The 144179-nt window shown below is 44.7% G+C and overlaps 2 protein-coding genes across 5 annotated transcripts in view; both read left to right on the top strand.

Moving 5' to 3' along the window:
- LOC109868681 (protein bassoon) overlaps positions 1-21505 on the top strand; it is a 116906-nt gene extending 95401 nt beyond the window's left edge. For both annotated transcript variants that reach the window (XM_031825691.1, XM_031825689.1), the window contains exons 6-13: positions 1-2074; positions 2489-3468; positions 3608-3722; positions 5410-5574; positions 9592-9647; positions 9770-9907; positions 10711-10934; positions 17649-21505. The exon at positions 1-2074 is cut by the window's left edge and continues 33 nt beyond it. In XM_031825691.1, coding sequence (XP_031681551.1) covers positions 1-2074; positions 2489-3468; positions 3608-3722; positions 5410-5574; positions 9592-9632 — 3375 coding nt within the window. In that variant the 3' untranslated portion in view covers positions 9633-9647; positions 9770-9907; positions 10711-10934; positions 17649-21505. The remainder of the gene's footprint in view (positions 2075-2488; positions 3469-3607; positions 3723-5409; positions 5575-9591; positions 9648-9769; positions 9908-10710; positions 10935-17648) is intronic.
- Positions 21506-57598: 36093 nt separating this feature from the next.
- On the top strand, positions 57599-125059 carry erc2 (ELKS/RAB6-interacting/CAST family member 2). Of its 3 annotated transcripts, XM_031834913.1 has the most exons (21): positions 57599-57848; positions 67154-67993; positions 90327-90491; positions 90766-91032; positions 92889-92963; positions 96759-96914; positions 98466-98633; positions 99194-99361; positions 101372-101509; positions 101606-101746; positions 101965-102105; positions 105817-105852; positions 112432-112673; positions 113424-113582; positions 117174-117185; positions 117766-117898; positions 118135-118295; positions 118594-118741; positions 119172-119843; positions 124680-124744; positions 124858-125059. In XM_031834913.1, the coding sequence occupies exons 2-20, from the start codon at positions 67313-67315 to the stop codon at positions 124704-124706; spliced, it is 3690 nt and encodes a 1229-aa protein (XP_031690773.1). In that variant the 5' UTR covers positions 57599-57848; positions 67154-67312; the 3' UTR covers positions 124707-124744; positions 124858-125059. The 3 variants fall into 3 exon arrangements, with proteins under 3 accessions (XP_031690773.1, XP_031690784.1, XP_031690795.1); XM_031834924.1 differs by lacking the exon at positions 105817-105852 and having other exon boundaries at positions 57600-57848; XM_031834935.1 differs by lacking the exon at positions 113424-113582 and having other exon boundaries at positions 57601-57848.
- The last annotated feature ends 19120 nt before the right edge of the window (positions 125060-144179 follow it).

Below are 144179 nucleotides of genomic sequence, written 5' to 3'. Positions count from 1 at the left end.
TCTCTGATGAGAAAGGTGAAGAGGACACTGCCTAGCCCTCCTCCAGAAGAAAGCCCTCTCCCCATCGTCACCCCAGCCATGTCCCACATGTACAGCAGCCCCCCGGGGATGCAGCCCCAGAGGGTGCTGCCAAGGCCTGCCCAGGGAGTCACTAAGGCTGGCCTGCTGAGCGAGCTGAAGGCCGTGGAGCAGGAGTCTACCAAGCTCCGCAAGCAGCAGCAGGAGTTGGAGGAGGAGGAGAAGGAGATTGACGCCAAGCTGCGGTACCTGGAACTGGGCATCCATCAGCGCAAGGAGACCCTGGTGAAGGAGAGGGAGAGGAGGGAGCTGGCCTACATGCGCTGCATGGGCGACGCCCGTGACTACATGTCGGACACCGAGCTTAACAACCTGAGGATGGTTGCGGCCACGGGGACATTCGATGGTAACGGTCTGCTGACGAGGCCTAGTACGGCACCTCTGAGCCAGTTCACCAACGACCTCGGCCCGGCCTCCCAGTACCCGCCCACCTCCTCCTACATGGCCTATCAGTACGCACAGAGCCAGCCCACACCCACACAGCAGCCAACCGCTGCTTACCAACAGATCGGTTTCCAGCCCCCTCAGTACCCAACAGCTGGCCAGCCCCAGCCAGGCACCTTCCAGCCACACCCACCCCAAGGCCCAGGTTACCAGACCCAGCCAGGCTACCCAGCCCATGGGGGCTATGGCCAGCCATCATACCATACAGACCTGAGCATGCAGCAGCATAGCCACCAGGGTTTCCAGCCTCCCAACCCCTCTATCCCAGGCCAACACCTCCCCTACCCAGGCCAGAGCCCCTATCCCGGCCAGGGGATGTCCTATCAGCCCCAGGCTGAGATCCTTACTGTCCACCAGAGGCCTCGTCAGACCTCCCTGGCCGACCTGGAACAGAAGCTGCCCACCAACTACGAGGTGATCAGTAACCCTGCCGTCTCGGTGGCCACATCAGCTCCAGACACCTGCTTTGGCTCAGTCTATGCCTCTAACACCATGCCCAACGCCTACGGGCAGTACCGCCCCCCGGAACCTGTGCTGACCCACGGCGTGGACAGCCCCACATCAGCCTATGCTGCAGACGGCCTCTACACCTCCAACCTGGAGCAGAATATCCCCAGGAACTACGTCATGATTGACGACATCAGCGAGCTGACCAAAGAGAACACGGGCCCTGCTGTTGATGCTCTTGGCCATCCAATAGGAGGACGTTATGGTGAGAACGGCCCCGTGCGCCAGACTGGCTACGGCAATGAGCCTGTGGACCCATACATGCCTGCAGGCACCACGGGCTACCACCAGCAGGGCGCTGTGGACCCCCGGACCAGCACTACTGGGGGATCTTCTTATTACTATGACGACTATAATAAACACCCCAGCACAACACGTCCAGGGGGCCCAGGGCCCCAAAAACACCCATCCAAGAACCTGGCCCCTGCTGTGGTCTCCTCCGGTAAGCGCAGCAAGCACAGGAAGCAAGGCATGGAGCAGAAGATCTCAAAGTTCTCCCCCATCGAGGAGGCACGGGACGTGGAGTCTGACCTGGCCTCTTACACCATGACCACCTCTACCGGCGGCAGCTGCACCGTGGTGTCCCGGTCCGGGGTGAAGAAGAGCGGCTACGACCAGCAGAAGTACTATGGCGGCCAGCCGGGAAGCCGGGAAGCCCTGGAAGAGGAGGACCGGATGTACGGCTCGGGGAGATCCCGGTCTACAGGCTACGGCATGGACAAGATCTCCTCCAGGGACTCCTCAGGCTACAGGAGCAAGTCCTACGAGAGGGACGCCTTGGAGCGGTCTCAGAGAGGCAACCGCGGTGGACGGAACTCAGAGGAGGAGAGCCCCCTCAGCCCCGTGGGGAAGCCTGTGGGGATCGGACGAGGCGGCACTGGGGTACCAGGGGATCCCCATGACGTGAGGAACCAGTATGGCTCCAGCCACTCCCTGCCGGACGTCCAGGATCACCACATGAAGGACCTGCCCAGGAGCCACGTATACAAACCAGATGACTCATACCTTGTAGACGACATGCACGCAGCTGTGTCGGACAGCGAAGGTAACTGGTGCTGAATGCCACTAACTGCCTGACCTCCTCTGTCTCTCTGTCTGCTGGAAAGAGTATGTATGCCAAGTGTGGTCTTCAGAGCAGCACGACGGCTCCTTCTATTATGTGACTGTTTGAAAAGACGTGCATGTTGTGCCCAATGCATGAACCGCATATGCCTATGTTTCGTATATCTTTTTCTGTTTTTGCATGCTGAAAACATTTTTTGAGTTTTGTGATTTTACATGTTTTTGCTGTTTTTTGTTTGACTCTGAAAGACGTTGCATGTTTTTGAGACTTTCGGCCCGTCTTTTTGTCTGTCTTCCGCATGGCTTCAGTTCAGTCTGCATGTCTCTCTTCTTCTCCTCTCTTCACATCACAAAACAAAAGGAAACTGACTGATGATAATCTTTGTTGTCCAAAAAGCCTATCATCTGGGTCAGGAGGAGACAGACTGGTTTGAGAAGCCGAGGGAGGCTCGCGCCAACCGCTCCAGACACCACGGGAGTGCAGGCCACATCTCCACAGGTAGACAACAGACCAGCGCCAACGTGAAGCACACCTACCATGACTACGACGAGCCCCCCGAGGAGCAGGACCTGTGGCCCCAGGATGAGTACAACAACCAACCTCGCCACCCCTCGTCCACCTCATCATCCCGGGACCACCGTGGTTACCATGGCAGTAGCGGCGGCAGTTCGGGGAGGCACTCATCTTCCCGCCACTCTGGCGAGGAGCCCCGGTCGTCCAGCCGCTCCTCCAGAGCACACCCCAAAGACCCATCCGCCCGCTCTGAGGGCCGTGGATCCTCCTCCACCCAGAAGAGGGGAGGCTCGGAACCCCGTTCCTCCCGGGAGGGCTACCGGGATCGGGACTCTGGGGACTACTCCTCCCGTGATCCGGCCTCTGGACACCACCGCGAGGGCACCGGGGGCAGGGGTCAGAGGCCGCCGGGCTCGTCTTCCAGGAGACAGGAGGGGGTGCCCTCTGCAGGGGCCAAGCAGGGCCAGGGGCAGCAACCCCAGGGTGGTCCAGGGGGGCCCCAGCAGCAGGGGCAGCGTTCCAGTGGGCAGTCCCAGTCAGGCAGACAGCCTGGGTCCCAGGGGCCAGACGGGGGACAGCCAGCCCAGCAGCCTGGCCAGCAGCAGCAACGCACCCAGCAGCAGCAGCAGCAGCCCCTGCAGCAGAGCCAGCTTCCTCAGACCACTGCTGGTGGGCCTCAGGCCAATCCAGGGACCGCAGGGCCAGGTCCCATGGCAGGACCAGGGACAGGACCAGGGACAGGACCAGGTACAGGACCAGGGGCAGGACCAGGAGCGGCACAGCACCAGGATAAACCTGTCCAGACTCCGGCACAAGGCCGGCAGCCAGTTGGACCCGCCACAGGCCAGTCACCAACCACAGTCGTAAGTACATCTTAGACGGGGTTGGTATTTCAAGATCCATTGAATGTCATGTGAAAATGTATGCCATCTTACTTTCTACCTCTTGGTGAACAGCTAGACAGTGATGATTTTGTTCCCCTCTCTTTCTGTTCTGTGACAGGTGACCTCTGCTACACCTGCAGCAGCCATTGGGGGGGTGAAACCTGCAGCAGCGATTGGAGGGGCAGCAGCAGCACAGCCTCCCAAGACAGTCACACCCCCCCTCACAGGCATTGGTGAGACTGACATCTCCCCTATAGTCACATTATATAATTCCCAAACACAGAATGACATACTACCCAAACACAGAAGGACATACTACCCAAACACAGAAGGACATACTACCCAAACACAGAAGGACATACTACCCAAGCACAGAAGGACATACTACCCAAGCACAGAATGACATACTACCCAAACACAGAATGACATACTACCCAAACACAGAATGACATACTACCCAAACACAGGACATACTACCCAATCACAGAATGACATTCTACCCAAACACATAATGACATAGTACCCAAACACAGAATGACATACTACCCAAACACAGAATGACATACTATCCAAACACAGAATTAGATACTACCCAAACACAGAATGACATACTACCCAAACACAGAAGGACATACTACCCAGAAACAGAAGGACATACTACCCAAACACAGAATGACATACTACCCAAACACAGAATGACATACTACCCAAACACAGAATGACATACTACCCAACCACAGGACATACTACCCAATCACAGAATGACATTCTACCCAAACACATAATGACATAGTACCCAAACACAGAATGACATACTACCCAAACACAGAATGACATACTACCCAAACACAGAATGACATACTATCCAAACACAGAATTAGATACTACCCAAACACAGAATGACATACTACCCAAACACAGAAGGACATACTACCCAGAAACAGAAGGACATACTACCCAAACACAGAATGACATACTACCCAAACACAGAATGACATACTACCCAAACACAGGACATACTACCCAATCACAGAATGACATTCTACCCAAACACATAATGACATAGTACCCAAACACAGAATGACATACTACCCAAACACAGAATGACATACTATCCAAACACAGAATTAGATACTACCCAAACACAGAATGACATACTACCCAAACACAGAAGGACATACTACCCAGAAACAGAAGGACATACTACCCAGAAACAGAAGGACATACTACCCAAACACAGAATGACATACTACCCAAACACAGAAGGACATACTACCCAGAAACAGAAGGACATACTACCCAAACACATAATGACATAGTACCCAAACACATAATGACATAGTACCCAAACACAGAATGACATACTACCCAAACACAGAATGACATACTACCCAAACACAGAATGACAAACTATCCAAACACAGAATTAGATACTACCCAAACAAAGAATGACATACTACCCAAACACAGAATGACATACTACCCAAACACAGAAGGACATACTACCCAGAAACAGAAGGACCCACTACCCAAACACAGAAGGACATACTACCCAGAAACAGAAGAACATACTACCCAAACACAGAAGGACATACTACCCAAACACAGAATGACAAGCCCCCGACATACTTGGGCTCCCGAGTGGCGCAGCGGTCTAAGGCACTGCATCTATGTGCTAGAGGCGTCACTACAGTCCCTGGTTCGATCCCAGGCTGTACCACAACCGGCCGTGATCAGGAGTCCCATAGGGTGGCGCACAATTGGCACAGCGTCGTCCGGGTTAGGGGTGGGTTTGACCAGGGAAGGCCGTTGTAAAAGTCATTGTAAAATCTGAATTTGTTCTTAACTGACTTGTCTAGTTAAATAAAAATGTAATAAATAAAAATACCATCTGACAGTGCTATTCTTGTTCCTCTGCAGGCTCTAAAGCAGCCCCTCCTGGAGGGATAGGTAGCAGGCCTGGAGGGATAGGTGGGATCGGCAGTGCAGCGGCAGGCCAGCCTCCAGCGGACGGGGGAAACGTTCTCACCAATATCCTGGGAGGGGCGGGAGGGGCTGCCGAGCAGGCAGGGAAACTGGGTGATGGTAAGGCCCTGAGTGCCTGAATACTGGAAAACTGACACAAAAACACTGGGTGCATCTCAAATGGCACCGTATTCCCATACAGTGCACTCCTTTTAGCCAGAGGCCTATGGGCCCTGGTCAAAAGTAGTGCATTATAGAGGGAATAGGGTACAATTTGGGACACAACAAGAGTCTGATGTGGAAGGAATTACAGTTGTACAAATTCTGTATGGTGTGTGTGTGTTCAGTGGTGGAAAAAGTATACAAAATTGTCATACTTGAGTAAAAGTAAAGAAAATTATTCAAGTATAAGTGAAGGTCACCCAGTATAATACTACTTGAGTAAAAGTATTTGGTTTTAAATATACACTACCGGTCAAAAGTTTTAGAACACCTTTTTCTTTATTTTTACTATTTTCTTGAATAATAGTGAAGACATCAAAACTATTAAATAACACATATGGAATCATTTAGTAACCAAAAACGTGTTGAACAAATCAAAAATATATGTAATATTTCAGATTCCACCCTTTTCCTTGATGACAGCTTTGTACACTCTTGGCATTCTCTCAACCAGCTTCACCTGGAATACTTTTCTGACAGTCTTGAAGGAGTTCCCACATATGCGTAGCGCTTGTTGGCTGCTTTTCCATCAATCTTCGGTCCGACTCATCCCAAACCATTTCAATTTGGTTGAGGTCGGGGGGTTTTGGAGGGCAGGTCATTTGATGCAGAACCATCACAGCCTGGAGCTGTGTTGGGTCATTGTCCTGTTGAAAAATAAATGATAGTCCCTCTAAGCCCAAACCAGATGGCATGGCGTATCACTGCAGAATGCTGTGGTAGCCATGCTGGTTAAGTGTGCCTTGAATTCTAAATAAATCACAGACAGTGTCACCAGCAAAGAACCCCCACACCATAACACCTCCTCCATGCTTTACGGTGGAAAATACACATGCGGAGATCATCCGTTCACCTACACCACGTCTCACAAAGACACAGTGGTTGGAACCAAAATTATCTAATTTGTACTCCAGACCAGAGGACACATTGGCACCGGTCTAATGTCCATTGCTCGTGTTTCTTGGCCCAAGCAAGTCTCTTCTTATTATTGGTGTCCTTTAGTAGTGGTTTCTTTGCAGCAATTTAACCATGAAGGCCTGATTCACAAAGTCTCTTCTGAACAGTTGATGTTGAGATATGTCTGTTACTTGAACTCTGTGAAGCATTTATTTGGGCTGCAATTTATGAGGCTAGTAACTCTAATGAACTTATCCTCATGAGAGCCAGTTCATCATAGCGCTTGATAGTTTTTCAAAGTTCATGATATTTTCCGCATTGACTAACTTTCATGTCTTAAAGTAATGATGGATTGTTGTTTCTCTTTGCTTATTTAAGCTGTTCTTACCATAATATGGACTTGGTATTTTACCCCCCCCCCCCCCCACACACCTTGTCACAACACAACTGATTGACTGAAACACATTAAGAAGGAAAGAAATTCCACAAATGAACTTTTTTAAGAAGGCTGTTAATTAAATCTGTTCATTGAAATGCATTCCAGGTGACTGCCTCGTGAAGCTGGTTGAGAGAATGCCAAGAATGTGCAAAGCTGTCATGGCAATGGGTAGCTATTTGAAGAATCTCAAATAGAAAATATACAGTGGCAAGAAAAAGTATGTGTACCCTTCGGAAATACCTGGATTTCTTCATATATAAATTGGTCATTTCATTTGATCTGATATTCATCTAGGCCACAACAATAGACAAACACAGTCTGCTTAAACTAATAATACACAAACAATTATATGTTTTCATTTCTTTATTGAACACACCGTGTAAACATTCACAGTGCAGGGTGGGAAAAGTATGTGAACCCTTGGATTTAATAACTGGTTGACCCTCTTTTGGCAGCAATAACTTCAACCAAACGTTTTCTGTAGTTGCGGATCAGACCTGCACAACAGTCAGGAGGAATTTTGGACCATTCCTCTTTACAAAACTGTTTCAGTTCAGTAATATTCATGGGATGTCTGGACTCTGACTGGGCCACTCCAGAAGGCGGCATCTTCTGTTGATGCCATTCTGTTGTTGATTTACTTCTGTGTTTTGGGTCGTTGTCCTGTTGCATCACCCAACTTCATTTGAGCTTCAGTTGGCGGACAGATAGCCTAACATTCTCCTGCAGAATGTCTTGATAAACTTGGGAATTCATTTTTCTGTCGATGATAGCAAGCTGTCCAGGCCCTGAGGCAGCAAAGCAGCCCCAAACCATGATGCTCCTTCCACCATACTTTACAGTTGGGTTGAGGTTTTGATGTTGTTGTGCTGTGCTGTGCCTGTTTTTCTCCACACATGGTGCTGTGTCTTCCTTCCAAACAACTCAACTGTAGTTTCATCTGTCCACAGAATATTTTGCCATTCGCGCTGTGGAACATCCAGGTGCACTTTTGCAAACTTCAGACGTGCAGCAATGTTTTTATTGGACAGCAGTGGCTTCTTCCGTGGTGTCCTGCCATGAACACCATTCTTGTTTAGTGTTTTATATATCGTAGACTCATCAGCAGAGAAGTTAGCATGTTCCAGAGATTTCTGTCAGTCTTTAGCTGACACTCTAGGATTCCTCTTAACCTCATTGAGCATTCTGCGCTGTGCTCTTGCAGTCACCTTTGCAGGACGGCCACTCCTAGGGAGAGTAGCAACAGTGCTGAACTTTCTCCATTTATAGACAATTTGTGTTACTGTGGACTGATGAACATCAAGGCTTTTAGAATTAATTTTGTAACCCTTTCCAGCTTTTTGCAAGTCAACAGTTCTTAGATCTGAGATCTCTTTTGTTCGAGGCATGGTTCACATCAGGCAATGCTTCTTGTGAATAGCAAACAAACATTTTGTGAGTGTTTTTTATAGGGCGAGGCAGCTCTAACCAACATCTCCAATCGTGTCTCATTGATTGGACTCCAGGTTAGCTGACTCCGGACTCCAATTAGCTTTTGGAGAAGTCATTGACCTAGGGGGTTCACATCCTGTTTTCCATCCAACACTGTGAATCTTTCAATTCTGTATTCAATGTAGACAATACAAATACAATAATTTGTGTGTTATTAGTTTAAGCACACCATGTTTGTCTATTGTTGTGACTTAAATGACGATCAGATCAAATTTGATGACCAATTTATGCAGAAATGCAGGTAATTTCAAAGGGTTCACATACTCTTTCTTGCCACTGTATTTCGATTTGTTTAACACTTTTTTGGTTACTACATGATTCCATATGTGTTATTTCATAGTTTTGATGTCTTCACTCTTATTCTACAATGTAGAAAATAGTACAAATAAAGAAAAACCCTTGAATAAGTAGGTGTTTAAAATATGTTGACCGGTAGTGTACTCAAGTATCAAAAGTAAATGTTATTGCTAAAATATACTTTTTAAGTATCAAAAGTAAAAGTTTAAATTATTTAAAATTCCTTATTTCAAGCCAATCAGACGCCACCATTTTCTTGTTGATTTATTTACGTATAGCCGGGGGCACACTCCAACACTCAGACATAATTTACAAACGAAGCATGTGTGTTTAGTGAGTCCGACATATCAGAGGCAGTAGGGATGAACAGGGATGTTCTTTTGATAAGTGTGTGAATTAGAGCATTTTCCTGTCCTGATAAGCATTCAAAATGTAACAAGTACTTTTCGGTGTCAGGGAAAATGTATGGAGTAATAAGTACATTATGTCCTATAGGAAAGTATTGAAGTAAAAGTTGTCAAAATATAAACAGTGAACAAAAACTACTTAAGTAGTACTTTTGAAGTATTTTTGCTTAAGTACTTTACACCGCTGTGTGTGTGTCCTTAGTCGGTGCTGTTCTTTCTTAGTGATTGAATATAATACAAACATTGATCCTTTATAAGATGTACTGTACACACCTACTATAGAATATTCTGTGAAATGTACTAATGTGCTATCTTACTGTCTTAAACATTATTCTTTCATTATTTTCATTCCCCCCCCCTTCCCCATCTATCTCTTTTACACAGCTATTTCTGGCCTCGGCAAGAAGTTCACTTCGTTTTGGTGAACGGAATAGAGGAGGGTAAATGCGATGGATTTGTTTGTGATTTTCTTCGACGTAAAGCTTACTTAGTTGACACTTGCAGTTTGCTAGTGTGTTGTGGAAGTCCCAGGGGTGAGGGACAGCTTGTGTTTGTCTTGCAGGGTATGAGGACTTGAGATGGAGAGGGATTGGAGGCTTGGTACTGGAAAAACCTATGAAACTGTTTACGCCATTTTATACATTTCACTATCACAAGGAAACGGAGGAGGAGGGAAGAGGGAGGGTACCTGAGCGCATCAGTGAGTATCTCATTACCTCTCCCTTCCCTTGCGAGATGAATACATTTCTTAACACATTTGGGCTGTGGGCCTTGTCTTAGGAGAAAAACGGTGTAATGAGAGATTTTTTTATAGGATAGTGAATCATCATTCTGTGGGCCCCAGTTTGTGTGTGTGTATGTGTGTACATGTATGTCTGTGTGTCCCTGCGTTTGTGTGTGTGTGTGTGTGTGTGTGTGCATGGAAGGACAGCATGATCCCCCTTGTCCTCTGCTTATTTCCAATATGTATATGAGTGTTTATTAAATATTTAAATATATTGAAATAGCTTTCATCTTTTTCGAAGTTAAATACGCACCCCTCAAAGTAGTAATACTATCAACAATGTTTAAGGTTAGGTTTAATGCAGTACGGGATACAGATCTGCATCCCCAATGGCACCCTGTTCCCTATATAGTGCACCACGTCTGCTCAGGGCCCATAGATATCTGGTCAAAAGTGCTCTAGGTAGGGAATAAGGTGCCATTTTGGATGCAGACAGTATCTTCAAGCTGTGGCAGCAGTCCCACACTGTGATGGATAAAGTGTTGTATCAGCTGAATATTTGCATAGATTAACATAGATCCATGTCTGCATAATGCATAATGTAGTAGCATGAGTGAACTGATGACTCATTAAGTACTGTAATTGTATATTCTGTCTGACCAGCTGGGTGCATTTTTCTCTTTTTTTTCCTTCTAATTTTCCCCTCTCTCTTTCTCTCATTTTCTTTCTTTCTTTCTCCCACTTGCTATTTTCTCTCAACCCACGTTACCACCAATCAGGGCTGGAATCAAAGGATGCCTGGTCAGCACTGAACTCCCCAGACATGAGCATACAACATGATCAGAATTAGAATGGGTGGATGCTTTGTCAGCACTGGATGGGATCTTCAGACATGAGCAGAGGATGGAGGAGAGGACGAAGTGGATGGATATCAAGTCAGAGCAGGGGTCCCAAGCATGAGCAAACTATTCAAGAGAAACTTCTGCTGCTGCCTCTCCTGGCTGTAAGTGAAAATCAGATGTACATTAATCCAGCGTATGTGTGTCTCTGTGTGTGTGTCTCTGTGTGTGTGTGTCTCTGTTTGTGTGTCTCTGTGTGTGTGTCTCTGTGTGTGTGTCTCTGTGTATTTGTGTCTCTGTGTGTGTGTCTCTGTGTGTGTGTCTCTGTGTGTGTGTCTCTGTGTGTGTGTGTCTCTGTGTGTGTGTCTCTGTGTGTGTGTGTCTCTGTGTTTGTGTCTCTGTGTGTGTGTCTCTGTGTGTGTGTCTCTCGGTGTGTGTGTCTCTGTGTGTGTGTGTCTCTGTGTGTGTGTCTCTGTGTGTGTGTCTGTGTGTGTGTGTCTCTGTGTGTGTGTGTGTGTGTGTGTGTGTCTCTGTGTGTGTGTGTGTGTGTGTGTCTCTGTGTGTGTGTCTCTGTGTGTGTGTGTGTCTCTGTGTGTGTGTCTCTGTGTGTGTGTGTGTTGTGTGTCTCTGTGTGTGTGTGTCTCTGTGTGTGTGTCTCTGTGTGTGTGTGTCTCTGTGTGTGTGTGTCTCTGTGTGTGTCTCTGTGTGTGTGTGTCTCTGTGTGTGTGTCTCTGTGTGTGTGTCTCTGTGTGTGTGTCTCTGTGTGTGTGTGTCTCTGTGTGTGTGTCTGTGTGTGTGTGTGTCTCTGTGTGTGTGTGTCTCTGTGTGTGTGTCTCTGTGTGTGTGTCTCTGTGTGTGTGTCTCTGTGTATTTGTGTCTCTGTGTGTGTGTCTCTGTGTGTGTGTCTCTGTGTGTGTGTCTCTGTGTGTGTGTGTCTCTGTGTGTGTGTCTCTGTGTGTGTGTGTCTCTGTGTTTGTGTCTCTGTGTGTGTGTCTCTGTGTGTGTGTCTCTCGGTGTGTGTGTCTCTGTGTGTGTGTGTCTCTGTGTGTGTGTCTCTGTGTGTGTGTCTGTGTGTGTGTGTCTCTGTGTGTGTGTGTGTGTGTCTCTGTGTGTGTGTGTGTGTGTGTGTGTCTCTGTGTGTGTGTGTCTCTGTGTGTGTGTGTGTCTGTGTGTGTGTGTCTCTGTGTGTGTGTCTCTGTGTGTGTGTGTCTCTGTGTGTGTGTCTCTGTGTGTGTGTGTGTCTCTGTGTGTGTGTGTCTCTGTGTGTGTGTCTCTGTGTGTGTGTGTCTCTGTGTGTGTGTGTCTCTGTGTGTGTCTCTGTGTGTGTGTGTCTCTGTGTGTGTGTCTCTGTGTGTGTGTCTCTGTGTGTGTGTCTCTGTGTGTGTGTGTCTCTGTGTGTGTGTCTCTGTGTGTGTGTGTCTCTGTGTGTGTGTGTCTCTGTGTGTGTGTGTCTCTGTGTGCTCTTGTTTATTGTGCATTTTCAGTTAATTGGTTCTCTGCTGTGTCAAGTCAGGTAAACAGAATGACTGTGTCCATGTTCTCACTCTGCTGGAGAGGTCAGAGGTTAGAGCCCAGGATAGGTCCAGGAGGTTTACCCGTTCACTTGTCCACACAGAGCACTATAATTAGCCAATGGATGAGCAGACTAACCATGGCTTTACTGTCCTTCCATGCACACACATGCACGGACACACAGACATGCGCACACACACACGCACACATGGTCGCACGCACACAGAAACTGTGAAGCCCACAGAATGATGATTTACTATCCTATAAACAATCCCTCATTACATGGTAGAATGGACTAACACTATAGAATTGTTTTGCAAACAAAATACATTTCAATGCATTTCTATTGGGCCCCTGTTCAAAACACATGAAGACTAATTGGGTCCATGCTTTCTCTTTCTGGCCACTGCTATCTCTACTAGAACTAGTTATTATGGCATCTGGGTTGGGTTGACCGTGATATCATAGGGCGTGACACCAGGTGCCTCTCTGTGTGTGGGGCAGGGGGTGAGGGATCCTGTGATCCAGTGCAGGGATCTAGAGATAAACCCAGCTCAGTGCCTCTTTGAGCAGCAGGCAAGCCTTCTCAGCCCCGGGGATTACTGACAATCCCAGCAGGGCTCTGATTGGCTGCACCCGCCCGGGGAGGGAGGGGCTTGGGACATAGTGGGTGAGTTTGTTTTGCAAGGGCCTGGTGGCCCGGGTGGGCGGAGTTTGCACATTTTAGACCATGTCCACCCACCCGGGGCACCAGGCCAAGCAAAACAAACTGGCCCAGTGACACGTAGGGGGGAGTAGTGAAACTGGAAGCACTCAGCGTGACTGTCTTGGGCCAGTTGTGAGGTCTTAGATAGGGAGTGTGATCTGTTTTAATGAGGTGTCAACTCGTGGTGGGTGTGGCCTACTACTGTACAGCCGCGTTAGAAGTGTAGCGCAACTAGTCGATGAGGGGAAAGGTCACGAGCAAAACTCAGTACATTAGGATGAACCTTTCTAATCAGTCATATTGCAGAGCTTGTATTTATTGCCCTATTTTAGAGCTCGGAGCTTTAAAAAAATAAATAATAATGACTTTGTTCAACAACAAAACGTATTGTTATATAGAGTTTTACAATAATTCCCCTGGTATTAGGGTGTGGGATTGGTTCCCATGGTAAATAGAGTCTGGCACTGGAATGTTAGCCACTGGATGACCCTCCATGCTGCATGAGCTCTGGCTCAGGGATTTAAGGGAATACTGTGAATAAAGACAGTTTCTTTCTCTTGTTCTCTCTCTGTCCCTGTTTCTTTCTCTTGTTCTCTCTCTGTCCCTGTTTCTTTCTCTTGTTCTCTCTCTCTGTCCCTGTTTCTTTCTCTTGTTCTCTCTCTGTCCCTGTTTCTTTCTCTTGTTCTCTCTCTCTGTCCCTGTTTCTTTCTCTTGTTCTCGCTCTGTCCCTGTTTCTTTCTCTTGTTCTCTCTCTATCCCTGTTTCTTTCTCTTGTTCTCTCTCTCTGTCCCTGTTTCTTTCTCTCGTTCTCTCTCTGTCCCTGTTTCTTTCTCTTGTTCTCTCTCTCTGTCCCTGTTTCTTTCTCTTGTTCTCTCTGTCCCTGTTTCTTTCTCTCGTTCTCTCTCTCTGTCCCTGTTTCTTTCTCTCGTTCTCTCTCTCTCTGTCCCTGTTTCTTTCTCTCATTCTCTCTCTCTCTGTCCCTGTTTCTTTCTCTCATTCTCTCTCTCTGTCTGTCCCTGTTTCTTTCTCTCATTCTCTCTCTCTCTCTGTGTCCCTGTTTCTTTCTCTCATTCTATCTCTGTCCCTCGTTCTCTCTCTGTCCCTGTTTCTTTCTCTCGTTCTCTCTCTGTCCCTGTTTCTTTCTCTCGTTCTCTCTATGTCCCTGTTTTTTTCTCTCGTTCTCTCTATGTCCCTGTTTCTTTCTCTCGTTCTCTCTCTCTGTCCCTGTTTCTTTCTCTCGTTCTCTCTCTCTGTCCCTGTTTCTTTCTCTCATTCTGTCTCTGTCCCTGTTTCTTTCTCTTGTTCTCTCTCTCTGTCCCTGTTTCTTTCTCTTGTTCTCTGTCTGTCCCTGTTTCTTTCTCTTGTTCTCTCTGTCCCTGTTTCTTTCTCTCGTTCTGTCTCTCTGTCTGTCCCTGTTTCTTTCTCTCGTTCTCTCTCTCTGTCTCTGTTTCTTTCTCTCATTCTATCTCTGTCTCTCGTTCTCTCTCTGTCCCTGTTTCTTTCTCTTGTTCTCTCTCTGTCCCTGTTTCTTTTTCTTGTTCTCTCTCTGTCCCTGTTTCTTTCTCTCATTCTATCTCTGTCCCTCGTTCTCTCTCTGTCCCTGTTTCTTTCTCTTGTTCTCTCTCTGTCCCTGTTTCTTTTTCTTGTTCTCTCTCTGTCCCTGTTTCTTTCTCTCATTCTCTATCTCTGTCCCTGTTCCTTTCTCTCATTCTGTCTCTGTCCCTGTTTCTTTCTCTTGTTCTCTGTCTGTCCCTGTTTCTTTCTCTTGTTCTCTCTGTCGCTGTTTCTTTCTCTCATTCTCTCTCTCTATCTGTCCCTGTTTCTTTCTCTCGTTCTCTCTCTGTCCCTGTTTCTTTCTCTCGTTCTCTCTCTGTCCCTGTTTCTTTCTCTCATTCTTTCTCTGTCCCTGTTTCTTTCTCTCATTCTCTCTCTGTCCCTGTTTCTTTCTCTCGTTCTCTCTCTGTCCCTGTTTCTTTCTCTCGTTCTCTCTGTCCCTGTTTCTTTCTCTCGTTCTCTCTCTCTGTCTGTCCCTGTTTCTTTCTCTTGTTCTCTCTCTCTGTCTGTCCCTGTTTCTTTCTCTTGTTCTCTCTCTGTCCCTGTTTCTTTCTCTTGTTCTCTCTCTGTCCCTGTTTCTTTCTCTCGTTCTCTCTCTGTCCCTGTTTCTTTCTCTTGTTCTCTCTCTGTCCCTGTTTCTTTCTCTTGTTCTCTCTCTCTCCCTGTTTCTTTCTCTCTTTCTCTCTCTGTCCCTGTTTCTTTCTCTCGTTCTCTCTATGTCCCTGTTTCTTTCTCTCGTTCTCTCCCTTTCCCTGTTTCTTTCTCTCGTTCTCTCTCTGTCCCTGTTTCTTTCTCTCGTTCTCTCTGTCCCTGTTTCTTTCTCTCATTCTCTCTCTCTGTCTGTCCCTGTTTCTTTCTCTCATTCTCTCTCTCTCTCTATCCCTGTTTCTTTCTCTTGTTCTCTCTCTGTCCCTGTTTCTTTCTCTCGTTCTCTCTCTGTCCCTGTTTCTTTCTCTCTTTCTCTCTGTCGCTGTTTCTTTCTCTCGTTCTCTCTCTCTCTCCCTGTTTCTTTCTCTCTTTTTCTCTCTCTCCCTGTTTCTTTCTCTCTTTTTCTCTCTGTCCCTGTTTCTTTCTCTCGTTCTCTCTCTGTCCCTGTTTCTTTCTCTCGTTCTCTCTGTCCCTGTTTCTTTCTCTTGTTCTCTCTCTCTGTCTGTCCCTGTTTCTTTCTCTCATTCTCTCTCTCTGTCTGTCCCTGTTTCTTTCTCTCATTCTCTCTCTCTGTCTGTCCCTGTTTCTTTCTCTTGTTCTCTCTCTGTCCCTGTTTCTTTCTCTCGTTCTCTCTCTGTCCCTGTTTCTTTCTCTCTTTCTCTCTGTCGCTGTTTCTTTCTCTCGTTCTCTCTCTGTCCCTGTTTCTTTCTCTCGTTCTCTCTCTCTCTCCCTGTTTCTTTCTCTCTTTCTCTCTCTGTCCCTGTTTCTTTCTCTCGTTCTCTCTCTGTCCCTGTTTCTTTCTCTCGTTCTCTCTATGTCCCTGTTTCTTTCTCTCGTTCTCTCCCTTTCCCTGTTTCTTTCTCTCGTTCTCTCTCTCTGTCTGTCCCTGTTTCTTTCTCTCATTCTCTCTCTCTGTCTGTCCCTGTTTCTTTCTCTCATTCTCTCTCTCTGTCTGTCCCTGTTTCTTTCTCTCGTTCTCTCTATGTCCCTGTTTCTTTCTCTCGTTCTCTCTATGTCCCTGTTTCTTTCTCTCGTTCTCTCCCTTTCCCTGTTTCTTTCTCTCGTTCTCTCTCTCTCTCTCTGTCCCTGTTTCTTTCTCTCGTTCTCTCTCTCTCTCTGTCCCTGTTTCTTTCTCTCGTTCTCTCTATGTCCCTGTTTCTTTCTCTCGTTCTCTCTATGTCCCTGTTTCTTTCTCTCGTTCTCTCCCTTTCCCTGTTTCTTTCTCTCGTTCTCTCTCTCTCTGTCCCTGTTTCTTTCTCTCGTTCTCTCCCTTTCCCTGTTTCTTTCTCTCGTTCTCTCTCTCTGTCCCTGTTTCTTTCTCTCGTTCTCTCTCTATCTGTCCCTGTTTCTTTCTTTCTTTCTCTCTCTCTCTCTCTCTCTCTCTCTCTCTCTCTCTTTCCCTCTCATTGTGTCTGTTTTCTCTCTCTCAATTCAATTAACATGTTCAATTCAAAGGGCTTAATTGGCATGGGAAACATACTGTATGTTTACATCTCTCTCTCGCTCTCTCTCCTTCTCGCTCTAAAGGACACTGAGCTGAACCATGTGTGAGGAATGAGAATGGAATTGTGTGTATACGTGGGCCCTTTTGTCTGCCTGTAGGGAAGGCGTGTGCGCACACACATAGTTATCCCTCCAGCGGTACAGTATTACAGTCCTACAGCTCTCCTCTGCCCCCTTGAGGTGAAATCAAGTCCTGAAATCGTTCAAATCAAATCACAGTCTATTTGTCGCATGCACAGATCAGCAGATGTTAAAGCAGGTGTCGCAAAACCCTTACGTTTCTAGCTCCAGCAATGCAGTGTCTAACAGTGCAATGCTGATACACAAATACACAAAAAAAAACAGAAATTAAGAAATATCAGAATGAGCAATGTCAGAGTCCTGAATATAAATATGTGGTGGTGTATAGGCAGTCTGGACAATGTGTAAGTAGGAAAAGGTACTGGCTGTCCAGCAGTAGTTATATAGGATGAGCTACAGTATGTCTAGAATACAGTACGTACATATAAAGTGACTAATCAATTAGTTAGCTTCATTTCTCAGAGATCAAATAAAATGTCAGCGAAATAATGTCGCAGGAACTCTATGGGACAGTAATGAACACATGTAATGAACACTCTGTGTACTGTCAATTGTAATGCCCTGTGTTTTGCCTGTGTTTGTCATATGATTCAAATGCCTGTGACATATTGGATCCTAATGCAACACATACCGTATAAATTCGGTGCATATTGTTCTCGTAGCATTGCAACATTTTGGTACGTTTTCCAGAAATCCCATTTGGAAGATTCCTGGAATCAGGAGGACATAAACTGAAAATCTGTGAATCTTCCAACCGGGAAGACCGGGAACAATCTGGGACTTTTGGGAAAGTTACCGGAATTTTGGAACCTTTAGTTCTCAGTAGAAATGATCTCCAGGTGAGGGACACTGATCTCTGACCTTGTGTTTTCAGATACACCAACAGAATGCCAGGGAGAGCCTGCCTCACAGCTCCCGTAAGAGAGTGAATAAGACAGATCGAATCCTCACCTCCCTGTCGGTTGTCCGCTTACTGAGAGATATAACTCCGGATCCAGGTACAGGACAGGGAGCTGTCACACACCTTAGGCTTGGCTTCAGCATCTCTCAGCTCAGGGGGACAGCAACGGAGGATGCTGATTTTTCATCTGAATGTCTTGTATCACTCGCTGAGGTTCTCCTGTTGGAAAACCAGGCCAGATGGGAGCGATTGTAGTTGAGGGAAGCTTCATAGTGCCCTCTACAGGGCATTGAGGGGAAGTCACTCTGTCTGAGGAGTCCACATCTGACCACAATCTACTCGGGCCAAGTCCCAAATGACACCCTATTCCCTATTTAGTGCACTACTTTCGACCAGGGTCCTTTGGGCTCTGGTCAAAAGTAGTGTATTATATAGGAAATATATAGGAAATAGGGGACCATTTGGGATGCAGAGTCTGTCTGAGGAGTCCACATCTGACCAGAATCCTTCATGACCCCACGCTTTTGTGCCCAAAGGGCCTTTTTTTTTTACAGCATCACCATTATAACGCAATGGAGGAGGTCGACAGAGGTACACAGCTCATAGGTTTTACTAGTACCAAAGAGACTTCTTCGCTAACTATGACACTCAAACTACTACACCGGAGGAGGCAAGACGTTACTACGGCGACTGACAAAACAAACAAACAATTCCCTGTTATTAAACCCTTGAATGCTTGGTTTCTATGATCTCTACATTCCAGTATAGGGAACGATGACCCTTTCTTTGAATGTGTTTTCATTTCTCGTCCACCTGTTGTGATGATATGATGTCTCCAGAATGCAACATGTACGTTGTGGACATGGGAATGCACGCACAATAATAATAATCGAATAGAAACCCATATCTTCTCAATACTTTTCCCACCACCGTGTCCAGAAGAGGGGCCACTAGACATTACTCGACGAGTAGGATCACGAGAGGTGGAGGAGCTACCAGTGGTGCCCCACCAATGAGAGTGTGAGATCTAAACAGAAGAGAGAACCAAACGGAGCGCAAGTAAGCGTGGCCACGGCTGTTTTTTTGTTTGTTTGTTAGCCATCACAAAGCCATCAGTTGTCAATCCCAGAGCACTTTGGGACTTTGTTGTTGTTTCGTTTCTTTTTTTATGATCTATTTGTTGATTTATTTTCATCTTGTTTAGTTTCTTATCATTTCTGCCTGGTATTTTTGGGGGAAAAGAAGAGCCTTATTCGGTCCATATTTTTTACTTGTATACCTCATATGTTTTGAAATGTCCATATCATACCTTTCTTAATTTATTTTTTTGCACAAATGTATACTACTGTATGTATATACATCTAGCTAGAACACTGATAATGTAAATGATTAATTTGTGTATTTATTAATTTATATTTATGTGACTTCTGTATTTTTTTGTTTCATGTTTTTCTTTGGTAAATCTATTTATATTTGAATGGTCAATGGTTTTCTTATTAATTATCTCGTGTTTGAATCATTTGCTGGTTGATTTTTAAAGCAATAGCATGCAGAAAACGTTATACAGCACAATGGTGTTAATGTTGTTTAAATTCGTGCTTGGGGATATCTGAGACATGTTGAATAACATCAGTAAATGTGTCTGAGAGAGTTGCATAACCACACATACACACCTAAATCTTGGCATTTACGCTCACACGCACACACAGACAGACACACAGACACACACACACACACACACACACACACACACACACACACACACACACACACACACACACACACACACACACACACACACACACACACACACACACACACACACACAGGATTGGTTGGAAGCAATCATCATTTCAAATGTTCTATGCAATGATTCATTTTGAAACTGGAAAAGACTCCAAAAAAGTTTAATATCATGATGACCAATGTTACTCACACGACTCCCAACATCATTGTGAACTGAAAAACGTCAGAAAACGGTTATGAACATGTTTGTACTTGTATGTATGGATCTTAATATTGAACTATTGAATCTAGACTTGTTTTTATTTTTGTGGCATGTTTAATAGTACCCCATCACTCCCCATACGGGGGACTTGTTGCCAAAGGGTTAACTGTATAGACTGTCAGTCATGAATGTCCAACATCTTGTTGCTAGAAGCATGGGTTTGCTTGGCTTCGTCCGGCTGTTTGTATGACCTCATTAAGTCTTGGTGTGTGTGTGGCTTGACCAGGTTTCCACTGTGCCGTGGCGTGTTCGGCTTACAGTGACTGTCCAATCCGTGCTGCTATACAAACCTGTGATGCAGTTGGTCAAGAAATTCTCCATGTAAAATGTAATTGTGCGTATTACGGTCGGTGTATAATCTGAAGAGTGGGTGGGAGGGGGGAGGGGGGGTTAGTTTCTGGTATCTGATTGGTTGATCAGACCATCCAACAAATAGAACTGTTTCGTATGCCTCACTGCATATCGGGATGGCTTCATGTGGTAATATATGATGTGGGAAACAACATTAAAGTGCTTTGAAGCCACTAAAAGGTACATTTAAAGAACAACAAATCAAGGTATTATTTGTAGTTGGAGGAACAATGGGGGAAATCCTTTCCTCCACTTAGTCGTGCATTCATTTCACTGGGAGACTAAGTGAAAATGTGACTTAAATTGATGTTAAGATACGCCCTTAAATGAACAGAAGCACGTCTAGAACTCAATCAGTGAACCGCTGCACCTTCCATATTCAAGGCCAACCTAGAGGGAACCTCCACGGAACCTAGAGGGAACCTAAAGGGAACCTACAGTACTGTCAGTCAAGTCCGAGAGACTCGACATGCTGCTGACCCCAAGCCTGTCATTTACCAAATCAGGGCACGTTATAATGAAAGCACAAGCCTGACTGGTTACAGTTTGTCACTATACTGTCTGTAAAGACACAGAAATATGACACACCAATAGGAAATGTGTTTACAATTTCAAGGCAAGGTAAAAACAAATCAAGTATCTCATGTCATTAATATGAATGAGTGTGGGTAGAATGAATCACAGAGGGTCCTTAGTGGTGGTTCGGTATAGACAGATGCATGCTCACCATCTTCATGGAGACGTTGTGGTCGATAAGAGAAGAGGTGCATGTGACAGAACAGCCATCACTGACTGTAGCCGTCCAGCGAGACACAAGGACAGACAGACAGACAGACATTGTCACTGTAAATACAGATGGATTCTTCTGTACAGCGTTTGAGTTCATAGTAAGGCCGTCTTGTGCATCCCCCACGCTGTACTTGCTGCCAACTTTTTGTGCTTTTGTGCATAATATAATATTTATTATGATTAAATATTATGATTATAATGATGAAATGAGCGGTGTATGTGACTGTTGGCAAAAGGGGAACAACTTGTATTCAGAAAACATATCTGGTCTCTTTAGAGTTTCTATACATATTGTGTTTGTAAAACAAGGAGAAATACCTCCATGGCAAAAGTTTATCCAGGCGTTCTATTGTCATTCTATCGGGAGGTTTCAAAGGTGATGGGACATGATCCGCTAATTTAAAATAAAAAAAGAGAGATTGAAATAAGAGGAAAAAAGGAAAGAGAAAATGCAACAAAAAATCCAGAGAAAATCTTAACTCAAGTCATTCACTGTTGTAAGTGCAATGGGCGAAACATCAGTCGTGTATCCATTGTGAAATCTTGTGTTCTATTCAGTGTATTCCTGTAAACAGATAGAGTAACATTTTGGTGCATCATGTCATGTAATGTGATTAATGAAAATAATGACCCTGCAATTTGTTTCCAATCAGGAAAAAGAATAAAGAGAAAATGAAAATTGTCTCTCTTGTAGTTATTTGTTTGTCATCCACTTTACTATTTTTCCTTGTTCTTTCACTGACTGACTGGCGGAATGACTGACTGACTGAATGACTGACTGAAATGGTTGCCAACAGCAACCACTGTTCACCACATTGTATTCAAGGAAATAATTGTTGCCTGTCTGCCTAGAAATGACAGAAAAATACAAAGCTCCGCTGAGCCCCTTGGAGCATTGAATAATAATAGCCATCAGAACAATCAGAACAGCCTTAATTTGCCTGGCATGGACTTTACGAGGTGTCAAAATCGTTCCACAGATGCTGGCCCATGTTAACTCCAATGCTTCCAACAGTTGTGTCAAGTTGGCTGGATGTCATTTGGGTGGTAGACAATTCCTGATGCCAGTGGCGGTCAGTGTCGTTTCATGAACATGGCCTTATTTCTAGTTCACCCAGTTCAATGTAACATCGATAGGTTTAGGCTACTACATGTTACTCCAATTGTAAGGAATGACGCTGGAGAATAGACGCAGGTACTGGGAGTTGACATTTAATTAGGAACGGACATGCAACAGGACAGGAACAGCGTCTGAACTGGGAAACACAAAGGCAGACGACAAACAATGCAGCAACGGGGAACAGAGCTGGGGAACTGACAAATATAGGGGAGGTAATAAACAGGAGATTGAGAGAGTCCAGGTGAATTCATTATCACTGATGCGCGTGACGAGGAAAGGCGGGTGTGCGTAAATGATGGTGGCAGGAGAACGTGATGCAGGGCAGCCTGGCGCCCTCGAGTGCCATGGGGGAAGAGCCTCCCACTTAAAAAGATGAGAGAGGCCTGTAATTTTCATCATAGGTACACTTCAACTATGACAGACAAAATGAGAAAAAAAATCCAGAAAATCACATTGTAGGATTTTTATGAATTTATTTGCAAATTGTGGTGGAAAATAAGTATTTGGTGGCTGACTAAATAATTTTTTGCCCCACTGTATATACTGTAATCGATACCATCTACTGCATCTTGGCTATGCCGTTCTGTACCATCACTCATTCATATATCTTTATGTACATAGTCTTTATCCCTTTACACTTGTGTGTATAAGGTAGAAGTTGTGGAATTGTTAGGTTAGATTACTCGTTGTTTATTACTGCATTGTCGGAACTAGAAGCACAAGCATTTCGCTACACTCGCATTAACATCTGCTAACAATGTGTATGTGACAAAAAAAAATTACCGTTACAGTGTACAGTCAGTAAGCAGTTACACCGGCGAGCCCCGCTGGTAATAAATTAGTAAAACCAAAAGCTTACCTTGGAAGAGTTCCAGTATTGTGTTGGATAGTCATAGCCAGCTAGCTAACATGGTATCCCTGTGTTTGAGCAGGGTGTTTCAGTAGGCTAAACTAGCTAGCTGCATTTGCTAGCTAAGCATGTGAAACTGAAAGTGAAAAAAATCGAGCATTTTCATTGAAATCAATCCCAGAAAGGTACTTAATTGTTACCTATAACTGATTTGATATTGAATAAAACATGGCTGTATTGGGTCTTTAATTAGAAAAAGAAATCCCATCTCAGGAGGTTAAATCAAACAATTACAATAGAAGTGCATATTAAGTGCCAAATAAAGTAACAAGGTTTACGATTTCATCTTAAATCAGCCATAAATCCCCTTATGACAGGGTGCATGGAAACGTTTTATGTGCAACAGGGAGGGACATTGTTTTTTATTGATAATTGTCTAGCCTGTCTATATATGGGGAACAGGGTTGATGTGTTATGCTCAAACCACTTTGCCATCACAAAACTGCAGAAAATGTCAAGAGAGACTAGAACCAGCTCACCTGCTTTTCCGATATGTTTTGACAATTAGATGATAGTTCAGTTCACATAACGGGGTAGACCTTAAAATGAGGGACAGGTTTTTCTTTTCTCCACTAATTTTTATTTATTTATTTTATTTCACCTTTATTTAACCAGGTAGGCTAGTTGAGAACAAGTTCTCATTTGCAACTGCGACCTGGCCAAGATAAAGCATAGCAGTGTGAGCATACAACAAAGAGTTACACATGGAGTAAACAATTAACAAGTCAATAACACAGTAGAAAACGAAGGGGGGGTCTATATACAATGTGTGCAAAAGGCATGAGGAGGTAGGCAAATAATTACAATTTTGCAGATTAACACTGGAGTGATAAAAGATCAGATGGTCATGTACAGGTAGAGATATTGGTGTGCAGAAGAGCAGAAAAGTAAATAAATAGAAACAGTACGGGGATGAGGTAGGTGAAAAGGGTGGGCTATTTACCAATAGACTATGTACAGCTGCAGCGATCGGTTAGCTGCTCAGATAGCTGATGTTTGAAGTTGGTGAGGGAGATAAAAGTCTCCAACTTCAGCGATTTTTGCAATTCGTTCCAGTCACAGGCAGCAGAGTACTGGAACGAAAGGCGGCCAAATGAGGTGTTGGCTTTAGGGATGATCAGTGAGATACACCTGCTGGAGCGCGTGCTACGGATGGGTGTTGCCATCGTGACCAGTGAGCTGAGATAAGGCGGAGCTTTACCTAGCATAGACTTGTAGATGACCTAATCACATTAAATAAATAATCATCTTCAGAAATGACTTTGTCAATGCAACAAAATAACTAGGCCTAGATTCAGTCCGATCAATTATTAACCGGCGATAGCCGACACCCGCATTGGGTGATGTTTTGGTGGTGTCGTAAGTTTAACTGTGTTGGAGCTGTCAAATCGGTGAGCTGTCAAATCGGTGAGCAGCTGCTCTCGATCATTGTCATGAAGCCACACCCATCCCACTTGCGTTTCAAGTTTAGAATGAGATAGTGTAAGCTATAAGAAATAGTTACGCTCTAACTAAATAATTAGGATTTCTATCAGCCTAATTGAGGTGTAGATTACATCTCACATTTGAACTTGTAAACAAGGCTGCATGGGATTTCTTCTAATGCAACTCTGTGCAGCCAATGGCAATGCCCGGTTTAGGTATAATGCCAGGAGCCGCTTGTGAATTTGACAGCTCTAACGCAATTCCACCTCCGACACCCTCCCAACAACTGCCATGCGAATGTCGGCTAAAGCAGAATTTTTTTAATAGAGCGGAACAGCTAATGATGTCATTTCAACTTTAAGAACAGAAATGCAGGTTCATCATCACATCCAGTTGTATTTCTTCAGATTAGCTTTAGCTGATATCTGTTAGCTAACAATTGAACTAAACGCCCGCGAGTGTTGATTCTCAGGGTACTATTATTCCATGCATCCAGGGAAAGGCATCACATCAGAACCACCTATAATGTGGAGTCCAGCCCCTCTCTGAATCGTCTATTGGTGATGACCTACGTCCACAAGGTAAGTGCCACGGCAACCATCAGTCTCTGTTCTGGACATCAATGACATCAGCCCAGAGTGCCAGTCGTCTCTTATATTGTGAGAGGAGTCTACAGGCCTACTTCCACTCCTTTGTCTCAACTGTTGTCTCTTTGCTTCTCTTCTGTCTTTCCTACACTCATTTGTGCATGTCCTCTCCCCTCTGCTTTGATTCCTCTCCTCTCCTTTCCTCTCTTCTCCTCTACTGTATTTGTGAAAGGCTGTGCAGATATCTTCCGTAAGGTGAACAAACAGGATCCTTTCTTCACTTCCTGTGTATCTGTGGGTTTGAAGGAGAATGCTCCTCGGGTTACCGTGGTAACCATAGTCCGAGCCACAGACCGAGACTGCCCCCACCTGGTCAGATACAAGATAACAGGTGGAGCCGGAAAATTGATGTGCTGTAGAAATGTAATAAAATGAAAGAAAAAATGTGTACCAGATTAATAACACTCTGGATTATGACTGCTGACTGCAGAGACCATCTCTACACAGCAGACTTTGCTGTGTCGGATAACGAAGTACCTTCTCTGTCAAGTGAGCCTGAAAAAACATCTATACCTTACCTGTTACCCTGTCTGTGTGGTTATAATTACACATGTATTACAGCAAAACTAGTCTTGAATAAAATGTTGAGGGACCTCAAATTTGATATCCAAACACTATTCAAATAAAGACAACACTGTTGTCTTTATATAATACTGTATTACTAATGTAGTATTATCAAGCCAAAAGCAGTTAACTGTAAAATATTTAAATGTGCCTCTGCTCCATAGCGACCGTCCCAGTGTTTGTGATGGTGACTCAAGTGAATGAACATGATCCCTGCTTCACTTCCTGTGTATCTGTGGGTGTAAATGTGAATGCTCCTCTGGGTCCCATAGTCTGATCCACAGACAGAGACTGTCAGGTGGAAGATTACAGGCAATGCTGGAAACAACCCACTCAAGTTCTATATTGTTCCTGATTCAGGTCTAGTGCAGTATGGCAAATCATTTAAGAATATACACTACTGTTCAAAAGTTTGGGGTCACTTAGAAATGTCCTTGTTTTTGAAAGAAACACACATTTTTTTGTCCATTAAAATAACATCAAATTGATTAGAAGTTCTTTGTTTCTGGCCATTTTGAGCCTGTAATCGAACGCACAAATGCTGATGATCTAGATACTCAAATATTCTATAGAAGGCCAGTTTTATTGCTTCTTTAATCAGACAAAGTTTTCAGCTGTGCTAACATAATTGCAAGTGTTTTCAAATGATCAATTGGCCTTTTAAAATAATAAACGTGGACTAGCTAACACAACGTGTCATTGGAACACAGGAGTGTTGGTTGCTGATAATGGGCCTCTGTACGCCTATGTACAGTCGTGGTCAAAAGTTTTGAGAATGACACAAATATTCATTTTCATAAAGTCTGCTGCCTCAGTTTGTATGATGGCAATTTGCATATACTCCAGAATGTTACGTAGAGTGATCAGATTAATTGAAATGAATTGCAAAGTCCCTCTTTACCATGCAAATGAACTGAACCCCCAAAAAACATTTCCACTGCATTTCAGCCCTGCCACAAAAGGACCAGCTGACATCTTGTCAGTGATTCTCTCATTAACACAGGTGTGAGAGTTGATGAGGACAAACCTGAATATCACTCTGTCATGCTGATTGAGTTCTGATTGAGACGAATAACAGACGGAGAAGACAAGGTGAGCGCTACCATCAGTCCTGTGTCAACAGTAAAGCATCCTGAGACCATTCACCTTTGACTCTTATGAAATGCTTATAATTATACTTCATTATTCCATAGTAACAAAAATATCTAAAGACACTGAAGCAGCAAACTTTGTGGCAATTAATTAATTTGTGTCATTCTCAAAATCGTTTGGCCACAGCTATAGATATTCCATAAAAATCAGCCATTTCCAGTTACAATAGTCATTTACAACATTAACAATGTCTATACTGTATTTCTGATCAATTTGATGTTATTTTAATGGACAACAAATGTGCATTTCTTTCAAAAACAAGGACATTTCTAAGTGATCCCAAACTTTTGAACAGTAGTGGATATATTTTAAGTAGGGCTGTCAGAGTTAACCAGTTGATTCAAGTTAACTCTTTTTATTTTAGCGCTAAACATTTTTATTGTGATTAATCTCATTGTCTGAAAACTTTCGAAATACACTTAAAACAAGCTGACATTGAGGTTTCAGAAAGTGTGCTTTATTCATTTACCTGATTTTGCTAAACGTTACTTTGGACAAAATCAAGACGTCAATATTCGAGTAATGTTTTTTGTATATGTATTTTGAAATTAAAGCTTAACTTCAGAAAATATGTTAATATGCGAATAAATGTTTTAATCGTTTGGCAGCCCTAATTTTGATGTTAAAACTAGTAACCCTACTTTGTTAAATGAAAAAAGACTAGAACTCCAATAAACCCCATACTACTGTAGCCCCACCCAGTTACTGTAGCCCCACCATTTAGTATGACTCTCAAACCCTCCAACTCTGTTTAACTCTGTGAACAGGAGCCATCCACCTGCTATTCCAACTGGACTTTGGGAAGCAGTGTCACGCCTACTCCCGCTCCCACATTACGCACACCTGGCAACCATCATTACACACACCTGCTCCTCATCGTCATGCACACATGGTCTTCCTCATTACCTTGATTACTTCCCCTTTTCTGCTTACGGTTGAAGTTGTGGATCTCAATCAAGACCATAACCCACTGAACCAGAGGACAGCCTACTGAGGACAGCCTAAGTTGACAAACAGATGACTCCTGCTGGTCAACGTCCTGGTTTAAATAGACTCAACATCTGTCAGGGTTGAGGTTCATGGGGTCAGTAAAATGAATATTCATGCAGCCCTTATTCAAATGAAAGAGGAAGTAACATGACCCTTTAGATATTCTGTACAAACAGTGAGGCCTCCATTACGTTTTTATACTATACTGAAGAAAAATAGAAAGGCAACATGCAACAATTTCAACGGTTTTACTGAGTTACAGTCCATATTGTCACGCCCTGGTCTTAGTATTTTGTGTTTATATATTTATTTGGTCAGGCCAGGGTGTGACATGGGGTTATTTTGTGTTGTGTTGTGGTATTGTTTTTTTTTAGTAGGTATTGGGATTGTGGCTGAGTAGGGGTGTCTAGCATAGTCTATGGCTGCCTGAGGTTCTCAATCAGAGTCAGGTGATTCTCGTTGTCTCTGATTGGGAACCATATTTAGGTAGCCTGGGTTTCACTGTGTGTTTGTGGGTGATTGTTCCTGTCTCTGTGTTAGTTGTCACCAGACAGGCTGTATAGGTTTTCACGGTCCGTTTGTTGTTTTGTATTTCGTGTTTATTCGTTCATTAAACATGTATCTAACTTACCACGCTGCATTTTGGTCCGACTCTCTTTCGACGGAAGAAAACCGTAACACATATAAGGAAATCAGTCAATTTAAATATAAATTAGGCACTAATCTATGGATTTCACATGACTGGGAATACATATATGTATCTGTTGGTAACAGATACCATAAGAAAAGGTAGGAGGCTGGATTGGAAAATCTGTCAGTATCTGGTGTGACAAACAAATTGCCTCATGCAAAGCCACACATCTCCTTTGTATAGAGTTGATCAGGCTGTTGATTGTGGGATGTTGTCCCACTCCTCTTCAATGGCTGTGTGAAGTTGCTGGATATTGGCGGAAACTGGAACAAGCTGTCGTACACATCAATCCAGAGGATCCCAAACATGCTCAATGGGTGACATGTCTGGTGAATATGCAGGCCATGGAAGAACTGTGACATTTTCAGCTTCCAGAAATTGTGCACAGATCCTTGTGACATGGGGCCATGCATTATCATGCTGAAACATGAGGTGATGGCGGCGGATGAATGGCATGACAACGGGCCTCAGGACTTCGTCACAGTATCTCTGTGCATTCAAATTGCCATTGATAAAATGTCCGTAGCTTATGCCTGCCCATACCATAACCCCACTGCCACCATGGGGCACTCTATTCACAACGTTGACGTCAGCAAACCACTCGCCCACACAACGCCATACGGATGGTCTGTGGTTGTGAGGCTGGTTGGACGTACTGCCAAATTCTGTAAAACAACGTTGGAGGAGAAATGGTAGAGAAATTAATATTACATTCTCTTGCAACAGCTCTGGTGGACATTTCCTGCAGTCAGCATGCCAATTGCACGCTCCCTCAAAACGTGAGACATCTGTGGCATTGTGTTGTGTGACAAAATTGCACATTTTAGAGTGGCCTTTTATTGTCCCCAGCATCAGGTGCACCTGTGTAATGATCCTGCTGTTTAATCAGATTTCTGATATGCCACACCTGTCAGGTGGATGGATTATCTTGGCAAAGGGGAAATGCTCACTAACAGGGATGTTAACAAATTTGTTCACAACATTTGAGAGACATTTGTGGGATCTTTTCTTCCAGCTCATGAAATATGGGACCAACACTTTACATGTTGCATTAATATTTTTGTTCAGTGTAGATACAACCGTATACTAAATACTAACCCTGTAACTAAATACTAACCTTGTAGCTATCATTGTCTTACTTAAGATAGCCTGACGACTCGGTCTCTACTGAGTTCATGGCAACGCAGTCATGTTAGAATGACACTATCTGTCAGAAGACAATGTATATCCTTAAAATGAAATACTAACCTTATATGTACACCATATCTTATAGTAAAGTAATAGAATGTCTCGTTTTTGTAGAATTCTAATGATGACCTGCCTAGTGCCGGTATATATTCCACGCTGAGGGAGTGGGGATACTGACTGTCAACTGTGAGGATGTGGACACACCCGGACAGAGCCTCACCTACAGCATTGTGGGAGGTGAGAAAATATCCCATTTCACATGTAGTGCACTATTTTTGACCAAGGTTCCTGGAACCAAAAAGGGATCTACCTGGAACCAAAATGTTGCTCCTATGGGGACAGCCGTGGAACAATTTTTTTTCTAAGCAGACAGAACACATTGTTTAGACAGAACACACAAGATATAACCCCAGGTACAGATGGAACACAGAACATTCAGCCCAGACAGAACACATTGTCTAGAAAGGACATACACCATTTTTTATGTATCTGTTGTTTTACCAGGTAAGTTGACTGAGAACACATTCTCATTTGCAGCAACGACCTGGTGGCCAGATTGGGAATTTAGACAGGACACCAGGGTTAACACCCCTACTCTTACGATAAGTGCCATGAGATCTTTAATGACCTCATAGAGTCAGGACACCCGTTTAATGTCCCTTCGGAAAGATGGCATCCTACACAGGGCAGTGTCCCCAATCACTGCCCTGGGGCATTGGGATATTTTTAGACCAGAGGAAAGAGTGCCTCCTACTGGCCCTCCAACACCACTTCCAGCAGCATCTGGTCTCCAATCCAGGGACTGACCAGGACCAACCCTGCTTAGCTTCAGAAGCAAGCCAGCAGTGGTATGGAGGGTGGTATGCTGCTGGCATACCACGATAGAACCCCATGTACAGACGGAACACAGAACATTCAGCCCAGAGAGAAATCATACAAATGATGGAAAATGCAGCCCAGAGAGAACAAAGACCTCCAAGCCAAGGCAGAATGAATCAGAGGGAATGTAATTCACCATCTGCTTGAATTGCGGGTAAATTTGATTAGATACAAACTACCGCATTCCTGTTCTCCCAGGGAGCACTAACAACCGATTTACCACGGATGGAGCACAGCTGGTGTCCAGTGCCCAGTTCTCCTATCACACCCCATGGTTTATGAGCTGCTGGTCAGGGCTCAGGACCATGGCATGCCTGTATGCTCCACTACTGTTACGGTCATTGCCAATGTGGTTCCCTGGACCACAACTCGACCAACAACCACCACCACGATCAAGGTAACTCACCACTTTTACACTTTCTATCTTACCTGCAGCTAGTAGGTATAAACAAACAGTGTGAGTGCCTCTGCATGTTGTGTGTTATATGTGTGTCGTAACGTGAATGAAGACGGTTATATTATCAAATCAATTCTCTATGTGTAATTATTCCTTACGTGACTAAACTAATCATGTCAACTTGTGAGTGCCTCTGCATGTTGTGTGTTATATGTGTGTCGTAATGTGAATGAAGACGGTTATATTATCAAATCAATTCTCTATGTGTAATTATTCCTTACGTGACTAAACTAATCATGTCAACTTCAATTAACTAGGAAGTCTAGTCTAGGAAGTCTAGGAAGTTTTTTTTAAAGAGTCTCTATTTCCTGAATCTTATCCATTACAGTCACTTATTAATGTCTTATTACCTCATCAGTAACGTGAATGAAGACGGTTATATTATCAAATCAATTCTCTATATGTAATTATTCCTTACGTGACTAAACTAATCATGTCAACTTCAATTAACTAGGAAGTCTAGTCTAGGAAGTTTTTTTTAAAGAGTCTCTATTTCCTGAATCTTATCCATTACAGTCACTTATTAATGTCTTATTACCTCATCAGTCTCATTCCTGAACGTCGCAAACCCTTGGATATCTGATATCCGATGTGACGGCTTGGTAGACAAAGGAAAGGGGTGAGGACAGGTAATAAAGAGCCGGAGAACAGAATGGACCCACTGCATACATACAGTTGAATACGTTCATCGTAAATATGGACATTACTAGGAAAAACTATTCTCATTAGAATACTAAGATCACATTGTGATCTTTACAAAAGTATTCTTATGCTTAATCATTTATTTTATACAACATTCAGATGCAAACCCCATAACTCCTCCTGTCTCAGCCTCCAGTATTTATTCTGCAGTAGTTTATGTGTCGGGGGGCTGGGGTCAGTTTGTTATATCTGGAGTACTTCTCCTGTCCTATTCGGTGTCCTGTGTGAATCTAAGTGTGCGTTCTCTAATTCTCTCCTTCTCTCTTTCTTTCTCTCTCTCGGAGGACCTGAGCCCTAGGACCATGCCCCAGGACTACCTGACATGATGACTCCTTGCTGTCCCCAGTCCACCTGGCCATGCTGCTGTTCCAGTTTCAACTGACCTGAGCCCTAGGACCATGCCCCAGGACTACCTGACATGATGACTCCTTGCTGTCCCCAGTCTACCTGGCCATGCTGCTGCTCCAGTTTCAACTTCCACCTGACTGTGCTGCTGCTCTAGTTTCAACTGTTCTGCCTTATTATTATTTGACCATGCTGGTCATTTATGAACATTGAACATCTTGGCCATGTTCTGTTATAATCTCCACCCGGCACAGCCAGAAGAGGACTGGCCACCCCACATAGCCTGGTTCCTCTCTAGGTTTCTTCCTAGGTATTGGCCTTTCTAGGGAGTTTTTCCTAGCCACCGTGCTTCTACACCTGCATTGCTTGCTGTTTGGGGTTTTAGGCTGGGTTTCTGTACAGCACTTTGAGATATCAGCTGATGTACGAAGGGCTATATAAATACATTTGATTTGATTTGATAACTGAGAAGTGTATACAAACAAATATACAGTAATATGTGTCTCCTGTCCTTCATGAGGTCACCAAATGAAACAAACTCTACATGACTCTTCCTTGATTTCCCCCTGACCGATTCCACATTCTCAAAAATATAAATATTGTTTAGTTCTACAATTTTGGGGATGTAGGAGTTTTGGCAAGTCTCTCTCTGTGTCCAGAGCCCAGAGGCCGAATATTTACAACCTCCATAAAGCGACCTTCTCCCCCTCTGTGGGAGAGAGAGTCGCTGTAGAGTGGACCCACTGTAGCCTGATTCTTCAGATCTTTACAGGAAAGTAATGACAGTCCCCCTCTGGTGGGGTCAAGTTGAAAGGATCCTGCAAGTTGCAACCCACCATAAGAATGAATCTCGGATATCCTGGTTGGGGATCAGCGTAGCAGTCGCCCTCTGGTGGTTGACCCGGGTAGGATTTCTGCAAATGGAGCAGGCCGCCACAAGGATGGGCAGCGGATGTCCGGATTGGGATCGCCAATCTGGTGGAATGAAAGCATAAACAAAGATATGCAAAATATAGTTTTCACACCATAATCATCTAATTGGACTGTATTCTATATACATCCAACGTTTTGGCAAAATGACCCTATCATGGCATTGTCTAATGTCATATCTAGGGCGTTCCTAATTCGCAGTGTGTTGCTAGGGCACTATCCTAAATTGATAACTACATGATAAGTCTATTTCTGTAAGGCACCAGTTTGGGGCAGTCTACAGGGATGACCTATGGACCTCTGTGGAGAAACTGGTGAGTACTGTAGCTGTAGAGTCAAATGCCTCAGAGTACATTTTCAACTTTACTAAGGCTGGTGTTTTGTTCTGACCCTAAAGTGATCCGAGCATAAATCCTCATTAAATCTTCCGTTGTACGTGTGCGTTTGTGCTTACACAAGCGCACATACCAAGGGAAATAAGCCAAGTGTCCGGGTAGGCTGCAACCTGTTCCGATTGAGTCTGACATCATCAGATCATTTCCGGATCAATGCCTGGAGGTTTAGTAACAATTGATGCCAACCTCACAACCTACGTTAAGGGGACCTGTAGTAGTTTTATTACACGTCAATGTGTCTTACACCATTGTAGTGGCGATAGGTATGACGGAATCTATTTCATAGCTAAGTTATCCACGGAGGAGCTAACCTCACGACGGAAGTACTCTCTAAGCAGTGAACCAGTCATACGCGTTGTGATCATGGTTTATCATGGTTTCCTCCTGAATGGAGGGTTCTATTTATTAGTGGCATGTGTGTTAACCGTCAGAAGAGTGTTCTGGAGATTCCCTTACACGTGTTGCAATCTGAGTCACTACTAACTCTTCTATTGCTGTTCTCAATAGCAATTTGACTTGCGACCTTCATGATACACTAGCACATGATGCCGCACAGTGAAACACCGCTTCCAATTCATTTCAATGGAAGGAAAGCGGCGAGAAGCGGAGAGGGCGGGGACCTTTGGGCGGTGTGAAGGAGGTGTGGGAGGCTGTGAAAAATATCAACTTTTCCCAACTTTATGCAAATCACCAGCGGCGACCGCTGACCAACCAGGCTGTCGTCTTGTGAAACAGTGGATGTAAAGAATCTAGCTAGCTAAAGCATTTACTACAAATTGAATGTACAATTTTGTAAGCTTGTCTTGCTGATATTTGCTATATATGACATAACTATGTTCTTACTTATTGCGCAGTGGAGGATAAAAATACCTGTATGCCTATGGATGTGTAGCTATCTAGCCGATCTGTGAATGGACCCAAACATTTGGAATACATATTAGTTCAGAACCTAGCTATGAACCTCAGCTATCATAGCCAGTTGTATCAACTTCAAAACAGTCTGAATGACATTAATGAAGCCTATGGATTGAGTAGAATATAATATAACTTTGTGCCAAGGATGCAAGTTGAATATGCATGTAGTTATTACCATGCATGAGATCCCCCACATTGTAGCCTGCAAATTTAATGTATTCCCTGATCATGTACTCCATCTTGGCAAATACAGATGCAGTTCAGGTATGAATCTCTTCGAGATTATTTTTCATTCATATGCAATACCAGGAGTATAACATTCCAGTCTTTGAATGACGCTGTGTCTAGAAGTATGTATTACAATTATACACTTCAGTGTTAACCAATCTTGGTCCTGGGACATCCATGGTTACACATTGTAACTAATAGACTAGAAACAGGATTTAACTAGATAAAGGCTGATTTGTAATTCATATATACAGAAATAGAATTTTAAAAACAGTATACTACACTTCCTATGCATCATGAAAAACTGGTTCATCTCAATATCTAATACTCTTTATCTGCATTGATCTGATAAACACAGGATAGGTGTAAATGAGACTTAATTTCAACCACAAGAGAATATGAAAAGCTTTATTGAAAAGTTTATTATCCAAGTGTTATAAATACATGCATTATAAATATTATATTTGTAGTATTATAAATACAAGTTCAATCTGTACTTCGATGCACATCTGTTGTGCATTATAAAAACAGAGGAAGAAAGAGTAGGTGGCGAGAGGTGTAAAAGACAGGAAGGGAAAGAGCTAAGAACATAGGAGCAGAGAAAGTAGCATATGTGTCACGATCGTTGAATGAGGAGGACCAAAGCTCAGCGTGGGGAGCGTACATATTCCTTTATTTTCAGATGACGCAGACAAAAACAATAACCATACAAAAACGACCGTGAAGCCTAAGGGCTATAATACTACAAACAAAGACAACTTCCCAAACCCACAGGTGGGGAAAAGGGTACCTAAGTATGGTTCCCAATCAGAGACAACGATAGACAGCTGTCCCTGATTGAGAACCCTACCTGGCCAAACACAAAGAAAAGAGAGAAACTGGGAGTTGAATAACTGCAGTTGACATAGCTAAGTAAATGGAATAATACTCTTATTGCATTGTGAATGGCTCTTAAAAGAGCCTTTGGTTGTACATAGTGTAGTCTATGGTGTTGCCAGGGAACAGCGCCCTCTTCGAAGAAGTAGGAGGTGAAGATCTCCTGCACACAGATTGCCTCTCTTGCTGCGTTGTTGGACCCCATCCTTTTAACATCCTGCAGAGCAGCAGACTTCTCCTCTGGCACACGGCGGCAAGCTGCAGATCCCCTCCTGGTCCTCGTGTCCATTCTCATGAAGTTATGCAGGACACAGGTAGCCTTCACACACCTGAATTCCTCCAGGAGGCAGTCCCAGGTGGCCCTGGTCACCCAACCTTGCAGTGCCCTACACATTAACTGTAGGCAATCGTTTTGAAGGAATCTCCAATTACAAGGTATCTGTAGCAATATGGAAGACAATGTGATTATTAGACTTTTACATCACCAGGTCATTGTGGATAACTAAAGTATGATATCCCTGATAACAAACCATGATAACTTTGAATTGATAGATGCATGGGCACACATATGTGCATGTGACATTAACAGGATCATATCAAGGATAGCACCACAAATGAATACATAAGTACCACTTGAAGCTTGATGATGAGTTGATCATTTGAATCAGCTGTGCAGTGCTAACGCAAAAACAAATTGTGCACCTCTTTGAGTCCCCAGAACCAGGACTGAGAACCACTTCATTGGGACCTCTTCATATGTAGACAGGCTTTCATAGCTCTCTTTATCTGAGGACAGAAACCTCACAAGAAACGGACTTCATTATAGTCAAATTACATTGCACTGAATATTATATTACTATTATCTCCATCCTCACTTCTAGGGACAAGAACAAAAGTACCTGCCCTATCCAGAATAGCCTACTCTCTCACTTTGACAGTTGGGGCTGCTATCCTTTCATCCTCCTCCATGGGTGTTAGCTAGTTACCTACAAATACATTTGTAGTTAGTTATTTTACAGTGATAAATACATCAAGATAGCTAGCTAAAATTAAGTTAGGTAGCTGGTGATATTTAATTCACTTTGCTAGCTATCTATACAGTATGTGAAGTTGGCTAGATAGCTATCTAGCTAGCTCATTTAGCAGCTCATTTGAGTTAGCCTGCGTCTTAGCTAGTTAGCTAATAATACATTGTTTTTTTACATTTTCGAAATATATTTATTTACTTGAATAGGTTCTCCCAGCCATGTGGACAATTGGAAACAGGGAAGCAAAGTTTGTTTGTCACCAGCGTGTTTTACAGGTTATTACTATTGAACTATGTACCCATTTAATAACCAGACCTTCATACAAACTTGCTATGATGAATTCTTGACACACAACCGAAAAGCTGCTCTATTCTGCCTTATGCTGCTAGCATGCCCACAAACGAGTCACAATGGGTGGCCTAAGCGGCACGCGGCAATTTAGAAGCACCTTGAGGTCTCTAACCTTCTTACTGATTGTGGTTGGACTGACTGTGCTGGCATTGGTACTGGTACTCAAGGGGACCAGTTATCCTATCGATTTATTCTACCACAACACATGATTAGAGCATGTTACTAGTTGCATTGTAGTGGAAACCACACATGGCAAGGAATTATTATTTTTGCCATTTGTTTTGGAGGTGGAGCATCCACTGGATGACCAGTGTGGTACACCTCAGTAATTATTTTAGATGTGTTCTAAGGTTATCCCAGTTATCCCACTGTTCTTATAGGGGAGTTTACAACTAGATTTGTTTTCTGCTCTAGCGGCCTCATACAGTGTTGCACGTAGTCTCGCCCCCCCCCCCCCACCGGCTTCGATAAGGCTCATCATGGACCCCCCACCAGTGGTTGGTGTTGGTATCCAAGGCACAAACGAAAAGGTCAGACCCTTATGTACGAGTTGTCAATGGCCATGTTGTTATGAGAATGACTAACCTGTCAACAAAATCTCCTGGTGTTCGTGCTTCAAACCGCTCAGTGGCTGTCGAGGCCTGTCAGTCACCACAGCATCCGCGTGTTGCAACATCTTCAGTACCTGCGAACTGAGACGAGGATATCTGTCTGTGATATCGCAAGGTGTTTCACCAGTGGGAGTCATCGGGTCAGTTGAGGGGCTGATGCCATTAGTGTCATTGTAAGGGGTGACAGTCCCCCACAAAGCGGAAGATGTATCATTGGAAGCAGAGTACACTCTGCACATCAATGTTTTTCTTGCTGATATCTCCTTGGATCGGATTCTGCACCAAGAAGTTTAGAAACGTCTATTTCTAAAGGGGTGCTTTCAACAGATACCCCTCATTGTTTCCAGAGACAAAACCTCTCTCATTGTCACTCAATGCCTAGGTTTACCTCCATGGTATTCACATTCTACTATACCTTTGTCTGTACATTATGCCTTGAATCTATTGTTCCGCACACAGAAACCTGCTCCTTTTACTCTCTGTTCTGAATGCAATAGACAATGAGTTCTTATAGCCTTTAGCCATACCCTTATCCTACACCTACTCTGTTCCTCTGGTCATGTAAAGGTTAATCCAGGCCCTGCAGCGCCTAGCTCCACTCCCATTCCCCAGGTGCTCTCATTTGTTGACTTCTGTAACCGTAAAAGCCTTGGTTTCATGCATGTTAACATTAGAAGCCTCCTCCCTAAGTTTGTTTTATTCACTGCTTTAGCACACTCTGCCAACCCGGATGTCCTAGCCGTGTCTGAATCCTGACTTAGGAAGGCCATCAAAAATCCTGAAATTTCCATCCCTAACTATAACATCTGCCAAAGGGGGCGGAGTTGCAATCTACTGCAGAGATAGCCTTCAGAGTTCTGTCATGCTATCCAGGTCTGTGCCCAAACAATTTGAGCTTCTACTTTTAAAAATCCACCTTTCCAGAAACAAGTCTTTCACAGTTGCAGCTTACTTGTAACGGCTGTTGTCGGGAGAAGAAGGAGTAGACCAAAGCGCAGCGTGGTACGTGTTCATTTTGCCTTTAATAAACTGAACACTAAATACAAAAGAACAAGAAAATAAATTAAAACCGAAACAGTTCTGTATGGTGAAACACAGAAAACAACTACCCACAACCTATAGTGGGAAAACAGGCTGCCTAAGTATGGTTCTCAATCAGAGACAACGACAGACAGCTGTCCCTGATTGAGAACCATACCCGGCCAAAAACAAAGAAATACAAAATAGAAAAACATAGAAAAAAGAACATAGAACGCCCACCCTAGTCACACCCTGGCCTAACCAAAATAGAGAATAAAAAGCCTCTCTATGGCCAGGGCGTGACATTACTATAGACCACCTTTTGCCCCCAGCTGTGCCCTGGACACTATATGTGAATTGATTGCCTCCCATCTATCTTCAGAGCTCGTGCTGGTAGGTGACCTAAACTGGGACATGCTTAACACCCCGGCCATCCGACAATCTAAGATAGATGCCCTCAATCTCACACAAAAGATCAATGAACCTACGAGGTACAACACCAAATCCGTAAACACGGGCACCCTCATAGATATCATCCTGACCAACCTGCCCTCCAAATACACCTCTGCTGTCTTCAACCAGGAACTCAGCGATCACTGTCTCATTTGCAGGTGTCCGTAATGGGTCTGCGGTGAAATGACCATCACCGTCAAACACTCCCTAAAACCCTTCAGCGAGCAGGCCTTTCTATTCAACCTGGCCAGGTCATCCTGGAAGGATATTGACCTCATTCCGTCAGTAGAGGATGCCTGGTTATTCTTTAAAAGTGCTTTCCTCACCATCTTAAATAAGCATGCCCCATTCAAAATGTAGAACCAGGAATAGATATAGCCCTTGGTTCACTCCAGACCTGACTGCCCTTGACCAGCACAAAAACACTGCACACTGCATTAGAATCGAATATCCCCCACGATATGCAACTTTTCAGGGAAGTTAGGAACCGATATACACAGGCATTAAGGAAAGCAAAGGCTAGCTTTTTCAAACAGAAATTTGCATCCTGTAGCACAAACTCAAAAAGGTTTTGGGACACTGTAAAGTCCGTGGAGAATAAGAGCACCTCCTCACAGCTGCCCACTGCACTGAGGCTAGGAAACACTGCGACCACCGATAAATCCACAATAATTGAGAATTTCAAGAAGCATTTTTCTACGGCTGGCCATGCCACACCCTGGCCTGACCAAATAAATGAAGATAAACATAAACAGAATGATGTTTCCACCTCCATGCTTCACGGTTGGGATGGTGTTCTTGAGGATGTATTCATCCTTCTTCTTCCTCCAAACACGGCGAGTGGAGTTTAGACCAAAAAGCTAAATTTTTGTCTCATCAGACCACATGACCTTCTCCCATTCCTCCTCTGGATCATTCAGATGGTCATTAGCAAACTTCAGACGGGCCTGGACATGCGCTGGCTTGAGCAGGGGGACCTTGCATGCACTGCAGGATTTTATTCCATGACGGCGTAGTGTGTTACTAATGGTTTTCTTTGAGACTGTGGTCCCAGCTCTCTTCGGGTCATTGACCAGGTCTGGGCTGATCCCTCACCTTCCTCATGATCATTGATGCCCCACGAGATGAGATCTTGCATGGAGCCCCAGACCGAGGGTGATTGACCTTCATCTTGAACTTCTTCCATTTTCTAATAATTGTGCCAACAGTTGTTGCCTTCTCACCAAGCTGCTTGCCTATTGTCCTGTATCCCATCCCCCCAGCCTTGTGCAGGTCTACAATTTTATCCCTGATGTCCTTACACAGCTATCTGGTCTTGGCCATTGTGGAGAGATTGGAGTCTGTTTGATTGAGTGTGTGGACAGGTGTATTTTATACAGGTAGCGAGTTAAAACAGGTGCAGTTAATACAGGTAATGAGTGGAGAACAGGTGGGCATCTTAAAGAAAAACTAACAGGTCTGTGAGAGCCGGAATTCTTACTGGTTGGGAGGTGATCAAATACTCATGTCATGCAATAAAATGCAAATTAATTACTTAAAAATCATACAATGTGATTTTCTGGATTTTTGTTTTAGATTCTCACAGTTGAAGTGTACCTATAATAAAAATTACAGACCTCTACATGCTTTGTAAGTAGGAAAACCTGCAAAATCGGCAGTGTATCAAATTTCTTGTTCTCCCCACTGTATATTTCACTGGTCACTCCCAAGCCAATTCCTCTATTGGCCGCCTTTCCTTCCAGTTCTCTGCTGCTAATGACTGGAATGAATTGTAAAAATCACTGAAGCTGGAGACTGATATCTCCCTCACTAACTTTAAGCACCAGCTGTCAGAGCAGCTCACAGATCATTGCACCTGAACATAACCCATCTGTAAATAGCCCATCCAACTACCTCATCCCCATATTGTTCGTTTTTTTCCTTCTCCTTTGCACACCAGTATCTCTACTTTGCACGTTCATCTTCTGCACATCTATCACTCCAGTGTTTAGTTGTTAAATTGTAATTACTTCGCCACTATGGCCCTATTTATTACCTTACCTCCCTAATCTTACATAATTTGCACACACTGTATTGTGGCATATAGCAGGTCAGCCACCAGGGGTAGACTCGTCGAGGCCTGGTGACAGACGGTGTATACGTCACGAGGCGATGGCTCCATCTGCTGGATGTGCCAGGTCTCGACTGGTTCTCCGGCCAGGACTAATTGGGAGTTTGTGAGTAATCAAGGGCTGATTGCTCACCAGCTCTGCAAGGCCCCTAAAGCTGCAAGATGGGCAACACACAAGGAGAGTGAGGGAAGAAAGAACTCCCGTATAGTTGGGGATGGTTACAGAGGTAACAGGAGTGAGTGCAGTTGTGATCCCGACAGGATACAGCAAGACCCGGAGCCCAGAAGACGGTATCCCAGAGAGGGTCTCAAAGGGGAGACCTATCCTTTTCTTTTCTTTTTGTTTTGATTTATTCTTCAAATAAATACCCCTGAAACTGAGTTTATCCTACTCTGTCAGTGTCTGATCTGTGTAAACGTCTTGACCAAACCCCCTGGTCTGCCACAGTATATAGACTTTTCTATTGTGTTATTGACTGTATGTTTGTTTATTCCATGTGTAACTCTTGTTGTTGTTTGTGTCGCACTGCTGACCTCTGTGACCTGTGACCATACATGGTTGGTTTTCCAATCCATCAGTGGGAGTAACCGATCAATCAAGTCTGCTCCGAGTAGCAGGGGTTCAGATCTGAGGCTGTTGACATACACACGATGAACAAGCAATACGTCCTGGAAGTGTAGCATGAGTCTGAATCTGAGAGGCGTGGTAGTCTGAGTGACCCCTTGGAGTGTCCCGGTGCTCTTGACGGCCAATCCTCCACTGAACGTAGCGAACAGGTCAATTGTAGCTGTAGTCGTTTCGATGGCGACGTACTTTACAGTTATTTCAACTGTGGTGGTTGAGTTGTGGTTTCGTGGTAGAAACAGTTGTTGTGTGCCGTATCTCAACGCTCCAATACCTGATAATGCACCCTCTAATTGGAGTGAGTGCTCCTGGTCAAACTTCAAAAGCCATCCAATGCGTCCTCTATATCAGCTAGGAACGTCTCAGTATCGTTTGGCTGACTTAGAACATGTTCAAAGGTTGGGAAATTTTTTACGAGTTTGTCAAGGCATTCCCTGCCAAGCGGGTGGAGAGGGTTTGCTTCATCCTGTGTGGAAATTGTGGCCGAAAGGCCAAGAGGAGAAGCAAAGTTTTGGCTTTGTTGGCGAAGAGGTGCCATATTATTCAGTGCCGAATGGCCAAGAGGAGAAGACTGAGGGACACATGAGGGAGGCAATGTCTGAAACCTTCTATCATCTTCACTCCTTTGAGTACCGGGCTTCGGTTGCTTGGTTGGGTAGTCACGCTATAGCGCGTGAGACCGTTCTGGAATTCCACCAGATGGTTCCTAAAGGTGGTATACTGGTGCATAGCAGAGTCCACTTGAGCGCTTAGAGTACAGATTTTAGACACGTGAGTGTCAAACTTGCTCCGTTCGGTCTCATACTTATCTGTCATGGTTTGCAGATAGAGGTCTTGAGTAGGGAGCGAGAGATTCAGCGATGAGATTTCCGCCGCTTGCTTAGAAATCAATATTTCCATCTCCATCACCTGAGTTCTATCATCATTCATTAGGTCAGTGACTTCAATGAGTTCTGCTGATTTGTCATCCAACTTAGTCATTCAATTAATCAGGGACATGTTGAAAATGTCAGTGAAGACACCTGCCAGTTGGTCAGCACATGCCCGGAGCACACGTCCTGGTAATCCGTCTGGCCCCGCAGCCTTGTGTATGTTGACCTGTTTAAAGGTCTTACTCACGTCGGCTACGGAGAGCATGATCACACAGTCGCCTGGAACAGTTCATGCTCAGGCTGAGGTTTTGACTCGCAGGGTGCTAAAGTGGAGGCCTCAGTCCTTGTTCATAGCTCTCCTTGCCTTCACCGGATCTCTGCTGATGGGCAGCCTGAGACTGCTGCTCTGGAAGCTATACATATAGTACCAGTCAAATGTTTGGACACACCTACAGGTTCAAGGGTTTTTCTTTATTTTTTTAAAAAATTTTCTACATTGTAGAATACTAGCGAAGACATCAAAACAATGAAATAACATACCAAAAAAGTGTTCTTCAAAGTAGCCCCTCTTTGCCTTGATGACAGCTTTGAACACTCTTGGCATTCTCTTAACCAGCTTCACCTGAAATGCTTTTCCAACAGTCTTGAAGGAGTTCCCACATATACTGAGCACTAGTTGGCTGCTTATCCTTCACTCTGCGGTCCAACTCACCCCAAACCATTTCAATTGGGTTGAGGTTGGGTGATTGTGGAGGGCAGGTCATCTGATGCAGCAATACATCACTTTCCTTCTTGGTCAAATAGCCCTTACAAAGCATGAAGGTTGGGTCACTGCCTGTTGAAAATGATAGTCCCACTAAGACAAAACCAGATGGAATAGTGTATCACTGTAGAATGCTGTGTTAGTCATGCTTGTTAAGTGTACCTTGAATTCTAAATAAGTCACAGACTGTGTCAACAGCAAAGCACCCCCACACCATCACACCTCCTCCTCCACGCTTCACGGTGGGAACCACAAATGCGGAGGTCATCCGTTCACCTACACGGCGTCTCACAAAACACGGCGTTGGAACCAAAAATCTCAAATATTGACTCATTAGACCAAAGGACATATTTCCACCGGTCTAATGTCCATTGCTGGTGTTTCTTGGCCCAAACAAGTCTCTTCTTATTATTGGTGAACAGTTGATGTTGAGATGTGCCTGTTACTTGAACTCTGTGAAGCATTTATTTGGGCTGCAGGCTCTAACTTATCCTCTGCAGCAGAGATAACTCTGGGTCTTCCTTTCCTGTGGAGGTCCTCATGAGAGCCAGTTTAATCTTGATGGTTTTTGCGACTGCACTTGAAGAAACTTTAAAAGTTCTTGAAATGTTCCGGATTGACTGTTCCGGATGTCTAAAAGTAATGATACTGTCGTTTCTTTTTGCTTTTTTGAGCTGTTCTTGCCATATGGACTTGGTCTTTTACCAAATAGGGCTATCTTCTGTATACCACCCCTACCTTATCACAATACAACTGATTGGCTCAAACTCATTAAGAAGGAAAGAAATTCCACAAACTAACTTTTAACACGGCATACCTGTTAATTGAAATTCATTCCAGGTGACTACCTCATGAAGCTGGTTGAGAGAATGCCAAGAGTGTGCAAAGCTGTCATCAAGGCAAAAGGTGGGGATTTTGAAGATTGTCAAATATAAAATACATTTTGAGTTGTTTAACACTTGTTTGGTTACTACATGATTCCATATGTGTTATTTCAAAGTTTTGATTCTTCATTATTATTCTACAATGTAGAAAAGAGTCAAAATATAGAAAAACCGTTGAATGAGTAGTTGTGTCCAAACGTTTGACTGGTACTGTACGTATGTACAGACAGACACCTAACTGCCTATTACAGATTATATTCTTGTAGCTCCCTCCAGTAACCACGAGCACAACCGTTCCTTGATTTTAACTGGCGGCTTTATTCTGTAGTTTTAGTCAGAATTATCACCTTCCGTGAGAACTATAAAGTAAATGAAAAATACGGTTAAGCACACTCTTACAACCTTATCTTACGAGTGACTTATTAGCTTGGTATAACTCTGAAGTGCTGACATACATAAACAGTTTAGCTGGCGCTATAACAGTATCAGATTAAACACATGAATAAAGGAAAAATACCTCATTGGCTGCTTATTACAGAAGGGAGGAAATCAAACTTCACACTTGTTATTCCTGGCATGAATTCACACTTCATCCTTAATTATTATAACGTCACCATCCTAACATACACGCTTCAACCTTTATGAACTACACCCGATGACATGACAATTTAGCTAACACAGCGTGGGATTGCCTTCCCTCCAAAAGTGTGTTGCTACAATACTGTCCCCGTTACGACAGTTATTAGCTACGTAGTTCCGCTTGTTTTATCATTTCCCCCGCATAGCGAACACATAAACAATTCAAACAAAAAACTACATAGACTTACAGGTTACTTGTCAGTTACAATTCTGTCTCTCTCCGTAGTTTGTCTCTCTTTCTATTTTTGTCAGGCTCTCCTTCTACACACATGCTTCTTTTAAACATGACCCCAACTCTCTTGCTAAACATGTGAGCAAAGGCATTTTGTTATTGTATATGTTGTGGTCTATGGACCATTCTGGCTTGGACAAGGCTTTCTAAATTTATGTAGTAGAGCAATTTGGACAATATATTATTATTCTATCAGAGTTAAGCCTTCTGGCCCAGAGGTTTGACCCAGGTATGACCCAGGTTATGGGCATACAGTAAGTGTTTCTGAAATGCCTTAACATGGCGATGTTTAAGTCATCATAGTCAGTTCCTGAAACCAAAGGGACACAATCAGGCTCATGTTTGTTACCCATCAGCCCTCCTCCCCCCATGCTCTGTGCTGACAACCCCACTGGGGGATGATGTTGATGATGTGTTGTGTTCTGACTCGCCCTGTCTGTAATGATGATGGGAAAGGTGACCTATGACAAGCAGAGGAGGCAGAGGAGAAGCCCAACATACCCCCAGTGAAGGACCCAGAGGAGGAGGAAGCTCTAGAGGAGAACCCCTTTACCACGTTTAGTCTGACAACGTCTAACTGTCTACCTGTCAGTGATAACACTTCATCAACAATGAAAAATACTTTTGTAGGTCTCACCTTCAGGAAAGAGGTCTTCTGACACAAAATAAGAATGTGTCATAGCACACACCATCTGACGTTTGATTGATTGTAAATGCGAGGCCACGGTTCCAAGCATCTCACTGCCTGGCAGTAATGATGTCACTTTATTGAATTACTGACTGATTTACTCATAGAAATGGAAAGATAATTCATTTTAATTCTATGGATTTACGGGTTATGACTGAATGACTAAGACAATTATTTTTGTCATTCACGCTCGGCGGTTCAACAGCAGGGCTCACCATCCAGGTGATGATTTGTCTTTAGATTCCGTTAGCCTGGTCCCAGATCTGTTTGTACTGTCATTCCAACTCCTAATTTCATTGTCGTGTGACAGCATAAAAAGATTTGGGACCAGGCTAATACCTACACCCTTTCTCTTTATATGTCCCTGAGGTACCATCTCTAACAGTGTCTTTCTTTCCCGTCTGTTTGCTTATTATTTGCTCAGACACTGGGAGAGCAGACCTCTTTATCTCAATCTCTTCGTTCAAAGACTCAATCATGGACACTTACTGACAGTTGTGGCTGCTTCGCATGATGTATTATTGTCTCTACCTTCTTGCCTTTGTGCTGTTGTCTGTGCCCAATAATGTTTGTACCATGTTTTGTGTTGCTACCGTGTTGTTGTCATGTTGTGTTGCTACCATGCTGAGTTTTCATGTGTTGCTGCCATGCAATGTTGTTGGCTTAACGTCTCTCTTTATGTAGTGTTGTGGTGTCTCTCTTGTCGTGATGTGTGTCCTATATTTTTTCTTTTTAATCCCAGCCCCCGTCCCCACAGGAGGCCTTTTGTCTTTTGGTAGGCAGTCATTGTAAATAAGAATGGGTTTTTAACTGACTTGTAGAGTTAAATAAAGGTTGAATAAAACATTTAAAAAACAACGAGACGATGGAGAGATGCATTAACAGAAACCAGGACGATGTGTGATTGTTTGTGTGTGTATCCTATCATTATCACTGATTACTGAAGATAATTACTACCCAAGAGAACCTGCTGAGAATATTCAGTGAAGAACACAGTATTCAGGGGAGCTCATCGTCAACCACCAGAGGCCAGCAGAGAGCTAATTGAAACAGTCACAGGCATTGAATCAGCCAGCAGCCCTAAATATGTCCACATGAATTACACTAACTTTAGTAAGCAAAAGGGAGGGGATGAAAAATGAAAAAGTGGAAGAGAGAAACAAAGGTTTGCCTCTCCCGCCTGTCAATCACAGACCCCGGCTCGTCCGATGTGCTTGCCTTGCGTGAGATTCCAGTAGACTGCATAATGCTGTGCCTCGACCTAGGTTGGGCAAAACTAAACATGGAGGTGTTCGCCTTAGCAATATCACTAGAATAAAGACCTCCTCCATTCCTGTCATTATTAAAAGAGATCGTGATACCTCACATCTCAAAATAGGGCTACTTAATGTTAGATCCCTCACTTCAAAGGCAGTTATAGTCAATGAACTAATCACTGATCATAATCTTGATGTGATTGGCCTGACTGAAACATGGCTTGAACCTGATGAATTTACTGTGTTAAATGAGCCCTCACCTCCTGTTTACACTTAGTGACCATATTCCCCACGCATCCCGCAAAGGCGGAGGTGTTGCTAACATTTACAATAGCAAATTTCAATTTACAAAAAAAAACGTCATTTTTGTCTTTTGAGTTTCTAGTCATGAAATCTATGCAGCCTACTCAATCACTTTTTATAGCTACTGTTTACAGGCCTCCTGGGCCATATACAGCGTTCCTCACTGAGTTCCCTGAATTCCATTTTTGGTGACTTTAATATTCACATGGACCCACTCCAAAACGCTTTAGGAGCCATCATCGACTCAGTGGGTTTTGTCCAACATGTCTCCGGACCTTCTCACTGCCACAGTCATACTCTGGACCTAGTTTTGTCCCATGGAATAAATGTTGTGGATCTTAATGTTTTTCCTCATAATCCTGGACTATTGGACCACCATTTTATTACGTTTGCAATCGCAATAAATAATCTGCTCAGACCCCAACCAAGAAGCATCAAAAGTCGTGCTATAAATTCTCAGACAACCCAAAGATTCCTTGATGCCCTTCCGGACTCCCTCTGCCTACCCAAGGACGTCAGAGGACAAAACTCAGTTAACCACCTAACTGAGGAACTCAATTTAACCTTGCGCAATACCCTTGATGTAGTTGCACCCCTAAAAACTAAAAACATTTGTCATAAGAAACTAGCTTCCTGGTATACAGAAAATACCCGAGCTCTGAAGCAAGTTTCCAGAAAATTGGTACGGAAATGGCGCCACACCAAACTGGAAGTCTTCTGACTAGCTTGGAAAGACAGTACTGTGCAGTATCGAAGAGCCCTCACTGCTGCTCGATCATCCAATTTTTCCAACTTAATTTAGGAAAATAAGAACAATCCGAAATGTATTTTTGATAGTGTCACGAAGCTAACTAAAAAGCAGCATTCCCCAAGAGAGGATGGCTTTCATTTTAGCAGTGATAAATTCATGAACTTCTTTGAGGAAAAGATCATGATCATTAGAAAGCAAATGACAGACTCCTCTTTAAATCTGCATATTCCTCCAATGCTCAGTTGTCCTGACTCTGCACAACTCTGCCAGGACCTAGGATCAAGGGAGACACAAGTGTTTAGTATTATATCTCTTGACACAATGATGAAAATAATCATGGCCTCTAAACCTTCAAGCTGCATACTGGACCCTATTCCAACTAAACTACTGAAAGAGCTGCTTCCTGTGCTTGGCCCTCCTATGTTGAACATAATAAACGTCTCTCTATCCACCGGATGTGTACCAAACTCACTAAAAGTGGCAGTAATAAAGCCTCTCTTGAAAAAGACAAACCTTGACCCGGAATATATTTGAAAAACTATTGGCCTATATCGAATCTCCCATTTCTCTCAAATTATTTAGAAAAAGCTGCTGCGCAGCAACTCACTGCCTCCCTGAAGACCAACAATGTATACGAAATGCTTCAGTCTCGTTTTAGACCCCATCATAGCACCGATACTGCACTTGTGAAGGTGGTAAATTACCTTTTAATGGCGTCAGACCGAGGCTCTGCATCTGTCCTCGTGCTCCTAGACCTTAATGCTGATTTTGATACTATCGATCACCACATTCTTTTGGAGAGATTGGAAACCCAAATTGGTCTACACGAACAAGTTCTGGCCTGGTTTAGATCTTATCTGTCGGAAATATATCAGTTTGTCTCTGTGAATGGTTTGTCCTCTGACAAATCAACTATAAATTTCGGTGTTCCTCAAGGTTCCGTTTTAGGACCACTATTGTTTTCACTATATATTCTTACCTCTTGGGGATGTCATTCAAAAACATAATGTTAACTTTCACTGCTATGCGGATGACACACAGCTGTACATTTCAATGAAACATGGTAAAGCCCCAAAACTGCCCTTGCTGGAAGCCTGTGTTTCAGACATAAGGAAGTGGATCAAATCAAATCAAATCAAATCAAATTTATTTATATAGCCCTTCGTACATCAGCTGATATCTCAAAGTGCTGTACAGAAACCCAGCCTAAAACCCCATGGATGGCCAGGATGGCTGCAAACCTTCTACTTTTAAACTCGGACAAAACAGAGATGCTTGTTCTAGGTCCCAAGAAACAAAGAGATCTTTTGTTGAATCTGACAATTAATCTTGATGGTTGTACAGTCATCTCAAATAAAACTGTGAAGGACCTCGGCGTGACTCTGGACTCTGATCTCTCTTTTGACGAGCATATCAAGGCTGTTTCATGGACAGGTTTTTCCATTTACTTAACATTGCAAAAATCAGACATTTTCTGTCCACAATTGATGCAGAAAAATGTATTCATGCTTTTGTCACTTCTAGGTTAGAATACTGCAATGCTCTACTTTCCGGCTACCTGGATAAAGCACTAAATATACTTCAGTTAGTGCTAAATATGACTGCTAGAATCCTGACTAGAACCATATTCCTTTAAATCATATTACTCCAGTGCTAGCCTCCCTACACGGGCTTCCTGTTAAGGCAAAGGCTGATTTCAAGGTTTTACTGCTAACCTACAAAGCATTACATGGGCTTGCTCCTACCTATCTTTCCGATCTGGTCCTGCCGTAGATTCCTACACGTACGCTACCGTCACAAGATGCAGGCCTCCTAATTGGCCCTAGAATTTCTAAGCAAACAGCTGGAGGCAGGAATGGTCTGCTTACCCATAAGAGAGACACAGACTTGGTCTCAACCTTTAAGTCTTTATTGAAGACTCATCTCTTCATTAGGTCCTATGGTTGAGTGTAGTCTGTCCCAGGAGTGTGAAGGTGAACGGAAAGGCATTGGAGCAACGAACCACCCTTGCTGTCTCTGCCTGGCCGGTTCCCCTCCCTCCACTGGGATTCTCTGCCTCTAACCCTAATACAGGGGCTGAGTCACTGGCTTACTGGTGCTCTTCCATGCCGTCCCTAGGAGGGGTGTGTCACTTGAGTGGGTGGAGTCACTGACGTGGTCTTCCTGTCTGGGTTGGGGCCCCCCCTTGGGTTGTGCCATGGCAGAGATCTTTGTGGGCTATACTCGGCCTTGTCTCAGGATGGTAAGTTGGTGGTTGAGGATATCCCTCTAGTGGTGTGAGGGCTGTGCTTTGGAAAAGTGGGTGGGGTTATATCCTGCCTGTTTGGCCCTGTCCGGGGGTATCATCGGATGGGGCCACAGTGTCTCCTGACCCCTCCAGTCTCAGCCTCAATTATTTATGCTGCAGTAGTTAATGTGTCGGGGGGCTAGGGTCAGTCTGTTATATCTGGAGTATTTCTTCTGTCTTGTCTTGTGTGAATTTAAGTATGCTCTCTCTAATTCTCTTTCTTTCTTTCTCGGGGGACCTGAGCCCTAGGACCATGCCTCAGGACTACCTGGCATGATGACTCCTTGTTGTCTCCAGTCCACCTGGCCGTGCTGTTGCTCCAGTTGCTACTGTTCTGCCTGCGGCTATGGAACCCTGACCTGTTCACTGTGATTACTATTGTTTGACCATGCTGGTCATTTATGAACATTTGAACATCTTGGCCATGTTCTGTTATAATCTCCAACAGGCACAGCCAGAAGAGGACTGGCCACCCCTCATAGCCTGGTTCCTCTCTAGGTTTTGGCCTGTCTAGGGAGTTTTTCCTAGCCACCGTGCTTCTACACTTGCATTGCTTGCTGTTTGGGGTTTTAGGCTGGGTTTCTGTACAGCACTTTGAGATATCAGCTGTGTAACGGCTGTTGGAAGGAGTGGAGGAACAAGGTGCAGCATGGTACGTGTTCATGCTTTTATTTAGAACTGAACCACAAAACAACAAACAGAATGAAGGAAACTGAAACAGTTCTGTCTGGTGCATAAATACACAAACCAGAAAACTACCCACAAAACCCATGTGGGAAAAAGCTACCTAAATATGGTTCTCAATCAGAGACAACGATAGACAGCTGCCTCTGATTGAGAACCACACCCGGCCAAACAACAAAGAAATACAAAACATAGAAAATGAACATCGAATGCCCACCCTAGTCACACCCTGGCCTAACCAAAATAAACAATAAAAGCCTCTCTATGGCCAGGGCGTGACAGTAACCCCCCCCCCCCGGCCGCACTTCGGCCGCACAACCTGACTCTAAAGGGGAGGGTCCGGGTGGGCCTTCTTTACGGCGGCGGCTCTGGTGCGGGACGTGGACCCTCGCAAAGGGCCCCGGACTGGAGGGCGACTCTGGCAGCTCCGGACAGGAGGGCGACTCTGGCAGCTCCGGACAGGAGGGCGACTCTGGCAGCTCCGGACAGGAGGGCGACTCTGGCAGCTCCGGACAGATGACAGGCACAGGACTCACCAGGCTAGGGAGACACACAGGAGACCTGGTTATGGGAATAGGCACAGGACTCACCAGGCTAGGGAGACCTACTGGAGGCCTGGTCCGTGGAGGAGGCACAGGATAGACCGGGCTGTGGGGGAGCACTGGAGATCTGGTGCGTAGCCTTGGCACCACTCTTCCAGGGTGAATGCCCAGTCTAGCCCAGCACGTGCGGGGAGCTGGAACAGGCCGCACTGGGTTCTCCTGGCAAAGTGGGGAAACCGTGCTTCGAGCCGGCGCAGGATATCCTGGAGGCACTGGAGGTCTGGAGAGCAGGGCTGGCACCATCCGTCCTGGCTGGATCCTCACCCTAGCCCGGCAGATGCGGGGAGCTGGGATGTAGTGCACTGGGCTCAGAACGCGTACTGGAGATCTGTAGCGCCAAGCTGGCACAAGACGTGCAGTGCTGGGGAGGCGCACAAGAGGCCTGGTGCTTGGGGATAGCACAGTCTTACCAAGATGGCTAGCACGCACCTCAGGACGAGTATGGAGAGCTGACTCAGGTGACATCAAATCCAGGACACGCTCCGTCGGGCGGATGTCGTGCCTCATGCACCAACACAGCAACTCCCTCATTCCTCTGTCCTTCAATCTCCCCATCAACTCCTTCACTGTCTCTGCCTTGCTTCCGTCGCTCACCTCCAATTTCGCCCTGACTGGCTCTGGTTCCATCCTTGGCTCCTTACGGTAAGCACGGGGAGTTGGCTCAGGTCTGACTCCTGACTCTGCCACACTCCCTCTGTGCCCCCGCCAAAATATTTTTTGGGGCTGCCTCTCGGGCTTCCTTGCCAGCCGTGTTCCCTCGCATCGCTGGTTCCCTTTTCCTGCTGCCTCCGCTCTCCTGGCTGCCTCCACCTGTTCCCATGGGAGGCGATCCCTTCCAGCCAGGATCTCCTCCCATGTGTAGGATCCCTTGTCGTTCAAGATGTCCTCCCATGTCCATTCCTCCTTTTCACCACGCTGCTTGGTCCATTGTTGGTGGGTAGTTCTGTAACGGCTGTTGGAAGGAGTGGAGGACCAAGGTGCAGCGTGGTATGTGTTCATGCTTTTATTTAGAACTGAACACTGAAATAACAAAACAACAAAGAGAATGAACGAAACCGAAACAGTTCTGTCTGGTGCAGAAAGACACAAAACAGAAAAAAAAACTGCCCACAAAACTCAATCAGAGATTGATTGGTTCTCAATCAGAGACAACGATAGATAGCTGCCTCTGATTGAGAACCACACCCGGCCAAACAACAAAGAAATACAAAACATAGAAAATGAACATAGAATGCCCATCCTAGTCACACCCTGGCCTAACCAAAATAGAGAATAAAAGCCTCTCTATGGCCAGGGTGTGACAAGCTGATGTAAGAAGGGCTATATAAATACATTTGATTTTATTTGATAATCAATGCCTATCAGTATGATAATTAAACAATCCTTTACCACCGTTCTCCCCGTTTCTCTACGCTTTCTTAAGAGGCTTGTTTTACCCCGGAAATGGGAATCATTGCTGTCTAGGCTGCAGGGGGGTTTAATGGCCCTCTGCAATGTATTGATCGTCATCTCTAGGAAGGGAAAAATAACTGGATTAACGGGGCCGGTGACAGAATGTGGACGGGGATACATTGCAAAATCTCACTCTCTACATCCCAAATGGCCCTATGGGCCCTGGTAAAAAGTAGTGCACTATATAGGAAATAAGGTGCCATTTGGGATGCACACACTGAATAACTCCATAGGGCCTGTAATAGATGGGAACTAAAGAAAGTTCTGACCTGACTATATACAAACAGTACAATGTTATTACACTGTGTTTCCTGATTGAGATTTCATTATAGATTGTGACCAGCGTGCCTTTTACTGTCAGCCTGTGAGCTGTCAGCTCTGTTTTGATTAATTGGTTCTAATAGATTAATGAATGTGTGATTAATGAACAGGTCCCTCCCCACTTATGTGGTGTGTGTGTGTGTGTGTGTGTGTGTGTGTGTGTGTGTGCGCGTGTGTGTTTGCATGCTCGCATGTGTGCGTGTGTACGTGCATGTGTGTGTGTGTGTTTTAAACTGATGCTGCTGATGCTCCTCTCTCCTGGGCCTGTCCCTGTCACCGCCATTCATCGTCAATGTTTGCATCACAGTTATAGCCCTTGGGCCTTCCAGGCCCTAGCATATCGGGACAGCTCATAAAGAGAGAGAGAGACGGAGAGTGTGTGTGTGTGTGTGTGTGTGTGTGTGTGTGTGTGTGTGTGTGTGTGTGTGTGGCTGTATAGGAGGGGTGAAGGTGGTTGTATTTTAGGCTGTATTTTGTTTTCAACATCAACATATCTCACATCCTCAGGAGAGCCAGGAAGGTTCAGTTATAGTCATGTCATTATGTGTGATGTAAGAGTAATGCACTCAGATTTATTTAACGTGTGCTGGGTTGCCGTGGCAAAGGCAGCTTCGTTTCTCAGTCAGTCCTGGAAGTACACAGGAAGGAAGGAACCTGGGCTGACATCACCATGACGATGGGAGAAGCCATCATGTGATTAACGATGCCAAGACATGGCTGGGAGAGAGAGGCGCTGGCTGATTCACTGGCTTAAAGGACAAGGACAACCACAGCCAGGAACCACCTCCAACCCAACCCACGAGAAAGAATGTATTTCATCATCCTATTACACCTTGCACGCACGTTAACGACCACCCATGCCTCATAAACAAACAACCAAATTGTATTGTGTGTTGATTGTGATTCCTTGGTGTCGTAAAAAGATAATTCTCCTATACCAACAATATGTTTCATCTCCTCCATGCAGGGGTTGCTTTGAGAACATTCCTGTCCTTCACTGCATCTCTCTCTTCTCCTGTTCCGTTTTCTCTCTCTCTGCTCTCCCTGCTAAAGTGGGTGGAAAAACATCTGTCTTTGCCCCACCTCCATCCATTCCCAGTACAACTGAACAGTTTCCCAAAGGGACATTGCTTTTTGCATTCACTGAGTTAAAGACTCATATTTCCAGAGGCATTTTCCCACAGTGAGGATTCTCCCCACACCTCCACACAGAGCCCCATTGGAGCATGTGGGGTTGGACCCTAAGGGCCCTGGTCAATAGTAGTGAACTATATACAGTTGAAGTCGGAAGTTTACATACACCTTAGCCAAATACATTTAAACTCCGTTTTTGACATTTAGTAGTAAAAATTCCCTGTCTTCGGTCGATTAGGATCACCACTTTATTTTAAGAATGTGAAATGTCAGAATAATAGTAGAGAGAATGATTTATTTCATGTTTCATTTCTTTCATCACATTCCCAGTGGGTCAGAAGTTTATATACACTCAATTAGTATTCGGTAGCATTGCCTTTAAATGGTTTAACTTGGGTCAAACATTTCCGGTGGCCTTCCACAAGCTTCCCACAATAAGTTGGGGGAATTTTGGCCCATTCCTCCTGACAGAGCTGGAGTAACTGAGTCAGGTTTGTAGGCCTCCTTGCTCGCACACCCTTCTTCAGTTCTGCCCACAAATGTTCTATGGGATTGAGGTCAGGGCTTTGTGATGACCTCTCCAATACCTTGACTTTGTTGTCCTTAAGCCATTTTGCTACAACTTTGGAAGTATGCTAGGGGCCATTGTCCATTTGGAAGACCCATTTGCAACCAAGCTTTAACTTCTTCACTGATGTCATGAGATGTTGCTTCAATATATCCACATAATTGTCCTGCCTCATGATGCCATCTATTTTGTGAAGTGCACCAGTCCCTCCTTCAGCAAAGCACCCCCACAACATGATGCTGCCACCCTGTGCTTCATGGGGCGGCAGGGTAGCCTAGTGGTTAGAGCGTTGGACTAGTAACCGAAAGGTTGCAAGTTCAAATCCCCAAGCTGACAAGGTGCAAATCTATTGTTCTGCCCCTGAACAGGCAGTTAACCCACTGTTCCTAGGCCATCATTGAAAATAAGAATTTGTTCTTAACTGACTTGCCTAGTTAAATAAATGTAAAATTAAAATTAAAATGTTTGAGATGGTGTTCTTCAGCTTGCAAGCATCCCCCTTTTTCCTCCAAACATAAGGATGGTCATTATGGCCAAACAGTTCTATTTTTGTTTCATCAGACCAGAGGACATTTCTCCAAAAAGTAAGATATATTTCCCCATGTGCAGTTGCAAACTATAGTTTTTGTATGGCAGTTTTGGAGCAGTGGCTTCTTCCTTGCTGAGGGGACTTTCAGGTTATGTCGATATAGGACTCGTTTTACTGTTGAAATAAATGCTTTTGTACCTGTTTCCTCCAGCATCTTCACAAGGTCCTTTGCTGTTGTTCTGGGATTGATTTGCACTTTCGCACCAAAGTACGTTCATCTCTAGGAAACAGAACGCGTCTCCTTCCTAAGAAGTATGACGGTTGCGTGGTTCCATGGTGTTTATATTTGCGTACTATTGTTTGTACAGACCAATGGGCTCCCAAGGATGAACCAGACTTGTGGAAGTCTACAATTTTATTTCTGAAGTCTTGACGTATTTATTTGGATTTTCCCATGATGTCAAGCAAAGAGGCACTGAGTTTGAAGGTAGGCCTTGAAATACATCCACAGGTACACCTCCAATTGACTCAATTCTTTTTTATTGGGGCTGCCTCTCGGGCTTCTGTGCTAGCAGTGTACCTTCATATCGTCGCTGTTCCTCTATTCTCCGGTATTTATCGTAGTATCGCCGTTCTGCCTTCGCTGCCTCTAACTCCTCCTTAAGACGGAGATACTCCCCCGGCTGTGTCCAGGGTCCTGCTCCATCTAATATCTCCTTCCAGGTCCATTTCCCCATTAAGCGCTGTTCCTTCTTTTTACACTGCTTGGTCCTGGTTTGGTGGGTTATTCTGTCACGTTCGTCATAACGATGAGACCAAGGCGCAGCGTGATAACCGTACATTCTATTTATTAAATGAATGCAACACTGAACAAAACTATACAAAATAACAAAACGAACTGTGAAGCAATATGACTAGTGCAAACAGGCAACTAAACATAGAATAATAACCCACAAAACCAAAATGGTAAATGGCAACCTAAATATGATCCCCAATCAGAGACAACGATAAACAGCTGCCTCTGATTGGAAACCAATTCAGGCCACCATAGACCTACATATACCTAGATATACAAAACCCCATAGATATACAAAAATCCTAGAAAGGCCAAAAACACCTAAACAGGCCAAAAACACCTAGACAATACAAAAACTAAACCAACCACCCTTGTCACACCCTGACCTAACCAAAATAATAAAGAAAACAAAGATAACTAAGGTCAGGGCGTGACAATTAGCCTATCAGAAGCTTCTAAAGCCATGACATCATTATCTGGAATTTTACAAGCTGTTTAAAGGCACAGTCAACTTCGTGTATGTAAACTTCTGACCCACTGGAATTGTGATACAGTGCATTATAAGTGAAATAACCTGTTTGTAAACAATTGTTGGAAAAATGACTTGTGTCATGCACAAAGTAGATGTCTTAACCGACTTCCCAAAACTATAGTTTATTAACAATACATTTGTGGAGCGGTTGAAAAACTAATTTTAGTGACTCCAAACTAAGTGTACGTAAACTTCCGCCTCCAGCTGTATATATATATATATATATATATATATATATATATATATATATATATATATATATATATTGGGAATAGGGTTTCATTTAGAATGCAAAAGGCAGCCAAGCCAATCAGAGCACTCACAATGCAAGAGCTTAGAATAAAATGAGCCTGAGATCCTTCAGCCAATCACCACAGACTATTCTGCATCTGTGACATTTAGAAAAGGTCATATAATTAAGCACACAAATGACAAGAGTTATAGGGGATGGCATGCCTTGATGAATTGCAATCTCTGGTTGAACACAGTTAATGATGGTGCTTAATGGTAGATGATGGCACAGTGGCTGTGAAATTAGACTAGAGGATGACTTACTAAGACTATGAAATGTGGTTGACTTAACTATAGCTACCTTTATGCACTAACTGTAAGTCGCTATAAATAAGAACTTCTGCTAATTGGCTAAAATGAAATGTAAATGTAATCATGAGGGGTGTTGGTTCAGAGTGGGGGCAGATTTAGTCACATTTTCCACCTCTCAGATACCTAATACTTCAACTAATTAAACCTGAAATTAGACTGGATTTTCAATGCTGAAACTCCTGAAACCTTCACCATCCATACAAACGTGAGGACTGTGACCACAAAGAGCTAGGAGGATAAGGATGGAAGTCTGAGTTTGTGAGTTGAATTGTGAGATTTCGATGTTGTGATTCCACACTTAAAGTCACGTTTCTATGATTGAGTCCATCCATTCTGCTCGAGACTCTCTTGGCTGTCCCTTTAACAATCCGACTGTGCAGCTCCCTAGCGGGTAGGGGGAGAAATCGCGTGTCCGCTACCCAATGACAGTGCAGGATGCTGAGACCGGTGTGAATGGAGGCTGGAAGACGCCAATGTCTCTGGATGGTGATGGAGAGGAACTAATGGTAGAAAAAAGGTACATTTCTATTTTGATTCATTCGAGATCAACGCAAAGACGTATGATAGAGAACGGCACCGAATCACCACATGCAACGAAATAGTGAAGTGTTTTCGATATTATGGGGTTGACGGTTCTCTTTCGACTAGACGGATTGAGGGAATGCATCTGTGCGTAAAATATCACTCCCAATTCATTCGTTGGATTGCATAGTAGATGAATGCATGGGAAAAACATACCGTAAGCTAATTTGTAGAAGTCAATATGTGTTTTTATCTTGTAGATTTCAGTCATTCGATTCGGTTGAAAATCGAATTGGTTTGTGAGTTCATTTCAAGTAGAATTGGTATCAAGGAAAGGTGAAACGAATTACATATCTCTATTTAATTTTCAATATAAAAGATTTCTAGGGCTTTAGAGTCGTATTTCATCCTAAAAGCGCCTAATCCTATGGAATGTATGTGACGTTATCTATAGTGGCCAGCTGTCATAGATTCTCACATTGCATTGGAGAAGAATGATGTATTCCCATGAAACACGAGACATCAAGGGCAGTAACAATTCGACATAAGAAACGTCTGTAATGCCTCAGGCTTACATTATGTAATATATTTCCTTATTAGGGGAATTCAAGAGGAACATTTTTGGAGATGCTGTCATTATGAATAAGAAATATGATGCAATATCGACACCAGGATCATATTTATAAATAATTGAGGCTATTCGGCTACTAAACATTAGCGTGTTATGTTCCAATAATTTCAATAATCGATTGAGAAGAACCCGAAGAACCCTCAGCTACATGTGTCCCCTTCAAACGAACGAAACCCCCTTCGGAAATTGACGTTTCATTTTGGCTAACTGACAGAGGCGACAGCCACTCGGAAAAGCGTGTTTGTACTATCTGATCCTCTCAACCAATCATGAAAGGCAAGGGGAGGGATTTTAATTGTGGGGTGTCTTGTCAGCAGCAGGGCTTGTTGATGGTCATTCAGTATTTTCTACTTAAGTAGACCATATGCATCATTTCCCCCGTGTTATTATGGTCAAGTGACAACCTGCTGCACTGTCTCATTGGAATGACTGATCTCCAAACATGTCCCTGCCTCCGCTCAGATAGGATTTCCTTCATGACCATTCTGCACACTAGCCTATGCAGCTGACCTTTTGCCGCAAGAATTGTGCGGATGTGGAGTGAATTTGAAATTATTGTTCAGGTGTTTTCGCACTCTAGCACCCGATACAGTATTGATGTGTGAAAGATGGACCATTTGTGACTGCAACGATGATGCCATATTGATGTGTATAATTGATGTGTATAATTATTGATTTATAATGGCATTTAGAGAGAACACTGCTATGATCTTTTGTGGATTTCGATTCCAACAAGATGGCAAAGATAAAGGACACTATTAGGCCTAATAAAGGGTTTCTAAGGGATGGACTTAAAGGTTGCATTTGGTTGATTAAAGGGAAATGACATGGCGTTATAGAAATGCAGCCAGCACCAGACCCCAAAGCGCTATTAATTGGCACAGAAAGGGTGAAAGTCATGCTTTCAGAGCATCTGTAAGGCCTATCTGCGCGAAAATGTCCATGCCACTAGGCCTATCTAATAGTTATGTTGCCCGTCGCAATCACAGCAGGTTGCGCTTATATACCCCATATTTATTTATCCCACGTGCATTTACTAGTCCAACAATATTATCATCGTTGGGCAGGTTGATTGAACCCCAAAAATGTGTAAATATACAAATACCAGTAGGCTAGTGGTGCGCGGATCAGCTGTTTTTTTCACCAACACCCGCCCGCAATTGCAAATAACCAATCCGCACCGCGCGACTACACACTGATCATATAGGCCTACAAAACATTAACATTAACATTAACATCTTTCCATTACATAAACTGACCAGGAGTGTGCAGGGGAATGCTAGGATCCTTTATTAATGTCACTTGTTAAATTAACTTCAATCAGTGTAGATGAAGGGGAGGAGACAAGTTAAAGAAGGATTTTTAAGCCTCGAGACAATTGAAGTATGGATTTTGTGGGGTGGTGGGAAAAAGTTATTGTCCCCGCTGAAGACATCTATATCGGTCCGCAAATAGAGCAATATTAAAGGCCCAGTGCACAAATTTTGTGATTTTTTTTATTTTTTAAAGAATAAAAAAGTATTCTGTATCCTGATTCTTCAGTGGGTGGTGCAGCACCCATACTTCCCGCGATCATTCATATTTTATGTGGTTGAAATACTATCAGCCGGTATTGAACTGCGCAGTCGCATTCTCTCAAGATGGTGAAAGAAATATATCATATTTCTCCACTCTTGTTCCCGAGTATCATTTTACTGCAAGAAATGCTTATTTTTGCAAGAGTTAATGTTAAGGCTATGTGAGACGGTATAGACCTAGAGTCAGTTTCCAGATTTTAGTTTCCATTTAACCCATCTGAACAGTAGGCTACAGTTCTCTTAACGTGCCATAGGCCTATTTGAGACCCCATCCTGTCACTGTCGAATTTGTTTAGCGCTTCACAATCATCACACATAACATATATAATCCTCTTTAACCACTTAACCAACTCTTTCCCAAACGTTACCTTTCTGGTCCTCCCTTCTGTTTTATTTTCAACTCTCAATTTCGCAGCTTTTCTCTTATTGAATTTAACTCCAACATTGTCCTTTTTGCCTCCATGGATCAACGTAAACTTTTTCTGCTCATTCCAAAAATTATTTGACGATTGACCTGTAGGTTGTTTGGCGGAGTACCGTTAGACCCTGAAGTTTAGGCTCGTGCACTAATGCCAGATAGCCTAAAATAAAAACCTCAATGCAGCCTATAGATATAAATTACACATGAATGATACATTTCTGGATCTTTTAAGGTATTGCAATGAAACAGGCAGGGAGCAGGTCTTGAACCTTCGACCTTCTATCCCGAAGTCCAGCGCGCTATCGACTGTGCCGCAAAAACATGCTCGTGCGGCAGCGTCGATATCCGCGGTTATAAACCCAGGGTGTTTATTCAACCGACCCGCCCTTCATCCACACAATGTATATAAGCGCGGGGACGGCAGTTACTACGGTAGGCTACTATGCAATGTGTTGATTGAGTCTTAGTTCAGCACCATGGACAGCACGGCGATTGGTGGATTCAGCGCTATGTTTGGGCGATTCAGCACCACAGCCCTGGACAGCAATACATGAGAGAGGATGTTTGCACCAAGGGGCAGACCGGCCATCCAGCAATTCTTGAAAAAGCCAGATGGGCTGGTCCATTTTTTTTTTGCCAGGTGGGCGGGTCTAACTTTTTTGTTGTTTCGCAAAATGATAATTATCTTGCTAATAATGGGGGCCTCAAGGGAAAAAATGGGCCAGTGTGTTAGAAATGCCAGAGCCAATTTATTGTCCCAGTCCATCACTGTGTTGGTGTGGCTTCGCAGACAGAAAGCCTAGACTCTTAGAATTTGGGGTGACTCGAGGAACCCTGGAGATTCTCAAGGAACCATTGCAGTCAATGGGTTAATTTTTGCACCATTGGTTAGTTGAGGGGTTCTTGGAAGAACCTTTCATGTTTTCAATGTTTCCTGGAGGAACCTTTTTGCTGGCACATGCAAAGCACTATAAATAAATCCATATATAATATTATTTCATCATTGGATTTGTTGTGCTGCCAGACTCAGAAGAAAATGGAAATATGTGGCTTTTGGTGATGGCTTTTTGCGATAGCTAGCAACTTGTAAACAATAACCCATTCCTATTTGAATACTATTTTAATAGCAATGTTGAATAATACAACATTGTCTGTCATGACAATTGTATTATATGACTGTAGCCTCCTGTTTTACTTCTGAAAAGTTTGTTGTGATGGTAATGATGTTTGTTTATGATGATAATTATTAGGAGTTGTCTTAGGTCACCAGTTAGCTACAGTATTTTCATCCTAGCCTACACTCTTGGTTGTTTGGATTGGTTGTTTGGATGACCTATCTGGGTTGCAGGTATTGTTTCACTTAGTTGGGTTGTTTTCTTTAAAAAGAGCCAGGTTGGGTGGTTGATGCTAGGTTATTGATGCTGGATTATTAACCCTGCATTCATAACCAAGTGGGAATGTGGTATTTACCACAAACGACTGGGAAACATCCACTTGAACGCCCCTCCAACTGGTAATCACTAGTGGGAAACCTTTGACATCACCTAAAATTACCTCGAAAACTGAATTTTCGGCATGCAATCTATTATACAGTTTTTTTAACATTAGCATTTGTTTGCAAGCATGGTAGCTGTACTTTTAGTTTATGGTTGACACAGCTTGTTTTCCATTAGCCAATCGTTGTACGTCATCAAGTTCAAAGCACGGTGAATGCATCCAAATCGTATTTACTACTTCACAACTGGAAATTGCCACCTTCCCACTTGGTTGTAAAAACAGCATAAGATATGACTCAGTGGGTCAGATGAGAAGAATGGGGGCCTTGCTTAGTAAGGGCGTGGCATTCACATAATTATGTTTGGCCACCCGTGAGAGTAAATTCCTTCCTGTTAATCTTTTCTGTTGTATTGTCATCTCATGTTAAGGTTGAACACTAATATTTTTGTAGCATCAATGAGGCTTACAGACATGTATGAGTTCCTCAAGAGCCTATGCAAATCCCAATGTTGGATTTGTTACCACTTTATTACTATATAAAGAAGTTATTGCATTTGGATGACTGTCAATGCTCTATATGTAGTCAGCAATGTTAATATTAGATTATGAAAAATGCATAAACATTCAAGGAAAATAGACATTTGTATTGTACAAACTTTCAACTTTATATGATAAACAGAAATTACATTTATTCTTACCAGTAGCCAAAAATAACTATCTGAAAGCCGTGCCTCTAATCTTCTGATAGGCTGCTGCTGCTGCAATATTTTATTAAAAAGGTAAACATTTAACTTTTCCCATCACAAAAAGGTTCCTGTTTGAACCTTTACATAGGCAGCCCAGTATCAGCATATAAACGTCAATCTGTGACATTTTTGCGAAAATACATGCATCATGGTACAGGGGTTCCTCGAGGAACCTTTGTGACCAGAATAGGTTCCCCCCTGAGTGACAATTTACCGATTCGCAAAAGGTTCTTCCAGGCTCCTTCACTTCTAAGAGTGTTGGCTTTAGCTCAGCGGGATTGAAATGTCTTGTCGGGCCCAGGAGACCTGGGGTCTAAACTCAGCCGGCCACATGCAGTCCTTGCCGCTTTCCCCAACATTTTCACTCCAGACTTCACAAACACTGCAGCCATTGCCAACCAATTGAAGATAATAATTGCAGAACTTCCTGATACAGTGTGTGTGTTGTATAATTCGTTTGAGTTTAATGAGCTACAGTCTCTCAGAGGGACTGGCTACTGAAAAAGCAACTTGTTTGGCTAATGTTTACACCCGCTCCACTTCTTTCAGCTAATGTAGGCTGACATATTACATCCCTTCCAGTGGATTTTTTTTCATTCACTTCTGCCATTTTGTATTTGTAACACTCCTGTCCCATTTTAAAGTTTTTTGTTGCAACAAACTGAAATGATAGTTATTACTGAACTCCCTGTCTGCTCTCGCCTGTCATTGTATCATTGTAATTGCTTCTGTTGAAGTGTTTTCTCGCAGGTATTTCTTCAGCATTTCTTTCTTGTCCCAAAAATGCTTAGCCTGGTCCCAGATCTGTTTATGCCATCTTGCCAACTCCCATGGTCATTGTAATTGGCTACAAAATGCTTTCCTTACCACAAATACCCTTTATAGACTGGTGGGTTGTCATATCACAAAGCTATCTGACTCTGAATGGTGGCAGAGTGTTCCTGTAAAGATATTGGCAAAGTCAGGTATTGTGTGAGTTCATAAGACAGCCATTCAGCCATGTCACATCGCTGATTCTGAAAGGGAGAGGTGGCACAGTGCTATAGGCAAAGTCAGGTCTGGCTGTAGGGCATGCGGATAATGGCTCCAAAAAGCTAGTGGCCATCTTGTCCCCACCCTCACCTTCACCCTGGCATGGAGACAAGAGTGTGTGGCACCAATGAGCAGACCATCTGTTGTCAATCACTCATCCCTTTTCCTTTTAACTTCCTCTATCCACCCGCACCGGAATTCATAGGAATACATATTTTTTTCTCCCCTTTTGAAACTTAAGTAACAGTGATGTAAGAGGACTGCCAAAACCAGGTGCTTTATCTCTGTGAGCCCAGACCCTGCAGTCTCTATGGAAACCATGTCTTCTGAGAAGACGATGCAAGGGTGGACCGGAAGGAAGGAAGAATACAGCCCAGCTATCCCCAAAGACACGCTGCACCACCACTATCCGTTTAAAAACAGCCGTTCATCTTTCGTTTTTTTTTCTTCAAAAGAACCCTCCCGTACTATCTTGTACCATCCAGTACCATCCTGTATCCTCCTGTACCCTCTTGAGTCCTCCTCTGATAACACTGGGGTTTTATCCCAAAGGGCAGCTATTCCCTATGGGGTAAAAAAAAGAAAAGAAAAAGAAAGTATTCAGACCCCTTGACTTTTTCCACATTTTGTTACATTACAGCCTCATTCTAAAATTGATTCAATTGTTTTTTCCTCATGAATCTACACACAATACCCCATAATGACAAAGCAAAAAACGTTTTTTATACATTTTTGCAAATCTATTACAAATAAAAAATGGAAATATCACATTCCCATAAGTATTCAGACCTTTTAATTCAGTACTTTGAAGCACCTTTGGCAGCGATTACAGCATCAAGTCTTCTTGGGTATAACGCTACAAGCTTGGCAGACCTGTATTTGGGGAGTTTCTCCCATTCTTTTCTGCAGATCCTCTAAAGCTCTGTTTGGTTGGATGGGGAGCGTTGCTGCACAGCTATTTTCAGGTCTCTCCAGAGATGTCTTGCTGGGCCACTCAATGACATTCAGAGACTTGTCCTGAAGCCACTCCTGTGTTGTCTTGGCTGTGTGCTTAGGGTTGTTGTACTGTTAAAAGGTAAACCTTTGTCCCAGTCTGAGGTTATGAGTGCTCTGGAGCAGGTATTTATCAAGGATCTCTCTGTACTTTGCTCCGTTCATCTTTGCCTCGATCCTGACTAGTCTCCTAGTCCCTGCCGCTGAAAAACATCCCCACAGCATGATGCTGCCATCACCATGCTTCATCGTAGGGATGGTGCCAGGTTTCCTCCAGACGCTTGACATTCAGGCCAGAGAGTTCAATCTTGGTTTCATCTGACCAGAAAATCTTGTTTCTCATGGTCTGAGAGTCTTTAGGTGCCTTTTGGCAAACTCCAAGTGGGCTGTCATGTGCCTTTTACTGAGGAGTGGCTTCCGACTGGCCAATCTACCATAAAGGCATGATTGGTGGAATGCTGCAGAGATGGTTGTCCTTCTGGAAGTTTCTCGCATCTCCACAGAGGAACTCTGGAGCTCTGTCAGAGTGACCATTGGGTTCTTGGTCACCTCCCTGACCCAAGGCCCTTCTCCCGTGATTGCTCAATTTGGCTGGGCGGCCAGCTCTAAGAAGAGTCTTGGTGGTTCCAAACTTCTTCCATTTAAGAATGATGGAGGCTACTATGCAGACATTTTATGGTACCCTTCCCCAGATCTGTGCCTCGACACAATCCTGTCTCGGAGCTCTATGGACGATTCCTTCGACCTCATGGCTTGGTTTTTGCTCTGACATGCACTGTCAACTGTGAGACCTTATATAAATAGTGCCTTTCCAAATCATGTCCAATAAATTGAATTTACCACAGGTGGACTCCAATGAAGTTGTAGAAACATCTCAAGGATGATCAATGGACAGGACACACCTGTCCTGAAACAGGACGCACCTGAGCTCAATTATTGAGTCTCATAGCAAAGGGTCTAAATACTTACGTAAATTAGGTATTTCTGTTTGTATTTTTTATACATTTGCAAAATTTCAAAAAAACTGTTTTCACTTTGTCATTATGGGGTATTGTGTGTAGATTGCTGAGGATTTTATTTTATTCAATACATTTTAGAATAAGGCTGTAATGTAACAACATTTTTGAAAAAGTCAAGGGGTCTGAATACTTTCCGAAGGCAATGTACATGTGTGTGATGGCCAGAAACGTGGCTGCTATTTTAAAGTCTCTGGTGTTTAGTGACTCCACAGGGAGTTGACTCCTACTGGGCAACACAATCTGGCCAACTTTAGCAGTAGCCTACACAATAAGTATTATACACACACTGCTCTGTACTGTTTCATGGATGGGAATTACAAATGATTTGCAATACACATAAATGTAGCTATATTAGCTGTAGCATAAGAGGTGGATGCTATATAAGGCACACCTGTATGATGTAGGTCTATAGATGAACAATGAAAATACAGTTGTTCTGCTCTTTGTTGATAAGGAGTCAATACAACAGCATAAGTTCCATTTGTATGGACAGTATACTTTCTGCCTCCCCCTGGGTCATATTCATTAGTGCAAAATGTAGCAAAGCGTTTTGAAACGGAAAATGAAAATGAGTGTTTCTTATTGGACAATATCAAGGTAGTCCCTCCCTGTTTCAGTCCATTTGCTTCCTATTGGGGTCTAGTGAATATGACCCTGGTGTGTGGAATGATAGGAGTGATTACATGTGGCTGAGTGCTCCAGAAGAGGAAATGGAAGCATGCACAGCTGAACTCTGGGGGATGTGTTCTTGAGGTTACTGCTTATTGACATGTATTATATATGAATATAGTGTTTGCATTAGTGTATTGATATAGAGCAATCCTGGGATTTAATAGTACTGCATTTGAAATCTCTTCAAATACTTTGAGCATTTGCCTTGGCATGCCAGATGGGCATGATACTTGGTTCTATGCATAGAGTATATGTGATATTGTGGTTGGTATACTAGATGTACTAAATACTATGCACAGTGAGGTAGGTGTTCTCTGCTTCCTGATGGGGTCAGCACTAATAGGACTGGGATGAGTGCCTGGGCCGGGGGAAGCCAGGGTGATGCTGCGATTCCCAGTGGGTTCACTTAGAATTGGAATCCCTCCCTGCAAAAGAAGCCCACAGAGCCACAGGCTGGTGTGACTCACTCACCCAGCTCTCAATGTGAACAGGAGGAGAGGAGCTGCTTCTTATGACACTACACCTACCAAACGCTGTAGAAGGAGTGTGGGATGTGTGTGTGTGTGTGCGTGTGAGAGAGAGAGAGAGAGAGAGAGAGAGAGAGAGAGAGAGAGAGAGAAAGCAAGAGAGAGAGAGTATGCTGTGTGTTCTTGACAGATAAAATATGCAGCATATTTCTTGTCATTATTATGACAAATTGCTCTTTCCCCAGATCTGTCGATGTCGAGGTCCTTCATCCACACAGGCATGCAGTGAGCCGCCCATGTGTGTTAGAGAGTGAGGGTGCACTGTGATCGTCGCAGCGTGCCCCTGGTAAGGACCCCGTGGCAAGCGTCCGGCCGGCCCAGGCCACACCTCCCACACCCAGGACATGTACGGCAGCGCCAGAGCGGTCGGCCACATCGAGAGCAGCCCTGCACGGTCCCCGCGCCTGCCTAGGTCCCCCAGGCTGGGCCACCGGAGGGCCAACAGTGGGGGCGGGGGCGGTGGAGGGGGTAAGACGCTCTCCATGGAGAACATCCAGTCACTGAACGCTGCCTACGCCACGTCCGGGCCCATGTACCTAAGCGACCACGAGGGAGTGGGCTCAACCGCCACCTACCCTAAGGGCACCATGACGCTGGGGCGAGCCTCCAACCGGGCCATGTACGGGGGCCGCGTCACGGCCATGGGCAGCAGCCCCAACATCGCCTCGGTGGGGCTGGGCCACCACGCTGACCTGCTGTCCTACAGCGACCTGGGCTCCCTGTCCATGCTGCAGCACCACCACCACCACCCTCAGGGGGTGCCGTCGGCCCTGTTGCGGCAGGCTGTGCGAGGCAGTGGGGGGGAACTCCTGGAGATGCAGGCCACACTCCGGGACATGCAGCGGGAGAACGACCTGTTGAGGAGAGAGCTGGACCTGAAGGACAGCAAGCTGGGCTCGTCCACCAACAGCATCAAAAGCTTCTGGAGCCCCGAGCTGAAGAAGGAGAGGATGATACGCAAGGAGGAGGCGGCGCGCACCTCCGTCCTCAAGGAGCAGATGAGGGTGACTCACGAGGAGAACCAGGTTAGAACACAACATGTTTTCTCCCCTCGTCTCCCCCTATGCTGCTACTTGATAGTGTACACTTCGTAGTGCACACTGAATAGTGTGTACTTGGATTAAAGGAAAATCTTTTGGTATTTGTTTCAGTAGTCCATCGTTGATTGTCCATTGTTATCAGCAATCACGTTTTGAAGATATATAACTTTCAAAATACAGAAATACAGCCGGTATGATGCTTTTGTATCATATGGTGGAAAAGCATCATACCGGCTGTATTTCTGTATTTTGAAAGTTATATACACTACATGACCAAAAGTATGTGGACACCTGCTCTTCGAACATCTCATTCCATAATCATGGGCTTTAATATGGAGTTGGAAACAGGAAAGGGCCATCCCCAAACTGTTGCCACAAAGTTGGAAGCCCAGGATCATCTAGAATGTCATTGTATGCTGTAGCATTACAATTTACATTCACTGGAACTAAGGGGCCTAGCCCGAACCATGAAAACAGCCCCAGACCATTATTCCCCCTCCACCAAACTTTGCAGTTGTCACTATGCATTGGGGCAGGTAGTGTTCTCCTGGCATTCGCCAATCCCAGATTCATCCGTCGCACTGCCAGATGGTGAAGCAGGATTCATCACTTCAGAGAACGAATTTCCACTGCTCCAGAGTCCAATGGCGGCGAGCTTTACACCACTCCAGCCGACCCTTGATTCCGTATAATGATCTTAGGCTTGTGTGCGGCTACTCGGCCATGGAAACCCATTTCAAGGAGCTCCCGACGAACAGTTCTTGTGCTGACGTTCCAAAGGCAGACGATTTTTACGCGCTTCACCATTTGGTGCTGTTCTGTGAGCTCATGTGGCCTACCACTTAGCGGCTGAGCCGTTGTTGCTCCAAGATGTTTCCACAACAACAGCGCTTACAGTTGACCAGGGCAGCTCTAGCAGGGCAGAAATTTGACAAACTATCTTGTTGGAACGGTGGCATCCTATAACGGAAAGTCACTGAGCTCTTCTGTAAGGCCATTCTACTGCTAATGTTTGTCTATGGAGATTGCATGGCTGTGTGCTCAATTTTATACACCTGTCAGCAATGGGTGTGGTTGAAATAGCCAAATCCACTCCTTTGAAGCCGTGTCCACATACCTTTGTATATGTAGTGTATCTTGAAAACTTGATTATTGACACGCAATACATTTTGGGACAATATCAACAATGGACTATTGAAACAAATACCAACAAATCGTTTTTGGGTGGAGTTTTCCTTTAATGTCCGCCACTAGTCAATCTCCCTTTTACAACTCACACAGACATATGTCTCCTCTCTCTCTATCTCTCTCCCTTCCTGTCACAGTCTCTCACTGTTCTCCTGTCTCGTCACTCTAACTATTCCATTTTCCTCCCAAGGTACTGTCTCCACTCCCTGATGTCGAAGAATTATCCCACTGTCATGTTTATTTAATACATCTGGAAACCTTTTTGGAAAGAGGTGTTGGTGGTCATAAATGTTTCATCATCCACTCGTACTATACCTCATTTCTAATAGTCCCCAGAATGAATAAGAGAGGGGGAGGGAATGAGGGATGGAGGAAGAGAGGGAGGTTGAAAAGAATACTGTAAGAAGCATACATGAAATATTCATGTGATTTTTCAAATGATCTAGATTCTACTGTGTCTTACTGTGGTAAAAATCATCATTCAGTACAACGCTCCCGTCTTAGCGCAGCACACCGCACAGTATATTAACACATCAAATTCCGCCCTTTGTAAAAGCGTAATGCTTACCCTGGTTTATCAGTTAGGTGGCTTATTTAGATTGCGTCCACAAGTGATATGTGAATATTACATCAACAATATTACAACAAGTGATAAGACAACAAGTGGCTACAGAAAGGCCAGAGGTGATTTCAGGGCTATGGCCACCTCAGTGGTGGCTGGTGGTTGAAGATATAGGAAGACATGCTGATTGTAATGGAATGAATGGAACAGTATCAAACACATGGTTTCTTTTCAATACATTCCATTCCAGCCATTACAATGAGCCTGTCCCCTTGTATCTTTGCCCACAAGCCATCACTGGGCCACAGGTCGATCCTGTTCGGGCTTTGTCCACAGTCACAGGCAATTTCATTTGGTTTCTGTGCCTTTCCCCTGCGTCTCTGTTTGTTAGTTGTAAAGGGGGTGGAGTGAGCGGCCTAGTTAAATCACTCACACATCTCCAGTCTGCAGTCTGCAGGAGGTTCAGGGCCTGGAGAGGAATGTCAAGGACAAAGCACTGTCTGAGAGTCTCTCGCTATCTCTGTCTCTCCCCGTCTGCCCTTCTCCCTCTCGATCTATTTAGCTTACTCTCACTCGCTCTGTCTTTCATTTTCTCTTCCTGTCTACCCCTATCTATCTCCCTCCCATTCTCTTCTGTCTCCGTGTCCGTCGCTCTCTCTCTCCCTCTCTCTCTCTCTCTCTCTCTCTCTTGCCCCCCCTCTCTCTGTCCCCCCCCCCCTCTCTCTCTCTCTCTCTCTACCACTCTATATCGCCCCTTCCCTCTTTCTTTTCTCTGTGTCCTGCAGGGCACCATATGGGATTTCTCTGACATACATTATCAAATGAAGGTTGATTAGATGGAAATAGATAGATCTGTATACCTAATTAGGCAGGCAAAGCTAGATGGTAATTACATAATATCTACCATACCGGATAGGATGTCTTGTCTTGATACAGTGCTTTGAGGATGGATGTGGTGACCTTGTCAGTAGGGCATTAACATGAAAGTGGACAAGGGAGGCACATTTGTATGTTGTATAGATTTAACTTATACATAAGGCACAGTATAAGATGAATAGGGTCCATTATGGTAGAAGTTAGGCTTACATACAGTGTGTGCTGTATAGTCAAACATTAGTGTAGTGTGTGTGATGTCTAGTGTGTGTGAGTGTGTGTGTGATGTATAGTGTGTGTGTTGTATAGTGTGTGTGTGTGATGTATAGTGTGTTTGTGTGTATGATGTATAGCGTGTGTGTATAGCGTGTGTGTGTGTGATGTATTGTGTGTGTGTGATGCATAGTGTATGTGTGTGATGTATAGTGTGTGTGTGTGTGTGTGTGTGTGTGTGTGTGTGTGTGTGTGTGTGTGTGTGTGTGTGTGTGTGTGTGTGTGTGTGTGTGTGATGTATAGTGTTACTGTGTGTGTGTGTGTGTGATGTATAGTGTGTGTGTGTGATGTATAGTGTGTGAGTGTGTAATGTATAACTGAACATGAGGCCCACCTATAGTATCTGACATACAGTACAGTGATGTATAGGACCCCAGTGAAGTCACCCCAGATCAAAGGAGGCTGCTGAAGGGAGAAATGCACATACAGTAATAATGTCCGGAATGAAGCAAATAGAATGGCATCAAACACTTGGATTCCATTCCACTCATTCCGCTTCAGCCATTACTATGAGTCTGTTCTCAGAATTTGACGTTCATCCAGGTTCCCAGAACGTCGGGAGATGACGTGAATAATGGCCACTAGGAGCAAAAAAGACTCAAAACTAGTGCCTGGCAGCCAGAGGTCGGGCTTAGACCAATCCGCCATCCCCGTCCATAACATTCTAGCAAGCCGCGAGCATACATTGCTAGGCACTCGTTATTATAATTTATTTATCCAAACCTTAGCCCTTAATAACTTAACCAGTCAATTTCTTTCTGTTTTATACAATGGGTGGGTCTAATCCTGGATGCTGATTGGTTAAAACCTCGTTCCAGCCAGTGTCTAATCCACAAGTTATGATGTTGAAATGCGTATTCACTATTTAATCTGACTGCGCGATCCACTGTTCCATTAGCCCAGCCAGGCAATTTATAAACTTTATCTCCACTTTAAAAAGCATCTAGACATTATCTCCCATTTCTTTTATACTGTCGTTTGGTTTTCAACATTAGAGATTTGTATTAACTTTGCTGTCTGTCTCTCCGACATTTGTAACATTGTTTCTATATTGAAATTCGATTTCCAGCTATCCCATAGTAATGAACGTGTCAGGAGTTGGGACGAGACAGACAGGCAGGCAGCATGAATCAGCATCATTTTATTGGATATATACAAAGAAATGTTAATTAAAAAAAACGAAATGCAGCTAGTTTGCTGTCATTCCAGCTTCAATTCGATTGATCAATCAATTGATTGATTGTGTTAGCTGTGTAGTTGGCTAGCTCCTCTGAACAGGGTCCTGGCCAGAGAGCAAATGTTCTATGCCAGTCGAAATCGCGAATCATTAGCTCATTGTTTGTGGATGTATACAAAAAAATCACTTGAAAACAGCTGAAACAAACACTAAGGCAGCAACTTTTCTGTTATTCTGGCTGCACTGTTTGATGTGATACAGTCTAATACGGCTGTTTGACTGTTTGATGTGTTAGCCGAAGTTGGATAGCTAGCAAGAAAGGGATAAGAATGTTGCCAGCCATCATGGTAACGGACACATTTAGAATGAACGACTGTGTCACGTCCATCGATTTATAACAAAAAGACTTAACGACTGGGTCACGGCTCTGGCAACTGAACCAATAGAACGAACGACCAGCCGGCTTGGGTAGCAACCCTAGATTTCTGTCGGGCCTATATCTTATGGAAGGATGAAATAGTATATATAAATTCATCAAAATAACATGTTTAATGAAAATATGTAAATCATTATTTGAATATGTTGTTAACCCGTTGTATAAAAGTGATAATGCCCTTGAAGCCGGTGTTTGGAGGGTATATTTGTCATACCAGAACAACACTCGTGCCAATATATCCTCCAAACACCCATTATCACATACTCCATTATCACATACTAGTGAGGCCCACCTGGTCTTGTCTGTGGCAGTCAGTCAGTTAAAAGGCACCTTACTCCCTATGAAGTGCAGTACTTAAAAAATGTCCCATAGGCCTCTGGTCAAAAGTAGTGCACTATGTAGGGAATAGGTTGCCATTTGGGACGCAGCCCTGGCTGCCCACATTTAAAATACCCAAATGCGGGAAAAATGGCTGATTATGTGGGACAGCTTACATACATGTTTTGGGCAGCACCCCTCCACCACACAAAAATCTCCTTCCCTCCTTCCCTCTGCATTGAAGCTCTCCGAATTTCCGACGAATTTGTGATGCAGAAATGGGAGACCAATGTGTTTTCTGGGAATTTTTGGCCAAGGAAACATTTCTGGTTGGTCTCGGGGAAGGTAGAACAGTTAGGAAGGGAGACTTTGAAAACTGGATTGAATGAAGTAGCAGCAAATATGTCGAATGAGCAATGAGCATGGACAGCCTCACAAGTTTTGACGAAATCACCTTATATCTTTCAGTCTAATACGGCTATTTACTTACTTTTGTAGATCTTTTCGCCAGAAGCACGGTTTTGTGAGTAGTTAACTGTCCTCTCCAAGTCTAGCTAAAATTTAGCCCGAAAGGATTTTACAAATGTGACTGGTTGCGATACGACATTGGCCTACGTCTCGTCTTGCCCTGCACAGAATATCAGATCTCAACAGTGATTGGAGAAGTGCTTAACTTCACCAGTACCACATTCTTATGATATATATCTTGTCAAAAGTGCAAGATGACTGAAAAACAGACAGGCTGGAATGTCTAACTGAAATACAGGACATATCAACCTTTTTTGTAAATGAATGGTGTTTGAATTTGTTGATAAAATGCGGGACATGAATGTTTGGTTTCGGGACAAAGGGCCCGCACAATCCAGGACATGTGGTCACCCTAGACGCAGTGTGTGTGTCATAGTGAGCTCCTCTGATGCTCTCTCCTAGCGGCCAACAGGTCCCTCCCTCATCATTACACACAGACAGGATACAGCCACACAGTCTCAAGGTTACAGCAGGACGCTGTCTGCCTGTCTCCCACTGGCTGGGGCTCCAACCTGTGTGTGAGCGTGAACGTGCTTGTGCGTTTCTGTGTGTGCCTTGTGCCCAAATGAGTTTGTGTTTCTGTACCCTTTTAGTTTAACCTCTAGAGTTGTGTGATTGTCGTGTGTGTGTGTGTGTGTGTGTGTGTGTGTGTGTGTGTGTGTGTGTGTGTGCGTGTGTGCGTGTGTGTGTGTGCTATAGTATCCCATTGAGGTTGAGATTGAAACCGAAGGAAGTCTCTTTGTGCTGTTCAGTGGAGCCAGGAGAGTCTGCAGTGCCCTGGCTCAGCGGCTCCACGGTTCTCTGGAGCAGTGCCACGCTGCCACGCTGCCTGGGGGAGAGATACCCAACATCCTGACCTGATGGTATCACCACCCTCCATCCTCAGTCTGGGATCACTAGAAGGGAACTGGGGGGAGACGGGGTAGGGGGGTAGTACCCTCGGTTATACGTTGCACAAGTTGAAGGTCTTTTCATTTGACCCGCCCAAGTATAAGAGGACCAAGTCTGCGTCCCAAATGGCACACCATTCCCTATCTAGTGCACTACTTTTGACCCTAGGGCCCTATGGTGAGAGGGAAAGGTCCCGCTGTACCTTCCATAGAGAATGCGAAGAGAATGGAGCACGTGTGGTAACATCAGGTTTGGTCTGTGTGACTGAGTAACGTGTGAGAAGAAATATAGTGTGGGGGGACAGGAGTCCATTTTGATTCTCTGCCTTGCCCTCATGACAGTTCGGTCTTGCTCTGATTGCTGTGAATGATATCTCCCTCCCTAGAGGCAGAATAAGCCTACATGAATAAATGTGCGTTTGGCTAACACAAAGCAGCTGTGTCTTGCCACTCTAGCTCTCACTGTAATTGCTCACTTGTATCTCGATTCACAGGGTTGTCTTTTGGGCGTAGACACGTGCACGCATATGTGCATAGGAGGAATGCACATGCACAGGAACATGCCCACACACACACACAGTAGTACGTTTACATGCACACTAATAATTGGATATTAGAATTAGATTAGGCAGATTATGTAATAGACGTGTAAGCACCATACTCTGCTTATCGTAATCAGTGTGAGGTCATAATTGTAAGAAGGCACGCGTGGATTTGAAAACCCAGCATTCTGAGCAATCTTTTGAATCATTAGGACATGTACACGGCGAATGTAGAGCCTCTTCAGCGCGCGTGAAGAGTGTTAGGAACAACTGAATGTAAGCGTCATAGAAGTCGTTTTCAAAGACTAACTTTGTATGTCCTGACCCCCGAAACAATACGTTCGCTGTGGTAGAACGTTTATTTTCCACGCAGTTTTTCTGCCATGGGGGTAGCCGGATTTCAGGTGTGTCCATGTAAACAGGATTCTTAGGGAAATTGTTCTTGCAAATCATGTGCATGTTTTCATCAAACTATTATATGAATCTGAATTGTGTTATTGTGTGCATGTAACTGCGCTCACACGCACACCAATCCGATGGTTCTGGAGAGGGGAAGGTTTCCTCACCCCAAATAATGATAGGCTTGTTGAGCCTCTGACTGAAGAGAAAATGACCTTATTAATTATGAAGTATTCATTTCTGACCCGTCTGCGTTTAGCTCAGTCTGTCTACTCTGGCAGCAGCCCACTGCAATCGCCCCAGGTGCCTACATCTACTATTAGCCGAAGCAAATATCCGACATTATTTATATACTGAAAATATAGCAAGAGCGTGTTCTTTCTTGCGTGACAGTTTTAGGGGAGAAAAGCCACTCAAACGACTTAATGCAAGGTTCAAACCTACTCCAACGACCCGACGCAAGATTCAAACCCACTTAAACGACTCACAATTAGCCTATATCTGTTTATTTGAACTGCTAGTTTTCTACTAACGGTATCTTGTCATTAAAACATGCAGTTGGCTGATGGTCTTAGCTGACCTGAAGGCACTGCTACTGTAGCTGCTTTGGAGACGGCATTTTGAACACTGACCAGTGTGATCGTTGTTTAGCATCGGCTTGGTTGACCGTCATTCAGCTGTCAAACACTGCCACCCCAACTCATAACGGTGTGTGTTTTTGTGCGCGCGTGTGAATGTGTGCGTATGCGATGTGATAGCTGGGCTGGAGGCTGCTCTCGGCCTTAGCGTGTGATATCCGACTGAGTCAGGAGCAGTCAACAATCATTACCACAATCCCCGGAAATGGAGTCATAGACTCACATCCCCATATCACTGCTGTGTTTATGCTCAGACACGCCACAGAGACGCAGTTTCCACAGATGTGAGATTGTTGGTTCCTGTTAAACAGCCATTTTTCTGATCACTGATCTTCTGTTAGTCGTCTCATCTCTTCTGATGAAGACACCCGCAAACACACACACATACACAGACATACACACGCACACACACACGCACACACACACACACACACACACACACACACACACACACACACACACACACACACACACACACACACACACACACACACACACACACACACTCAGTGTTAGTCTTACAGCAGTTGGAGCTGTTTTCTCCAGCCAGGTCATTCTATATTGATGTTGAAATTGGACGTCTATCCTGAGGAGGTCGGGAAATGCTTTCAAAACTGTCCACTAGGGGCAACAGTGAGTGCTATTACCATCAAGTAGGCTTAGGTTTTGGGGGTGGTGGATGGTCGTAATCCCATGACTCTGGATCAAAAGGTTGTGTGTTCGATCACAGTCGTGTACATTATTTAATGAGTGCCTAAACTTCACCCCTAACTTAGAAATGGGATGTTTGGAGAAATGGAATGATATAGCAGCAGGAGCAACAAAAACACGTACAAATTTGGAGCAACTTTAAAATGTTATGTTTGGGGAACATGGATGAACATTTAATTCTGCAGTGAGACTGTGAGAGCTTGTTGGTTTTCTCACTCCTGTTGGGAGTTCTGCATTCTAATGGCCAGACAGCCCCCTAGCTCAGCCTCCTTAGATCCAAACAGCCTGTATCCTCCTCCCAGGCTGTGAGAATGTGTATCTGTATGTGTGTGTGTGTGTATGTGTGTGTGTGTGTGTGTGTGTGTGCGTGTGTGTGTGTGTGCGTTTGTGCGTGTGTGTGCGTGTGTGTGTGTGTGAGAGAGAGAGTGTGTGTGTGCGTGTGTGTTTGGAGTGTGTATTTGTGGGTTTGGTGTTTGTGTGTGTGTCTGTGCGTGTGTCTGTGTGCGTGTGCGTTTGTGTGTATGTGGGAGCAGGTTGGTGACAAATGTGTTGCTGTGCCAACTGCTTGCTTGGGAAATATTATGTGGCCAATTTCTCTCTGAGCTTTAGAGGAGAGGCCTTATTAGAGTAACATATTGGCCCCATATCACAGACAGGGTTTTAGTGTGGCTCAGAGGAGTGGAAGATGGATGGAGGAGTGGAGGGGAGGGGAGGGGATGAGTGGAGAGGAGGGAATCAGTGGAGAGGAGGGGAGAGGATGAGTGGAGAGGAGGGGGGAAAGTTGACAGTTCACTAAGGATGATATATGAGAAGAGTGTAAATAGGAAGAGAGAGAGAGAGAGTGAGAGAGAGGGGAAGAGAGAGAGAGGGGGGGGAGAGGGAGAGAGGGGGAGAGAGAGGGAGAGAGAAAGAGAGGGGGAGAGAGGGAGAGAGAGAGGGAGAGAGAGAGGGAGAGAGAGAGAGTGGGAGAGAGAGAGAGTGGGAGAGAGAGAGAGAGAGGGGGGGGGGAGGGGGGAGAGAGAGCGAGGGGGAGAGGGAGAGAGAGAGGGAGAGAGAGGGAGAGGCGGAGAGAGGGAGAGAGAGAGAGAGAGGAATGAGAGATATACGAGATAAATTGGCTAGATATATAGACTGGATATAAGAGCAGATTAGTCCAAGCAGGCCAGATCAGCTTCTATTAGGTGTACAGAATCTCCTTGTCCATCTATCCGGTCAGTATAGCTGAGACATGAGACAATTGGACTGAACAGTACATTCCTTGAGCCAGTAATCCCGGTCTGGGATTATCAATCCTGGAGCGGCGCTCAGCGTTCCCAGAGCACCCTGGCTTAACGAGGTGGAGTGGAGCTGTCAGTGTGTTCCGAATGGTAACGTTCCCCTGTGTCCGGTCCGACGTTCCAGTCGGCTCCTAGCGAATGATCAGCCAGCCGTCGCCACAGCAACAGATTCACAACGCGTGTCATGGCTTTTAGGCTAATTCAGCCATTTGTGTGTATATAAGATTTGTCATCTCACTGATTACAGATATCTAGTTTTAGTCAGTTTCTTTGAGCTGAGCCAAGGCAGGGAAATTACTTGTATTTTTGATTCCTTCCGCTGGTGAGGATTATACTGCTGAGTAGAAGGCAAGTGGTAAGCATGAATAGCTATGTGGAAGCAGATGACTGTCTTTCACCTGATCCTCAAAGGCCTCTGCTTCATCACACACACACACACACACACACACACACACACACACACACACACACACACACACACACACACACACACACACACACACACACACACACACACACACACACACACACACACCTTCCTCACATCAATGACGTAAATGAGGTGGGAGCCGCTATAGGTGTCGAGGGATGTGTGAGTGAGATGATGATTTTACACTTAGTGGGAGGGAGAGATATTAGTGTTTGTGTGTGCATTCGTGTAGTGTGTGACAGTGTGACAGTGTGTGTGTGTGTGTGTGTATGTGCGTTTGTGTAGTATGACAAACGGTTAACCCGGTATAGATGATGGCCATGTCATGTAGCGCCATTTTTCTGAGACAGGAGTCTTCAACCTTTTCTAGCACGAGAGATACTTTTTTAAAATTTCAACATGTCGCAAAAATAGAACTGTTTGGCCATAATGACCATTGTTATGTTTGGAGGAAAAAGGGGGAGGCTTGCAAGCCAAAGAACACCATCCCAACCATGAAGCATGGGGGTGGCAGCATCATGTTGTTGGGGTGCTTTGCTGCAGGAGGGACTGGTGCACTTCACAAAATAGATGGCATCATGAGGCAGGACAATTATGTGGCTATATTGAAGCAACATCTCAAGTCATCAGTCAGAAAGTTAAAGGTTGGTCGCAAATGGGTCTTCCAAATGGACACTGACCCCAAGCATACTTCCAAAGTTATGGCTTAAGGACAACAAAGTCAAGGTATTGGAGTGGCCATCACAAAGTCCTGACCTCAATCCCACAGTAAATTTGTGGGCAAAACTGAAGAAGCGTGTGCGAGCAAGGAGGCTTACAAACCTGACTCCGTTACACCAGCTTTGTCAGGAGGAATGGGCCAAAATTCACCCAATTTATTGTGGGAAACATGTGGAAGGCTACCCGAAACGTTTGACCCAAGTTAAACAATACAAAGGCAATGCTACCAAATACTAATTGAGTGTATGTAAACTTCTCACCCACTGGGAATGTGATGAAAGAAATACAAGCTGAAATAAATGATTCTCTCTACTATTATTCTGACATTTCACATTCTTAAAATAAAGTGGTGATCCTAACTGACCTAAGACAGGGAAGCTTTACTAGGATTAAATATCAGCATTTGTGAAAAACTGAGTTTAAATGTATTTGGCCAGGGTGTAGGTAAACTTCCGACTTCAACTGTATCTTTCCTACTTCCCTTGCCTTCACTCTTCTGTGCCTCCACTATCTCAGTACCCTTTATGTCATTCTCTCCTCGGCTCTCCCTCACTTCACTATCTCCTCTTCCCCATTCCACTGCCATTCCCTGTTGGCCAACGCAGGCTGAATGATTATTCATGCAATGCTTACATGGCAGGGTTGATAGTGGGTTCGAAACACGCACGCACACACCCACACTGCTGTGAGCGGTTTATTTGTGTTTCTCTCTGACTCAGCGCTTTAGCTCCAGTCCATGTGTCAGATATGAACAGAGGGAGAACACACACGCACACACACACACACACACACACACACACACACACACACACACACACACACACACACACACACACACACACACACACACACACACACTACCCCCCCACACACTCACAGGGGGACGCAGCTGCTACCGTCTCTGCTGCCTGGCACAACCATGTCAGTGTGTTTACGTGTGTCTGCCCCCTTAGCCCATGTCCAAACGCTAACCAATCATTTACACTCCGTTGCCAATTATGAGCCATTTTTAAGTAGAAATGTTCTATCTCTGTTGTTGATGATCACGTTGGCTCAAAAAGGTGCTATAGAAAAGCACCCAAACCCAGTAAAGTAGTAATAATAATAATAATAATAATATATGCCATTTAGCAGGTTCTTTAATAATCCAAAGCAGAAACAGATTTTATGGGTGGCCCCAGTAGGAATCAAACCCACAATTCTGCTGTTGCAAGCACCATGCTCCACCAACTGAGCCGTAGTAAGGTGTATGTTATCATGCCTCCTCCCTGTCCCTTGCTCATTGGGGTATGTATGACGGGTATGGACAGCCAATAGTACTACTCTGTGACCCCAGGAGATGGAGTGTGTTGTGTTCATCAGACCTCAGACCCCCCCCCCCCCCCCCCATAGTGCTTACTTCATTCAATGTATTTTTTTTCGTGTGATTTTCCCCGCATCAGGGATAGTGTATACAGACATCTCGGCTTTGCATCCTGCTTCAGTGTGTAGGTACACATTTTCAGGCAAAACAGCATATGTAGGGAACACAGATGAGCAACCGATGAGCAGCACGTGCTTCTAATCAGGTTTGCCACTCATCTGCCAATCTGGGTGTGGCTTCTCAGGTCTACCTGTATTCTCTGGTCTACCCGAGATAGAGCCCGGAGTAGAGATAGAGCCCAGAGTTGAGATAGAGCCCAGAGTAGAGATTGAGCCCGGAGTAGAGATGGAGCCCGGAGTAGAGATTGAGCCCGGAGTAGAGATTGAGCCCGGAGTAGAGATAGAGCCCGGAGTAGAGATGGAGCCCGGAGTAGAGATGGAGCCCGGGGTAGAGATGGAGCCCGGAGTAGAGATGGAGCCCGGAGTAGAGATGGAGCCCGGAGTAGAGATGGAGCCCGGAGTAGAGATGGAGCCCGGAGTAGAGTTAGAGCCCGGAGTAGAGATGGAGCCCGGAGTAGAGAGGGAGCCCGGAGTAGAGAAGGAGCCTGGAGTAGAGATAGAGCCCGGAGTAGAGAGGAGAGGAAGATGGGGATAGGAGAGGAGGATGGGGATAGGAGAGGAGGATGAGGACAGGAGAGGAGGATGGGGATAGGAGAGGAGGATGGGGATGGGAGAGGAGGATGGGGACAGGAGAGGAGGATGGGGGCAGGAGAGGAGGATGGGGCAGGAGAGGAGGATGGGGCAGGAGAGGAGGATGGGGATAGGAGAGGAGGATGGTTGCAGGAGAGAAGGATGGGGAGAGGAGGATGGGGACAGGAGAGGAGGATGGGGACAGGAGAGGAGGATGGGGACAGGAGAGAAGGATGGGGCAGGAGAGGAGGATGGGGATAGGGGAGGAGGATGGGGACAGGAGAGGAGGATAGGGACAGGAGAGAAGGATGGGGACAGGAAAGAAGGATGGGGCAGGAGAGGAGGATGGGGATAGGAGAGGAGGATGGGGACAGGAGAGAAGGATGGGGGCAGGAGAGGAGGATGGCGATAGGAGAGGAGGATGGTTGCAGGAGAGAAGGATGGGGCAGGAGAGGAGGACGGGGCAGGAGAAGAGGATGGGGATAGGAGAGAAGGATGGGGATAGGAGAGGAGAGGAGGATGGGGACAGGCGAGGAGGATGGGGACAGGAGAGGAGGAAGGGGGCAGGAAAGGAGAATGGGGATAGGAGATTAGGATGGGGACAGGAGAGGAGGATTGGGGACAGGAGAGGGGATGGGGATAGGAGAGAAGGATGGGTATAGGAGAGGAGGATGGGGGCAGGAGAGGAGGATGTCGACAGGAGAGGAGGATGGGGAGAGGAGGATGGGGACAGGAGAGGAGGATGGGGGCAGGAGAGGAGGATGGGGCAGGAGAGGAGGATGGGGCAGGAGAGGAGGATGGGGATAGGAGAGGAGGATGGTTGCAGGAGAGAAGGATGGGGAGAGGAGGATGGGGACAGGAGAGGAGGATGGGGACAGGAGAGGAGGATGGGGACAGGAGAGAAGGATGGGGCAGGAGAGGAGGATGGGGATAGGGGAGGAGGATGGGGACAGGAGAGGAGGATAGGGACAGGAGAGAAGGATGGGGACAGGAAAGAAGGATGGGGCAGGAGAGGAGGATGGGGATAGGAGAGGAGGATGGGGACAGGAGAGAAGGATGGGGGCAGGAGAGGAGGATGGCGATAGGAGAGGAGGATGGTTGCAGGAGAGAAGGATGGGGCAGGAGAGGAGGACGGGGCAGGAGAAGAGGATGGGGATAGGAGAGAAGGATGGGGATAGGAGAGGAGAGGAGGATGGGGACAGGCGAGGAGGATGGGGACAGGAGAGGAGGAAGGGGGCAGGAAAGGAGAATGGGGATAGGAGATTAGGATGGGGACAGGAGAGGAGGATTGGGGACAGGAGAGGGGGATGGGGATAGGAGAGAAGGATGGGTATAGGAGAGGAGGATGGGGGCAGGAGAGGAGGATGTCGACAGGAGAGGAGGATGGGGAGAGGAGAGGAGAGGAGGATGAGGATATGAGAGGAGGATGGGGGAGGAGTGGAGGATGGGGACTGGAGAGGAGGATGGGGGAGGAGTGGAGGGTAGGATGGGGGAGGAGAGGAAGGGGGTTGGGGGAGGAGAGGAAGGGGGATGGAGGAGGAGAGGAGGGGAAGGGACGGAGAGGATGGTTGGAGTAGAGGAGTGTAGGATAGGATGATGAAAGGAGGAGAGAATGGGTATAGGAAGGGAGGATGAGGAGAGAAGAGGATGGGAGGAAAGAAGGGGAGGTTATGTATGGGAAGGGATGAAGGGGAGAGGAGAGGATGTTCGTTTTAACCCTGTGTGAAAAATGTTTTATTGGACCGCATCCTCCAATTCTGTTCCAACGGGTCAGAATATTGATCAGGATGGAGAGATATAAGTAAAGAGAGCTAGAGAGCTAGAGAGATAGAGAGCAAGAGAGAATGATATAGAATGAAATAAGAAATGACAAAGTGGAGGGAGGGAGGGATAGAGAGAGAGAAAGATAAATGTGCAATGGCCCTGCTGAACCCCCTGACAGAGAGAAATATAATCTCTTCTGGCTTTCTGTGTTTCTGTGTAGTTGTGTGTGTTTATTTGAGAATTGCTGTGTGTGAGTCTGTACTATGGTTGGAGAATCATGACTGTGTGTACAGAGGAGGTCCGAGTCTTTGAGTGTTGAGGTGGATGATTGATTTGCATGGGAGTGCTGTTCATCCAATATAGTATGTGAATGTGTAGTCCATTGTTCAGCTTGCTTTCGTAACAACATGTGGTATAATGCATAGTCAGAGAAAGCAAATGGTCACAGACAGTCATACTGTACAGTCCTAAGTGATTGCACATAATGTGTGTGTGTGTTTGTGTATGTGTGTGTGTGCGTGTCATAGATTATGATTCACATAGCTGCTGCAGCGACTCCAGGCGTTGTTGCTTCACTGCAAGGCCACGACTTCATCAACCTCTTTCCCCGGCTAATACATCACGTTACTGACTAGCTGGGAATATTAATATGAATAAAACAAACGTCAGAAATCAGGAGAAATGAATGTCAACTGAGCGAGTGAATGTTACTTACCGTGCATTCGGAAAGCATTCAGACCCATTCACTTTTTTCACATTTTGTTGCGCTACAGCCTTATTCTAAAATGTATAAACATTTTATTTTTCCTCTACAATCTACACACAATACCCCATAATGACAAAGCAAAAACAGGTTTTTAGAAATTTAGAAAATGTATAAAAAATAAAAAACTGAAATATCACATTTACATAAGTATTCAGAACCTTTACTCAGTACTCTGTTGAAGCACCTTAGTAAGCGATTACAGCCTCAAGTCTTCTTGTGTATGACGCTACAAGCTCGGCACACCTGTATTTGGGGAATTTCTCCCATTCTTCTCTGCAGATCCTCTCAATATCTGTCAGGTTGGATGGGGAGTGTCGCTGCACAGCTATTTTCAGGTCTCTCCAGAGATGTTTGATCAGGTTCATGTCTGGGCTTTGGCTGGGCCACTCGAACATTCAGAGACTTGTCCCGGAGCCAATCCTGCGTTGTCTTGGCTGTGTGCTTAGGGTCTTTGTCTTGTTGGAAGGTGAATCTTCACCCCAATCTGAGGTCCTGAGCACTCTGGAGCAGGTTTTCATCAAGGATCTCTCTGAAAAACATCCCCACAGCATGATGCTGCCACCAACATGCTTCACTGTAGGGATGGTGCCAGGTTTTCTCCAGACGTGACGCTTGCATTCAGGCCAGGGAGTTCAATCTTGGAGTTGTTTAGGTGCATTTTGGCAAACGCCAAGTGGGCTGTCAAGTGCCTTTTACTGAGGAGTGGCTTCCGTCTGGCCACTCTACCATAAAGGCCTGATTGGTGGAGTGCTGCAAAGATGGTTGTCCATCTGGAAGGTTCTCCCATCTCCACAGAGGAACTCTGGAGCTCTGTCAGAGTGACCATTGGGTTCTTGATCACCTCCATGTCCAAGGCTCTTCTTCCCCTGATTGCTCAGTTTGGCCAGGAGGCCAGCTCTACGAAGAGTCTTTGTGGTTACAAACTTCTTCCATTGAAGAATGATGGAGGCCACTGTGTTCTTGGGGACCTTCAATGCAGCAGAAATGTTTTGGTACCCTTCCCCAGATCTGTGCCTCAACACAATCCTGCCTCGGACAATTGGACAATTCCTTCAACTTCATGGCTTGGTTTTTGCTCTGACATTTACTGCCAACTGTGGGACCTTATATAGACAGGTGTGTGCCTTTCCAAATCATGTCCAATTAATTGAATTTACCACAGTTGGACTCCAAACGAACTGTAGAAATCTCAAGGATGATCAATGGAAACCGGATGCACTTGAGCATCATTTTGAGTCTCATAGCAAAAGGTCTGAATAGTTATGTAAATAACGTATTTCTGTTTTTAAAATTTTGTATAAATTTGCAAATATTTCTGAAACAATTTTTGCTGTGTCATTATAGAGTACTGTGTGTAAATTGATGAGGGAAATATATAATTTCATCTATTTTAGAATAAGGCTGTAGTCTTACAAAACGTGGAAAAAGTCAAGGGGTCAGATTACTTTCCGATGACACTGTAGTTAAAAACATGCAACATCAACATCATTTTGACATGTTGAATATTCAATGGGTGATTATTCAGCACATGACTTATGTTTAAACATACATCTCATTTAGCACTCTCTCTCTACATATTTACTTTAATTGTCCCCTTTAATTGCCGTTTTAGCAACAATATGGAATACATATTACGTCTATTATGGTGTCTGCTGCCTTGTGTGTTTGTGTATCAATGTTCGAAAGAGAGAAAAAATAACACAGGGAGAAAGAGAGGGAGGAAAAGTGGGCGAGAGAGATTGGAGGGAGATAAAGAGTGTGAGTAAGAGAGGATGGCAGGGTGAGCGTGTGTGAATGTAGTTTTGTGAGCACGAGTAAAGATTTGATAGGCTTTAAGTGGTTTGAGCGTACTGGCCCCAAAATACTGCGATGCTTACATAAGTGAGTGTTGCCCAATGCAGTGGAAGTGAAAGGCACTGGCACAGTCCAGTAGAGACAGACTAAGAGACAGCACCCTGCTAGAGTGATCACTGCCCTCTGCTGGGTGGAATAACACACTACCACAGCACAGGATATAGGGGCTGTGGCCCAGGCACAGATTAAGCCTAGCCCTGGATTTAAAAGTACTTTCATTGAGCTTTCTTTTAATACAGGGCTAGGCTAAATCTTTTCCTCGGAAACCGTGCCCCATTGTACCACACCTATTCTTTATAAATCACAGTACTGTGTAATGATTCACCTGGTGTGTGGTTACTAGTGTCAATTTGCAATGCCTTGTATGTATTCCAGACTGGAATATGTTCTGGGATTCATCCAATGGCATTGAGGAGTTTACCACATCAGTCACCGGCTTCATTAATAAGTGCATTGACGACTTCGTCCCCACAGTGACCGTACGTACCACATCCCAACCAGAAGCCATGGATTACAGACAACATCCGCACTGATCTAAAGGCTAGAGGTGATGTTATTGATGTCACTACTGCTGTACTTTCTGTCTGCTGTACTCTGTTTTATAATTTTTTTATAAAGCTGCCGCTTTCAAGGAGCGAGACACTAATCCGGACGCTTATAAGAAATTCTGCTATGCCCTCTGATGAACCATCAAACAGGCAAAGCATCAATGCAGTACCAAGATCGAATCCTACAACACCTGCTCTGACGCTCGTCGGATGTGGCAGGGCTTGCAAACTATAACGGATTACAAAGGGAAACCCAGCCGCAAGCTGTCCAGTGAAGGGAGAGTATTAGACAAGCTAAATACCTTGTATGCTAGAAACACTGAATCATGCATGAGAGCACCAGCAGTTCCGGACGATTTTGTGCTCACGCTCTCCGTAGCCGATGTGAGTAAGACCTTTAAACAGGTTAACATTCACAAGGCCGCAGGGCCAGACAGATTACGAAGACGTGTACTCAGAGCATGCGCTGCCCAGCTGGCAACTGTCTTCACTGACATTTCCACCCTCTCCCTGACCCAGTCTGTAATACCTACATGTTTCAAGACGGCCAGCATAGTCCCTGTGCCCAAGAACACCAAGGTAACCTGTCTAAATGACCAGCACCTCGTAGCACTAACCTCTGTAGCCATGAAATGCTTTGAAAGGCTGGTCACCGCACACATCAACACCATCATACCAGACACCCTGGACCCACTCCAATTTGCATACCACACCAACAGATCCTCAGACGTGGCAATCTTTATTGCACTCCGCACTGCCCTTTCCCAACTTACCTTTTCCCTTCGCTTGTGGACTTCAGTGCACAATACACCAGCTGTCTGTGACCAGGTGAAGAAACCTTTCCAAGCCAAGCTTTAATTTCCTAACCGCTGATCACTACACTCAACCTACATTGTTGTCATCATATTAGCTAACGTTGGGAATTCTAAATCTAGCTAGCTCGCTTTCTATTTCTCTCTCACTCTCTCTTGCTTCTCCTTCATTTTTGAAGAAATGTATTTGTTCAAAACTGTTCAACTATTGTCTTTCTCTTTCTTTGAGTCAACTACTCACCACATTTTATGTACTGTAGTTACAGCTAGCTGTAGCTTTTGCTATCAGTAAGAGATTCATTCTGTGATCCTTTGATTGAGTGGACAACATGTCAGTTCATGCTGCAAGAGCTCTGATAGGTTGGAGGACGTCCTCCGGAAGTTGTCATAATTAGTGTTTAAGTCTATGGAAGGGGGTGAGAAACACGAGCCTCCTAGGTTTTGGATTGAAGTCAATGTACCTAGAGGAGGATGGAAAATAGCTGCCCTCCGGCTACAGCATGGTGCTACCCTACAGAGTGCTTTTCAGGCTACTGTGGACCTTCATTTCAAAACAGTGTGATTTAATCAATTATTTGGTGACATTAATATATTTAGTACATTTTTATCTAAAAATTATAACTTTTTTAATGTTTCATTATTTACATTCTTCTGAAATTCACTGAGGAGGATGGTCCTCCCCTTCCTCCTTTGAGGAGCTTCCACTGGTGTGAATGCTGTTCATTGACTACAGCTCAGCATTCAACACCATAGTACCCTCCAAGCTCATCACTAAACTCAGGACCCCGGGATTAAACACCTCCCTATCTGCATTGACCATTTTTGCACTAGCTCTTTTGACTCATCATGTATGCTGCTGCTACTGTTTATTATCTATCCTGCCTCAACACTGTATCCCATACATATCAACATCATTTACTTCGTACCACTGCATATCAACTCGGTACTGATACTCCATGTATATAGCCAAGTTATTGTTACTCATTGTGCATTTATTCCTTCTGTTATGTATATTTGTTTGAATGATCTTTGCATTGTTGGGAAGTAAGCGAGCATTTCACTGTTAGTCTACACCTGTTGTTTACGAAGCATGGGACAAATACACAATTTGATTTGATTTAGATTTGATTTGGTGAGACTTAATGCCGAAAGTGTTCACCACTAAATAACCTCACCTTCTTTTTCCACAAAGGTTTCCATTATGTTTTAGACTGATTAGACTGATATGTCTTTGTGTGAGCTTGTGACGTTCCTCACCACAGCACGAGGTTCTATACTGTACCATGAGGTTCTCTACTGTACCATGAGGTTCCTTAGTGTACCAATTCCATCAGAACGGATAGAGATAAATGATTTGAGGGTTGGGATAACCAGACACATCCTCACATGTTCCTCACACATTTTCCTCGTGTCTTTCACGGGAGCTCTCACTGTAGGTCACGGTCTCCACGTGCGCTTCGTGTTTTGTACTGTTCTGACGCTGTGTTCTCCGTTGCGCTATGTTTCTCTTCTGTTGGCTCCGCCCGTGCTACTCCAGCTGCTGGACGCCAGGAGAACCAAGGTTTGTCCCTATGTTTGCAACCGCTGCCCTGGCTGCCGTGTCTGCACAACATAGAGTCACCACCAGAGTGATGTCGTCGTGTGTCTTCGGTGCCCCCAGAGACCTGGCAGTCCTGTTCCTCTGCCCCCCCACCCCTCCCACCCCTCTGGGCTGTGTCGGAAATGCACCCTATTCCCAATGTAGTGCACTACATTTGACCAGAACTTGTGTGCTCTGGCTAAAAGTAGTACACTAGGCCTATGTTGGGAGTAGGGTTGCCATTTTGGACACGCTCCGAATTGGACCCCCATACACACACCAGGAAGGAGTGTGATTGGTTTAGCCTGCACCGTTCCCTAAGCCCTACCCGCGTCCGTCAGACCCTCTCCCTGCTCTTACACACTGCCGAGTAGAATTCTTCTGTGTTCTCCCTTTACTGGGTGTGGCTCTACTATAGGGGTGTGGCTGCTGTGTGACCCTTGTGACCCTATAGTATACTCTAAAATAGGCTGTGTTTTGTTCAATTTCCCCACCCCCTAAACCTCAACACCCAGGCTACGTTCCAATATCCATACTAGTGTAGCACTAAGAATGCATAGCCCAATCAGTGTATAGTGGCATGCTAGGGTGGATATTGGAACAGAGCCACTTGTCTCCTTCTTATTTCTTCCTATAGTGGATGTGTCTTTTTTTTCTCTTCTCAAGTAATGTACAAGTAATGTCTTTGTCTCTTTGTATGCGCACACACATGCATACGCCACAGGAGGTTGGTGGCACCTTAATTGGGGAGGACGGGCTCATAGTAATGGATGGAAGGGACATAATGGAATGGTATGGAACTCCATGTTTGACACCGTTCCATTGACTTCATTCCAGCCATTACTATGAGCTGTCCTCCTCTCAGCAGCCACCAGTGGCACACGTACACACGCGCACCCGCCTCACTAACACACAGCATAATGGGTGGACATGGACCCAGAGGTCCACTGAGTCTACTGCTGTTGGTTGGCTACCAGCTCTCAGTGGGAACACTGTTTACTGCGCTGTGCACGGATCTCTGCTGCTCGCCACTCGGCAGCGCGGACAGCACATACACACCCCCTACAGTAATGATAGATAATGATCACTAATGCTGCAACAATCAAGCGTTCTGTTGAAAGTGCAAGCTGTTGAACGCGAGCCGTCCAACTCTGAACACTTGACAGGGGATCGGTCAAAACTGTTATCGAAGGATCACAAGTTCTTCACGTTCCCAACGATACAGGGAAGGATTGTGCACTTTCAGTTGGTTTCTCCCAGCAACACAACGATTCAGTCATTAAATGTGGCTCTCGTAGTATTCCTACCGTCAAAGCTTCAAGAGAGATTCCTACAGATTAGATTGCTGATGCACGGTACTGCACATAGATAACCGTTTACAGTACACCTTACTCACCCTGAAAATAGTTACAGAAGGTGGAAAGCAAGTCGATCACGAATAGTATGTAAAAACCACTTGCCTTTTATTTAACATCTTCTCATACTGCCATACTTTGTGTCATTTGTATGTTTTCTTTTTGTCTTTCATGCCATAGTGAGGTAAGTCCTCAAATTCCTCTCCAAGTGTGTTTGGCAGGAACTGTATTTCCCCAGAGGTTGAATAGATTACGGTGTGTGTTTCTGAGTTTGTGTGTGCTCTTCGTAATACACATCTCCTTTCCGCAGGGCCACCTTCAACCCCCCCCCCCCTCCCCCCCCTCTCTATAAGATGTATTGGTGTCTGTGAGTTTGCGTGTGTGTCTGAAAATGTCCCTCCATATGTACATATTCAGTGACCCATCCTAGTCTGATCTGTCATTTAATTGAATCCACCCTAGACTACGTGCTACGACCCTACCAGATTGAGACTCCTTGACGTGTGTGTGTGTGTGTGTGTGTGTATGTGTGCGCTTGCATGTGCATGTGCTTTCATGTGTGTGTGTGTGTGTGTGTGTGTGTGTGTGTGTGTGTGTGCGTGCGTATGTGTGTGTGACCCCCACAGCACCTGCAGCTGACCATCCAGGCCCTACAGGACGAGCTGCGGACCCAAAGGGACCTGAACCACCTACTGCAGCAGGAGAGCGGCGGCCGCTCTGGGGACCACTACACCAACATCGAGCTGACCGAGGAGAACTTCAGACGGCTACAAGCCGAGCACGACCGCCAGGCAAGGAATCTTAATAAATTACTCATAATTAATGAGTGATTCAATAAATGAGTTTTCCGTTAGTTCCAGGTTCTTATGACCAGGGTCTTGGTTGTAGGATTTTGAATTCCCTGATACTTCCCTCTGGGAATTTAGAGAATCTTCCAAATGGGATTTCTGTATCTTCTTCCGTTCTGGACATTTTGGAAAGTTCCTGAATTTTAGCTACCTTAATAATGACCCAATTGACACTTCCTTCCTTTAAAATTCCTTACAATTCCTTGCGTTCCGGCAGGCCAAGGAGCTGTTCCTTCTGAGGAAGACCTTGGAGGAGATGGAGCTGCGGATCGAGACCCAGAAGCAGACACTGGGGGCCAGGGACGAGTCCATCAAGAAGCTGCTGGAAATGCTCCAGAGTAAGGGTCTGCCTGGGGGGCCAGGCAGGGTCAACGAGGAGGAGGAGCAGGAGAGAGCCAGGCGCATTGCTGAGGCCGAGGCTCAACTTGGACACCTGGAGGTCATCTTGGACCAGAAGGAGAAGGAGAACATCCACCTCCGAGAGGTACAAGAGTACATGTCTGTCCAAAATGGCACCATATTCCTGTATAGTGCCTTACTTTTGAACAGGGCTCTGGTCAAAAGTAGTGCACTATGTAGGGTTTCTGGTGCTGTTTGGGATGCATGTTATGTAGTGCTTACGGTTAGTATATGCCCTTATACTACTGTATGGCCACAGCAGACTCAGAGCATTCAAACAGCTACTAAGTGTCTAGTCTCAGAAATCCCACACTGCTTTACTACAATTGCATTGGCCAATACAGTACTTTCCCAGAGAAGACACTTTCATCCAAAGTGACAAGAGTCGTCACATGTTGGTATGTGACCCCAGTGGGAATTGAACCCACAACTCTGCGGTTGCTAATACCGTACTCTTATGAACTGAGCCACGTACAGGATGACCCCAATACCTAAGTACAATAGAATACTACAAAATACAATGCACAATTACAATACAGGTGGAAGATGTAGGATTGCCATCCCCATGAGCGTGCCACCCTCCTTCAGGCCGTGGATGAGGCATGCAATGATTTCAACCCAGACCTATGTCAGGCTTGGATTCGCCATGCCAAAAGGCTTTCTCCAGGTGCATGAACAATGAGGGCCTTTGGCCAAGTGCTCAAGACAGGTTTGATGCAAACTAATGCCAGCTAAACACGCGGTTTCTTTCATTTGATTACACTGTGAAAGTTGTCTTCAAGGATCACACCTTTGATCACACATGGGATAGAAATGATGGATATTTTGTGTTCATTCAATTTGAATGGGTAGTGCACGTGTGTTGCTTGCTGTTTGGGGTTTTAGGCTGGTTTTCTGTTTAGCATTTTGTGACATCGGCTGATGCGAAAAGGGCTTTATAAATACATTTGATTTGATTTGAATTGATTGCCTAATGTGAAAACAGTGTCATGTACTGCAATTTGCCGTACTGTAGCATACTACATTCAAAGGGCAATGTTAAAATATGTATCTTAAATATTTTGCTATTGTGTTAACTGATTGTTAAAACAGCAACATTGAGAACATATCATCATGTTGTGTTTTGGTGATTAAACCAATGTACTATGTAAAATGTCGGACCAATGGCTGTGTGTTAAAAGATGTCTACAAACAAAATGAAACGTTTTGAATGTAACACTGGCTGTGTTACAAGTGTTACCAGTTTGGAGTTTTGCTCTAAGAGTTGAGAAAATCAGGAAATACTACCAAAATGATAAAAAAAAATAACAACTGTAAATAGCCAAAACTATGTAGTTACTATATGGACACAGTAGACCTGGTCTCACCTGTGTTTGAGGTGTTACTGAAAGAGACAGAGTCATGTTGATTGTTCGGTACTGCTTTTAAAGCATATGGTTTTTGGGACTTCCAGGCAATTTCCACTTTTTTCTTCTCACCTACAGTGTATGCCCATCAACACTAGAGGGCAGTACTGGCCTTCTCTTTGTGTACCTACTGTGCTCTGACTGCAGTGAAAGGAGCAGTGTTCAATCTGTGTACAGTGTTATTGCCAGGGGAGAAGTATATGACTGATGTAATGGTAGTGCAAGTAAATGTAACTCATTTCAATGCTGTCGCTCTAGTATTGAGCTAGGTTAAGCTAAGTCATTACCCATGCATTTTGGAGAGATTCAGGGCTCATATTTAGGAAGCATCTCAGAGTAGGTGTGCAGATCTAGGATCAGGTTCATTGTGTCCATGGTGATCTTATTCATTGTGATCTAAAAGGCAGAACCGAACCTAGATCAGCACTCCTATTCTGAGATGGTCCATAAATACAGGCCCATTTGCACTAGGTCCTAAAAGAGGCGACATTTGATGCTTGTCTTGTCCATTTCATATCAACTGGTGTTCTCCCAGGAACTGCACAGGAGAAACCAGATGCACCAGGACCCTGGCAAAACCAAAGCCCTCCAGACAATCATAGAGATGAAGGTAAGAACCATGGGGAATTATGGGTAGTGTAGTACACCTGGCTGGCACCATTGCTGAGACCAACCATGTAATCAGATGAAATACGAAAACCTTAGAGTTCGGAAAAGCCAGATTTTGCTTGTATTTAATTAAATTTGAGTCTGTCGATAGCTTCGGACGCCCAGGCTCAATCAACGACACAAGATTTGGAAGGATGACCTCGTGAGACGAGTCGGTGGATGATGTTGTAATGTTACATCACATGCAAAAGCTATGAAAAATGTATTCAAAGCACTAATTGAGCCACTGTAGAGCCCATCGGCCCACTGTAGAGCCCATCGGCCCACTGCAGAGCCCATCGGCCCACTGCAGAGCCCAACGGCCCACTGTAGAGCCCATCGGCCCACTGTAGAGCCCATCGGCCCACTGTAGAGCCCATCGGCCCACTGTAGAGCCCATCGGCCCACTGCAGAGCCCATCGGCCCACTGCAGAGCCCATCGGCCCACTGCAGAGCCCATCGGCCCACTGTAGAGCCCATCGGCCCACTGTAGAGCCCATCGGCCCACTGTAGAGCCCAACGGCCCACTGTAGAGCCCAACGGCCCACTGTAGAGCCCAACGGCCCACTGTAGAGCCCAACGGCCCACTGTAGAGCCCAACGGCCCACTGTAGAGCCCAACGGCCCACTGTAGAGCCCAACGGCCCACTGTAGAGCCCAACGGCCCACTGTAGAGCCCATCGGCCCACTGTAGAGCCCAACGGCCCACTGTAGAGCCCATCGGCCCACTGTAGAGCCCAACGGCCCACTGCAGAGCCCATCGGCCCACTGCAGAGCCCAACGGCCCACTGCAGAGCCCATCGGCCCACTGCAGAGCCCAACGGCCCACTGCAGAGCCCAACGGCCCACTGCAGAGCCCATCGGCCCACTGCAGAGCCCAACGGCCCACTGCAGAGCCCATCGGCCCACTGCAGAGCCCAACGGCCCACTGCAGAGCCCAACGGCCCACTGCAGAGCCCATCGGCCCACTGTAGAGCCCAACGGCCCACTGCAGAGCCCATCGGCCCACTGTAGAGCCCAACGGCCCACTGCAGAGCCCATCGGCCCACTGTAGAGCCCAACGGCCCACTGTAGAGCCCATCGGCCCACTGTAGAGCCCAACGGCCCACTGCAGAGCCCATCGGCCCACTGTAGAGCCCAACGGCCCACTGTAGAGCCCAACGGCCCACTGCAGAGCCCATCGGCCCACTGTAGAGCCCAACGGCCCACTGCAGAGCCCATCGGCCCACTGTAGAGCCCAACGGCCCACTGCAGAGCCCATCGGCCCACTGTAGCTGCAGAGCTGTGATATCACTTCTAAATATAAAGCATGCGCTCACAGCCCGACAGCATGCCTCTCGCTCACACACCACATCATCAGACGGAGCTGGATTGGTGCTGAGCAAACCCCAGCATCCCCTAGCACGGTCACGTGACTCTCCTCTAGCGTGGTCACATGACACGCTGGCTCCTGGAGGCTCTGGATTTTCATACAGAGCAGAGCCCCTCTCCCCTCCATCCTCGGTGGAGGACCTCCCCGCTTCTCTCTGCTCTCTCCAACAGACGTGTTGGTGCTGATGTTAGCATGAGTAATGCTAACCCCCCTCTCTCTACTCTCGCTGTCTCTAGCATCTCTTTCTCTTTCTCTCAATTTCTTTCTCTCCTTATCTCACTCGGTCTTTCAATCTCTCTCTCTCCCTCCCTCCCTCACCCACGAGGGAGAGCACATTCTGCCTGCTGCTACCATGGAAACAGGTGTGGTTGTTTACGACAGCGAGGCCAGTGGCACAGGAAGGAGAGAGAGAAAGGGATTCAGATAGAGAGGAGAGAGAGAGAGAGAGAGAGAGAGAGAGAGAGAGAGTGTTCATGAGAGCATCACATCCTCTGCTTGATCAGCTTGATCTGCCGTAGCAGTGAAATCATTTGGATGGCATAGCATCTCTCTGACCCATTGAGCTACGGTATGTTTGTCGTCTACACTATGTCGTCTCCACTGTATACTATGCTATGTTCTCTCCGGTGGTTAGTTAGCGTCTTGCTACAAGTCATAGAATAGCGATGCATTGACGAAGCACATGGCCATGATAACAGCGTTCACGCGCTCACGTTAACCCCTTAGACCCAGGACCATCTGTTGTTAACTCTCAGTCGACCTAGGGACAGCCTCGCATACAGAGCTGGATTTCCTAGTTTTCCACCGCCTGCTGGATGACCCTGCTAAAGCTCTAGCCACAGAACCACAAGTTCACAAGTTCAGAACCAGTCAAATGTATAGATAGAGGGAAAGAAGGAGGAGAGAGAGAAAGGAGAGAGAGAGGGAGTGAAACCAGGTTCTTGCTCGTTGCTCTGCAGGTGAAGTGCATGTGAGATGGACCATGGCTAATCTTAAAGACGTTGTATTATTTATTTAAAAACTCTGCAAAGCCAAAGCTCCACTCGGAGGTGCAGTCTCAGTCCATAGACTGGCTCCTGCATTGATGAGCGAGCGACTACAGAGCAGCACGGCTCCTCTTCCTCTTCCTGCTTCTGCTTCTTCTCCAGGCGTTTCTCTCTGGGCTGGTCCCTCTCAAAAGGCTGGCTGTGATGTGTGCCGCTCAGTATTTCCAAATGGTGATTAATCCACTGAGAGGCTGGCTGTGAGGGAGCTGCTGCAGCCGGAGAAGGAGGAGGCTTTTGATTTTACCCCAAGATACTGCAGAGGCTCTCCTCCGTACTACCTCAAAGAGCTCTTCCTTACTCTGACACTTACTCTCTTTCTTCGTCTTCCATCTCTCTCTCTCTCTCTCTACCCATCTTCTCTCCTTCACTCTTTCTTTCACTGTCTTTCGCTCTCTCTTCTCTCTCTCCCTCTTTTTCAGGTGTTTTGTGTTTTGTTCACTGGTCAAGCTTTGGAGATGTTCTAATACTGAATTATAAGTGTGGCTCAGCAACAGTACAGCACAGCTGGTGTGTGTGTGTTGTGCAGGACACCAAGATAGCATCTTACAGCTGGTGTGTGTGTGTTGTGCAGGACACCAAGATAGCATCTTACAGCTGGTGTGTGTGTGTTGTGCAGGACACCAAGATAGCATCTTACAGCTGGTGTGTGTGTGTTGTGCAGGACACCAAGATCGCATCTTACAGCTGGTGTGTGTGTGTTGTGCAGGACACCAAGATAGCATCTTACAGCTGGTGTGTGTGTGTTGTGCAGGACACCAAGATAGCATCTTACAGCTGGTGTGTGTGTGTTGTGCAGGACACCAAGATAGCATCTTACAGCTGGTGTGTGTGTGTTGTGCAGGACACCAAGATAGCATCTTACAGCTGGTGTGTGTGTGTTGTGCAGGACACCAAGATAGCATCTTACAGCTGGTGTGTGTGTGTTGTGCAGGACACCAAGATGGCATCTTACAGCTGCTGTGTGTTTGTTGTTTAGGACACCAAGATAGCATCTTACAGCTGCTGTGTGTGTGTTGTGCAGGACACCAAGATAGCATCTTACAGCTGCTGTGTGTGTGTGTTGTTTAGGACACCAAGATAGCATCTTACAGCTGGTGTGTGTGTGTTGTGCAGGACACCAAGATAGCATCTTACAGCTGCTGTGTGTTTGTTGTTTAGGACACCAAGATAGCATCTTACAGCTGCTGTGTGTGTGTTGTGCAGGACACCAAGATAGCATCTTACAGCTGCTGTGTGTGTGTGTTGTTTAGGACACCAAGATAGCATCTTACAGCTGGTGTGTGTGTGTTGTGCAGGACACCAAGATAGCATCTTACAGCTGCTGTGTGTGTGTTGTTTAGGACACCAAGATAGCATCTCTGGAGCGCAACATCAGGGACCTGGAAGATGAGATCCAGATACTGAAGGCTAACGGCTTGCTGAACACCGAGGACAGAGAGGAGGAGATCAAACAGATGGAGGTCTACAAGAACCACTCCAAGTTCATGAAGACCAAGGTACACACACATACAGGAAAACACAGACACACTATATGCACATGAAAACACACACACACACACACACACACACACACACACACACACACACACACACACACACACACACACACACACACACACACACACACACACACACACACACACACACACACACACACACACACACGTGCATACAGTACTGTAGTAGTCTATAATGTGGCAAACACAGTCACTCACACAATCTAGGGTTTGCTGCTGTGCACGTTCAAAGTGAACAGAACAGATTAGAGCTGTCTGTCTGGCTGACAGTAAATGAGCTAGCTTTAGCATTACATTAACTGTTTTCATCAGGGAAGTGCTTCGCTGGCAGCTATACCTGACTGGGAGATGCTTACGCGTTGTTTTGTTACTGTACACTTAGCAGAGAGAGCAGAGGAAGACCATAAAGAAAACCATTCCTGTGTTGTCAAAATGGATCTTTTATTGTCCTCCGTAGCCTCGTCAATATGTTCGTATCCATCTAGCGTGATTGATTGTATTACCGTTGGATCCCACTGTCAGAAACTCTGGTTACATTTAATTTCCTCATCAATCGTTGCACATCTTATCCAGTCAGTCCAGCTTTGACTTGCTCAGTCATATTACACAGTCCGTCATCAGTCATCTTACGGTCAGGTTCCCAGCCTAGCCTCCCAGCCTCCCTCCCAGCCTCTCTCCCAGCCTCTCTCCCAGCCTCCCTCCCAGCCTCCCTCCCAGCCTCCCTCCCAGCCTCCCTCCCAGCCTCTCTCCCAGCTTCCCTCCCAGCTTCCATGCCTCTCTGGAGCATTATGTCTGTGTGTTTACATCCATGTGAGGATAAAACCAGCGGGAGTTTTGTTGTTTTATTTTTAGAAAATGATTCATCAATCATAGATAGGGTCTGATGTATAATACATGAATAATGCAGGGAGCCAGATGCATCTTTAATGTGAGGAGAGCCTGGCTACAATGAACACAGTGGATGAAGGTTCACTTTACCCACTGTCCCTCTGTTATGGTGAGAGGTCGTTTCTACCAAGTGTCCACCGCACAAAGTTCACCCGTGCACAGACACCTAATACCAACACGCAGGTACGAAGGCACAAACACACCTGCCAGGATGCCCGTTAGCCGACGCCGATGGCGACAGCTAGTCCTACTGGGGTCCGACGCGTAACGAAAAAGACATTGCAGACAAAAAAAAAACATCAACATGTAATGTGTGTGTGTGTGTCTGTGTGCGTCTATCAGTTACACATACATGTCAGTATGTACACACAACAAGCAGGTCACATGGGTTGGAGAGGCGTTGTGCCGTGAGGTGTTTTTTAAACCAGGTTTGCTGTTCACTTGCGCTATATGAGCTGGAAGGGAGTTCCATGCACTCACGATCCTACTTTTTAGCTGCCAACTTCACACGAGAGTTAGTTGTGACAAACCCTGTTGTGTGTGTGTGTGTGTGTGTGCGTGCGTGCCTGCCTGCGTGCGTGTGTGTGTGTGTGCGTGCCTGCCTGCGCGTGTGTGTGCGTGCCTGCCTGCCTGTGTGTGCAGATTGACCAGCTGAAGCAGGAGCTGTCTAAGAAGGAGTCTGAGCTGCTGGCCCTGCAGACCAAGCTGGAGACCCTGAACAACCAGAACTCGGACTGCAAACAGCACATAGAGGTGCTCAAAGAGTCTCTCACTGCCAAGGAGCAGCGCGCCGCCATTCTGCAGACAGAGGTGGCTACAGCACACACACACACACACACACGCATGCATATATGAACACACACATTCCTGCACACACGCATATGAACACACGCACGTGCATGCATACAAAACACACACACACACACATACAGTATGCCTAACGAAGACGCCTACATGCTTACAGTAAGATACACTCCCGGATGTGCACAGAATCTCCTTGTATTCATTGATACACCAGATGTATGTTGGTCCTTGTACACTGTTTTTTTACACATTTAAGGAAACACTGTATCACCGTCTCCCTGTATTCTGCTGCATACACTTACATACCCCCTCCCCTCTTGCTTTCTACCCTTTAGTGGAGCATGAAGCTTGTATTGCAAATGCCAAGCATCTCGGAGAGAACTCTAGTTCTTCAATTTGACAATAATAATAAGTTGAACTTTGAACTGTGCAATTCAGGGTTTATGCCAGGTCACTGGAAAAGCACTTTGTGTCAACTGCTGATGTAAAAAGGGCTTTATAAAACACATTTGATGGAATTTGACCTCGGAACTGTGACATTCGACCTATGACCGTTCCCTTCCCAGGTGGACGCCCTGCGCCTGCGTCTGGAGGAGAAGGAGTCCTTCCTGAACAAGAAGACCAAGCAGCTGCAGGACCTGACGGAGGAGAAGGGCACGCTGGCCGGAGAGATCCGTGACATGAAGGACATGCTGGAGGTCAAGGAGAGGAAGATCAACGTCCTGCAGAAGAAGGTTAAGGGTCAAGGGTTAAGGGTCAGGGGATAAGGGGTTTAAGTGTCAAGGGTGTATTTAGATGGAAAGTAGTTAAGGGTAGCCTGGGCATGCTCACAAGTTTGTTTAATAAATGGATAAAAAAAAAACACATCTCTGACCAACACTGTGTTCTCCTACCATTGCTTACAGAACTATAGATGGGACCACCTAGCTCTGCTGTTCCACGCTAAAAGCTTTTAGGCATAACATGTTTGGTAGTAGAAATACTGGTAACAGATGCTGACTCGGGGGCCTCAGCGACTCGCCTAAGAGCAAATCTGAGGGAAACACTGGAAAAAGGGATACACTTGTAGACTTAGGTTTACAAGAAAACTCACCTCTGGATTGAGAATTCATCAGAATTGTTACATAATGTAGAACCTAAATGAGAGCTTGCTGTGTGTGGTTATAGGTTAGGTTAGGTATAGGTTAGGTTAGGTTGTATGGATGTTTGGTTCCCTGTCTTATTCCTGAGACCCGGGCTGCTTCCCTAATGACATCATATTCACAATACATTGCACTACTTTTGACCAGAGCCCTTTGGGCCCTATTCAGAAGTAGTGCCCTAAATAGGGAATATGGTGTCATTTGGGATGCATCCCTGAGCTGGTTGGTCTCTGAGGACACGAAGCGAGCATGCATGCACAAACACACAGGCACACACACACAGGCACACACACACACACACACACACTTTCTCTAGTGTGTGCTATAAATATAGTGTATTACTCTCTCACCCTGACCTCCTCACTTTCTCTCTCTCTCTCTCTCTCGCTCTCTCGCTCTCTCTAACACTCTCTTTCTCTCTCCATCTCTCTCTCTTCACTTTATATATATATATTACATATTTATTATACATTTCTTATACTTCTTCTGATGCTTCTCTACTCTGTCAGTGCACTGTGTCTCTCCCCGTCTCTTCTTCTGATGCTTCTCTACTCTGTCAGTGCACTGTGTCTCTCCCGTCTCTTCTTCTGATGCTTCTCTACTCTGTCAGTGCACTGTGTCTCTCCCCGTCTCTTCTTCTGATGTTTCTCTACTCTGTCAGTGCACTGTGTCTCTCCCCGTCTCTTCTTCTGATGCTTCTCTACTCTGTCAGTGCACTGTGTCTCTCCCGTCTCTTCTTCTGATGTTTCTCTACTCTGTCAGTGCACTGTGTCTCTCCCCGTCTCTTCTTCTGATGCTTCTCTACTCTGTCAGTGCACTGTGTCTCTCCCCGTCTCTTTGTATTTTTGATCTTTCTTTCTCAGATATCCCTCTTTCTCTATCTCTGGCTAGACTATCTTGTTTTATTTCTTACTATCTTTGAGAGACATCTAACCAACTCCTCTGCTTGTCTTGCTCAACAACAACGATCTCATTACCTTCTACCATATGTTTCTCTGTAACCTTTATAGTCCCATGTGAAAACAGACACTACACGTAGCCATTAACGTCGAAACACACTACTCTGTCTTCTCTCCTCCCCTTACCTTGCTTCTCTCGCTCTTACCCTCTCCATGCACAAACACACAGGCACACACACTTTCTCTAGTGTGTGCTATAAATATAGTGTTACTCTCTCTCTCTCTCTCTCTCTCTCTCTCTCTCTCTCTCTCTCTCTCTCTCTCTCTCTCTCTCTCTCTCTCTCTCTCTCTCTCTCTCTCTCTCTCTCTCTCTCTCTCTCTCTCTCTCTCTCTCTCTCTCTCTCTCTCTCTCTCTCTCTCTCTCTCTCTCTCTCTCTCTCTCTCTCTCTCTCTCTCTCTCTCTCTCCAAATACCAGCCAATCTTAAAAAGATTCTACTAGATGAGATCAGACTGTATTTGATGTATTTTGCTAAATTAATAGAGGCTTCCTCTTCCAGGCGTCCCTTTAAGGAGACACAATTACCCTGCAAACATCATACACACTAACCCCTAACTCACACTCCTAGCTTTTAATGCAGTTTCTCTATCTACAGTTCTTTTGACCTCATGCTAATTCCCTCCCTCCCTCCTCCTCTCGCCCAGATTGAGAATCTGCAGGAGCAGCTGCGTGATAAGGACAAGCAGTTGGGGAACCTGAAGGACAGGGTGAAGTCCCTACAGACTGACTCCAGTAACACTGACACGGCCCTGGCCACCCTGGAGGAGGCACTCTCTGAAAAGGTACAGAAAGACCCAGAGCTTTACACCCAGAGGACTTAGAACCAGAACCCAAACAATGAACTTTGAACTAATGTCCATGTGTGTGTGTCTCTTAAGGAGCGTATTATAGAGAGACTGAAGGAGCAGAGAGCGAGGGAGGACAACGAGAGAATGGATGAAGTGGAGTCTTATAAGAAGGAGAACAAGGACCTCAAGGAGAAGGTCAACACCCTGCAGCTGGAATTAACAGAGAAGGAGGTCAGTGTAAAATAAGATAATTGATTGTATTATCCTCATGGGGTACATTGTTGTTGCGGCTCTGGGCATGCATAAAAACACAAAGACATTTCAAATACATGGGATGCTGTTCTCTCTGGAAGTATGACCCAATTTGGCCTGTTCTGTATTTTTCTACTGTGCTGTGCCTCCTGGTCTGGTACTGACTGTCCTCACTGTTCCTGTTTGTCCCCATGTAGTCCAGTCTCATTGACTTAAAGGAGCACGCCACATCCCTGGCCTCCTCCAGCCTGAAGAAGGAGTCCAAGCTCAAGTCTCTGGAGATGGCCATCGAGCAGAAGAAAGAGGAGTGTAGTAAGTTGGAGACACAGTTACAGAAGGTAGGTCTCCTAACACTTCATCATTTAAAAGTGTTAATGGAATTTGGGTTTACATGGCTGGGATTCAAAGATGCACTCTAAATAATGACTCTTCTTAAATGATTACAAGTAAATGACATTTGTTGAAACCAAATGTATGATTCAATACCAATTGTTAGATTTGATCATTAACAAACCTATATTTCAAGTTGAAACCTACTTTCCCCCCTTTGATTAAACGTAATAAATAACATAAATGTAAATTAATATACATTGCTTGCGGAAAGTATTCAGGCCCCTTGACCTTTTCCACATTTTGTTATGTTACGGCCTTATTCTATAATAGATTCAATTGTTTTTTCATCAATCTACACACTATACCCCATAATGATAAAGCAAAAACAGGTTTTTCGAAATCTTTACAAATAAAAACAGAAATATCACATTTACTTAAGTATTCAGACCATTTACTCAGTACTTTGTTGAAGAACCTTTGGCAGTGATTACAGCCTTGAGTCTTCTTGGGTATGATGCTACAAGCTTGGCACACCTGTATTTGGGGAGTTTCTCCCCTTCTTGGCTGTGTGCTTAGGGTCGATGTCCTGTTGGAAGGTGAACCTTTGCCCTAGTCTGAGATCCTGTAGCAGGTTTTCAGAAAAAGGATCTCTCTGTACTTTGCTCCATTCATCTTTCCCTCGATCCTGACTAGTCTCCCAGTAGGTGCCGCTGAAAAACATCCCCACAGCCTGATGCTGCCACCACCATGCGTCACCGTAGGAATGATGCCAGGTTTCCTCTGTTTTAGTTCCCTTCCCCAGATCTGTCTCGACACAATCCTTCAACCTCATAGCTTGGTTTTTGTTCTGACAACTGTGGGACCTTATATAGACAGGGGTGTGTCTTTCCAAATCATATCCAATCAATTGAGTTTAGCGCAGGTGTACTCCAATCAAGTTCTAAAAACATCTCAAGGATGATCAATAGAAACAGGGTGCACCTGAGCTCAATTTTGTCTCATAGCAAATGGTCTGAATACTTATGTAAATAAAGTATTTAAAAACATTTATATATATTTATATATATTTGCAAAGGTTCTTTAGTATCACAGTACTTATGCAGATATCATTTAAGATTCAGTGCTGGCAGTGAACATTCAATCATTTAAAAAAATTCAAAGCGGAACACATTACATGTAATGACATTCACTTTCACGGGTGGGCAAAAATAACAAACGTAAAGTCACGCCCACAATAGGCCACGCCCACAACTCTTCTGACAGATTACTGCCTCTATATTGCACCCACCGCTATGTAATGCGAATGGGCATGAGGTGTTGAAAGCAATTTAGAAGCTTTCATTCAATTAAATAAATCCCAGTGATCTGTCAAAATTGTTATTTGATTTCAGACAAATTTAAGAGAATAGGTTGAACGGTGGGCCTCCCGAGTGGCGCCATGGTCTAAGGCACCGCATCGCAGTGCTTGAGGTGGTGTCACTACAGACCCGGGTGTGTCGCGGCCGGCCTCGATTGGGAGACCCATGAGCTTGGTGGTCCGGGCGCGTGCACGCTGACTTCGGGTCGCCAATTGTAAGGTGTTTCCTATGACACATCGGTGCGGCTAGCTTCTGGGTTAAGCGATCAGCGTGTCAAAAAGCAGTGCGGCTTGGCAGGGTTATGTTTCGGAGGATGCACGGCACTCGAGCTTCGCCTCTCCCGAGTTCGTACGAGAGTTGCAGCGATGGGACAAGACTGTAACTACCAATTGGGGAGAAAAAGGGGTAAAAAGTACAAAAATAACGACCCAAAGTGACATTTTGGACCACACCAATCAGAAAAAGCACTTCAGATGAACAGCAGTGCCGTCCCACTTTTTACAGTGTGCAGCACAGGAGGTTGGCGGCAGTTCTTGGGAGTTCGAGCTCATAGTAATGGCTGGGGCGGAATCAGTGGAATGGTATCAAATACGCCAAACACCTGGTTTCCATGTGTTTGATAACATTCCATTCGCTCCATTCCAGCCATTATTATGAGCTGTTCTCTCCTCAGCATCCTCCACTGGTGTACATTGATGTTTATTATGTAAACTAGCGATGACAACCTGAACAACTCATTTGGGACGGCCTCAATGTTTAAGTCCGTCACAGTTAAAATCACTGTTAGAATCCCTGTTAAAGCGATGACAAGGAGTTAAATAAACATTGTTAGGTACAAAAGCTTACTTATGTTTGATATTTGAGAGAAACTAAAGTCCATTGTGCACAGTTCTGCCAGTAAATGGTTAAATGGTTCAGGGAACCAAGTGGAAGAGATCCCTTTTATACCCTCATAATCTCCTTTACTAATCTGCTTCTCTTCGGTTGCATTCTTATAATTCAATCTAAACCTGCAGTATGTAGACAGTGTTATGCCTGTACATCTGATGAAGACTTTTAATTGACCATGCATCAAGTCCAGCTGGTAGGCATAGTCACAATAAAGGTGATGTTCAGTATTGCACAGTTGCCCCTATCACATCCATTCTATTTGATTTCGCTAGCTGTTGCCCAGTCAGTGTAAGTTTGTAGTGGCTTTTTAAAGAAAACCGAACCATGGATTACAGATTCCCCTGGCCCATAGACGACATTCACTATTAGGAGCCATCTAACATTAAGTTGGAAAATACTAAATTTCCCCTTTAAATCACTTATTATTCAAGCATATCCAATTATGGAAAAATTGCTTCACTAATCTTAATTGCTACTGTATAATACAACAACATCATCCTCAATCCAAGACCATTTTGGTTTAAATCTGGTTATATGTGCTATCCCTGCTGGTTATTGGACTTGAGTGTGGTAAAACCTGCCATGTTTTATCTGTCATGGAGGATAACTCTGAAGCATTCTCTACTAATAAGCATGTCTGATATATACCCCAGTCCCTGCCAACACACACCCTTTTCACAATGCTGCTGCTGCTACTATTAGCACACACATACACAACGCTCCAGCAACATTGTGAAAATGTCCAATCCCTCATTTGAATATGCTGCTTGTTTAAACACTCTCATCAGCGACAACAAACACCTGTTCATATAAATCCCTATAGTGATAGAATGCGAAAACTGGATCAGAGTTAATAACGTTCAGATAGGGATCCTACAACACCGTAGAACCACTGAGATGGGGAGCAAAGATGTCCATCAGATCTCCCCGTGTGTCTCTCTGTCCCATAACCACCCATACTGTGTCCTCCTCCTCCCCCTGTTCCTCTCCAGTGGTCCTGGCTGTCTCAACCATAGAAATAGAATTACTAGAACGGGAATCCCCTTTCAAGTCAATGTTCCACGATGGTTGGACCGGCGGCCATATTGTGTGTAATTCTGTTTCTATGGTCTCAACATACTGTTCAACATATACAGTAAAGGTGTTCTCTGTATTGATACTGCTTTAACATGTAACATTTAACATGTAACATGTCTGTTCTTAGCCTGGTCCAGGAACAGCTTGTGCTGTCTTGCCAACTCCCTTGGTCATTGTCTGTTTGGAATGACATTGACCATATAGGAGTTTATGAGAGAGCACAAACAGATCTGGCACCAGGCTAGTCTGTTCTACCCTGATCCTGCTGTTTCCACTCTCCTCTGGCTAATGGAGCTACATGCTAATGCTATCTTCCCCGGGTCTCCCCCCTCCCCCTCCCACCTCGTTTCCCCCGTCTCCCCCCCTTCACCACTTTCCTTTGCAATGTAGCAAGCAGAGCAGCTGTTCAGTCAGATGAACAACCCTGTAAGTCCTTCTCCGCCCCGGAGCTCTCTGTGGTGGCACATATTGAAAGCATGAGGACACCTTCCGCCCACCAAAATCCACCTTAAAATCCTGGAACGTGCTATCTAACTTGTGGGGGATCATGTCATGGTCACATGGGACCCAGTTACACTGTCACTGGTGTATCTTTCACATCAAGTAGTATGCATGTTGACCTTTGCACTTAATGAGTATGATTTAGCTTTCCAACTGCACTCATATTATGAGTTAGGCAGTTAATATTAATGTAATAAAAATCTATGGTTTTTTTGGAGTTGGATATTCACCGCTGTTTTTGGTGAGCTTGACATTAAAGTAGAACTGACAGCATTTTAGCAATATGAAATCGTATTAAAATCAGTTCAAATATACCCCCAGGAAGAATATGACACGTTTAAAAAATATATATTTTCATGAAATCTTGAAATGTTTGGGAATTATATACAGTTAAAGTTGGAAGTTTACATACACCGTAGCCAAATTTTAGGATCACCACTTCATTTTAGGAATGTGAAATGTCAGAATAATAGTAGAGAGAATGATTTCTTTCAGCTTTTATTTCTTTCATCACATTCCCAAAGGGTCAGAAGTTTACATACACTCAATTAGTATTTGGTAGCAATGTCTTTAAATTGTTTAACTTGGGTCAAATGTTTCGGGTAGTCTTCCACAAGCTTCCCACAATAAGTTGAGTGAATTTTGGCCCATTCCTCCTGACAGAGCTGGTGTATCTGAGTTAGGTTTGGCCTCCTTGCTTGCACATGCTTTTTCAGTTCCGCCCACACATTTTCTTTGGGATTGAGGTCAGGGCTTTGTGATGGCCACTCCAATACCTTGACTTTGTTGTCCTTAAGCCATTTGTCCACAACTTTGGAAGGATGCTTGGGGTCATTGTCAATTTGGAAGACCCATTTGTGACCAAGCTTTAACTTTCTGACTGATGTCTTGAGATGTTGCTTCAATATATCCACATAATTGTCCTGCCTCATGATGCCATCTATTTTGTGAAGTGCACCAGTCCCTCCTGCAGCAAAGCACCCCCACAACATGATGCTGCCACCCCCGTGCTTCACGGTTGGGATGGTGTTCTTCGGCTTGCAAGCCTCCCCCTTTTTCCTCCAAACATAACGATGGTCATTATGGCCAAACAGTTCTATTTTTGTTTCATCAGACCAGAGGAAATTTCTCCAAAAAGTATAATCTTTTTCCCCATGTGCAGTTGCAAACCGTAGTCTGGCTTTTTTATGGTGGTTTTGGAGCAGTGGCTTCTTCCTTGCTGAGTGACCTTTCAGGTTATATCGATATAGCACTCGTTTTACTGTGGATAAAAATAATTGTATACCTGTTTCCTCCAGCATCTTCACAAAGTCCTTTGCTGTTGTTCTGGGATTGATTTGCACTTTTTGCACCAAAGTACGTTCATCTCTTGGAGACAGAACGCGTCTCCTTCCTGAGCAGTATGACGGCTGCGTGGTCCCATGGTGTTTATACTTGCGTACTATTATTTGTACAGATGAACGGGGTACCTTCAGGGGTTTGGAATTTGCTCCCAAGGATGAACCAGACTTGTGGAGGTCTACAATTTTTTTTCTAAGGACTTGGCTGATTTCTTTTGATTTTCCCATGATGTCAAGCAAAAAAGCGCTGAGGTTGAAGGTAGAACTTGAAATACATCCACAGATACACCTCAAATTGACTCAAATTATGTAAATTAGCCTTTCAGAAGCCATGACATCATTTTCTGGAATTTTCCAAGCTGTTTAAAGGCACAGTCAACTTAGTGTATGTAAACCTCTGACCCACTGTAATTGTGATACTGTGAATTATAAGTGAAATAATGTGTCTGTAAACAATTGTTGGAAAAATGACTTGTGTCATGCACGAAGTAGATGTCCTAACCGACTTGCCAAAACTATAGTTTGTTCACAAGAAATTTGAGGAGTGGTTGAAAAATGAATTTTAATTACTCAAACCTAAGTATATGTAAACTTCCGACTTCAACTGTATACTAAGACATTTGTGAAAATTCTATAGTAACATAGAGGGTGGAAAGCGACCATCATTCACTTTGATCTGGACTGTGTGTTTACATGCAGTTGCAACAGTGCAACTTTAGATCATTAAAACGCATTCGCCAAAAGACACAAAATACACCTGAATGGATTTCTGTAAATGCGTCAATACCACGGGAGTCAAGCAAATCAAATCAAATTGTATTAGTCACATGCGCCGAATACAACAGGTGTAGTAGACCTTACAGTGAAATGCTTACTTACAAGCACCTAACCAACAGTGCAGTTTCAAAAAAGACGGAAAGAATAAGAGATAAAAGTAACAAGTGATTAAAGAGCAGCAGCAAAAAGTAACAATATATACTGGGGGGTGCCGGTACAGAGTCAATGTGCGTGGGCACTGGTTAGTTGAGGTAGTATGTACATGTAGGTAGAGTTATTAAAGTTATTAAAGTGACATCAGAGAGTGGCAGTGGTGTGGAGGGGGGGGGGGGGGGGGATGCAAATAGTTTGGGTAGCCATTTGACTAGATGTTCAGGAGTTTTAGGGCTTGGAGGTAGAAGCTGTTTAGAAGCCTCTTGGACCTAGACTAGGCATTCCGGTACCGCTTGCCGTGCAGTAGCAGAGAGAACAGTCTATGACTAGGGTAGCTGGAGTCTTTGACAATTTTTAGGGCCTTCCTCTGACACCTCCCGGCGTAGAGGTCCGGGATGGCAGGAAGCTTGGCCCCAGTGATGTACTGGGCGGTTCACATTACCATCGGTAGTGCCTTGCGGTCGGAGGCCGAGCAGTTGCCATTACCAGGCAGTGATGCAACCAGTAGCAGTAGCAGAGAGAACAGTCTATGACTAGGGTAGCTGGAGTCTTTGACCATTTTTAGGGCCTTCCTCTGACACCTCCCGGCGTAGAGGTCCGGGATGGCAGGAAGCTTGGCCCCAGTGATGTACTGGGCGGTTCACATTACCATCGGTAGTGCCTTGCGGTCGGAGGCCGAGCAGTTGCCATTACCAGGCAGTGATGCAACCAGTAGCAGTAGCAGAGAGAACAGTCTATGACTAGGGTAGCTGGAGTCTTTGACAATTTTTAGGGCCTTCCTCTGACACCTCCCGGCGTAGACGTCCCGGATGGCAGGAAGCTTGGCCCCAGTGATGTACTGGGCGGTTCACATTACCCTCGGTAGTGCCTTGCGGACGGAGGCCGAGCAGTTGCCATTACCAGGCAGTTGCCATTCTACCAGCTGTAGAACCTTTTGAGGATCTGAGGACCCATGTCAAATCTTTTCAGTCTCCGGAGGGGGAATAGGTTTTGTCGTGTCCGCTTCACGACTGTCTTGGTGTGCTTGGACCATGTTAGTTTGTTGGTGATGTGGACACCAAGGAACTTGAAGCTCTCACAACCATTTAAAGGTAGTCTCTCTGTCCCTCAATTAGGCACATCAACAACAACAAGATCAACAACTAATGCTCGCCAGAGCAAGATGAGCTAAAATATAATGAAGTAGATAAACCCTCTCAAACTTTTTCAGCTAGTTGGCCGTCAAAATACCACTGAAAAATGATGGGGAACTATAGCCTACTCGTCCTTCTGCAGCTTCCCTGCCTGGCTAAAGTTGGCTAGCTTGCTAGCTATCTACTCCCAGACAGAAATGAGAGAACACCTCACTCTGACCATTTTACTCACCTCTAGCAGAGCTGGTTAGCTAGGCTGTTTACAATGTTATCTAGAGCATTCGTGACTACTTGTTTTGTCTACGTTTACTGACACCGGTCATATTCAGTGTGTATTGCGTAAATTCATCAGTTATTCTCTGCTCTGGCACACTCATACGAGAGTGCTCTGAAATCGGAGTAGATAGCCAGAGTGAATGTGCGAATTGCAAGAGATATGCAATCCGGATAACAGTCACTCAAATTCTTGCTAGCTAACCAAATGACACCTGCATCTCTAGCTTTGTATAGCCACTGAAAAATGATATGAGGGGAGCAAGTCAGACCCTCTCCTCCAATGACATGACATCCTCCTAGCAGCTAGCTAGCTATCTAGCTAATGTTAGACTGCGTGTTTTTAGCTTGCTACATAAATAGATACGCTAGCCTATTTACCAAGTTATGACTGACTTGTGATCAATTGCATTTGCTCGTTTGATTGTATTGACATTCCCAGCCTTAGTTACACGAATTTTTGTCCAAAATAGAGTAATTGAAACTGAAACCGTGCATCCCGAATGGAGGCAGCAAACAATTTACCAGGCCAGCTGTGATTTAAAAACTAATAGCAATATTTGTTGGACTACCAAGCTGTGTATTGGTGAATTATATGAATCATGCATTGAACAACAACTGTCTATTCTGCCAACAAGGCTTTAGTGTACGTCATTGGAATGTTGAGTCAAATAGAACCTATTTTTCAAAACCTCTTATAAAGTTGGTTTTGTAGCATAAATTGGGAATTTTATATTTTTTTTACTGATATTATGATTGTCTGTTTGTTTCATATCTGTAAAGTAGTTAAAAAGCTGTCAGTTCCACTTTAAACTTTGCATTTAACTTAGCATTTAGCTTACCATTTTTCTTAGCTAAGCATTGCTAGATGTCTGTATGACTATACAGTTTGGGCTAGTTTATTTTGTGTCTTGACAGTAGGCCTACTCTATTGTTGATGCTCGACCCTTGGTCTCTGTAAGAAGTAATTGTTTTGAGACCAGTGCAATGGTGGTATAATGTGATTTTCTTACAAATAGTCCAAGCAAAAAAAAGAGAGAATTGAAAGTTCTGAAAGTTATGGACAGTTTCTTCTTCTATCGTGTTCTCACATCCGTCATCATGACTTATAATTAATAGTAAGATACCAAGATATCCATCAGCTCTGTACAACTCTGTTTAAACAAACTTGGATTTAATAACTAACCAATGTTAGCGTAGCAATAGGCCGTGCATACTGTGTGTTCCAAACAGCACCCTTTCCCTATACTGCACTACCGTTGACCAGGGCCTATAGGGTAGTACACTGTAGGGAATAGGGTGCCATTTGGGATTCACTCTCAATTCTCATGTCAGTTACAGGTACGCGCCAAAACCCCACCCGCAGCTAAGAGCATTAGATTCCCCCAAACGATTAGTTCTGACCTTACTCCTCATGCTTGAAATATGTCACTTGCTGTCACTGCTGGATTGACCTGACTCTCTTCATGGGGAAAGCATTGCAAAGACTGTCTTCCCTGCCGCGTTGGACTTGCTTTGCATGCTGTGATTGGTCCTCCTGAGTATCGCATGCTTTGTTTTATCGTCACTGTTTGGCTCGCTTCACTGTCTACACGTTGATAAGTGGTCAATTCAATAGAGGCGTAATGTTGCCCTTCTAACGTTGGCAGTGGTTGAAGTGGCTTACTGTGGTGGCGTATGTTTGTCTGGATACAGTATGCTCTCTCGTTGCATTAGCTCTTGTGTTGGGTCTGTGGTGTGGCTCTGTGAATGTCAGCGTGGCCATATGATGTCTCAGAGGTGACGTCTACTTCTGATCTTGTTTTGTGTGTTTAGAAGAGGACTCGAGCTGTTCAATTTGTACTGTATGATGGTCAAAACCCTATCCTAGTTCAGTGACTTGGACACACCACAGGTGATACGGTGTGATTATCCGGAGGGATAAGAGAGGAGAGATGACAGTGATTATATCTAGCGATTATAACCAGGGCCTAAATTCCCAAAACATCCCAGAGTAGGAGCACATATCTGTGATCAGTTTAACCTTTGAGATCATAAGGAATAAGATCGTATAGACAGGTGAGGAGCCTAGATCAGCACTCCTACTCTGAGATGCTTTGTGTATACAGGCCCTAGTCCGTCCTGTACACGCAGGGCCTGTTTCCCCCAACCCAGATTAAGCTGACTCCTGGACTAAAAGTAGTTCACGCTAAATGTTGAATCTCCATTTGAAAGTGCTCTTTTGTCCAGGACTAGACTTATTCATCTGTGTATGGGAAACAGTCTGCTTTGGCTACTAAAAAGTTATTGTTATGAGGTCAGCGAGTCTATTAGGAGGCAAACTAATGACACTAATGACAGAATTGCGAATCTCAACTTTTCCATACCGCTTGTATTTCCTGTTAGCATTAGCATATAGTAACAGGCATAAGCAGCCTTCAGTTGTGATCACGGGACTGTTTAATGGAACAATTGACAGTCAGTCAGAGCTGATGAGCCAGTAGTGTTTCTGATGCCACCTGTTCGCTATGCTCTATTCAAATAGTACAGAGAGAGAGAGAGAGAGAGAGAGAGAGAGAGAGAGAGAGAGAGAGAGAGAGAGAGAGAGAGAGAGAGAGAGAGAGAGAGAGCGAAAGAAGAGAAGTGAGGAGAGGGAGAGGACACGAGTAGTTCATATAAGAAACTGACTGACTGTGGAGTTTGCCTGTTCTGTGTTCTCTCCCTTTTCTGTGTGTGTGTGTGTGTGTGTGTGTGTGAGTTCATACTTGTGTGCGTGCGTGTGTGTGTGTGTGTGTGTGTGTGTGTGTGTGTGTGTATGTGTCTGTCTCCCCACGGCTATGACCATGCAGAAGGCCCACGAGGTCCACGAGGTCCAACAGCAGCAGCAGATGGCGGGGCTGGGCTCCAGGGGGAACCCAGACTACGTGGAGCGGGAGCGGGAACAGCGGGTAAAGCTCCTGGAGAAGGAAGTGTCCTACTACAAGGAGGAGTCTGGCAAGGCCCAGGCGGAGGTGGAGAGGCTACTAACCATCCTCCGAGAGGTAGAGAGCGAGAAGAACGACAAGGACAAGAAGATCGCCGAGCTGGAGAGGTAATACCGTTGCTACGTTTTGTTTCTGTTCCTCTGTGTAAGTGAGCTTTCTATGTGCACGTGGTCTTGTGCAGTTGACGTAGTCGCTCATCCTGTTGTTGTTATTGTTGGTGTTGATGGTTTATTGGGTGTTACATCATCCTGTGAGTCTGTGACTGTGCTGCTCTGGTGTCCATCCATGCCCTCCTATGTTTTGCCCTGCCTGGGTTCTGTACTGGCCAATGGCGGCAACCTGCGTCCTACTTATAGTTCATAGAGCATTAATGAACCAAACATTTCATCTTTAGACTTTGGATTGGCCATTTTAGTAAGAACCCAAGTGGTCATGTAAAATACTGCAGAAAAGGGTCTGTTCTGACACTCAAGGTGGGTCAAACTGTAAATTATTGTCTCATGAGCACCCCCTGGCGGTGATACGGTGCCATTATATTCCGTGTGCCAAACTCATGATGTGACTGTTGGATTAATTAACAGTGTTTTTGTTCTTCTTTACCGTCTTTTCCCAAATCTTCCTCTTTTAAATGTTCCTTGTTCACGCCAACCTTTCCTTTTTCCTCTCTCCGTGTCTCCATGTCTTCTTTCCTGCTGCCCTTCACTCCTGGCAATCCACCTCCTCTCCCTTAAACATTTTCTCCACCTTTCTTTCTTTCTTCCTCTTCTTACAACTATCTCTCCCTCTTTTCTCTCTCTCTCTCTGTATCTACCCAACACTTTACTCTTCTCATCCTCCTCCTTCTACCCCTGGCCCAGCCCCCCTCACTCTGCCCCTGTTCCTCGCCCCGGCCTCGGCCCTGTCCCTCGCCACGGTCCCGGTGGCAGAGCCCCCCCTGACCCACTCCCCCCTGTGTCCTCCGCTGCCCCCGCTGCCCCCCAGCAGATAGGGGGAATGGTGTGGGATTTCCTGGGAAAGTGAGTGCTCTGCCCCTGGCACTTCAGCTCGGCTGCCCTCGTGGTTTACGTCTGCGACTGCGACTGCACCTGCATCTGGTCTCACCTGTCCGTATGTCTGTCTGTCCGGGTCTGCCTGCTGTCAGTCTGTACGACTGAGAGATCCACAGATCTTTATACCAACGCTATGGGCTCTCTGCTGCTCTCATCTGTTCATTTCTTTGGTTTGATTTGGAAGCCCATCAGCTCGTCCATGTTATGTAAAGATCACTTGATCTGTTTTGCAACTTTCATGGCAGAAGTTTTGCAAAATTCTGCATCTGTGTGTGTGTGTGGGGGGGGGGGGGGGGGGGGGGGGGGAGTGTGAGTGTGTGTGTGTGTGTCCCTGTGTGTGTGTGCGTGCATGCCTCGTGTGTGAGTGTGTGTTATGTTGCATGTGCATGTGTTTGTATCATTGTGTGCATGTCTTCAACCTGTTTCTCCACCCGTGTCTGTCTGCACACCCTTTATGATTCAGTAACTAAGGTGAGAATGGGAAATTGAAAAAAAGGAATGTTATACAGTGCCTCCTATAAATTATTCATACCCCTTGACTGGGTTACAGCTGGATTGTGAAATATTTGCCCATTATTCTTTTCAAAATTCTTCAAGCTCTGTCGAATTAGTTGTTGATCATTGCTAGACAGCCATTTTTCGGTCTTTCCATAGATTTTTTAGCAGATTTAAGTAAAAAATGTAACTCGGTCACTCAGCAACATTCAATAACTTCTTGGTAAGCAACTCCAGTGTAGATGTGGCCTTGTGTTTTAGTTATTGTCCTGCTGAAAGGTGAATTCCTCTCCCAGTATCTGGTGGAAAGCAGACTGAACCAGGTTTTCCTCTAAGATTTTGCCTGTGCTTAGCTCCATTCCGTTTCTTTTTTATCCTGAAACACTTCCCAGTCCTTAACACTTACAAGCATACCCATAACATGATGAAGCCACCACTATACTTGGAAATATGGAGAGTGGTACTCTGTAATGTATTGGATTTCCCCCAAACATAATACTCAGGACAAAAAGTGTATTGTTTTTCCACAGTTTTTGCATTATTACTTTAGAGCATTGTTGCAAATAGGATGCATGTTTGGGAATATTTGTATTTTGTACAGGATTCTTTCTTGCCGTTCCCATTCCTCTCCAGCAACTGAGTTAGGAAGGACGCCTGTATCTTTGTAGTGACTGGGTGTATTGATACACCATCCAAGGTGTAGTTAATATGTTCACCATGCTCAAAGGGAAATTCAATGTTTACTTTTTCTTATATTGAATGCTCAAATATAAAAAATGAGCTGGCGCACACCCAGAGAAAATTATTTTATGTAGAGGTGCTGACTAATGGCGGGTAAACTATAAGCTATAAAAAAATAAAGAGAGTCACACAGTCTATATATAAACTCCCAGTAATTGATTGAGTAAATCACCAATGTTTCGGCATCACTGTGCCTTCTTCAAGACATAGGAAAACCTCCCTGGTCTTTGTGGTTGAATTTTTGTTTGAAATTAAATGTTCGACTGAGGGACCTTACAGATAATTGTATGTGAGGGGTCCACAGATGAGGTTGTCATTCAAAAATCATGTTCAACACTATTATTGCACACAAAGTGAGTCCATGCAACTTATTGTGGCTTGTTGAGCACATTTGTACTCCTGAACTTATTTAGGCTTGCCATAACAATGGGGTTAATTCATTTGTGAAAATGTTGAAAAGCATAATTCCACTTTGACATGATGTTGTGTTTAGGCCAATGACAACAAAACGCCATTTAATCCATTTTAAATTCAGGCTGTAACACAACACAATTTGAAAAAGTCAAGGGGTGTGAATACTTTCTGACGGCACTGTGTATGACCAAACTAACTATATCACAAACGAATCAATCATCTGTAGTAGTACTGTATGAATGAACAGAAACATACAGTATATTGTACTAATAATGAACTTGCCCATATGTTCAAAAACACATTTAACAAATACAATTGTACATATACAAGCCATAATGATATCATATACTGTATATGTCTCATATATGTCAGTTTTGGCATATACAACATATGTATTCCTTTTCAATTATACATGCCCTGTTCCCATCCTTTAACATGAGTTCTCTCATTACAACAGAATACCATTATAGGATCTGTACTGTAGAAAATGCACATATTGTACATGTACCTTACACACACACACACACACACACACACACACACACACACCATTTTATGTGTTATTTTGTGTGTTGGCTGTTTGGTGTAGCTTGTGTACAGCAGGAAGGTCTTTAGAGTTGTGTCCTTCTCCTGCCATGAGCACGCTGCTTCCCCTGCTCATTCCAGCTCCCCATCTGCCCGCCTGCCCCCTCATCCTCCCCCACAACCAGCCTCACAATTTATACTTCAATACCTCCACCCTACTACTCACAGTGAAACCCATCCTCTCTAAACTGACTTCTCCCCTGCTCTCCCTTGGTCTCCCTGCCCACTCCCCTGCCCTGCCCGGCCCTGCCCTGCCCTCTCCCCTGCCCTGCCCGGCCCTGCCCTGCCCTCTCCCCTGCCCTGCCCGGCCCTGCCCGGCCCGGCCCTGCCCTGCCCACTCCCCTGCCCTGCCCGGCCCTCTCCCCTGCCCGGTCCTCCCCTGCCCACTCCCCTGCCCTGCCCTCTCCCCTGCCCTGCCCACTCCCCTGCCCACTCCCCTGCCCTGCCCTCTCCTCTCCCCTGCCCTGCCCACTCCCCTGCCCGGTCCTGCCCTGCCCTCTCCCCTGCCCTGCCCTCACCCCTGCCCTGCCCTGCCCTGCCCTCTCCCCTGCCCGGTCCTGCCCTGCCCTCTCCCCTGCCCAGCTTGCTGTGCCAGATGTAAAGGCTAGCTCTCAGCCTAGTAGCCTGGCCTGCATGACTAGAGCTGCAGTGCTCCAGGTCAACTGTGCCCTGCTCAATGAGTGAGCTGCTATAGTAGGTAGGGTCTGTATGTCCTCTATTGAACCCACACAGAGCCTGGTTTGTTTTGGTCCAGAGGGGTGTCAGTCAGTTGTTTGGACCCCTTTGTTTGTCTGGCTGCCATGGCTCCCTTGACTGGTTCCCTTGCTGCCTTGCCCACTTGGGCTCCTCTCCGCCTTGCTGTCTAGCTATACCAGCTCTCTTGTTCCCCTCCCTCCTCCTAGCCTACCCCCGCTCGCTCCCCCTCTCTCTAGCCCGGGTGGTGTCCTGACTGCATGCCCGGCCCGCACTCACAGGCTGTGCAGCCAGCAGCTAATACACAGGCAGGGTTCTAACCTGGCTGTCAGAGGAGAAGATGTATCCTGTGCATCCTGCATTAGCTTTGTCTGTCAGGCTGCTGTGTCCTTCAGTGACTGACTCTCATTGGTGCTTCTGATGATGATGATCTCCCCTGTCTGTCTCTGAATAGACTCTGTTGTCGGGTCCTCTGTTGTCATTCTTCTTTTCTGTTATGATTCTAACGTTTCTATGGTTTCTTTTACTCTCCTCCTCTTTTCCTCCTGTCTCCGGTGTGCGCTGCTGCTTCCTCTTGTCGTACCATCCCTCCTTCCTCCTCTTCCTCTTCTTCCTCTCCTCCACCTGCAGCCTAGCACCCAGGTAAGTAGCGAACCCCTTTTGGCATGCCCCCCCCACCCCCCACCAACACCCTAAACCTCCATTCCTCCACCTGAGAGGTGCAACTACCCCCCCCCCAATCTAACTCTTGCTGCCTAAACCTGTGAGTCATTTCTGAACATATTAACATGGACTTGTCTATGTCTCATCTGTGTCTCATTTATGTCTCCTGTATTATGTTTCCTGTACGTCTCCAGAATGTTTTTCATTGATTTTATATCAAAATGTCAGTGTAATTGGCAGTATGTCTAACCTGAGTTTCCTGTGGTATGTTGTGTCCGTCTCTATGTGTTTCTAATGAGTCTCACAGTCACCTTGTATTTAACATTTATATGTGTGTTATGCTGTTGGAGTTCTGTGTCTTGTTCATGTGTTATACTGTATCTACAGACAACGTGCAGAAGACAAAGTATTAGTAATGCCTCAAAAGTTGTTTCCCCAACACAAAGGGACATAATCGGGAACGATTGGTATCAGTTGTCCTGGTAGTGGTGCAGTATAAAGATGGGTAGTATGACTGTAGGGGGTTGAACTCTGACCTCCTCTGTGGTACTCCATCCAGGCAGGCCAAGGAGCAAGTTACTAAGAAGGGGGGTCCCAACCTCAAACTAGGCCCCCAAGGGGACAAGAAGCCTGGTCAGATAGTGGGGGATCCTCGAAAGGACAACACCATGGACTCAGGACAGCATGTAAAGGTGTGCTTATATATGTATAGTATGTGTGTGTGAGACAGAAAGAGAAAGATTTCTCATCATAGTTTAACATGGTAGTGCATGTAGAGGAGCGAAAGAAAGTAAGGGCATATAGAGAGAGGAGAAAGAGACAGACAGAGAGACAGACAGAGAGAGACAGAGAGCGAGACAGAGAGAGAGAGAGAGAGAGAGAGAGAGAGAGAGAGAGAGAGTAATCACATCCTCTGTTTGTGTATCAGCTAGAGGAGATGATGAACACCTTGGAGAGGACCAGACAGGAGCTGGACGCCACCAAACAGCGCCTCTCGTCTACCCAGCAGTCCCTGCAGGAGAGAGACGGTCACCTGACAAACATGAGGCAGGAGCGCAGGAAACAGTTGGAGGAGATCCTAGAAATGAAGTATGCCACAGGAAATCATACTGTACATTAGCAGAGCAATGAAAACTATTGATATTCTTGATATTCGTGTTATATTCATTTAGGGTTTTCAAGAGGTGCTATGGTCAAATCATTAATGTAGTACAATAATATAAAGCAGAACTTGCTTGGCCTTGTGAATGCTTTAAAGCCATCTCATGATCAATCTTTGGATGTGGAAAGAGGCATGTCTTGCCTCTCTCTCCCTTCCCCTCTCTCTGTATCTCTTGCTCTCCCTCTCGCTCTCTCTCACTCTCTCACTCTTCCTCTCTCTCCTCAGGCAACAGGCCCTGTTGGCAGCTATCAGTGAGAAGGACGCTAACATTGCTCTGCTAGAGCTGTCTGCCTCTGGGAAGAAGAAGACCCAGGAAGAGGTTTTGGCTCTGAAGAGGGAGAAGGACAGACTGATGCACCAACTCAAACAGCAGGTCAGGACTGAAGACACAACACAGGTGGACCTTGTATTCAACCTTTATTCAGGGTTGATGTCAATTCCATTTCAATTAAGTCAATTCAGTAAGTAAAATAAAAATTCCAATTCCCTTTCATTCTCATTAAATAGTATTTTAAATTTGAATTAGAATTTCAGTTATCTTCCTGAATTGACTGAATTTAAATGGAATTGACCCCAACCCTGCCTTTATGTATACAGGAGATCCAACATGTATATCTTGTAGGAAGGACTTGCTCACGATAGCAGCAGTGGTCCGTTTGAACCTTTATTTCAACTACTTAGTTGCTACTCTCTCTCTTCTAACTAGATACATTCCTTGTCATTAGGTTCTCATAATGACTAAGTCAGTGTTTGGTCTCTCGTGTTAAATTGTAGCACTGACATGTTTGTGTTTTGTTCCACAGACACAGAGCAGGATGAAGCTGATTGCTGACAACTATGAAGACGACCACTACCACCCCCATCCTCCTCACCACACCCAACCCCAGCAACCCCACCCAGGCCCCCAGGCTCAGCTCCCCCAGCCACAGTATCAGCACCCTCCTAACCCCCAGCAGCAGCAACAGCCTCCATACCCCCATGCCCCACACTCCCAGCACCCCCAGCCCCCACCCCAACAACACCCGCACCCCCAGCAGCCTCAACAGCAGTACCCCCCTCATCCACAGCAGCATCCACAGGGGCATCCCCAACAGCCTCCGCCTCAGCACCAACAACACCAACCACGGCCCCAGCACCCGCAACAAGCGCAGCACCCACACCCACAACAACAACACGCCCACCCAGGACAGCACCCCCATGGGCCTCCACCACAGCAGCAGCACCCACACCTACAACAGCACCCACAACAGCACCCACAACAGCATCCACAACAGCATCCACAGCAGCACCCCCACGGCCCCCCTCTGCAAGCCCCCCACCCCCAGCACCCACATCCCCAGCAGCACCCCCACCACCCTCCACACACTCCGCAACAGCACGGCGGGCACACCCGCCACCCGCCCCCACACCACCGCGGAGGACCAGGGCCTGCCAGAGGACCCCCCCATGCTGGCCATCGCCCCTCCCCCGACCAGGTCAGATCTCTCTCTGTTGTGTTTACAATCAGGGCCTGGAACTATCCTCTCTGTGGTGTGGTGGTCTAATAGCTAGAGTGTTGCATTGTGGGTCTAAATCTACACGGTGTCTCAAATGGCACCCTATACAGTAGTGAAGTACTTTTGTGCATTATTTCCCTACAACACATGGTATATCAGCACGGTAGAGTTCAATGGTTATAGTTCATTCTTACTTATACAACAGGTGGGTCTAATCCTGAATGCTGATTGGTTAAAAGCGCATTCCAGCCAGTGTCTATTGCACAATTTACCACAGGCAAAATCTAGGACGTTAAAATGCGTATTTACTTTGTTCCTTCTGACTGCGCAATCCAATATTTCATCAGGAATTGAAATTATAAACTTTATCTCCACTATAAAAAGCATTATCTCACGTTTTTTTAAACAAAAATTTAGTTTTCAATGGCTGAGATTTGTATAAACCTTACTCTTTCAATATTCAAATTAGATCTCCAACTGTTCCATAGTAATGAACATGTAGGGGTTGGGAGTCGGGACAAGAGAGAGAGGAAGGCAGTGTTTCTCAGCCAGTCAAAATCATGAATCAGCTGGCATCATTTTTATGGATATATCAAATCAAAGTTTATTTGTCACTTCCGCTGAATACAACAGGTGTAGACTTTACAGTGAAATGCTTACTTACTGTAACGGTTTTCTAGGTGTGGTGAAGGAGAGTTGGACCAAAACGCAGTGTGTAGATTGCGATCCATTTTTAATCAAACAAAAGTAAACACGAAATAACACAAACACTACAAAACAATAAACGTAATGTGAAAACCGAAACAGCCTATACTTGTTAACTAACACAGCGACAGGAACAAAGACACTAAGGACAGATAGGACAATCACCCACGACAAACTCAAAGAATATGGCTGCCTAAATATGGTTCCCAATCAGAGACAACGATAAGCACCTGCCTCTAATTGAGAACCACTCTAGACAGCCATAGACCTTGCTAGATAACCCACTACGCTACAATCCCAAAAACATACACACCAAAACCCCAAGACAAAACACACCACAATACAAAAACTCCATGCCACACCCTGGCCTGACCCAATACATGAAGAAAAACACAAAATACTTAGACCAGGGCGTGACACAGGCTCTAACCAATAGTGCAAAAAGGGTATTAGGTGAACAATAGGTAGGTAATGAAATAAAACAACAGTAAAAAGACAGGCTATAAAAGTAGCAAGGCTATATACAGACACCGGTTAGTCGGGCTGATTGAGGTAGTATGTACATGTAGATATGGTTAAAGTGACTATGCATATATGATAAACAGAGATTAGCAGTAGCATAAAAGAGGGGTTGGCGGGTGGTGGGTGGGACACAATGCAGATAGCCCAGTTAGCCAATGTGCGGGAGCACTGGTTGGTCGGCCCAATTGAGGTAGTATGTACATAAATGTATAGTTAAAGTGACTATGCATATATGATAATCAGAGTAGCAGCAGCGTAAAAAGAGGGGTTGGAAGGAGGCACACAATGCAAACAGTCCGGTTAGCCATTTGATTACCTGTTCAGGAGTCTTATGGCTTGGGGGTAAAAACTGCTGAGAAGCCTTTTTGTCCGAGACTTGGCACTCCGGTACCGCTTGACATGCAGTAGTAGAGAGAACAGTCTATGACTGGGGTGGCTGGGGTCTTTGACAATTTTTAGGGCCTTCCTCTGACACCGCCTGGTGTAGAGGTCCTGGATGGCAGGCAGCTTAGCCCCAGTGACGTACTGGGCGGTACTTAGCCCCAGTGATGTACTACCCTCTGTAGTGCCTTGCAGTCAGAGGCCGAGCAATTGCCGTACCAGGTAGTGATGCAACCAGTTCTCGATGTTGCAGCTGTGGAACCTTTTGAGGATCTCAGGACCCATGCCAAATCTTTTTAGTTTCCTGAGTGGGAATAGGCTTTCTTGTGCCCTCTTCACGACTGTCTTGGTGTGTTTGGACCATTCTAGTTTGTTGTTGATGTGGACACCAAGGAACTTGAAGCTCTCAACCTGCTCCACTACAGCCCTGTTGGTGAGAATGGGGGAGTGCTCGGTCCTCCTTTTCCTGTAGTCCATAATAATCTCTTTAGTCTTGGTTATGTTGAGAGATAGGTTGTTATTCTGGCACCACCCGGCCAGGTCTCTGACTTCCTCCCTATAGGCTGTCTCGTTGCTGTCGGTGATCAGGCCTACCACTGTTACCTGCAAACTTAATAATGGTGTTGGAGTCATACCTGGCAATGCAGTCGTGGGTGAACAGGGAGTACAGGATAGGACAGAGTACGCAACACTGGGGAGCTCCAGTGTTGAGGATCAGCGTGGCAGATGTATTGCTACCTACCCTCACCACCTGGGGGCGGCCCGTCAGTAAGTCCAGGATCCAGTTGCAGAGGGAGGTGTTTAGTCCCAGGATCCTTAGCTTAGTGATGAGCTTTGAGGACACTATGGTGTTGAATGCTGAGCTGTAGTCAATGAATAGCATTCTCACATAAGTGTTCCTTTTGTCCAGGTGGGTAAGGGCAGGGTCGAGTGTAATAGAGATTGCATCATCTTTGGATCTATTTGGGCGATATGCAAATTGGAGTGGGTCTAGGGTTTCTGGGATAATGGTGTTGTGAGCCATTAACAACCTTTCAAAGCATTTCATGGCTACGGACGTGAGTGCTACGGGTCTATAGTCATTTAGGCAGGTTGCCTTTGTGTTCTTGGGCACAGGGACTATGGTGGTCTGCTTGAAACATGTTGGTATTACAGACTTAATCAGGGACATGTTGAAGATGTCAGTGAAGACACCTGCCAGTTGGTCAGCACATGCCCGGAGCACACGTCCTGTTAATCCGTCTGGCCCCGCAGCCTTGTGTATGTTGACCTGTTTAAAGGTCTTACTCACGTCGGCTACGGAGAGCGTGATCACACAGTCGTCCAGAACAGCTGATGCTCTCATGCATGCCTCAGTGTTGCTTGCCTCGAAGTGAGCATAGAAGTGATTTAGCTCATCTGCTAGGCTTGTGTCACTGGGCAGCTCGCGGCTGTGCTTCCCTTTGTAGTCTGTAATAGTTTGCAAGCCCTGCCACATAAGACGAGCGTCGGAGCCGGTGTAGTATGATTCAATCTTAGCCCTGTATTGAAGCTTTGCCTGTTTGATGGTTCGTCGCAGGGCATAGCAGGATTTCTTGTAAGCTTCTGGGTTAGAGTCCCGCACCTTGAAAGCGGCAGCTCTTCCCTTTAGCTCAGCGCGAATGTTGCCTGTAATCCATGGCTTCTGGTTGGGGTATGTTCTGTCACTGTGGGGACGACGTCCTCAATGCACTTATTGTTAAAGCCAGTGACTGATGTGGTGTACTCCTCAATGCCATCGGAAGAATCCCGGAACATGTTCCAGTCGGTGATAGCAAAGTAGTCCTGTAGTTTAGCATCTGCTTCATCTGATCACTTTTTTATAGACCAATATATACAAAGAAATGTGAAATGAAAAAAGGTAAAACGAAGTACAGCTAGTTTGCAATCTTTCCAGCTTATTGTGTTAGCTGTGTTATTGGCTAACTCTTCAGAACAATAGTATCCTAACGAGAGAGCATATTTTCTATGCTAGGCGAAATTATGATTCATTAGCTCATTGTTATGGATGTATCCAAATAAATATCACCTTAAAACATCTTCAACAAATGCAGCAACTGTTGTTATTCTGTCTGCACTGTTTGATGTGACTGTAAGTTAGCCGTAGATGTCTAACTAACAATTAAGGGACAAGAACGTTACCAGCCAGTATGGCAATGGAACATTTAGAATGAAAGACTGGGTCATATCCATATATATAGAACAAAAAGACTGAATGACTTGGTCGTGTCTCTGGCAATAGAACGAACGGCCAGCCGGCTGGGATAGCAACCTTAGATTTGTTTCGGGACTATATCTTGTGGAAGGATGAAATAGTATGAATAAATTAATCAGAATTACTTTTTTATCAAAACATGTCAATCATAATTTGAATATGTTGGTAACATTGGTCTTGGGCCTAACAACACCCATGCCAATATATCCTTCAAACACCGGCTTCTCGGGCGTTAGCACTTAAATGTTATACGTTTGAAAACATTATTGACATTGTGGAATTTGATTTTCATGATACCAAGCATGGATTTATGGTTTGGTTAGCTAAACTAGCAAGGCTGTTTGTTTGGTTATCAAGGCAACTACTGTATCTATCTAGTAAACTTGTTAACTACTTCATTTGAATGTTTCTAGTGGCAAATGGGTTACTGCATATCCTTGGACATCCTGCAATAATTTTCTGTTTAGACAGTTCTTATTCATGGTAATTCACCCTTACGAAAAATATATTGCAGTCAAAGAGCAGTATAACTGCAGTACACTACAGTATAACTGCAGTTAGTGTGCAGTATAACTGCAGTTAGAGTGCTGTATAAATGCAGTATGCTGCAAATACTCCGTCCAAAATAACATTTTTTTTATTGCAGTAATTTTGCAGTTTAACTGCATTTACAGCGCAATATAACTGCTGTTCAACTGCAGTTATTCTGCAATTGCTGAGTCCAAAATACCACAGTCGACTGCAGTTACTGCGCTTTTACTGCAGTTTTAAGCTGTTATCATTTTTTGTACGGATCACTACGGAGCTATAGCCGGTGCGTTGAGGAACACACATTCCACGCCATTCATTATTTTCCATAGAATGCATATCCCCTCGTTGACTAATACATAACCTTTGACTTATACTAACTTCTTTCTACTCTCTTCACTTCCTGCTGACCTTCTCTGCCGGCCATATAACACTGTCACCGATAGGATGACGAGGAGGGCATTTGGGCGTAATCGTGTCCATGACAACCAAAGCTCTGACGTTCGGAGGGGTGAGATGTTTTGAAAGAACTTCCTGCCTTTTCTGTGTTATGAGTGTGCTGTGGTAAAAACATGTTTTGCTGACTGATAAGTAACTCTCCCTCCCTCCCCCTCTCGTTTGTAGATGATTCAGTTACTATTGGAGGAGCACAGCCATTCCATGATGCTGAAATACATTGACTACCTACCAACCTTTTGTTACCACCATACAATCCACACTTCAATGGGGCCTTTATTTTATTTTCTACTGAGGATGAGGATACAGAGGAGGAGGAGGAAGAGGAGGGATGAAGCAGGTGGGAGGGCCAGATGAGGAGACTGATAGTTGAGGTACAACCCAGTTCTAGATTCAGACCAACTTAATGTGGAGAGTCCTCTTTAAGGTTGCAAAATTCCTAGGTTTTTGAGAAATGCTTATTCTTTCCTGATTCCAGGAATGTTCCAATCAGGATACATTTATAGATGTAGAATAAAGCACTGTGAGTTACTGGTTAGTGTTCAGTCGACGATCACTGTAAGTGGACAGTAACGACCGTAGTGCTGACTGTACTATTGTGTGTGTTTTTACAGGTGACTGAAGAGCCATCATGTGAAGAGGGGAAGCTACAACTCTAAAAGAGTGACTCTGGGGAGGAGGCGACTTCCAGCAGATACATAGGTGTTGTGAAGTTAGACTGGGTTGGACAGACTGGGTCCCACTCAGACAGACAGACAGATATCTGAGCTGTCTGGTCTCAGCTCCGTGGTTCTGCTCACACAGCCAAACTCACACAACCACTTCTGGTATAGTTGTCAAGATGCTCAGCTCACCTGTCTGTCACCTGACACCCCTACAGAGCCCCACCCACTCTCATAAGACTAGCTGCACTCTTCACCCACCTGGCTAAGATCTAACGACTGGCTCTGCCCTGTTTACATGAGGTGCGTTCAGTTCAATTGAACATTTGCTACGTTGCAGAACGGTTTGTACTGAACAAAACGTTTCCCCAAAACATTCTTGTACGTTCTTGAACAGACTTCTAGGTACGTTTCCTCCCGTTTGGGTGGGTGTGGCTTGAAGCAATGAGTGACGTATTTAAAGGGCAGTGGCCATGCTGACAGCAGTCATTCAGTACAGCACTGTTTCTGTTCAATGGAATGTTCCAGAACGTAAAAATGTGCTGAACCCAGTCATGGCTTGCTCCCCCGTTCTCACCAACCTGCATCTAATTGGTCCACTCTCCTGTCTCCGCCTGCTTTGTTTACCTGAGATTTTCACCTGATTAGTTCCTCTGTATCAACAGTCCTTTCTCTGATTGGTTCACCTGACTGGCTCCACCCTGTTTACCTGATTTTCCCCACCCTGCTGACCCCCGGCTGGCTATGATTGGCTCCCCTGCCTGGCAGGCTCCACCCTACTGACAGTCAAACACACCAGCTTCACAGTGCTTCTTTTACTATGTTGTGTTTTGTTGTTTTCTCTTTATCAGAGATGGCCTGCTCTCTTTCCACATATTTAATGAAGTGCCATACAGTTACAGCTTTAGTTCACATTTACATTAACAGCTAACCTACTTCAGAGGAAGTTCCTTTACTGTATGTCTAAAAGTGATGTTGTGCTACTTATTATTCTTTTTTTTTTTTTTATCTGTTGAGTGTGTTTCATTTGCAGTGCTAGACCATGGCTATGAGTGCTTTGTGCAAAGTGAATCAGAACAAGGAAGAGCTCTTATCTGAATAAAACAGCCACTAGAGCTCTAATCTGACCAATGGGCAGCCACGGTCCTTGCCTCGACTACTGAAGGTTTCCTTGTGCCGTTAATGTGCAGTCTGGCATGGCCTTATGGGCAGGGCCCTGTCCTGGGGGTGTCGCAGGGACTTTGGGCTTAGGGCTGCCATCTGTGTATCTCTCCTGTTACCTCAGTTGAACCAGATGCAGTCAGAACTCCAATCTATGCAGACGTCAGAACTAATAATGCCACTTTGAATCCAGTCATAAGTTAAGGGCACCAATCAAAAAGTGTTTAGACGTATTAAAGCAGCATGAGTACCAATCAGAATGGTCTATTCAGAACATACACCAATCAGATTCCGTTGTTATAATGTGTTTCTCAGCGTGATATGCACCTATGCACCTCCTCCTCCCCTGTCGCAGGGATACTTCTAATGGTGCTTTTAGATCACTGGTGCTCACACAACATGGTGTCCAACCAGAGAAACAGCTGAGAGACATGGCCATTGGACATTGTGCATCCATGTCATTCAATAGGGAGTTGATCCCAAAACCTGGTGTGCTTATAAACTGTAGAAGACTGTGTTGTACATAGAATCTGCTGGAGAGACTCTGAGGAAATGGTGCCAGGAGGCTATAGATTTTATATGTTTGATGCCATCCATGGACACCCATGAGATTTCCTGCCATACCTTTACAGCCGTCTCTCTTGCTCATTGACTCCCTCCTTCCTCCTCCTCAACTTCTTCATCTCCCCTTTCTTCTTCTCTTTCAGCAGTCTGTGCTAACCCAAATCCAAACCTAGTGACTCGTTTTGTCCTTCTCAACAAGGTGGCCTGTGCCTCGTTCATATCGTATACATATTATATATATATATATATATATATAGAGAGAGAGAGAGAGACAGAAAGATCTATGTAGTGTGTCTGTCTATGTGTGGTCAGAATATTGTCAGTAACAAAAAATATTGAGGATAAAAATACATGTTTTATTTAATTTTTCTAACTGTCCAAAGGATAGAGAAAACCCTTATTCAGTGTGTGGCCTGACATATGTGACTTTCCTCTGTTTTGTACAAGAAAAAACTCCTTAGCAGCAAGCAACATTCCCTGTCTGTGGTTCTCACGAAGGATAGTCTGGCCTAAGAAACCTTGAGACACAGGCCAAAGGAAAGGAGTGAGAAAATGATTCCATTCTCATTTAGAAGAGCTAATGTTACATTCCTGTTGCAGTGTGAGAAATCTATTTTGAGACTCTCTCTCTCACACACACACACACACACACACACACACACACACACACACACACACACACACACACACACACACACACACACACACACACACACACACACACACACACACACACACACACACACACACACACACACACAGTGAGACCATAGTCTTCTCACAGAGGGGAAGACACTCTATTTTTGCAGCTCACTAAAGTAGCAAAGAGACTATTTTCTGCAGCACAGCAGATAGAAACTTGCACTTGTGAGTGAGGACTATCACTACCTTTGTTAAAGTAGAGGTTTGGAGTGACTCCGTCGTTGCAGATGCATTGTCCAGCGGTCTCTGTGTTTTGTTTGTTGTTGTCTTCATGCTGTTGTCCTGGTGTACCCAGATGTGGTGACATATGTGACAGTTGAGTGTGTAGAAAACCACACTTCTAGTGAGAAAACATCCAAGACTGTTACCTCCCACTACCACCACCACCACCTGCCCCCCTCCGTCCTCCATGGTGTGTGTGTGTGTGTGTGTGTGTCCCTCCTTGTGGCTGATATCGTGACTGTTGTAGAAAAGTGCCCCATCCTCCATTGGGATCCAAACAGAAGTGATCCCTATACGTTCGTCACCTCTGAGTCAACTTCAACACAGAATACAGACAGGACAGTTGCCTCACAACTCCTCCTCCGATTGACTAACAATCACCAGTTCGGATTAAATCAAATTGAAGAAAAAAATTAAGGCGTTGTGTGGATGTTGTATTTGTGTTTTCAATGTCAGAGATTGGTACTAATGATCTGTAAAAGGAAAGGCAATCCAGAAGAGCACACGGATGGAGGCGCAAATAACCTCTCACCTTACCATCATGGGGAACAGATTCAGAATCCTCAATTTTCAGGTAATTTACAACTGAATACTGGAGGTAGGGGGTTCTCCTACTATGAGAAGTGAATATACAGCACCTGGTGTATAGAATACGGTAGAAAACGTGGAACACTTCATTGTGCTGATGCATGCAGATTTTTACGTAATGTGCCAACAGAGTGAAAGGTTGGAGAGAATCTCCTATCCTCTATGCAGAGTGAGATCTTGAGGTACAATCAAACTGTTGAGGATTCATCAATGTCCTATCAGTTAACATACACCAGGGTTGTGTTCATTAGGGCAAGCAATGTTTTAAAATGTTTAGCAACGGAAAATGAGAATGAGCGTTTCTCATTGGACAAGTCCAAGTAATCCTTCCCTGTATCAGCGCATTTTTTTCTGTTTGGTGCCTAATGAACACGACCCAGGAGTTGAAGGCCAACAGACATCACCAATAGTAATTGAAGGAGTAAAAGACCTGATTCAGAGTATGAGAAGCCTAATACAGGCAGACAGATTCACTTTCTTTGTCGTGTACAAGTTGCATTTGATTTATTGTATGATGTTGAAAATGCAAACCTTTGGATGAAACAAAACACTGTGACCAACGCCAGATTTTTCTTTTTTTACTGAACAATTGCGTACATTTTTTGTATTTAAGTTTTTCTTGATTACAATTTTTTTTATCCGTTTGGCTTATTGAATATGTCAGTTTGGGACTGTACTATTTGTAATAGTAAATGTTTTCTGCTGTACAGTAAAGATTTAGGAACAAGTTAAATGTGTGTCCAGCATGCTGAATGATTACTTGTGTGAACGTGGGCTTATTTCCCATGATGCTCCAGTTCTCATACATTAATTGCCTCTGCATCGTGACAGTGTGATGTTGTGTTTGAGAGTGGTGTGTGTCTCCTCACCTTCCGTGTCCCCCTAGTAGACAACCTGTGCAGTGTTATGGGAGAGGCGGCATATTTTTGGGGTGTTACGCGTGTAAATCTGTGAGAAGTGTGTGTGTGTGCGCATGCATACGTGTGTGTGTGTACTGTAGGTGTGTGTGCGCGCATGTGTAAGAGATAAAGAAATAGTGAGAGAGAATCAAAACACTCGGTTGCAGGAAACCCCCTGAGAGAAAGAGAGAGAATGTTCTGTTCAGCATGGATATTGTGTTTTAAAACCTACTGTAGGAGCCTGTCTCCACTGCCCCAGACTTTTGCTATTGTATGTGCTGTATCAGAATATTACTATTGAGTGTTGGCCAGCTTGTTTATATTCATTCAATAAAGGTGACTTTCTTTCAGACTTGTATGCGGTCTGGTCTCTATGTATATAGTACTGTATGTCTGGTTATAAACTACACATGAAGAACTGAGAACACATGCATACTTTCACTATGTGTCATAGCTATGATACCTCTCCTACAGTATTATAACCACCTCTCGTCACCTAAGAAAACTAACCTGCTGGTTGGTTGACCATGCTGTACAAATGTGCATTCATGGTACTGTATATAAAACAATTACATGATCAGCCTGTGGAATGTAAGTCATTATGTGCTGTGTGACTGAGTTGTTACTGCTAATGAACAGTCTCCATTTTACGAATGTACTGCATCTGTATAAATGTAATTGGACAACAGAAGACACATAAAATAAATTTGAAGGATGTTTTTTTTCTCTCAGAATGAGTAAGCTGCTCGTTTGACTTTTTGTCACTGCTAGATGCTGTTTGGTCTCTCCAAGCTCAAGGTTCGTGAGATAACATTGTTACGGGTGACATAGTAAGATGTCCACACACTTTCGTTTTACAGTAGTTTTTCGATTTTAACGATTTTCGTTTCCCCATTAAATTAAATGTGCCACCAACTTTTTAGTCAGTCACTCATCTGTTTAGTAAAAGGCTAGTTAACTAAATATGGAGATGTCATTCACTGTCTCTCTGCGTTCTCTGTTTGTGGGTACAATGATATTAAAGAAGTGAACCTAAGTCTTAGACAATATTGGAGATTTAACAAATTGACGTAGTGCGAAATATTATTTTCCTCTAATCTCACAGACCTTTCTCAGCCTAGTCTGACAGTGTGTCCTTCAGTCATCAGAGAGAGAGACTCAGTTCAGCTGAGCTGTCAGACTCCTCATCTGTCTCTGTAGCTCAGTGTTTCTTCTACAAAGTGGGAAGAGTGAATTTACACTAGCTTCACTCTGTAGATATACACTCACAGGAGCTCAGCTGCTCAGATGAACAGGTCAAAGTTAACCTGCTGAAGTCAAAATACAATGTCAGTACAGTACTGTACTACAATGGCAGTAGAGTGCTAAAGGTTAGCAGTTTAGATCCATATACAGTGAGCCTTCTACAGTCACAATTCAGGGTAAGACCATTTGGTTTACTGTATTATCTTATTAAGCTAATAACTACAGTAGATGGGAAAAATATTGCATCTAATGCACACAGTTGAGAGTCATATGGAGCCACAGCAAGGTTGTTTCTTATTTTTTACTTTTGGATGTTGCCAATATATACTGCAGTTATACATGGAACCTGCTTTTTATTGTGTATTGTAGTTGTCAAAGACAAACAGGTTAAAAATAAAGCCTGAATAAAATATAGTAATTTCCTCTGACAGATAAGCAAATGGTTTTGGGTTATGTTAGGAGAAGGAGACATTGACCTCTCCCCAACCATCCATCACACCAGTTGATGGACTTTCTATGTGGTTTTAATGTGAGCAGTCTCCTCATCTTCCTCTCTATTTAAACCATTCTCTCAGTCACAGACGCCGTACTTAGAGTGGGGCAAAAAAGTATTTAGTCATTAATACAGGTAACGAGTGGAGGACAGAGGAGCCTCTTAAAGAAGAAGTTACAGGTTTGTGAGAGCCAGAAATATTACTTGTTTGTAGGTGACCAACTACTTATTTTCCACCATCATTTGCAAATAAATTCATGAACAATCTTACAATGTGATTTTCTGGAATTTTTTTTCTCATTTTATCTGTCATAGTTGAAGTGTACATATGATGAAAATTACAGGCCTCTCTCATCTTTTTAAGTGGGAGAACTTGCACAATTGGTGGCTGACTAAATCCTTTTTTGCCCCACTGTATGTCTCACATGTCTCACAGAAATACCCTCTTTCTCACATGATGTCCTTTATTATCACTCATCAAGTTACTGTAAATACGTCTCTTAGCAGGTAATATATATTTTACATATGGACACCTGGCTTATGTTACATGCCTGCCTAAGGTATCTGTTACAGTGTTAGTATTTTATTTTGGAGTTTCGGAGGGGTTGTCACGCCCTGACCTTAGAGATCCTTTTAATGTCTCTATTTTGGTTTGGTCAGGGCGTGAGTTGGGGTGGGCATTCTATGTTTTGTGTTCTATGTTTTCTATTTCTGTGTGTTTGGCTTGGTGTGGTTCTCAATCAGAGGCAGCTGTCTATCGTTGTCTCTGATTTAGAACCATACTTAGGTAGCCTTTTCCCACCTGTGTTTTGTGTATGTCTCCTCGGGCCAGGATATCCTGCGCCGGCTCTAAGCACGGTTTCCCCAGTTCAGCCTGTTCCAGCTCCCCGCACTTGCCGGGCTAGACTGGGCATTCAGCCTGGAAGAGTGGTGCCAAGGCTACGCACCAGATCTCCAGTGCTCCCCCACAGCCCGGTCTATCCTGTGCCTCCTCCACGGACCAGGCCTCCGGTAGGTCTCCCCAGCCTGGTTAGTCCTGTGCCAGTCCGGAGCTGCCAGAGTCGCCCTCCTGTCCGGAGCTGCCAGAGTCGCCCTCCTGTCCGGAGCTGCCAGAGTCGCCCTCCTGTCCGGAGCTGCCAGAGTCGCCCTCCTGTCCGGAGCTGCCAGAGTCGCCCTCCTGTCCGGAGCTGCCAGAGTCGCCCTCCTGTCCGGAGCTGCCAGAGTCGCCCTCCTGTCCGGAGCTGCCAGAGTCGCCCTCCTGTCCGGAGCTGCCAGAGTCGCCCTCCTGTCCGGAGCCGCCAGAGTCGCCCTCCTGTCCGGAGCCGCCAGAGTCGCCCTCCTGTCCGGGGCCCGTGGCGAGGGTCCCCAGTCCGGGGTCTGCGGCGAGGGTCCCCACTCCAGAGGCGCCACCTAAGTGGGCCAAGCATAAGGTGGAGCGGGGTCCACGTCCCGCACCAAAGCCGGTACTGTCACACCCTGATCTTAGATCCTTTTTATGTCTCTATTTTGGTTTGGTCAGGGCGTGAGTTGGGGTGGGCATTCTATGTTTTGTGTTCTATTTGGCCAGGTGTGGTTCTCAATCAGAGGCAGCTGTCTATCGTTGTCTCTGATTGAGAACCATACTTAGGTAGCCTTTTCCCACCTGTGTTTTGTGGGTAGTTGTTTTTGTGTCTGCACCAGACAGAACTATTTCGTTTGTTCTCTTTGTTGTTTTTTGTTATTCAGTGTTCAGTTCTATTAGTAAATCATGAACACTTACCACGCTGCGCTTTGGTCCACTTCTTCAAACAGCCGTTACAGGGGTTTGGAGCATACTCACCTATGACTATTTTTCTTATTTTAGCCTCCTAGTAATTCCTAAATCTACTGTATGTATGTCTATTCTGTAATCTGTGATACCTCCTTCTGTAACAGTTGGATACAATTTATTTTAAAAAAACATACTGGAGACAAAAGTGATGATTTCAAACAATTTTAAATCATATTATCGTCAATTGGTTAAGATGCCGATTACTCACCTCGAACTGGAAGAAGCTTTTTCCTTTAACTTGTTATGGCTGCTATCCCACTATCGGGATAAGTGTCATCAACAACCGTTGAATAGCATAGCGCTACATTCAATAAATATTATTACAAATACTTATATTCATGACATCACAAGTGCAATATAGGAAAACACAGTTTAGCCTTTTGTTAATCCACCTGTCGTGTCAGATTTTGAAATTATGCTTTACAGCAAAAGCAATCCAAGTGTTTGTGTAAATGTATCGATCGCACGATAAAACATTAAGTTCACTTAGTATCAGGAAGCGATCAAATTAATCGTTTACCTTTGATGATCTTCAGATGTTTTCACCCACGAGACTCCCAGTTACACAACAAATATTAGTTTTGTTACATAAAAATTATTTTTATATCCAAAATACCTCAGTTTCTTTGCCGCGTTATGTTCAGAAATCGACAGGAAAAGCGGTCACGACAACACAGACAAATTCCAAATAGTTTCCATATTGTCCACAGAAACATGTCAAACGTTTTTTATAATCAATCCTCGTGTTGTTTTTAAAGTATATAATCGATAATATATCAACCGCAAATGTCTTTCACAGTAGGAGAGGGAAAAGCAATACCTATCCAAACTCTGTTGCGGGAGCAAAACTCATGTGACTTGACGCAATGTTATCGTTCTGGCTCATTTTTCAAAATAAAAGCCTGAAACTATGTCTGAAGACTGTTGACACCTTGAGGAGGCGATAGGAAAAGGAATCTGGTTCATATCCCTTTAAATCCAGCAAAGGGAGGCTATGGAACATGGAGTTTTCAAAATAGAAGCCACTTCCTGTTTTGATTTTCCTCAGGGTTTCGCCTGCAATATCAGTTCTGTTATACTCACAGACAATATTTTGATAGTTTTGGAATAATAATAATATGCATATATTAGCAACTGAGACTGAGGAGCTGGCCATTTACAATGGGCACCTTTTCATCCAAGCTACTCAATACTGCCCCTGCAGCCATAAAAAGTTAACGAGTCCAACGAGAAGGATATACTGCTTTCCCGGGAACAGACCCAAATCCTCGTCATTTGTGTGAAGAAAAGACAGAGGAAAAAGGGGCGCAGGTTGGGCTGCCTTCTGAGAATCCGTAGACGATCGAGTAAACTCTCATTGCCATCCGTTCTATTGGCTAACATGCAATCATTGGAAAATAAAATTGATGACCTCCGATTTAAGAATATCCTTCGAACAGGACATTTAAAATTAATATCTTATGTTTCACAGAGTCGTGGACACGGATAATATAGAGATGGCGGAATTTTTCATGCACCGGCAGAACAGAACCGGCAGAACAGAGAAGCTGGTAAGACGAGGGGTGGGGGTGTGTGTCTATTTGTCAATAACAGCTGGTGTGCGATGTCTAATATTAAAGAAGTGTCAAGGTATTGCTCGCCTGAGGTAGAGTACCTTATGATAAGCTGTATACCACACTATCTAACAAGAGAGTTCTCATCTATATTATTCATAGCCATCTATTTACCACCATGCCTGCACTAAGACTGCATTCAACCAACTCCATAAGGCCATAAGCAAACAAGAAAAGACTCATCCAGAAGCGGCGCTCCTAGTGGCCGGGGACTTTAATGCAGGCAAACTTAAATCTGTTTTTGCACATTTTTATCAGCATATCACATGTGCAACCAGAGGGGAAAAAACTCTAGACTACCTTTACTCCACACACAGAGATGTATACAAAGCTCTAATTCTATCCTCCTGATTCCTGCTTACAAGCAAAAACTAAAGTAGGAAGTACCAGTGACAAGCTCAATGCAGAAGTTGTCAGATGACGCGGATGCTACGCTACAGGACTGTTTTGCTAGCACAGACTGTAATATGTTCCGGGATTCATCCAATGGCATTGAGTAGTATTCCACCTCTGTCATCGGCTTCTTCAGTAAGTGCATCGCTGACATCGTCCCCACAGTGACCGTACATACCCCAACCAGAAGCCACGGATTACAGACAACATTTACAACACTGAAGCATGCATGAGAGCACCAGCTGTTCTGGATGACTGTGTGATTATGCTCTCGAGAGCCAATATAAGTAAGACCTTTAAACAGGACAACATAAAGCTTCGGGGCCAGATGGATTACCAGGACGTGTACTCAAAGCATGCGCAGACCAACTGCCAAGTGACTTCACTGACATTTTCAACTTCCCCCTGACTGAGTCTGTAATACCTACATGTTTCTAGCAGACAACTATATTCCCAAGGAAGCGAAGGTAACCTGCCTAAATGATTACCATCCCTAGCACTCACATCGGTAAAAATGAAGTGCTTTGAAAGGCTGGTCATGGCTCACATCAACAGCATCCTCCTGGATACCCTAGATCCACTCCAATTTGCATACCACTACCAACAGATCCACAGATGACGCAATCTCAATCGCACTCCATATTGCTCTTTCCCACTTGGACAAAAGGAACACCTTGTGAGAATGCTGTTCATTGACTACAGCTCAGCGTTCAACACCATAGTTCCAAAGAGGCTCATCACTACGGATCCTGGGATTAAACAACTCCCTCTGCAACTGGATCCTGGACTTCCTGACGTGCCGCCCCCAGGTTTTAAGTGTAGGCTACAACACGTTTGCCACGCTGATCCTCAATACGGGGTCCCCTCAGGGTTGTGTACTTAGTCCCCTGTTCACCCACGACTGGGAGGCCAAACACAACTCCAACATCATCATTAAGTTTGTTAAGTGAGTTAAAATTCCTCAAGCATACAAGTATTTTACGCTATTTTAAAGATAAAATTCTCGTTAGTCCAGACACAGTGTCTGATTTCAAAAAGAATTTACAGCGAAAGCACCACAAACAATAGGTCACCACCAAGCCACAGAAAAACACGGCCATTTTTTCCAGCCAAAGAGAGGAGTCACAAAAAGAAGAAATGGAGATAAAATGAATCACTAAACTTTGATTATCTTCATCAGATGACACTCATAGGACTTCATGTTACACAATACATTTATGTTTTGTTTGATAAAGTTCCTATTTATAAAAAAAAAATCTGAGTTTACATTGGCGCGTTACGTTCAGTAGTTCTAAAACATGCGGTGATATTGCAGAGAGCCATATCAATTTACAGAAATACTCATAATAAACATTGATAAAGATTTGACTAGTATACATGGAACTTTAGATAACCTTCTCATTAAAAACTTCTTCGGGATAGGGGGCATCATTTTCACTTTTGGATAAATAGTGTGCCCAATTTCAACTTGTAGCAAGCAAAACCCTGAGGACAAATCATTCACATTTGTTTTTGAGGTCACTGTCTATTCAATGTGTTTGCATTGGGAAGCTAGATTTCTAAGGGCCTTGTTTGCTGTTCAAATCAAATCAAATTTATTTATATAGCCCTTCGTACATCAGCTGATATCTCAAAGTGCTGTACAGAAACCCAGCCTAAAACCCCAAACAGCAAGCAATGCAGGTGTAGAAGCACGGTGGCTAGGAAAAACTCCCTAGAACGGCCAAAATCTAGGAACAAACCTAGAGAGGAACCAGGCTATGTGGGGTGGCCAGTCCTCTTCTGGCTGTGCCGGGTGGAGATTATAACAGAACATGGCCAAGATGTTCAAATGTTCATAAATGACCAGCATGGTCGTATAATAATAAGGTTCCAGTGGATGTCACCAGTCTTTAGAAATTGGTTGAGGTTATTCCTTTGTGTAATGAAGAAGTACGGCCATCTTGAATGAGTGCCATTTGAAGTCTACTTTTTGAGAGAGGAGCATGACTTGAAAAGTAGCGTGAGTTTGTTGTAGTCCTGTATTGAACACAGAATGTCCTGTATTCAATTTGATTGATTATTAACGTTCAAAAATACCTAAAGTTGTATTACAAAAGTTCTTTGAAATGTTTTGGCAAAGTTTACAGGTAACTTTTGAGATATTTTGTAGTGACGTTGCGCCAACAAAAGAAGCTTGTCAAAGGTAAGGCATGATTTGTTTTTTTTCCTGCGTTTTGTGTAGCGCCTGCAGGGTTGAAATATGCTTTCTCTCTTTGTTTACTGTTGTGCTATCATCAGATAATAGCATCTTATGCTTTCGCCGAAAAGCCTTTTTGAAATGTTGGCTGGATTCACAACGAGTGTAGCTTTAAATTGGTATCTTATATGTGTGATTTAATGAAAGTTTGATTTTTATAGTATTTTATTTGAATTTGGTGCTCTACATTTTCCCTGGCTATTGGCTAAGTGGGACGCAAATGTCCCCCCTATCCCAGAGAGGTTATTAACCTTTTTGGGATAGGGGGCAGCATTTTCATTTTTGGATGAATAGCGTGCCCAGAGTGATTATTATTAGTATTGGATAGAAAACACTCTGAAGTTTCTAAAACTGTTTGAATGATGTATGTGAGTATAACAGAACTCATATGGCAGGTGAAAAACTGAGAAAAATCCAACCAGGAAGTGGGAAATCTGATGTTTGTAGTTTTTCAACTGTGCCCACATGGAAGATACAGGGTGATATTAGTTGTTTCACTTCCCAAGGCTTCCACTACATGCCAACAGTATTTAGAACCTGTTTTGAGGATTCTACTCTAAAAGGCTCTTTGAGTGAGTGGTCAGGCAGAGTGCCACAGCTTCAGTCTGATGCGCTCACGTGGAATGTAGCTACATTCCACTTCATTTGTACAGACAAAGGAATTGTCCGGTTGGAACATTACTAATGAAGTTTTATGTTAAAAACATCCTTAAGATTGATTCCATACTTAGGTTGGTATGTTTTTACGGGCTGCAATGGAAATTCTGGAACTTTTCGTCTGACATTCGGCGTGACCTGAACGCTCTTTTGGATTTGTTTACCAAACGCCCTAACAAAAGAAGATATTTGGACATAACTGATGGACTTTATCGAACAATTCAAACATTTATGGTGGAACTAGATTTCCTGGGCGTGCATTCTGATGAAGGTCATCAAAGGTAAGTGAATATTTAAAATGCTTTTTCTGAGTAATGTTGAATACCCAATATGGTGGGTATCTTTTTGGCTGCTTAGTTGTCTAAAGGCTGTACTCCGATTATTGCATGGTTTGCTTTCTCCGTAAAGTTGTAAAAAAATCTGACACAGCGGTGGCATTATTAAGGGCTTGTAAAGTAAGCATTTCACTGTTGTTTTCGGCGCATGTGACAAATAACATTTGATTTGAAATTTTCATCAAAGTTCATGATTTCATCACTGCTGAAGTTAAAGGCATCCTCTCTTGGGTAATGCTGCTTTTAAGTTAGCTTTACGACAGTTTAACAAATACATTTTGGATTGTTTTTATTTTCCTCAATTAGGGTACTGTCTTTCCAAGCTAGTCGGAAGACTTCCAGTTTGGTAGAGCTCCATTTCCGTTCCAGTTTTCTGGAAGATTGCCTCAAGGCTCGGATATTTTCTGTATACCTGGGAGCAAATTTATTTTGACAAATAATTATATTTTTAGGGGATGCGACTGCATCTAGGGTATTTCGCAAGGTTCAATGTAGATCTTCAGTTAGGTGGTTAACCTCTCTAGGGTAGGTGAGAGGGTAGCGTCCCACCTCTTCAACAGCCAGTGTAACAGCAGGGCGCAAAATTCAAAACAACAGAAATCCCATAATTAAAATCCCTCAAACATACATGTATTTTACACCATTTTAAAGATACTCTGTGTTGCCCTTTTGGTGGATCCCCTTGTTAGCAGTTCCTCTTTCCACTTGTTTTTACCTCGTTTTGAGTTTTTCAGAAATCAACTTTCAGAAGTCAGCCACAGTGTCAGATTTCAAAAAAGCTTTACGGAAAAAGCAAACCATGCAATAATCTGAGTCGGTGCTCAGAGCCCAATCAAGACTCAAATATATCTGCTATATTATGCAGTCAACAGAAGTCAGAAGTAACATTATAAATCTTCATATACCTTTGCTGATCTTCATCGGAATGCACTCCCAGGACTCCCACTTCCACAAGAAATGTGGAATACTCACTGTTATACTCACAGACATCATTCAAACAGTTTTAGAACTTCAGAGTGTTTGCTATCTAAATCTACTAATAATATGCATAATCTAACTTTTATGGCTTTGTAGCAGGCCATTTACTCTGGGCATGCTTTTCATCCGGACGTGAAAACACTGCCCCCTACCCCAAAGAAGTTAACAGATTTTTATACTCTGATGTCCTTGGGTAGGCTTTTGATGGTCCTTGGTTGGGGTCTGAGCAGATGGGACAAAAATAGATTTCAAGACTAGATGCTCAAAAGATGAAAACGCGTCTTTTTTAAAGACAGATTTGTTCAGTAGTAAATGTTAGCAACACCTCCACATTTGAGGGCTGCGTGGGGAATATGGTCACTAGTGTAACCAGGAGAAGAGGCCTCATTTAACACAGTAAAATCATCAGACTTGAGCCATGTTTCAGTCAGGCCAATCACATCAAGATTATGATCAGTGATTAGTTCATTGACTATGACTGCCTTGGAAGTGAGGGATCTAATATTAAGTAGCCCTATTTTGAGAAGTGAGAGATCACAATCTCTTTCAATAATGACAGGAATGGAGGAGGTCTTTATTCCAATGAGATTGCTAATTGGAACACTCTGCCATGTTTAGTTTTGCTCAACCTAGATCGAGGAACAGACACCGTCTGGGGATAGGTGAGCTGACTACACTGACTGTGCTAGTGGTAGACTCCACTAAGCTGGCAGGCTGGCTGACAGCCGACACATCTTTCTAGCTAACTTACACGCTGAAGCTATGTTGCGCTTGGTGACCTCTGACTGTTTCATCCTAACATTGTTGATGCAGACGTGGATAACAATATCCCTATACTCTCTACACCAGCAGGTGGAACATTTCTGTTGGCTGAATGAGCGACACAGTTTGAGCATCTATTTGTACTTACTGGTGACACAGACGCTGTTTAATCATTTCCTACACTAAAGTTGCTCTTGCCTAACGATTGCATCTGAAGCTGGGCTTGCAGCACGGCTATCCTCACCATGAAGCGAAAGTTCTCCTGTATATTATGAGTACAGCGACTGCAATTAGAAGGCATAGTGTTAATATTAACTCCTGGGACATCAATGATTCCACATTGTAACTATGCAATAGACCAGAAAAATGATTTAAGTTAAGACTGATTTGTAATTCATATATACAGAATATAAAACAGTACATCCTGCCAGCACGCCCACAAGAGTGTTGAATGACGCGAGGAATGAGATGGGAATAACAATCCAGGCTATTTTCTCTGAGACAAGCATAATAATGTAGTGAAACAAGCAGAGAGCAGGTTTCGAACCCTCTACATTCTTGCCCGAGGTCCAGCACGCTATCTATCGACTGTGCCCAAATGTATTAATTGGGGTTGGGGCCGATTGTGGCTAAAACACTTTATCAATTGTAATCTTTAACGTGGAAAGAGGAAAAAGTATTATTAATTTCTCACAAGCATATCAGGATGGGCTATTAGCTGAACAATATTCAACGTTTACAAAATAATCGTCTAATAGCCGAGCTTGGTGTGAACCCCCCCATCCCCTCCCCTGCCCAACTTGAGCTAGGTGTGAATCCCCCCTCCACTCCCCTTCCCAACTTGAGCTTGGTGTTAACCCCCCCCCCCCCCCAACTCATTCTAAAAGAAGCAGAGGAGATGTGCAATAGGCTTCTAAGAAGAGGCTATTCTCCATTGTGTTAATTTGGCATTGGGGTAAACACTGGATGAACTGGTACAAACAAGACCCACTAAAGCTAAAGAACACTCTGTAATGTTCACAACCACATATTCTTTGAACTCGGAAAAGTGGGAGATGCGGTCAAGAAACACTGGAATGTTTTATCACCAGACCCAGCTTTGCCTGCTGAATTTAAGAATCCACCACTTATGGTATAAATGTGCCCTTTGGTTCACCATTGGGCTGTCGATTTATTGTTCTAACGTCCATTGGTCGTGTGAGTACCTGTGCCTTGTTGTTCTGGCTTTCGAGGCCAGTTGTATTGTGCAGATGATTACAGGTCCCGTCCTGTGTTGTATCATTGCGCATTTGTGTTTTCGGGTCTCGTCCCGTGTATTTATTTGAGGTACTCCTCGCTCTTTTGTTTGGGTCTCAACCCTGTGTTTTGTATATATGTTTGTTTGGTCTTTGTCCCCGTGCCTTTACATGGCACGCTGTAATTTGGGTAAATATTTTTTTTACACGATTACGCATTCCTGCGCCTGTCTCCCGATTCCTTCACACGATGTGACAGAATAATCAACCATTAAAACTTCTTCAGACTAGGATCTAGTTTCCTGAATTTTCAACTTCTTAGTGATCCCTTCGCGCGCCAATCCCTTGACAACACCCAGTGAAATAGCAGTGCGCCAACTTCAAAAACAGAAATACTCAAACTAATAATTGATAAATCATACAAGTGTTATCAATCAAATCATCATCATTTTTTTTTTATATATATAGCCCTTCGTACATCAGCTGATATCTCAAAGTGCTGTACAGAAACCCAGCCTAAAACCCCAAACAGCAAGCAATGCAGGTGTAGAAGCACGGTGGCTAGGAAAAACTCCCTAGAACGGCCAAAACCTAGGAAGAAACCTAGAGTGGAACCAGGCTATGTGGGGTGGCCAGTTCTCTTCTGGCTGTGCTGGGTGGAGATTATAACAGAACATGGCCAAAATGTTCAAATGTTCATAAATGACCAGCATGGTCGAATAATAATAATAATAATAATAATAATAATAAGGCAGAACAGTTTAAACTGGAGCAGCAGCACGGCCAGGTGGACTGGGGACAGCAAGGAGTCATCATGTCAGGTAGTCCTGGGGCATGGTCCTAGGGCTCAGGTCCTCCGAGAGAGAGAAAGAAAGAGAAAGAGAGAATTAGAGAACGGAACACTTAGATTCACACAGGACACCGAATAGGACAGGAGAAGTACTCCAGACATAACAAACTGACCCTAGCCCCCGATACATAAACTACTGCAGCATAAATACTGGAGGCTGAGACAGGAGGGGTCAGGAGACACTGTGGCCCCATCCGAGGACACCCCCGGACAGGGCCAAACAGGAAGGATATAACCCCACCCACTTTGCCAAAGCACAGCCCCCACACCACTAGAGGGATATCTTCAACCACCAACTTACCATCCTGAGACAAGGCTGAGTATAGCCCACAAAGATCTCCGCCATGGCACAACCCAAGGGGGGGCGCCAACTCAGACAGGATTGATTTAAAGATGAACTTCTTGTTAATCCAGCCACAGTGTCTGATTTCAAAAAGGCTTTACGGCAAAAGCAAACCATGCTATTATCTGAGGACAGCACCCCTTCAAACAAACACATGAAAATCATATTTCAACCCGCCAGGTTCGACACAAGAGTCAGAAATAACGATATAATTCATGCCTTACCTTTGAAGATCTTCTGTTGGTACTCCAATATGTCCATTAACCTCACTAGGGTATGTGGGACGCTAGCGTTTTAAAGATACACTTGTTGTAAAGGTACAAGAGGCTTCTAAACAGCATCTGCCCCCAAGACATAAGACTGCAGAACATCTAGTCAACATCTAGTCCCCCCCCCCCCACACACACACCACTGCCACTGCCACTCTCTGCTGTCAGTCATAGGTCTGCGTGCGGGATCCACCCAAGATTTCTTGGTGAAGTTGCATCATCCAAAGCCTATTTAGATGCCAAATCATCAGTGTCTAGACACTTTGAGGCAGCCAATATAGCAGCCTCATCTGCCATGGCATTACCCATACTCACAAAATCATCCCCCCAGTGTGAGCAGCAACCTTCACAATAGCCAAAGCAGAATACAGCATCATAGCCTCCAAGAGATCTAAAACCATAGTTCTATAATGAATTCCACAAGCATTGTGAAAACCCCTACTCCTCCAGACACCACACCAGGAGAGACAAACCCCTATTGCATAAGCAGAATCAGAGAAAATTGTAACCCTTTTCCCTTCTCTCATTTTACAGGCAGTGGTTAGTGCCAAAGGTTCAGCCTGTTGAGCTGAGAAAGTATCTGGTAATGGTTGTTGTATGTGAGTGGTTCTATCAATTGTCACAATACCAAACCCTTCATGTTTCTTCCCTGTAGTTTGATCTACATATGCAGAACTATCAATGGAAAGGTCAGTCAGGACAGTGTCAGAGAGGTCATGTCCTTTTTCCCATCTGATTTCCCATCTGTGTTCTGATTTCCTTGTGACCAGACACCTCCTCTTCCTCCTCTCTGTGGTTGATTTCCTCCGCATCCTCCTTGGTGGCCAGGACCAGGCTGGTAACCTCCTTGTGCCTGCTGGGAAGGTGCTCCATAGATTTTGGGTTGCTGCTGATATCCACCTTGTTGTTGGTATTCTCCTTTGTTTCGTCCTCTGAAATTTCCTCTCCCTCTTCGGTTCACTTCAGGTGTTGTAGCCCATCCTTGATTTTGAGAATTTTGTGGACATTGGTTCCTCATGTGTCCAAATTGTCCACACCCCCAGCATTGCATAGGCGGCATTCTGGGTGATGGTAGGCCCCATGGTTGTGGGTTCCCATAGGTCTGAGGGGGAAATTGTGCAAAAGGTAGTATGGGCTGCGGTTGCGGCATATGTCCACTTGGGGGCGCTGTAGGAGCAGGAGTGTTCATCATCACCATGTCAGGCTCACCTCCTTTATTACTCTTCTCCAATTGAGCCAACTGGGACTTTTTTACTGCACCATCAAGCCCCTGTTTTCTTGATTTCTCTGCTTTTTTATCACAAAGCCAGTCCTGGCAGGGGTGTCTCATATAATCCTCGCTTCCCCACCCGCCTTTCTATCCCAGCCTACGACAACCCTCAGTTGCGTCTGTACTTACTCTGGGAGGTTGCGGCTGGCTCTGTCATAAAACATGTTTTCGGTGGCTTCAGAATGTTTATGGCACTTTCC

This window comes from Oncorhynchus kisutch, linkage group LG1, assembly GCF_002021735.2.
Source record: "Oncorhynchus kisutch isolate 150728-3 linkage group LG1, Okis_V2, whole genome shotgun sequence".
Lineage (NCBI taxonomy): Eukaryota > Metazoa > Chordata > Actinopteri > Salmoniformes > Salmonidae > Oncorhynchus > Oncorhynchus kisutch.
This window is presented reverse-complemented; position numbering and strand designations above follow the sequence as displayed.

Coding starts and splice junctions, on each gene's coding strand:
- erc2 (XM_031834913.1), top strand. CDS start 67,313: ATGTACGGCAGCGCCAGAGCGGTCGGCCACATCGAGAGCAGCCCTGCA. Junction 99,362..101,371: donor TCAACGTCCTGCAGAAGAAG/GTTAAGGGTCAA, acceptor CCTCTCGCCCAG/ATTGAGAATCTGCAGGAGCA. Junction 105,853..112,431: donor TCAGTCAGATGAACAACCCT/GTAAGTCCTTCT, acceptor ATGACCATGCAG/AAGGCCCACGAGGTCCACGA.